Source organism: Rattus norvegicus, chromosome 3 (genome assembly GCF_021556685.1).
Source record: "Rattus norvegicus strain SHRSP/BbbUtx chromosome 3, alternate assembly SHRSP_T2T, whole genome shotgun sequence".
Lineage (NCBI taxonomy): Eukaryota > Metazoa > Chordata > Mammalia > Rodentia > Muridae > Rattus > Rattus norvegicus.
In genome coordinates, this window is record NC_141536.1 from 126,687,534 (window position 1) to 126,831,712 (window position 144,179).

At 42.0% G+C, this 144,179-nt stretch overlaps 1 protein-coding gene and 1 pseudogene across 2 annotated transcripts; one reads left to right on the forward strand and one right to left on the reverse strand.

The window, feature by feature from the left end:
• The first annotated feature begins 19,074 nt into the window (after positions 1-19,074).
• Ism1 (isthmin 1) lies at positions 19,075-98,226 on the forward strand. 2 transcript variants are annotated; one of them, XR_015683044.1, is made up of 6 exons: positions 19,075-19,553; positions 69,788-70,018; positions 78,400-78,664; positions 84,521-84,618; positions 89,606-89,695; positions 96,629-98,226. XR_015683044.1 is itself a non-coding variant. In NM_001134552.3 (6 exon segments), coding segments are annotated over 6 exon segments (1,386 nt in total). In that variant the 5' UTR covers positions 19,390-19,415; the 3' UTR covers positions 97,147-98,226.
• Ldha-ps10 (lactate dehydrogenase A, pseudogene 10) lies at positions 87,626-88,661 on the reverse strand (annotated as a pseudogene).
• Positions 98,227-144,179: the final 45,953 nt, after the last annotated feature.

Sequence of the window (144,179 nt, forward strand, 5' to 3'; positions counted from 1 at the left end):
TTCTTGATCATGGTCTGTGAATTGTTTCTTGGATATTCTGAGCTTTGAGGCTAATTTCCACTTATCAGTGAGTAGATACTATGTGTGTTTGTTTTTGATTGGGTTACCTCACTCAGGATGATATTTTCTAATTCCATCCATTTGCCTAAGAACTTCATGTAGTCATAAATTTTAATAGCTGAGTAGTTCTCCATTGTGTAGATGTACCACATTTTCTGTGTCCATTCCTCTGTTGAAGGGCATCTGGGTTCTTTCCAGCTTCTGGCTATTATAAATAAGGCTGCGATGAACATAGTGGAGCATGTGTCCTTGTTATATGTTGAAGTATCTTTTGAGTGTGTGCCCAAGAGTGGTATAGCTAGGTCCTCAGGTAATACTATGTCCAATTTTCTGAGGAACCACCAGACTGATTTCCAGAATGGTTGTACCAGTCTGCAATCCCACCAACAATGGGGAAGTGTTCCTCTTTCTCCACATTCTTTTTAAAGCAAAACTTCTCAAACTTGAATCTGCATCCACATCACCTGGGAGTCTTGTTCACCAACAGATCTGGAGTCAGCATATTGGTGATAAGAGTCTTCGTAGAAGCATGCACCTGACCATGCCGATGTTGCTGGTGAATGCCTTGTGTGACAACTTCCTGTGTTGTTTTCCTTCTTGCTAGGTTTTTCTCTATCCAACACTGTTGTGCTTGACTTTTTCCAGTACCCATGTGCTATAGTTTTATGCCTCCTACCCCTTCAAGATTGGTGTATCATATTTATAGCAGGGAGAAGATCCTCAGAGCTCAGTTCTAGGAGCTTTGACCTTATTTGGAATTTAGAGACAGAGTTGCAAGCATAATGTGCTCCTACTATCAGGCTGAGATCTGGCTCACCTGCCCTTTGATCCCAGCATGGAGACTGCCAGTCCTTTGAGGAGCTCTGCCTTGGCTCTTCCGACAAAATGCACAACGGGAATTTCACTTTGTGATATTTATTATACAATATAAGTATTTTTAGTATTTCTTGGTCTTTCCCTTAAAGAGGAAGCACTCAATTAAAAAGAAGCATCAGCGAGTACAAAAATTTGTATTGTTTGAGTAATGAGCAAATATGATTAAGAAACAAAGCATGGGTTGCATTTAAACAATCTCAAGGCACAAAGATGGGAAAATATTTAATCAGACAGTCATGATTCTCCTTTTTTTTTTCCTACATGAAGATCAGTCTGAGCATTTAAAAACATTTGAGTAAAATTTTCCAGTTTTTCACCATAAACAAATTTACCAAGGACAGAGTTATCTATAACAGATGCAGCTAATTGGGTCGGGAATTTAGCTCAGTGGTAGAGTGCTTGCTTGCCTAGCAAGCGCAAGGCCCTGGGTTCGGTCCTTAGCTCTGGGGAAAAAAACAAAAACAAAATAACAAACAGATACAGGTAGTTGTCCAAGATCTAGAGTTGGATTGAGCTCAGAAAAACTAATAGTCTAGTTTATCATCACATGCACAGAGGTAAGAGCTTTCAGGGAGACCCCATTGAAGAATGGGGTGGACCCTTTTAGGACACACTGAGCCTAGAATTTCCCAAGCAAGGAGAGAATGGTGCCAGATGAGTGGAGCCTACTCTCCCAAACAGAGAAATTCTTGGTTATCCTTAGAGACTCATTATTACACTACACAAGCAAGGGAGACGCTGGAGAGGACCAGAGCATCGAGGGAACTGGTAAGAGATGGCAAAGACCTGACTTGAGTGGCCAGTCAAGGGACAAGACGATGATGAATTCCAATTCTCTCTAGAAGCAAAGAATGATGAAAACTTGCTCATAGATGAGCTGCACAGGGTGTAGAACTGCTACTTAGTGTTTTACACATCATAATTGTTAGCACAAATCTTTAAACACTGCCAATCAATTTTAAAATAAGACCCATAGTGCCTGACTAGTATAAAAGTTCTCCACATGCTGCTTATGCTACTAAAAGCACAAATGTCTATGTGAAAAGGAAGACAATGAGAAGAAGAAATACAACCAGATATTTCACTCAGAACTATCTCACCCAGATGTGTTTAACCTTCTCTGAAAACATAAACTGTAAAAACTCAAACATGAAGAAAACTTGGGAGGATGCAGTACAAAATGATAGCTCGTTAATAAGTGTTGAAGCTGTCCTCTATTCCTGACCAAAGTCTGCCTGCAGCTCTGATCCAGACAGACACATGCTGACCAATATCCAGTAACAGTTGGCTCTCAAAAGTCATGACACCACCACTATTTCACTGACACACAGGACTGTGTGTTGACTAGGTTTCTTTGGACCCCCCTCAGCAAATGAAAGTATCAAGCTTCCTCTTGCTTTCTAGAAAAGGTTTGTCTTACCAGAAGTTTTACAGATAGCTCCTAGCCAAATTGTACACACAGCAACTAGCCCTGATATGCTGGACGAATGTGTCGCGTGTTGAGGTCATGGTTTCAGACTCATTCACATTAATTCAGATTCATGCACACAACAGCCAGAAGAAACTATTATGACCCCCAGTTCGTGAGGAGAACTGCAGTAAAGAGGATGTTTGGACATTGATAATGCTACTTTGAACCCTCTCTGTAAAGTCTGTAGATAAAATAACAGTAATATTTCTTAACTGTGCTTTTATCTGGATCTGCAATACAAACACCCATTTCACTGTTTATGAACAAGGCTTTATTAGGCTCTTGTAAAGCTACTGGGAGAATTTACACTTTCACCTGCCTCACAGCACCTGGGGTAATCATCCATTTTAATCACGTGTGTCTTTATCGATAAAACTGATCGCACCATGACAATGTAGTTATTTGACTCAGCTAAGGTGGAAAACAGCTATGGGTTTAATTAGGAGCAATTTAACATACATTTTTATAACTGATGCCTATTTCTCTTCATGCCACAACTTGCAGGGAATTAAGTTATAAAAATAGTTTACATGCCTATAAAGACTGCAAGCTCTACTCAATTGAAAACAAAGAAAGTAATTTGTACTGTCAAACCATCTTCTTAAACTTCAGATGAGGGATGGGGGGGTGGGGCGGAGGAGCTGGGAGGTTCAGAGTAAAAGATAAAAAAGTCTGTAAGGACAAGCTCACCTTTTGAAACAAGTTTTGACCCAATGCCTTAAACTCAGTTTGAAGCTACAATAAATGAAGTCTCCAACAGTTGAAAACTTGCAAGCGGGCGTACACAGCTTCCCAAGCCTCTTCCCAAGAGACTTACGACTGCTCTAAGATATGTAAGAGTCCTCATGAATATAATAACTCAGTATTACTCAATATGTTCAAAGACAAACTTAGTCAGGCTTTTAAGTGCTAATTGCATTTGGATTCCCCTAGCTTTATCTCGGGTGCTTATTTAAGTTTAAAATTACCCCATTGCTTTCACAACAGAATCCCCCACCTTTGAAGGGAGGCAGGTTCCAGGGACTCCTTAGAGGTCCAGACTGTTCTGCCTGTCTGAATTACTTGGGTTCAGTTATTTCCCATCTACAGCTCAGTTTTCCTTTGCTATTTCCAGGATCCCTTGCTGACCTTTCTCGAGGGCCTGTTCTAGCTATTTTTAAAATTAAAAAAAAAATTTTTTTTTTTTTGCTCGGCCACAGAAATACTGCTGAAGCCACCTTTCACAATTGTAACAGTGCATTGTGGGGCTGGGTGTGTGAGTGAAACATCTTCATCATTGGAGGATTGTATTTTCTTCCAAGGCAAATTAATTCCGCTGTGGAATTGAGAGAAGCAGTTGATAGGTTAAAGGCCTTAAGTCAAGACAGGGCCTAAGATACTCTGTCTGAAAAGCAGTGAGGCACCTTCGTCAGCCCAGGGATACCTTCCTGAGAACCTGACTGACAGTACAGGATTAAGGGAACATAGACAGCGGTGACCATCACTGGGCCTAAAAGGCAATGGGCTTCATCTGGTATTATTACCTCTTGCCAAAAAGGTTTTTATATTTTCCAAAAAGGTCTATTCCTGACGTCTTCTCCACATCTCTCTCATCCCTTTTGAAACAGTAGCAAAAGTTCAATTATCACACTTTTTTTAGGTCTAAAATGACATGCCGTTGATTCTATCCACATGCCACTACTCAAAAATGTCCCATGGCCAGTTAGTATCATCCAGAGAGACACAACCAACAGGATGTGTATGTGGTTAGAATTTATGGCTATAAATATCAACATCGGCATAGATACAGGTAGAAAATTATCATAAAGAATTGAGTCATATACCTATGAGCTTAGAGGTCTCATTCTGTGCTGTGAGAGCTGAAAACTCGAAGAAGCCAGTAGAGGTAGATTTATTCTCTGCTTGATGGATGGAACCTCTGCCCTCAACTGACACTGACACCATCCGTTCTCCAGTATGGTAGACTGTAAAAGCAATCTCCTCTCCTCCTCCTCCCTTTCCTGTATCTCTGTAATACACCTTCATAGCTCTTCCCACAGGAAACCTGGGGCTATTTGCTCTTCAGTTGAATTTGGCCTAGTTTTGTGACTGCTGTAGACATAGAATTCAGCATTTTTGAGCCGCTACTCAAGAGTCTTTGCCTATTGAACATTACTAAGAGAAAAGTCTAAACTAGCCTGACAGGCAATGAGAGAGAACATGTAATAAAGTTGTGTGGCCCGAGCTTAGGCCCAACAATACCTAGCCTCCATGGAACCTGATAACAGTTGCATGGTGAGACCAGTTAAAATGAGCCGACTTACTCAAGTAACTCAAAATCTTGTGAGACACATTGTTTTGAGATATTCAATTTAAGGATGGCTTTGTATTAGGTAAGTTCCTGCTATCATGATTAAAAAAAAAATACCATGGCTAAGGCAACTTGGGGAAGAAACAGTTTGTTTTGGTTTATGAGTTCCAGAGGTGTACAAGCCCATCCTTGCAGGAGGACATGACAGTAACGATATGCAGTTCTACATGCAGAATGATAGAAGCAGGATGCTGAGAAGTCACATTGTAAACCATAAGCCTGAAGCGAAAGTGAGCTGGAAGTAGGGCACAGCCATTACCTCTCAACACTTACCTCCAGTTGACTTCCTCCAATTAGCCCATGCTTACTGGTGGGCTGCCTACGAGTGCCACCAACTGAAAGCCAAGTGTCCAAGTGCCTGAGCCTAGGGACACATTTCTCTTTTAAGCCACCACGTGTTATCCACACATACATAGTTATTATTGATACAGAGAGAACGCATCAACCCAGTCTTCCACATGCACAGTGTGCCAATGCTGCCCTTTCTCATGGTGCACTGGTCAGTGGCAGATTAAAGGATGCAATACGTGCTAATGGAGGTGGAGAGGCCTCTTAGAGTTTCCACCCTTGACCATGAAGCCCCAGCTTAGGAAGTTATTATTCTTTCTATGTGTGCCCTGGAATGCAGGCACAAATAAACAGACCTGAAGACTTGAAACCTGTAGTCTTCCCTGGACCAGCAAGATAAGTCTGATCAAATTCATCTGAAGGGTGTGTGTGTGTGTGTGTGTGTGTGTGTGTGTGTGTGTGTGTGTGTTTAAAAATGTTTGACTTTGTAATCTGCTGAGATTTTGCTTTTTTTTTAATGTCCCAGACATTGCTTTTTTCGATTAAAAAAAACTTTTATATACATGGATGTTTTGTCTACATGTGTGGCTGGTCACCACATATGTGCAATACCCACAGAGAACAAAAGAGGACATTAGATCCCCTAGAATTGTATTTATAGATGGTTTTGAGCCACGATGTAAAAGCTGAGAATCGATCCCTGTCCTCTCAGAGAGCAGACAGTTCTCTGAACCACTGAGCCATCATGTCTTCAGCCTCAGATATCACCATTGTCATTTAGTAATATTAACAAAGCAGAAACTTACGTAATGAGAATGGCCCCTATAGGCTTCTGTGTTTGGATTCTGGTCATTAGTTGGCTAACTTTTTGCAAGGATTTGAGGGTGTGGCTTTGTTGGAGGAGGCATGGCCTTGTTAGAGGAGGTGTGTCACTAGGAGTAAGTTTTGAGGTTTCAAAAGCCCAGCTAGTCCCCAATCTCTCTCTCTCTCTCTCTCTCTCTCTCTCTCTCTCTCTCTCTCTCTCTCTCTTTCTCTCTCTCTCCCTCACTCTTTCTCTCCCTGGCCCTCCCCCTCCCTTTCCCTTCTTGTCCACCCCCCCTCTCTCTGCCTGTGGATCATGATGTAGCTCTCAGCTATACCTGCCTGCCTGCTGCCCTGCTCCCCTCTATGATAATCGTGACTAACCCTCTGAAACTCTAAGCAAGCCCTCAATTGAATTCTAACAGTTGCCTTGGTCATGGTGTTTCTTCAAAGCAATAGAACACAAAGATACTAATATAGAATATTTACTATAGGATACATATTATGATGATCCATAAACTACCAACATTTTTTTAAAACAAAATGCAATGTAAACTCTTCCAAATGTTCCCGAGGATCAAATCCAGGTCTTCACAGGGGCTAGGCCAGCATTCTACCACTGAGCTACCTCAGCCCCACACTTATTTATTCATTATGTCATAACTGATTTATCCTAAGAGATTTTACAAGATAAAGAATTCTACTGAGAATCAACTTTAATACCATAGTTCCTGGAACATCTTCGATTGTACTTGTATTTGACTTTAGATCTTATACAGTCAATGCTAAACATGTTGTTCTGTTATCCAAGCAAGGAGTAAGTGTTTTAGTCTTGACTCCCCACTTACTTTATTGTCCTTTGGAAGATCAATCATCACTGGGTGCATCACACAGATTCTGCCCTAGATCTAGTGTGCTAGATTTATGAGACAAAGATCATACATTTTCAGGGAAAAAATATCATTTAATTCAATTGGCATTTTTAAAATATATGAGTTTATTCTATTGTATAAAGAGCTAAGAGAGAGCAACCAAACTCTATCTTCAGCCAGGTATCGAAAGAGTATTTTTGCTCCTTTATTTCTACACGTTGAAGTCAAACTTGCGTATGTTCAATCCACAGATCTGTTAGTACATTAGCATTATATCAAGACATGAAACACACTGGGTACTCAGAAAGTTTCTTTGTAGCCCAAGTCAGTTATAGCCCCCTACACGTCTATTCTGAGCTCTCATTTTCCAACTTGCTATACTTTTTCTTGAGTTTCACATAAACAATATACCAAATGTATTCTGATGTATGATTTTTCCATTAAACAATATGTCTGTGAAAATCACACATCTTGTTCCATGTAACAGCCAACTGCTTGTTCACATACACTGACAATTGGTATTATACTTTGTGGATATATATTGAAGTGTGTTTATCCATTCTAAAATTGATATATACATCTGGATTGCTCCCAGCTGTACAGTATTATAAAAAAAATCTGCTATGGATATTCTTACATGTGTCCTTTTGTTCTTATAAGCACTCATTTACTTGGGCCTATTTTTCTTAATAGTGTTTTAATGAAGTCAATTTTATACATTAGTGTCCAAACAGAACAATTAAGCAATCAATGATAATCATAGAAAAGAAGATGCTGCCACCTTTCAAAACTTCTTTATAAGATTTTTTAATAGCCATGTAAACACTAATTCAGTCATGTCTTTAGAGTGTTAAAAACTTTTAACTATGTATGGTTTCTGTGCACATTCATATATACACATAAATGTATGTGTTTAAGGTACCATAGATGTGTTTAAGGTACCACACACACCCCTATGTCTGAGAGATCAGGATCTCTCAGGTTCCCCTGAGACCAAGTTCTCAGCACAAAGGAGACTGACTTGCCCCAGCTGGATGTGAGGGCAGGGAATGAGAGACAAAGACAGGAGATAGAGGACAAGGGAGAAGGGGAAGGGAGGAAGTAAGAGGGGAAAGGGTATTCATCCCTAGAACAAATGTAGGACTGCCTCTAGATAGAAAGGAGATAGACATGGCCCACACAGGCAAATGGTGGTTTATAAAAGTAAAATGGGAAACCCTGTGTTAGGATGAGGTGTTGAATTTTAATTGGGCATGCTAATTAAGTGAGCCAAAGGGGGCTTCTGATTGCTGAACTTCAATAGTTGGACCTTGGTAGTCAGCCTCGGGAGGAGAAATTGGCCAAATAGTGGAATAGACCTTGGTGGCTAGCTTTAGGAATGCAATCTAATGGTCTCTAGCAAGGCAGAGGGAATGAGGGAGAAGGGCAAGGCCTGCCAGAGCCACACGCTCCAGTTGGCCGGTGTCCCTTCCCTTTCCCTCTTAGGTATGTAGGACATCTGGATCTCCTAAGCATTCCTGTGGCTCGGAAGACACTACCTCTGAGTTTCAGCTTGAGCACCTTTCCATGGGTTTTTGTAATCATTGGGAAATAACCAACAAGTAAACTCATGGCAAATGAAGGCTTCGAGTTTGAGGACTTGTTTATTACAACCAATGTCTCTTCACTGAGTACACAAATATCTTTTGTCTAAAATCGCTGTGCCTTATATCACCACCATATGTCGCATGCACAAACACCCACATAAATACACACCACAGATCCGTACAAACATGTACATCCACACAAGCACACACCACGCAGACGCACACATACACGTATACACGTGCGTAGTGTGAAAATAGCTTATCCTTCGATTTTCAGTGAACAAGTGAAACGTCCCTCTAAAGTATTATTTTATTTTCTTGGCACCAAAAATAAAATATACATTAGAAAGTCTTTTTTTTTTTTTTTGGTGAGTTTGTGGATAACTACAGGTGAAAAGGCAGCAATTACTCACTGAAGTACATTTTCAGAAGCAAGTTAGATTGGGGTAAATGAGGGGAAAGTCTTGACCTTTGTGGGGCAACCACCCCACATTTCAAAGGTTTATTAAGAGTGATGATGCAGGCACTCCTTCACGGGCTATTTCTCATCTAACGTTCCTCCTGCTTAAGAGTTTATGAGCGGGAATCTTCCGACTTTAGACACATCTGGCACACAAATGAAGCCCCACAGCCCTCTGTCATTGTGAAATTCTCACCACAGCCTGGATGATGAGGTCCTGTGTTTATTAGTAAAGATGTTAGAAGCAGTTGATTGCCCTGCTCTTCCGAGTGGAGACATCTCAGAGGTGGCATTTTGGAGGTGTTAGCTTCTTCTTTCTTTCTAAGGAACTACTGGATTAATTCCACTTCTAACTGCAGGCTAACCGGGGTCAGCTTTGGCTCAGAGCTAACCTTACCTACAGTCGTTGAAGAGATCATTTCAACTGACTTTACTATTAGAGAAGAGCTAACATTCCCAGCTTGGGTTATTTTTCTTTCTTTATTTTTTTCCTCTTTTTTTATTTGATGGAGTTCTTAATTTCCATAAGTTATATTTAGATCTCTTGCTTTAAAAAAAAAGATTTTAAATATGAAATGCTTTTTAAAATCCCTGAATATAACCAGGATTAGTAACAACTTTCTCTTTTGTCTAAAATACAGTCTCACTGACTTCCAAAACTAAACAAAGAATTTCAGTCCGATTTATTATTACTATTGATAATGACCTTTGATTAGAACTACCAGAATAACTGATTCACAGAGTTCATACTGAGGACATTGAGCCTCTCCTATGGTCCAAGCTACTGCCCTGAAGGAGCTGGGACAAAGATGACAAACATCTTGGAAGAAAATGAAGTGCATTCCCAGAAAAGTAGGTAAATGCATGCTTCCTCTCTTCCCACACTGGAAAAAGTCAGAGTACCAATATATTCTCCATCAGTAACTCTGCCCAACTTAATGCCACAAAAGAAGTAACTCAGGTTCTCTGTAAGTCGAGTCAAATCCCCCAACAACTGGCCAAATTAACACCACAGAACGTACATGATGTCTTCAGAAGAACTCGGAATTAACTGGCTAGAGCTCCTCCCTCGAAGTGCACAACGTGAAATTGGTCCCGCAGAAGCAAGCAGGCAAACATAAGAATTGAAGGTCAGGCTGCAAATTCAACTGCCCACACTTAACAGTAATGACACATCAAAAGGGGAAGGGGGAGTAAGAAGCGATGGAGGCTAAAGCCGCAAAGACACAGAATCCTGACAGTGTAAAGCAATCAGCACTTCTCACACGACTTCTAGATGCAAAAGAAACCTGACAGGCATTGTATGAACTATTGGAGTGTACATTTGTATTCTAGATTAAACAATAAGGCACTGAATCAAAATGCCTCGAGGATGAGAACTGTGCTGTGGTGATGGGGAATCTCCTTGTTCTTAGGAGGTACATACTGAAGTCTCTGGACCAAGGCACTCGCAACAGCTCTGTGCTAAACTATCCCGTACAACAATTATTTATTTAGCTTGTTGTCTATTTAGACTAGGCTCATCTGGGTGGTCCTCTGAGCTGGCTGGACTTCCTTCTGTGCTTCTGATCAAATACAGTGGCTCTATTTCTGGAGATGGTCTGTGTTTGCTCAGTAACAGAGTTGCAGAGGAGGCTAAGCTCCTGGTTAATCTAACCATGGATTATTCAATGGAAGAAGCAACACATACACCACAGACAGACAGAGACAGAGAAAGACAGATAGGGACAAAGACAGAAATTCAGAGAGACAGAAATAGATAGGGACAGACAGAGATTCAGAGAGACACAGAGAGACAGACAGAAACAGAAACAGAAACAGAGACAAAGCAGAATTTTTGAAGCCTAGCTGTAGAACTCATTCTTCGCTCCACTAGTCTGAGTGCAGTTAAGGATGATGCCCCTACCTCGTAAGGGAAGGGTCTGCCAAGTTGCTTCACAAAGGCCCTGATAGAATACACGGGGTGGGGGGCTACCAGCAGAAGGCAAGACTATGCATTCATAACTCCTCCATAGGTTTGAAATTCTCCAACCCCTAAAAACTGTGATGAGGGATAGAAGGTAGAAAAAGAAGCCAGTCACAGAAGAGTGTGTATTCAATGTATATTCATTTTTCAAAAGACAAATCAAAGGCAGGCTTACAGAAATCAGAATATTAGCAATGTTTGGGTGCTGGGTTCTGGAGAGGAAAGCATTTACCTTCTGGAGCTGAGCCATGAGGATTCCACTAAGTTACATACATAAAAGTGCACTCATTTTTGTGTAAGAACCATGTAGAGAAAATTACCTTAAAAAATAGAAGAGCATTTAGTCATCTGGTTCCTTTTCAGACACTGCCTCTAAGTCCCTATACAATATTGAGAATATCTATATATCATCTAGACCTCATTTGTAAACTGACATCTCCACTCTGAGTTTAAATTGCAACTCAATTGTATGCTTTCTCTTGGGCCTAGACATTTTCAGAAGTTGAAATAATATAAGTTATAATTATATAATATATAATAATATAAGTTGTAATAGGAAAGTGCTTTCCTCCTCCAGGCAGAGCATGTCACTGGTTTGTTTTGCTTTCCAGATTTTATACAGAAACAGTTATCATAAAGCAAAAGCAATGAAAAGAACTTCGTAGTTCAGGTGAGAGACTAAAGAGATAGATAAATGAACAAGCCAGAAAAGTACTCCGTGATCTCTTGGCCTTTGTGGGTAAAGCAGAGCGAGCCACAGGTGTCCTCTCAGTGTTCACACATTGTGTGTGCGGTGGAGTGCTGGGAACGGTGTCACCAGAGCCCAGGTGTCCAGCAAACCCAGCAGCTGCCTTCAGGGGAGGAGCCCCTGAGTGCGCCTCAGACGTCGTGATTTTCTCACTTCTGAGCATTCTGACCCCTTCCCAGTTCAAAGGAGAGAAGAAACGGAACAACATTTCAACTGTTTTGTTTGCATTTCCTCGAAGACTTTGAGTTTACCCCCCAGGGCTCATTTGAACTATGATTTCCAGAAGTTTTGTGGAAATCTGTGCTCTTGGATTAGCTATTGAAATACCCTCTACTGTGTGTATTTAGAAGAGGAGGTAAACCAACCCCTGCCCTCCCTCATAGGCAGAGTATGGGGTACTTTACCTAATGGAGTCACATGACTCCTTAGCTTTCTTATAGGTGAACATGACAGCTGAACTTCACAGCAGTCCTGAAAGAGACATTCTCAGCACCAGTTTACAATCAGGAAAACCAAGATTCAAGACTCAAGAGTATGGCCAGTGGATAGAACTGAGCTCCCCTGAACTCCACAGTAATACAATGCCTTCAAGGAACTTAAGATGAGGTGGGGAGACACACTAGTCTCCCACCACAATGACAGTCAAACTAAGTCACATGCCCCACTAGTTGTGTGTTTTATCGAAACAGCCTCACCCATTTGTTCCTGCCCTTTTAATGGCTGTGTTCTCCTTGAAACGGTGAAGCTGCATGTGTGACAGGAACCTTTTTGGGGGGAAAGGGACCAAAATGATTGGTGTGGAGTCCCCTGAAGAAAAAGTGAGCCATCTTCTTCTTTGAGAACCTTAATCTTCTGCAGTAGTCAATGTCTCCAGGGCAAGCATCTATAACGAACTCTTAAGATATCAGTGACTTAACACATCAAAAGGAGTTTCCTTTTAAATCACACAACAGTTCTTCAGCTAACGGAGGGTTGGGTAAAGTATCTGCCCCAAGGACTCAGCTGATAATACTGTAAGGTTACCTGGGCAGAAACATGCAACCAACAAGGAAAAATAAAAAAAGATAGCCCCACCTCCGAGGCTTTAAAGTCAAGGTCTGGAAGGGGGAAGGGACACTCATATCATCTCCAATCACCTTCTGTTGGCCAGATCACAGTCACATGACTACCCAACTACAAAGGACACTGGGGAATGAAGTCAATGTGGTCTAAGGGTGAAGAGAAAGAGGTTGTGGTGAACACCTAACAGCCTCCACTTATTTATACACTCAGAGGAAGACTTGTTTTGACCTCTCTGGCTTCCTTTAAAGCCCATATAAAATATGCACATTTATTTTTACTCCATTGAGCAGTTAGAACACATATTAAACATATATGTGTGCATAAAATTCTATGGTGTAGTTTGCTTTACAAACTACAAACTTAAGAAACTTAAGAAGTTTGTGAGAACTCGATGGTACCTCTCTGTCCCCCAATGGGTGCCTGAAACTCCACACACTGCCATATGATACCTGCGGTGTTCTTTCCCCTACGCACGTTCCTAGATATAAATTAAAACTGAACAAGTACAACAATGTACAATAATAACTTCATATGAACATCATCTCTCAAAATACCTTATTTCATCTTTCTGGGATGAGCCAGATTATGTTGTTTCTACCTAGGAAGACGACGTTAGATCAAAGACAAAACTTCTAGACATACTGTGAGACTGCTTCTAGTATAATTTCTAGTATAACACAAACACTGGAACACCACAGGAGATGATCTGATAACCAAGAATTTACCATGTTAAGGTGACAAGCAGAGCATACAGTGGAGAGAAATATGATCCATCCCAGTACGGATGCAGTAGAACACTTGGAGATTTCATCACGCTGCTCAGAATCATTGTCAATTTGAAAATCCTTAAATATTTATTTCTGGGCTTTACTAATTTTTATTAGTATTTTCAAACTACAGTTGATCTGGGATCACTAGAACTACAGAAAACAAAGTACAAGCAAGAAGACCACTGTTTAGGTAATGAAACCAGCTGTGATTTTTGTTGAAGTTTGTTGAGGTTATATGAGAATTTCTTCTGTTTTCCCTTTGCTTCTGCATATGTTTATAGTATGTGATATATATATATATACATATATACATATATGTATATATATATATGTTATACCTCTCTTTAGTAACATTTAACATCAAACTTTCTACCATAAAAGACCTTAATGGAACCATGGTGTTATCAACGAGAACATCTGTAGGCATTGAGTCTTGATTTCTTCAAGTAGTAGTGTGAGCTAGGCAGAACTGCCCTGTAAATACGATTGATAATAAGTATAAAAATCTATGAAAGAACATACAATAAAATCATAGAAGAGGTAACAGTAATAATCAGAAGAGAGTCCAATAGGAGCTGATTTATTAAGTAGAGTCAAAAGAAATGACAAACAGAATATCCAATATCCTTAGCCATCAAGGAAATGCAAACCAAAACTCTGCATCTCACTCTGACTAGAGTGACTTTCAAAAAGAACAACATATATTGGCAAGGGCATAGCTAGTCTGACACTATAGGAATCAGTATGGCTCTATCAAAAAATTAAACTAGAATTATCATATGATCCAATTATAACACTCTTGAGCATAAATACTTGAAGTGTGTGTGTATATATATATATATATATATATATATATATATATCTAAGTCAGCATACCATACAGATGAGTTCATATCCATGTTCACTGCTGCACTAGTTACAAGACATAGAACCAACCAGCTTAGCTATTCATCAACAGATGAATGGATTTTTAAAAATGGAAATTTGTGTGTGTACAATACATATATAACAAATTCTATTCAACCACAAAGATACCTATCCCATTAAAGAAGTCCCATTAGGGATGTGGAAAGACATGCTGGTTAGATCTTGTCAAGGTGACATAAACTGGGATCCTCTGGGGGAAAGGAACTTCATTTGAGAAATGGCATTCACAAGACTGCCTGTACTCAAGCCTTTGGGGCATCTTTTCCCTTTTTGATTAATGACTGCTATGAAATTCGATTAATGTGTGGTGTTGAGATGGGCCCCAGCCCATGGCTGGTGGCCCCATCCCTGTGCCGGTGGGCTGCATAAGAAAGTTAGTTTCACAAGCCTTGGAGACTAAGCCACTAAGTAGTACTCCTTCTTCTTGGTGGCCTCTGTTTCAGCTGCTACATTGAGTTCCTATGCTATCTTCTTCCCATGAAGACTCTAAGGTGACATATAAGCTATAAGGTGATATAAACCCTTTCCTTCTTAAGATGCTTTTTGGTCATGTTGTTTATCTCAGCAATAGGAAATATAACTAGGGTAAATACTGATGCCAGGATGGAGGTCTTCCTCAAATAATCTGATTAAGAAAATTCATCACAGCCACTTGGACTTCTGTTGATTCCAGATGCAGTCAAGTTGACAAAAAAAAAAAATTACTGGTCAGAAGTTATGAAATCCCACTCTGTATCAGCCAGTGTCCTTACTTTTAACTGATGGAATCCTCTGAGCTTGCGGCTGGAATTTTCATTGCCACTCAGTCAATCTTAGAATGAGAGTTTGAGTTTGACTTTCAACGACTTGAACTGTAAGGCTGCTGGGAAAAAGACTATCTAACAGGGCACACTTAGAAACTTTTAGACTGTTTGTGTGCATCTGAAGCCAGTGAATTGGAGCATGAGCTCATTCTTTTCCTTTGTCACTTCATCCCCTGATGCTAGAAGCCACCAACTTGCACCATTAGGCTTTTGTTGCTTTGTCACAAAATATCAAAAGCTTTACACATGCGTAGTGTCACTAGACACTCTGTCCTCACAGAGGTGAATACAGCTTAAGTGTGTTTATCTAGATAACATCTTTAAATACATTAGATCTTGTGGATTAAAAAAAAAACTTATTGCTCAATAATGATGCATTTGTGTGTCAGGTTGATAAAGACTTAGTTGTACTGCTTAACTTTTTGTCAACTTCACACAAGCCAGGATCATCTGAGAAAAGGATCATCTCATTTCAATTGAGGAGATGTCACTACCAGATTACCCTGTGGGTATCTCTCTATGGAATATTCTTAACTGCTAATTGATAAAGGAGGGCTGAGACCACTGGGGCAGTGCCATTCCTGAGGAGATGAGCCTGGGATACACAGGAAAGTAGGCTGAGCCAGCCAGAAAAAGCAAGCCAGAAAGCAACACTCCTCCATGGCCTCTGCCTCAGGTCCTGCCTTGAGTTCCTGCCCTGCCTTCCCTCCATTATGGGCTGTAAGATGAAATGATCCCCGAGTTGCCTTAGTCATGGGGCTTATTGTAGCAACAGAAAGCCAACTGTGAAAAGGGGGAAAGGTGGGGAGGAGAACAAAGGATCGGAAAGGACAACAGAGGTTTGAATATGATTAAAGTATATTATATGCATGTGTGTAAATGTCTTAATGAAGCCCCTTACCTTGTGTAAGTCCTGTACTCAAATGATGATCAGGCAGTTATCTGTGAAGATGGTACCTGTCTTGGGAGGTGATGATAGTTGTAAATATCAGAAAATCATGTGTGTTTGAATTTAAAAGGGTTATTTTTTCACTTGAACAAATTGCAGATATTTCTAGTTCAATGACTCTCTTCTGAACAACACTGAGTAAGGTCTCCTTCTACATCTTAGTTCTGCCATAGTGAAAGGGAAGCCTGAGTCCTTGTTGATAATCACTCAGGAGTCTTAAAACTACTAAGACTCCACACTCCTATCTAGATCCAAATGTGGCAAGAAAATGTCTTCTAGATGCAAATTTAGGAAGAAAGAAATAGTATACTGGGGTCGAGTGGGCTTCTAAAATGCTCTACCACAGAGATGGCCTAATCCAGGTTTTCTGGGAATACAGACAGAATAATAGACACATTCTATGGGAATGCAGTAAGGCAGGGGGAAAAAAAAAAGATGTGAATATAGTGCCTTGGAGATTTTGAAGGATGTAGGACTGTTTTCAAACTTTCATCAGCTCCTGAGACAATTTCAGAAATGCCCTTGAAACAGAATTTGGTGACACATTAGACACATGGTTCCCTTTTCATGTGATGTGTAAGCCAATGTTCCCTAAGCCCTCAGAAACAGGGTGCTGCTGGTAGCATTGCTTTGAGAATGCAACTGGCATGTGCTTACCAGAGTATAAATTCATCTGGAATTTGGGTCGCCCAGATTGAAGGGACTTCAGTAGCATTCACTCATACATTAGTTCAACATTTAATAAAAGCATCTAACCCCAAACTCAATTTACAATTTTACAACATTTTATAAAGACTTTGATCTTTAAATCTCCATCTATAATTTTGTAAGAATTTACATTCCCTGCAAGAGTTTCTTCCCACACTTTTTTCTTTAGTCATTTTTCCTTAGGAGAAAAAAATTGTAACTTTTGGATGAGAGAAATGCAGTTGAGGCTCACATGAGGAGACTGTGTGGGGGAAAAAAGGCAAAATACAGTATCCCTTAGCCCTAATCTAGAACAGCCCAACAGGAGTCATTTGTCGCCTCTGTGTGTCTACCCCACCACCTGGAAAGTCCACATATCTATGGCCACAGGATTCTGGCTTGCCATCTTAATTTATATATTCCACCTGTGTGCTGATTAGGCTGCCTGATGCTCTTAAGTGACTCTAATTAGAAAACACGCAGGGGAATCCTTATGGGATTCCAAAGCTGCTAGAATCCCCTTTGATCTCCCATCTGAACCACCAAGGTTTATTGTTTCAATTTCTTCCCTCAGCGCTCCAGTTGACAATTATTAGTGTTTCAGAGCCTGAAGATAGCAATGGGATGCCAGGCAGCCTAACAGTTGAAAGCGAGCACTCTGTCAGGGAGGGGACGCCCACCCTTAACGAAAAGGAAAAGGATGGCGTCCTGCACTTTATAAATAGCTACAAATTTATTAATGAGCTGCTGCGTTTGGCTAGAATTTTAAAGATGTTGCCAGCATTTTCAAAGAGGCAGTGGGTTAACCGGCTACAAACAGTTGCAAACAGCATACTTAACCACAACTAGTTAAATTCTATAAAACGCTAATACTACGGCGAACCAAGGAACGTTTGGAGTGGCAAAGAAATTCATCTTGGAGTTTCCAAAGAAAAGATTTGAACTCTTAAGACAGTTTAGTTAGGAGTCTTCTGTCCGTTTCCAGTGGTCATAGAAAGAGGTAGAAAACGAGGGAAGAGTGACGTGCCAATAGGAAAGTTTGATTTATTTATTTAATTTCATTCACCTATGGAGAATCTGAAGGATTTGTCCAAGGGTCCTGGGTTGCGCATGAGAAATGGAAATGTTGGACAAGGGTTGTGGGAACGCGTGCTCACGCTTGACTAGGGCTGGGCTCACCGGGAGGGAAGGGCTGGGCTGGCTCTGGGGAGGAAGGAGGCGGAGGGAACTCGGTATAAAAGTCTCCAGCCTAACAGAGCGCCCGTCACTCGAGCCACTTGGGGAAGGCGGGAGCCAGAGCCACGCTGGACCCAGTTCACTCTAGCCTCAGAGGCCAGAATCCTGCGCTCTCCAGGTCTATCACCCAGCCGTTCCGCTCGCACCCCTTGCAAGGCATGAGTCGCTCGCCGGAGCCCGAGGCTGCAGCGCGGTCATGAGGCGGTGGCGCAGTAGCAGCGGCTGCGTTTCGGCAGCCCCCAAGTCCCCTCCAGGCGCAGCTCCCCCAGGATGAGCCCTCAGACTCAAGCCCACCAAGCTGAGAGTCACCCAGCGCCCCGCTGACGTCCGACCGCTTTCGCAGCGCACACCGTGTCCCTTGTTGCCTCCCACGCGACACCTGCGCACTTAAGTAGACGCGCGCGAACTGAATCCAACTCACCCACTTTTCCGACGCTCCAGGGCGCTGGAGGCGCACGGTCTGCTGCACCGGGTGATCAGCCAGCCCAGAGCCCCGCAGCTAGTGTCAAGACCCTTCGGGACCGACAGACACCGTGTCACCACCACCCCTAAACTCGCTGCTCAAGGTCAGGGCGCGCAGTGGCGTCGCAGACACCTGGTTTGTTTGGCCTCTCCGTTCTCCACTCCATCAACTCCAGCTCTACTTTGCCCATAAACTTTTCTCAGGTGGCCTAGGCGACCTCCACGCTCCCAGGCCCCCAAGCACTAGTGATAGCAGAGGGTTAGTCCCTTTGCCACAGCGACCTCGGCAGCGCGCTCTTAGCACAGCGGAGAAGGCGGACGCAGGCGCCGGCGGGGCGCTCCCAGTTATCCTCAAACGGTGACAACCTTGGTGACCCGGAGCCAGCCCATCCGGGGACTGGGCGAGCGGGGCGAGGAGGCTGGAGGTCCTAAGGAGCTTGGAGTGAAGAAGGTGGTGGCCCCGAGGGTGAGTGGTTCGGGGCAGCGGGGGCGGGGGAGCCGAGAGTGGAGGTAACTCCGGGCTGCCTCTGAAGCCCTCCTCCTCCTTCTCCTCCTCCGCCTCTTCCCCGCGCTCCTCTGGCGGCAGCTCCCGCTCCAGCTGCGGCACCGCGGCCACATCTGGGGAGCCCATGTGCGCTCGGGGGCTCGGCTGCGCCCGCCCCGCCGCCGCCCCCGCAGCTCCCTGCACGAAGGGTGGACCCTGGCCGGGCCTGGGTCGCGGACCACCCCGGGTCCCCATCGCCGCCGCCGGACAGCGCCTGGGATTGCTCGGCCACCGGCTTGGACGTCCCCGGCCCCGCGGTGGCTCCGCTGTGGTGTGGCGGCGGCGGTGGCGGCTGCTCCTGTTCCCCGGGCCCGGTGCGCTCGGCCGAGCCCAGAGCCAGCCCTGCCGGCCCGGGGAGCGGGGCCGAGGCGGGGGCCGAGGCGGGAGCCGCACACTCAAGCTCGGGGGCTCCGACTCCTCCTCCCCCGGCGCCGCCGCCGCCGCCGCCGCCACCGCCGCCCGCCCCGCGGGGTCCTAAAGCCGCGCGACTCAAAAGGATGGTGCGCCTGGCCGCGGAACTGCTCCTGCTGCTGGGGCTGCTGCTGCTCACTCTGCACATCACCGTTCTGCGCGGATCCGGAGCCGCCGACCGGCAGGACGCGGCCGCCAGCAACGTCAGCGGGTCCCAGCTGCAGGTGAGTGCGCCGCCGGAGGGGGCGTGCGCGGTTGCGCGAAGCTGGGTGGCAGGCAGGGTAGGAAGCTAGCTCCCTGGTACATGCCAGGAGGCGGGTCCTCTGGTCCACCAAAGAGCACTTTTGCCTTAGCAACCCAGCTTAGGCAGAAAAGACTGGACAAGGGGATGGGGACTGAGGGTGGGTGGGTGGAAGGGTTATGTGCAAAGGCCAGGCCTGTTGCAAAGTCTACCTAGAAAACACCTCAGATCTTTCACATGTTTGACACCAGGAAGAGATTTTAGGCTTGGGAGGCACAAACTAGCTAGATGATGTTTTTGATTCTGGGTGCTGCCAGAGAGTTAGTAATTTGTCTAGAGGCAAGAGAGGACTGAGGTGAGGCGACACAAAGAGGCCTTATAAGATAAATCTCCAAACTGTATTTAGGAGAAAGAATTCTGATGGGTGTGCAAGCAGGGTCAGAGGTCAAGACATAATTTCTGGAGACTAGCCAGACACCCCACCCTTGCCTGAGTGATTCCTTCACCTTCTATGCCCCTTTGTACCAAGCAAAGGGCCATAGTCAAGGCACCTGTAGGGATTTGGTGTGAAGTTACTTTGGACTTTGAAACTTGTAGCACAGACTTCTTCCGAGGGACCATCTGCTTCGAAGGTTCTTTTAGTAATAGGATTCTGTATTGGCTCCAAAACAGGGAGACTTGAGGCCAGGGGACATACATTGGGTCTTGAGATGACAGATGAATTTTGTTGAATAAAGGTTGCCCACATGGGCTTTTCTATTATGGCTCTGGAAAACCTGTCTCATGGTTTTAGAGATAAAGCAGTTTTAGAGATAAACCGGAACTAGTAGAAGTGACCCGGGATGTTTCTCCGGACGCAGCCAGGATTCTCCACTCTCTAAAGAAACCAAGCCAGGCCTACTAAAACTCTTCACTGTGCAAGGTTGAGATTTTTACATCTTTACGCCATTAAAATATAATAACCTGTTATTGAAAAGAGCATGTATCTAAACAAGTCTACGTCAGGTATTCACCATGCTACTGTTTTAAGAGTGTTACAGGATCTAACTCATTTAATCTCATCACAACCCTCATTACAGGATTGTTAATCTCTCTGCCCTACAGATGGTGAAACTGAGGCACAGAGTAATTAAACTTGTTAGAATTCACACATTCCCACCTGTTGGTTAATTATATCAAGCTTGCTGTCTGCCAGACTGAAGGAAGGTGGCCCTTACAAATGCAAAACAGGCCTGCAAAAAATGCGTACCTTAAAAGTTCCCAAATCCTTCTAAAAACACTTTGATTTTGTAAGAGCCTCTCACATTACCCTTTGGGTAACCCTGTGCAGCAACAGATATTTCCCCATGCCAAACACTGAAGAAATCATTCTTAATATCACCAAGACTTCTGGAAATTGTATTTTATATGTGATGCTTTCTTTCCTCGTGGACTCATGAAAAGCTGTAAAAATGATGTTCTATGGAAAAGTAAATTTGGCAGATTTCTTTATGAGGTGCTTGCTATCATTAGAATAATCTCCGGTTGGCCTTTTCCACCCCAACAGTACTTTAATGAGAGACGCAGCTGTTGGAACTGGATGGGATTCTTGGAGGGCTTTTGCGGAAGAACAGCACCCCCCCCCAAAACAACAGAAGAAGTGGGGGATTTGGAAACGGTTCTGCTCCTAGGAATATCTGGGGTCCTAAGTAGCTGCTAATCCAGTAGCTTCAGTTTATCTTGTTACAGTGTTCAGTTACGGTGAGCCTCCAAAGCCTTCACTTAAGCAAGCCTACTGATGACTTTAACAGTTTAGTTTGTAATTTTATTCTTTTTGTAATTTCTTCTTATAAAAGTTTTATATTCTTCCTGACCAAAGTTATTTCTTAGGCTCAAGGCAGTATAATTCAAGTGGACAGAGCCAGTTAAAAGCTGCAAAAGACATTTATCTGCTGTCTGCCAGATACAAAAGAATGCATTTGCGAGCAGCAGGTGTACTTGAAGACAAAGCTGTGACCACAGAATTCTTTCTGTTTGCTGGACATGTTGAGCCCAATCTTAAATCCCATCTAAATGGTTTGATTCGGTAATGTCTATATTACCAAAGTCCTTCTTAGTTATCAGACACTCGGAGGATTCCCGTACATAATGAAACAGGTACTGATGAGTTTGCCTTAGCCGCTCTATTTAGAATTATTTAAAAAAGAGGCACACTTTTATTTAAGATTTAGTGACTTGGATGGATCAAGGACAACATCCAATGAAAGTACTCAAAATAGCAACGAAAAGAGCTAAAGATTTATTGAGTGCCTTTTGTAGGACAAGCAATGCTTTTACCACTGTACACATGCTGACTTCTCTAAGCTCAAAAAGAAAAGAGCCCCAGGAATTAGGTACTGTCATCACCCCACTTTCAAGTGGAGAAACTGAGGTTAGACAGCTCGCTCTATAGTTGGAGAGCTAGAAGCTCCTTAATTTGTTTTTCTTATTTTATAGTATAATATATATCTCATTTATATCTTGCGTATTATATTTCAAATGATAGATCCATATTTCAAGTTGTCGGTAAACTCAGAATACTGGCTACAAAACAGGGGCAACTTTTAAATGCTGCATTTTCAGATACACATCTGTATTCTCGCTATGCCAACTACCAATGCATACATATGTACATAGACATCTGCACTTATATCTATACAAAAACATATTTAGAATCCTTAATAAGATTTCCTTGGTAGTTCCAGGGTGTTCTAGGAAATTGTTTTTTGTTTTGTTTTGTTTTCCTTTGTGAATTCCATTGCTGCAGGTATGCTGCATTGAGGTGACAATAACGGGTTTTGAGTACATATTCTTTCTGTTGGCTTGTGGGTCATAAAAGATCCAGTAAGAAATTTGATTGTCAGCACTAGCTGTACAAAAATTCATGGAACTGTCAAATGTGTTGACTTCTGAGTGACTCATTTTTCTGGCAAGATTTATCTTGAGTTGGGAGATACTCTGGTTAGTTTTTCATATGTCTTTAATTAAATGATAATGAGAAAACAATTATATATGATATAAAAGCAGCCTAAAAGACAGGACATTTAAAAATATAGGCTCCATAGTCGGTAACAATTATAATCAAAACAATGCTATCTCTTCTTTTAAACAGAACTCTTGTGTATCATCTAATAAATCTCACTCAAATCTAGAATTGTGATTTTTTTTTAAATAGTAAACCCCGACCTCATTAAAGCAGTGAGATTTAAGCAAGTTTAATGAGATGCCAAATTGGTTATTTTTACAATAGCATGAAAGGGAACCGAACTCTGAGCTTCTATGAAAAGATTCCGCTCTTGATCTGTCATCACTACAAGCATGCCTGCTGCCTCTTTATTCACCCGTCGCCCTCAGTAAAACAGTGTAGCTTCATGTACTCCCTACTTCTTCTGAGCCATAGCACTAGAAGGACAGCCACCCTTGAGTGAAGTCCCTCACAGTGACTCCCAATGATTGACAGTCATCTCCTTATCCTTGGTGCATTCACATTGAGACCTTAGCGAATGCTCGGAACTCTAGGTAGCAGTGAACCCTTGCAAACACTGTTTCTTCTCTACTCACACACCTGTGACAGAGAAAGAACAAAAACTTTCAGCAAGATAGAACCGTTATAATGATATGCTGCCAGATATTTCATCCCTTTAGTTAGGAGAGCATGCCATTTTAAGCTTAAAAATTAGATTTTTTTTTTATATTTTCCATTTAGTATTTTTAGACTTTGTTTGATTGCTGGCAACTAGAAACAAAGAAGTGAAACCAGAGACTGGTTGTCCACCGCACTGATGAGGATATGGAGAACGGGAGAGATTGAAGTAACTTGCTCACAGTTACACAGCTAGGGTAGGGGAAGGTCAGGTCGAGGACTTGGACCCAGACAGGCTGGCTATAGGGTCCAAGTTTTCGTTCCCATCTATCAACAAGATTCCTCCAACTTTGACTGAAGTTAATAGGCATCTGTCTCTTGTTTCCCAGCTTGCATGCCCACTTTCCAGTCAGACAATTGCTCTTATCACTGGAACCCTTTGTAAGTGATGGATAATTGTCCCACTCCCCTACTGCAGCATAACAAACCACTCTACAATGTAGTGGCTTGAATGCAGCCACAGTTTTATTTGCTTATGAGTTTGTAGGGCAGCATCAAGCTCTGGGCTCAGCTGGGCAGTTCTCCTGTTCACCTCTCCTTAAATTATTCGTGCATGTAAGCCCTCTGTTGGTGTAATGGGAGTGAGGTAGTGCGATGACCTCATTTATAAGTCTGATGGTTGTTGGAGGTTGTCGCCCACCTGCTCTCTCTCCACACCCTCTCGCCTTCATTTCCACTTGTAGGCTCAGAGCAGCAAGCAAATGAAAGCAGGTGTGAGACCCTCTTAACAAATGTTCGTGTCTTGACATCAACTCTGACTCTCAGGGACAGGAAAGAGATTCTGGTTCTAGTGGGAAGGAGCCTCCAAGTTATGCTACAGAGGCCTCTGTGAATCTGAAGGAATTCTTGGGAAATACAATATTGATCTTTTATTCCATGTCCTTTGTAATTGTCTGGGCCAACTTGCTTTGTTTATGCTACTTTTGGCCATGGAGTAGCTGGCTTTCTTAAACCTATTCAATTCCCAAACTTCTCCCTAATGGATTTTTGTTAAACATTATAAAAATCTTTAAAATATATTTTGTCCAAATGGTTTTGTAGTTACACTGTTTTAGAAAAGCATTCAGCTTTGAAGTTATTTCTGGGTTTTAAATATATAACTATTTATTTTTGCCTGAGGGAATAACGAACTGTCAAAGTTGCTAAATGTTTCTACATCGTCATGTACTAAACGTCACATGTCTAAGTCTGCTTCTTCACATCTATTCTATTCACATAGAAATATGACTGTGTTTTGTATAATATGCTCATGCCATGTACTTTAATAGAGTGAATATCCTGTTTTAATGTTGGTGTGTATTTCTCTGTGTGTGTGTGTGTGTGTGTGTGAGAGAGAGAGAGAGAGAGAGAGAGAGAGAGAGAGAGAGAGAGGTGGAGGGAGGGAGAGGGAGAGGGAGAGAAGGAGAGGGAGAGGGAGAGGGAGAGGGAGAGGGAGAGGGAGAGGGAGAGGGAGGAAAGGGAGAGGATACTAGCAGGTAAAGGCTCTTGCCACCAAGCCTGAGGATCTCTGAGGACAGGACGTGAGTTTACCTCAGGAATTCACATTTTGGAAGCAGAGAATCAGCTCCCAATAAGTTGTCCTTTGACCTCCTCAAGCACACTGTGGTGTGCGAGTACACACACACTACATACATACACACACACACACACACACACACACACACACACACACAAACACACACATACACTCACAAACTATACACACATACACATACACACACATACACACACACACACAATCAATCAATCAATTAATCGATGTTTAAAACAATCCTTGGAAATTTATACTAAATATATTTCAGTGAACTTCAGAGTTGTTTTCTTTTAAATTACTAAGATTTTAATGAGAATTTTATTTTAATGTCTTATGACTTTAATGCTCCTAACTATGACAAAAAGTAGAAGTGTCATTTCTTGAAAAAGCTTTATGTTTGTTCTTCAAATTTGACTTTTAAATTAAAACTGGTTTTTTTCACACAATGTCTTCTGATCATAGCCTCCCCTCCCTCATCTCCCGCATCCTCCTCACCTCCACACTCATCCAACTCCATGACTTTTCTCTTTCTTTTTCAAAAACAAATAGGAAAAAAATCTTTTTTTTTCTCATTTTTGTTTTATAGATTTTCTGGATTCGAATGCTTTGGAGAATAATAGCACATTAGTTTTTGTAATGTTCATCAATTTTTTTTTTCTGGAATTAGAAAAGCTACAAAGCTTTTAAAAAGCTACACTCAGGGCTGGAGAGATGGCTCAGCAGTTAAGAGCACCCGACTGCTCTTCCAGAGGCCCTGAGTTCAATTCCCAGCAACCACATGGTGGCTCCCAACCATCTGTAAGGAGATCCAATGCCCTCTTCTGCTGTGCCTGAAGACAGCTACAATGTACTTATATATAATAAATGAATAAATCTTTAAAAAAAAGATTAAAAAAAAGCTACACTTAGCAACTCCCAATTTCAGATGTTTGCTTGGCTTTAGTGTGTGTGGAAGCTGCCATTCCACTTCGGTAATGGTATCCTTTTATACACTCATGGCAAGGATTCGATTTTCTTTCATATTTATACTAGCACTTTAAAATTGAATGTCAATTAAAATGATGTTAGAATACTCCTAACATCTTCTTCATCTTGCTGTCTTCTTCATTAGAATCTCTGATCCATATTCTGGGGATTCCACTGTCAGTGGCCTATTCAAACTCTGTATTTCTTTAGTGGGTTTTACTGATTTATGTTTCTGAGAAGATCATACATTCGCAAATGAAATTTAATTTTGACAGTATAAGGTTTATGCATAAATATCTACAACTTTTCCATGTTTGTACATATTTACATATATATTATATGAATGTCTTATATAATAAAACCTATAGGACTAAGGTTGTTAATTTAAAATATATGCCCTGCATATCTTGATTTATCTGATGATTCCAAAAGCAAAATCACTATGATCTTACCCTGCTATGGTGCCCTTTTCTTGTAGCCCGAATTCTGTTCAATTTTACATGTATATTTCTATAATTCATAGTGTTAGGATATAAATGTCTTTGGAGTGTTGTAGTTTTATTGAAATGAAATTTCTCATTAATCTTTTCTATTGTATGTGTATTAAAACTGTCTTGATTTTAATGTTGTTACTCTGATTCCATTTGGGGATTTGGAGGCTTGTTGGAAGGTATAATTTTCAACCTTCTGTCCCAAGCTTTCTCTGCTTTAAAAATTTTTGAATTTCTAATATCAGTGAGCTAGGCCTCAATTTTCTTTATCTATGAAATCAATGGACTACTTGCTTTCTTCTCACCCACCATCAGCTTGGCTGTATGACTCCAGCAAGAGCTAACCCCTCCTGACTATTACCTAATGTCATTGTGAGGACTCAAAATGTTTTACCATAAATTGGACCTTAACTTTGTATTTAAGTTTATTTATTTTGTTTGCTTTTCCTCAAAATATGGAAGCTATGTGTCCCATTTCTATTATTTTAAAAATCTTACAAACATATTTTTGCTTCACACACTTCTATCAACACTGAAAATCAGTCTGCGTCTGTAACCTACATTCTCCTGGGAAACAGGATTCGTATCTTTTTCTGTCTTTTTTGTAGGTCGTCTCTAGAGTTTTTAAATTATATTTCTAAATGTTTAGTGTTGGCATTTTCTTTTGTTTTCTTTTGCCTTTTTATTATACCTGGAGACCAGGTGTTACCAGTTTTATTATGTTCTTAAGATTTATTTTGCTTTAAATATGAGATGTCTTAACTTCTTAAATCTGCAGGGTCTTAAGTTTTCTAAGAAACCATTCTTTTATGGGCTTAGCCCTGAAATATCTCACTTTTGACTGGTTGTCATCATATTATACCCTAAGCCTGTGCCCACTCCAAGGTCAATTTTCTATTTCCTGTGACATCTCAATATCATCTATAGATCACACAGATGCTTGTTTGGACACATTTAACTAAAATGGTATAATTTTATGCTGTTTGTTTTTAGAAAACTTACTTATGCAAACTCCCCATCATTTCCTTCAAGTCATGTTCTAACGAGTATCTAGAACTCTGAGATTGAAAGATTTCCTGAAAATTGTCTGAAGATTATATCTGGGGTATCAAACCTCCAAGTGAACCCCAAAACATCTTCTTTATGTCATTCAGATATTTTCAATCCTTATTTTTTTTAGAACACTCTTATTTTGATATGCCTTGGGCTATAACTTTATTTTGTGTTCATTTTATATCTCCCTGGCGTTCATAGGCAGATACCTGCTCTCTTTCCAAGACATTCCTCTCTGCACTCCCATTTCAATCATCTGCTTCTTTAGCGTATTTAATCTGGGTTTGTTTTACAATATATTAGTGGTTGGTGGGGGTTTTATTTTCCCTCTTACCTCCTATGAGAATTCTTCTTTTCAACCAACCCTTGATTCAGCATTTTATAACATTTTATAATATATAAAAATATATTATATATAATTGTATATATTCATATATTATATAATATATAATTTTACACACACACATATATACATATATATAAAACAAACTCTACCACAAACTAAAAAATCCCTCAGAGTTGTGCTCAACAGCTTGGGATTTTAGTTAATTCCAGATGTAGTCAAGTTAACAACCCAGAAAAACCACCACACTACCCATGCTCCTGTCCCCCTAAACAGATTTTTTTTTTTAGCAGCTAGGACAGTAGTGTATGGATAATCTTGTATGAAATGCATAAGTTCAAAGAAATGACAAAGAAGTTTCTTGCATCTCTTAAAACCTTATGTATGAAGTTCAAGTAAAACTGTGAACATGAAATGTGTAACATGCTCATCTGGGATGAAACATGACTCAGCAGTTCAGATCACTGGCTGCTCCTGCAGAGGAGCAAGGTTTGCTTCCGAGCACCCACATGGCAGCTCACAGACATTTGTAACTCCAGTTCCAAAGGATCTGAAAGACTCTGTGGCCTCCATGGGCACCAGACCACACATATGATACACATGCAAGCAAACCATTCAGGTGCATAAAAGAAAAAAAAGAGAAAAGAGAAACAATTTACTGTCTTCTATGCCTGTCACTCAAGAAGCAAGATCAAATACTATGACGATGAAGCTAACATATCCAGCTTTCCTCTCACTGCTGAGCATCCCTGTCCCTGCTAGCCTAGCTCCTTTCCTAGTAATATGTTCTTATGACCCTTCCCTTCCTTTTCTGCTCTTCTCTTCTAGGAATTCCTGGAGTCATGTTTGGGATGTAGCTCGGCTTTGCTTTTGGAAGAACCAAACTATACTATATACCTAAACATTAGCCATTGGGGTGACTTCCTGTCTAGATAGCATCAGAGTAGACCACCACTAAAAAGACAGAGCACAGAGCTTCCGTGAGACACCTCTGGTTGTTGTCAGTAACAAAAATAAGGTTTGTAAGCTCTGAAAGGGCTGTGTTATGGGCAACAAGAGTAGATCATGTCTCACACCTTCCAACAGTTAGGAAAATTCATGAATATCAAAGGTCAGAATTAGGTAAAAACTACAAGTTCCTGATGCTTAGGGATATGGCTGGCCCATTTTTCCCTTGAGAAATTAGCCCCTATGGACATCCACTATTTTAAATGAGAGAATGGATGACTATGAGAATACACCAGAGTTCTCTGTGGCTGTCATCTAATGCTTGAGAAGGCAGGGCAAGGTACCTTGATAAATAGCATCAACTCCCCAAGCATAGAACAGCAGATGTCACTGGAAAGTTATTTCTGTAAACTTAGCAGAAGTGAAAACAGTAGGTTAACAACCCCTTCTTCCTGTAGGCATTGACCTTTGCCCGTCTTAGTAAAGCATTAAGTGTTGTCTGTCGCTAACATCCCACTGGGAGAGCATAGCCTTACTATTCTTCCTGGAAGGCAACTGAAGCAGGGCCCATGAAACTGAACTTATGACTTGGGTGTTTTGGTTCCCAAGCTGCTGAACTTACAATCTGGAGTAATCCTATTTCCAGGTATTCAACAGCAGTGGCCTGGAAAACAGAATATAAACACAGAGGACAACAGGCCAGTCATTTCCTGTTGAACACTATATATCTATTTATAAACAACAAGGTAGATTGTACATGAAGAATGCAGGGTTCTGGAAATAGTGCTATACTCTCCCCAAGCATTAACTTACTTCTATAGCATTCAAACAACATACTCATGTCAATGAGAATTAATTCATACACACGAACACACACACACACATACACACACACTCCACACTTGAGACATAACTGGTAAGTGATGAAATATATGTGTGTGCATGTGTGTGTGTCTGTGTGTGTGTTCAATATGACTATTTTGACAATATAGACACCTGTGATGACATCACCATCATGAAGGTAATAAACCTCCAGACATTTCTTTGTGCCCCTTAGTGATTTCTTGCAGTCTCTAGGCAGCCACTGACCTGCCTTCTGTCACCATAGATTCATCTGGTATTTCCTAGGATTTTCATCAGTACATTCATACACATTACATGGCTTCTTTACTCACAGAATAAATTTGACAATTATCCTTGTTTTGTTCATAAGAAATTTGTTCCTTTTATTGTCAATTAGTATTCTATTGTATGGCTATGTGTACAGTATGCTAATCCATTGGCCCACTGAAAAGCATTTAAGTTGTTTCCTATTTGGGAACTATTAAAATGGAAATGTAGTGAGTGAGCATTTGTGCAAACATATGCTTTCATTTCTGTTGGGTATATATTTAGGAGTAAAAATGTTTGGGTCATATGGATGTTGCATGTTTAACTTATTAAGAAATCATGGCAATATTTTTAATGCACTTACATAATGTTCTTAGGATCCACCAGCAGCCCTGTGAAACCTTTGAAGAACCTCACAGAATTTGAAGGTTGCATTTTAGAAAGATGTTTTCCCCAGTTGAGATATTGGTGTTTGACCTCCAGTGAATTGTGAGATTCTGGAGGAGAGGAAAAAGCTCCTGCATCCTTGAAAAATGTTTTCCTTTCCCTTCTGGACAACAAAGCACAAGATCCCATATGGTTCCCTTATCCAGGTGTCATATTGACAGTGGTGTGGTGGTGACAGTGGAGTAAGGAGGCAGAATGAGCAGTGGGTGCTGGACCAGAAACCAGGTTAGAAATGTGGCCATGCTTCCAGTATGCTGCTGCTGCTGCCCAAGTGCCATCCTCACCCTCCTCCCTGCTTCCTGACAGCAAATTAAGAAAACCAGGGGAAGCCTTTCTGTCTCAACTGAGTTGTGCCTTAAAGTCCAGTATGGGTTGTAAGCTAGATTGGGTTCTATGAAACTTTAAATTCCAAGAAAGGCAGACAACCCCAGAAGACAGACTGAGGAAATATTAACATAGGCTTACCTGGCCAAGATAGATGCTAGAGCAGGTAGACTGTGTCAGACTCTCAAAGGATTTTCAATGAGGGCATGGATTTCTCTTATACACAGACAATGAACCGTCTACTGCCCAAGTGTTCACCAAATGCAGGTTATGACCCAGGAGCCCACAGGAGAAGCCCAGGGTGACTCTGCAGCAATAGTACCCAGAGCTGCTGTGGACCAGTAGCACTAGCACCTCCTGTGTCCCTCCCAAAAGCACTGAATCAGAACCTGCATTTCATCAAGTTTCCCAGCTCAATCACAGGCAGATCACAATTCAAGAAGCAGTAGTCCAGAGGTATGCTTCTGAACACCCTAAAAACATAGGTTCTGTATTATTCAGCTACCCCACCCCTAAAAATGTTACACATCCAATTGCACACTCAACTCAGCAGTCTACAATTAGCTTATATTTGCACCTTGAATGACTACTGTGTCAGCAAGAGTTCAGACCCAGGCAAGAGCCCCAGCAAGTCAGGGCTTTTGTTCCATGAGCAATTTTCTTCTCAGGCCCTGCAGGCTTCTTACTAAACCTTTATCTCCTGGTGATAAAAATTTACAGAAAGCCAAAAAGTAGGCATGTATGCGTGCTACACAAGTTAGCCTTCTGCTCAAGTTATGCCTGTTAATATCCCATCAACTAAATCAAGTCACAGTCTCCTACAGAGTGGCCAAGGAGTGGCTGATGCCTGCTCTGTTTCTTATTTAAGGGTATGCCCTGAGCAAAAACATTTGCATCCATTCAGTATAACTAAACAAAAATAGCCACATCACTGGAAAGTTATAATGTTGTAATGCCTTTCACACCACGTAGTAAAGTTTTAGCACATAGGTGTTCTTAGTACTGAAAATTCTGTGACCATGGACAAATCACATCATGTCTCTAGAGTTCACTTCCTCATCTAGAAACAAACATTCGGGTGGGGAGGTAGAGTTCTATTAATCCATGGACTTTACTTTAAAAACCAATGGTGGCAATACTGGCGATACAGAGGCTAACACTGAGTGTTTGTACTGTGGCAAGCCTTGCTTGAGGGAGTTGATGAGTGTTTACTCCTCAATTCCTTAATGTCCCAGTGAAAATTGTCTCTACTTTGCAGTTGAAGAAACCTGCGAATGGCCATGTTATGACTTCAGGATTTAGCAGTATGTTCTTGTGAGCACTTCCTGTGGAGGAAAATACTTTGCAGAAGTGACAGGGTCCAGACTGTTCCGTGCAGCTGCCGGCTATCCGAAGGCTCACCGTAACTCTCATGTTTATGCTTCTGTTGTCTCCTGTGGGATAATAAAGGAAGAAACAAGGGAGCTTGCCTTTCTGCCATGTGGAAACAAGGAATATAATTTCCAGTGGTCCCAGCCACCTTCCAAGGCTGTAAAACAAAGCTACTCCGAGTAGCTTTGGGTGAGTGAGAGGGAAGAAAAGGATAAGGCCCTAAGGGTCCTTTTCCTGAGAAGTTAGACATGGCATAGACTGAAGTGGGACTTGGATAGAAATTCTTCTCACAGGCTGTTCTGTCAGCAGAGGATTCAACCCCAGCCAGTGTCATTTCTGAGTCAAGGTATACGTGTCCATCCCTTTCCATTTTCCTTCATAATAGTTGTCCTTTCTGAACTTAAACATAATGTACTACATGATAGGAATGGAACTGTGCCCACGAATATGTCATTCATCGCTCACAGAGCTTTAGCAATTTAAGCCTGAAACCACTTTCCCTGATGGAGTAGTACCCTTTCCTTCCTTCCCTTCCTTTCCCCAACATGACAAGAGAAACAGGACATGTCAGGGGACAGGCATTCCATGAGCTCTGTGAGTTTACATTCTACTTCTTAGTTACTGCTACTGCTCAGAAGGGTTTCTTCTTGTGATGAGTCAGGTCCCCTTTTTCCTTGATATGCCACAAGGTCATCCTCCCATGACCTTTTCAGGAACAGGTGATCAGAAGTGAAAAATATCTTCTCTGTCCAATGGTGTCATATTCGCTTTTATAGTTCTGGCCTTATTTAAGATTTCTAATCAGCTTGTAGGCCACTTTGATCCTTTTCTGCCATATTTTCTCTGTCTCGGACTTCCCTGTTCCCCCAAAGAACTTTTACCTTTATTTTGTTTTGTTTTCTTCTCAATGGACTGAGTCCTCTCATTTATTGAGCACAACCATTTGATTTCCATCACACATTAGCAGTTCTTTCTTTGTATGACTCAACTAGGAACTTGGAACCAGTCTCGCTCAAGTTTCCTACACAATGTACTCATTTGATGGTCATCACAGAATTGAGCACTGACTAAAGTACAGTGAAACCATGACTTCTATTTTGTACTGCTAGAGGTTAAGCCCAAGGCTATGCACATACGAGCAAACACTCTACCATAGAATGGCATTCCCTTCGCTCCCTACCCCCCAAGAAAAACATACATTCTAAAGGATGTATGACCACTGAAAACATAAAATCACTATGCTATCGCACAGAATGATAAAATGAAAAAATAAGTCTTTATAGGTACTAGTGTTGATAGTAATGTTGAGCAACCCAGTGGTCTAGTGTAAGTGTAGACTGGTACAAACATTGAGGGAAATAGTTTTTCCAAAGTAACTAACTGAAATGAAATCTAAACATACTGCTGTCACATCAATTTCAACCTGGTGAAGTATCCACAGTCGGTGTACTTAAAGACTGGAGAAAGAATAGTCATAATGTTACTAAACTCATCCCAAGCTTGTGCCAAGCTGGATGTCATGAATAGTAGGATGGAGAAGAAGGCAATCGAGTACATGCTTAGAATGGACAAATAAGAGCTACACCCAGCGTGTACAATTCATGGGAATGATCCTGTGGTAAAGAAGCCAGTCCCAAAGCACTATCAGCTCTATGTCCTGTCTATTTCAAGATCAGAACCATGGCAAATGAGTTTAAGAAGGTGGAAGGGAGGATACAGGTGGAGAGAGGACAAAGGTTACAGTTGTCAAGAAAGTGTAGAAGGACTGGCTGCCGAGTGTATTCTCTCTGTTGATCTGAGTGCTGCTGGTTTGCACAGGTGGCCTCTGCTCATGGGTTTTACTGAACATTACTGAAATTATATATGTCCAGTATCTTGTGAATATCATACTCAACTAAAAATATAGACAAGAAAACAGCAAGCATGGCAAACGGTGTGAAGACTGGCCCAGTCTCTGAACTCCCTGTTGCAGGCTGCCCTGAAAGCGTGGTCTCCACATTTTATTGGACATAGTAGACTAGTTTGTGTGTTATGGGGGTGCTCCTCAGGCTTCTAAGCCCAGTGCTATTGTGAGGACATCAAAGACCAACTGCTGACTAAGATACTGTTCTTATGAAAAGAGTGACCAGCAAATTTACTGCTTAACTTCATTCTCTTTAAATGAAGCTAGCCCCGTGGTCCTCTTTAAAAGCTCAGTTGTGGACATAGATCTTCTTTATAGGACGTCGTGTACAATAAAGAGAAGCAATAACTTCAGATAATAAAAAAAAATACCTTTGAGAATGCTGTGAGATAGACATTCCATTTAATAAACATCACTGTGGTTACATACTCCCAAACTGCCTGAAGTTTGGCCAGTGGCTCAAGAGCCTTTCATCTGACACAGGGATTCTTTTGGACTGATTGTCTTATTGTATTTATGCCCCAATTTTTTCCCTTGGCTCTGTAAGACCTTGGGAATAAAACAGGCTTATCTACTGCAGAGGAATACTATATAGAAATTGGGCAAAATGGCAAATTTCTATCCTGTTTCATATTAGCATATTAGGAGCCGCCCTTTAGTAGAGTAAACACTTATTAAGGGTTGAGGCCAAACAAATTTCCTGGTTCCATTATATGACATCCCCTGATAGCCATCTAGACATCACTCCTCATAACCCTGGTGTGAAAAATTCTTGGTGTTGGTTATTATTTTCAGATACTGGGACAGAATTAGAAAAAAAAATGAACTGTTCTCTACCTACTAAAAAGTAGAGATGGTTACTAATTATCTATGAAAGAAATAGAAAAACTACTTATAAAGGATGTACTTAGCGTGACATGAAGTATGAGCCAGGTGGTGTAGAAAGAGATATCTGTAATCAGAATCAAAATTAAATAAATGAGAATGATCCTTTCAAAAATATGTACATTTTGCAGAAGTTTCTTGTGCACACAAAACAGTCTCCATAGTAACCAGGTCTCTGAGCGGATTGGTGCGCATGAGAAGTGGAACCCAGAGGAGCAGATCGTTGTGGAGCATAACGAGTCTGAAGACAGCCTCTCAAAAGACAAAGTAGCACTTGAATTACCCAATTCGGAACCAATCCCGCCCAGAGAGGTGTGGTGCCCCTCGCTTGGCTCATTTGATTGGAAACAGGATGCTGAGTAGATCCTAGCCCCCCCCCCCCCTCTCTCTCTCTCTCTCTCTCTCTCTCTCTCTCTCTCTCCTCTTTGGTCCATTCAAGAAAATGTACAAACTACTTGAAGTAATTAAGAATCCCCTGCTGAGATTTTGATGGAGATAAAGAACTCAATTTTTTAAAAAAATCTATAAAATAAAAGCATTAAAAAAAAACCCTTCACAATCTTCATTGAGCAGTAGAACCTCAAGAAAATATTATCCTTTTATACTCCAAACAGTGGGTGGGAATAATAAGGCAGTCTCTGCAAAATATACAAGTAGAGGGTGGCTTCTCTGCTCTAGATTCTTTCCCACAACCTCACAGCCCTGAGACCTATCCAGAACTTCTTCTACAGCCTGAGATAATCCAAAAACAATTATCAATTCCTTCAGTTCTAATTTTGCTCATAAATAGTGAGACAAGAAGGGAAGAAAAGAAGGGAAATGGTTGGACCAGAGCTAGCTGATTTGATTGATGACAAAGTCCCCAATAAGGATGGTATTTTGTGTTGTGGAGCCAAGGACAGGATTCCCACCTTCCTGATGTGATGAGAGGATAAACAAAGAGTTCGAGGTCACAGCTCGAAAGAGCTACCCTCTAATTATGAGGCTGCATTTTTTCTCTGGGCCTCCGAATGGTTGCTCCCAGATTGCGCAAACCATTAACTCAATTTACTTTACTTTAAGGGCTCCTGTATGTGTCTGTTGTTCCTTTGGGTTGGCTTTTTCATGCCACTTAGAATGTGGTGTAAATAGAAGTGCGATGGCAACCTGCCAGTATAGTGGAGCCTGCCCAGATGGGAAGAGCGCCTGATGGCTACGAGGCTCCCTTTAAAAGAACAACTCAATACTCACAAAACCCTAGGCATTCGGGTGGAAAGACATCAGGAGGCCATCTGCAGCCCACCCCACTTGAGATCTAAAGCAAACTTCTCCCTGGTTATTTCATCAGAAGGTGGATGCTGGTGGGAGAATTACAATAGGTGTGTCCTAAGTTCTGAGCTCTGGCCCAACTCTCTAAATGAAGTGCCTATAAGGGTCTATGAGCCCATGACTAGTACTCTTATGCGCTTATGGCTAAGGTGGTAACCGTTCTGCTGACTGGGCCGAATCAAACCTTCATCTGGACCACTATGACGCATGAGTCACACTGTTTAGAAGACAGATTGCAGATACTTGCCTAAACTATAGATTTTCTTCATTGCCAAGAAAGCCTCATGTTTGCCTTTCATTGGTGAAGAATCTAAAATCTAAAACAATACAGGGATTTTTTTTCAAATTTTAATACATGTAATGGTTAATCTTGACTGTCATCTTTATTGGATTACAAAATGACTAAGTAGATTGTAGAGAACACCTCTGGGTGAGAGATAAAGAGATCTTGAGGCTCTGATCTAATCATTGGATTCACAATATGTTGGATTATTGAGAGATAGTGAAAGGTAAGAGGTGGTGTCTGGTTGGAAGTAGTAGGTCTAAGGGAACGTGGGCTTGGGGATATATCTTACTTTGGCCTATTTCTCTAGACTCTTCTCTGCCTGTATCCACTATAATAGGATGTGTACCACACCCTTTCTGTTGTACCATACCCTTTCCACAATGACAACATGTCAGAAACCAAAGCAAACCTTTCCTCCCTTTACGTTGACCACTTAAGGCATCCTAGCACTGTGGAAATAACCCCAACTAATACACTTGATGAAGAGGTCAGAACCTGGAGGAATGAAAGAATTTAGCAAAGACCATGCCTATAATTTTACATACAGCCAGCACAGTATTACAGGTTGTCTAAATCCTGAGCAAATTGTCTTACATAAGCCACATTTCTGAACAGCTCATTTCAGCTCATTCTGCGACTATGACAGTCAAGATTAACCATTACAAGTATTAAAATTTGAAAAATTCCTGTATTGTTTTAGATTTTAGATTCTTCACCAATGAAAGGCAAACATGTGAATCCCTACATACATGAAGGGAATCACAGTGTGAATACTTATAAAAGACCTGGATTCTGTAACATTACAGTTGACATTATACTTCATGTTAGTGCATTACAGGGCCTGAGAAGGAAGTACTGTCTCTTTTATTTCAGATGAACGAAAGAATGATTGCCCAACCACCTCACAACTGAGTTATCAATTGCCATTATGAAGAAGCATTATCTTAGATGCTAAAGACTCAAGAAAGAAAATATTTATGTTCTAGAAGGAGGAAACTGAGAACAATTCCTATTAAGAGTCATCATTACAGATTGTGATAGGTGGTTGGCAGGCCAGTCACAAGGAATACATATAGGGAATAGTAAAAGAGAATAGCCAATGGCTTGCTGGGAAGTTGGCAGTGAAATCCTAAGCTGAAGGGTAAGAAAGGGCCAGTCCCACATAGAACCAGGATGGAAATATAGTTCAGGCAGATACAATAAGAAAGAGACCCTTGAGAGGAAAGGATTTTTGCTTAACTAAGACATAGAAAAGAGAATGAAGAAAAGTTTGCAAGAAAAATATGTAGTGAATGAACATGTAGGGAAAGGCATGGGCTTGGTAGAGCCGATTAAACAACCTCACTATTCTGATACTGAGAAATATGAAGCAACTGAAGAGACTTTGAATGATAGCTCTATCTATAACACAGAGAATGGAAAGGAACAGCAGAGACATATGGAAAGTTTTGTAAACCCAAGTAACAGACGACAGTGGGATTTCTACAATAATGAGTAAGGAGGTGGTCAAGGTGCTGTAGCCAAAATGGTGGATTCAAAATGTTATGTGATCATAGGAACCAGGAAAGGAGAATCTCTTAAGAAGAAAGGTGCCATAGCCTGTGTAGTGCTGCTATAACAACAAAGAAGAAGACAGAGAAATGTGTGTGCAACTGGGTAATATACTGATTGCTATTGAGGGGGGCGTTAAAGAGCTTGGGGCGGGGGGCGTTAAAGGAGGACTTGCAGTGTGCACCAGGTAAAGGAATTGTGGGGAGAAAGTTGAGATGGAAATCTAGGTAAGACCTGGGAACTTTTTGGTTTGAAAAAGAGATGTGAATATGGGGTCCTATGAGTTAAAAGATTTCACTCAAGACTAGAAATACCAGACCATTGTGGATGCTGGGGAGAAAGATGCAGTAGAAAAAGAGAGGCTTACACTGTAATATTAATAGAGAAGGGACTGCTTCCTTCGTGAAGGCTAGAGCTTGAGTATGAGAAATGATTTTTACTTTTAGAATTGGACATTTTTTTAGGAGCAACAAAGCCCATTGTATGCCGCTGTTGAAAGACTGTATAGATGGGAGTGTGGATGCATGATGTAAATATGAGAGTTGCCAAGCAGTGGTTCCTATTTGATCTGTGAGACTGGAGGTGAGAGCAAGGAACACAAGAAGGAGATGTGGAGATCGATGGGAAATGGTTGTCTGTGACTCTGTTAGAGGTGAGTTTGTAAGAAGGAAGAGGAATCATTTAGGGGCGGTGATAAGCCCTCATTTACTTGATGTTTAAAGACATAGATCAAGATCAAAGTGTATTTGCCAAATTGGATGACTTTATTCTGTTTCTTCTCTCATCTTTTTGACTTCCAAGCTTATCAAAATGTAGGGTATTTTCCCCAGTCTCGAGGACCAGAGGGAGAGAGAGGGGAAAAAGGAGAGCTGAAAGGATTTGGCATAAATAAATGTTTATTGGAGGGGGCTTGAATGTACTCAGAAGAAAATGGAAGTGATCGAGGGCTGAAAAGTAGTGAGGTTCCTGGCAGTTTCTTGAAAGGGTAAGATCTTGAAAGGGAAGGTGGACTCCGTTTTTCAGACTTTCAGAGAATGCATCTTCTTTATGCTGTTGGTGTGTGAACAAGGGAATGCTCATCTCCATCTTCCCTCTCCATGGGAGCTGCTGACTCACCTGCCAGACAGACAGATAATGCAAACAATGGGCCTTGCTATCATCTCACATATATCACATATCACATATCACATATATCACATATCGCATATCACATATATCACATATCACTGAAAACAAAACAGAATACACAGAAGCAATGTGAAGGATGAAAAGTTTATTTTGACCCATTGTTTTAGGGTAACTGAGAGGATCAGCCAACTGTCTGTAAGAGGAGCAGTAGCCATAGTAACTCTGTTAGTTGTGATAGCACCTTACATCTTGGTGAATCAAGAAGCAGAGAGCTGTACCAGAACCAGTAGTAGATCGTTCTCAGTGATTACTAGCCTGGTCTCTGCCCCATGTTCTGTAATCTCTCAAACAGCACCACCTACTGGAGACTAAGTGTTCAAACATCATCCTGTGAGGGGCATTTCAGGTCAAACATTCTCTTTCTCTTCAGCCAGGCAAGATAAACCCAGGCAAACAAACATTTAGTCTCAATCTTGCATAAGTGCAAAGGTCTGCTTGCATGTTCAGAGGCTAAATTAAAAGTCTAACACAACAGGAGGCTTCATTTAGAACAGCTTGTTTCTCACCAGTTTGCTGTAGGCAGAGAAACTCTTGGTCCGTATAGTGAGCATAGTTCTCCATGGGTGTCTGGCTACAGTGCAACTGTTCTGTGGGACATCATCATGAAGATGTCTGATGATCACTCACTTAACATTGTGTGCGTCAAGGTCCTACAGGTTACAAGGCAATGTGGTTCTGCAATTGTGCTTTGTTTAGTTCTGTTTCTCACATTGAGAAGAGCTTAATTTTAAGCAGCACATTGTACAGAAAAACATGTTAAAGAGATTTAGCATGGGAGCTTATTCTAATTCATATTATCAACTTTGCTGCTCAATTCCATAACTCAAACATTAATTAGGAGCTAATATGGCTTTGTTTTTTTTCCCAAAATCTCTCATCTGGGTTTTTTGTTAGCCATCATTCATGCATTTTAGTACTGCTAATGCATTTGTAATATGACCTATTTTGTATAAAGAAGGTATTTCCCCTTCCTAAGTCCTGAAGAAACTTGAGTTATTGACACAAAAATCACACTTGAGGAAGATGTGTTCAAAGAAGTGAGGAGTGTTTTTCCTTTGTCAGATTCAGGAGCCTCTGCTTTGCCTTGAACACATGGTGATAATGTTCCTGCCATTATCCACTGAACTGTCTTCTTGAGCCATTAAAAATCAAACATTTCTTTAATTAGCTTCAGGAAATGATGAGATAAAGCAGTAGCAGAGAGAGCTCATCCTTGGAAAAGTAATTGAAATCAATGATGCCCAGAACAGTGGTTCTTAACCTGTGGGTTGTAACCTCTTTGGAAAACCCCTATCTATATTGACATTACAATCTATAACAGTAGCAAAATTACAGTTGTGTAGTAGCAACAAAAATAATTTATAGTTGGCATCACCACAACCTGAGGAACTGTATTTAAGGGTTGCAGCATTAGGAAGGTTGAGAACCTCTGGCTGAGAAGAAAGGGGGTGTGCAATGTTGGGCCGTGATCCTGAGAGTTGAATCTCAAAGGGAATTTGTTCTCTCCTCTCCTCTCATCTCGTAGGTAAATTTCTTACCTAGTAGGTCACAGACACCTACTGCTGTGTAACAAATTGCCTTGGAATCTGGAAGATTAAGAGGATCCACATTTATTATCCCAGCATTTCTATGCATCAGGAAATCAGTCCTTACAAGCTACAATTAAGGTATCAGACAGGACTATAATGCTGGATGAGCGTCAGACCTTTTTCATGGGGACATTGACAGAATTCAGTTTCCCATGTATTTTTGGCTGGAGGGAGCACTTAGTTCCTTTACCATGTGGCTTCTCTACAGTGCAGTTCACAAGAACAGAGCTGGCTTGTTTTGTTTTCAGAGCAAGGACGTGAATAGAACCAGAAAGAGAAAGTGAGACAAAAACAAAAACGTGGTTTTTTGCTTTCGCTTTTTTTTATAATATTGTCTTAGTGATGCCCTGATTACTTTTGTCACATTCTGTTTCTTAAAAACAGATCTCTTGCTTCCTTCCACATCCAAAGAGGAAGTATCGTACAAGTCCATGTATCCTGGGAATGGGGACATTGGGGAACACTGAAGGACATTTTGAAAGTTGCCTGTAGTATTTCCCAAACTAGCACGTGCCTGTATGTGTGCTCCTTCCTGTCCACACAGATAGCGACAGTTCCCTGCACTCTGGTGTGGTGACCTGCATGCTGACTTTTCCAGATTTCTTGATTTTATTTCTGGTTTCTGTCTCTTCACCTCCATTCAGACTACCATCCTCCACTTTCTTGCTTTAAATAGGTGTTCTTCCTTACACAAGAACATTTTATGTCTGTCTATTTCTAGATCCAATACAAGTGTTAAGAATGTCTCTATATGGGATTAACCTCATTTCCTACCCTTCGTTTCAACAGGCTACAAGCAGCCAAGTCAGAGTCTGCATGTTCCTTTTCCCTCAGCTCATGCTGTTACCTTAGCTTATTTCCTTCCCCTTCCCAAATGTGAACACCCTAAGCACATCACAGGAGAACTTTCTGCAATGCTGGGGTGACGACTGGCGTATTTCTGAATACTCTCATATTCTATGCCTTTAAACAATTGCTTTATTCTTATTCCCATATAACCACCCTGGGCATAAATAATCTGTTGCCTACCCTGCATGCCAGTTAGAGGAAGGGCCTCCAGGGCTTCAGTGTAACTTCCATCTCTCTTGTCGTCTGCAGTGTGCCAGCAGCCCCTTGCACATAGCGAGGGATTGATAAAGTCTAGAGCATCAAGGACCATTTTCCAAAATGCCATTCTCACAGTTAGGAACACTGAGTTTGTGTTATTTTTCTGTCATAGATGATAAAACTGAAATGGAAACAGTTTACCTGCCCATGTGAGAGAAAACTGTGGATCCTGATTTGGGAGTTGTCATCCATTTGGTTTATTTTTGTTCTTCTTTTAAATATAAAAACCATCTGACTTGTCCTGGTATGTGTTCACTTAGCAGTACCAGAGATTGAACCTGGAGCCTCACACAGGCTAAGCTACAACCTCAGCCTTAATTTTATTCTAATTTTGAGACAAGGTCTTGCTAAATTGTCCTTGAAATTTTGAATATTTCTACCTTAGCTTCCCGATTGCTGGGATCACAAGTCTGCACTAGCAGACCTGGCTTTGATTCTTTTTAAAGATTCATTTAGTTTTACTCTGTGCATATGTGTGCTTTGCCTACATGCATGTGTATATTGCCTCTGTGCTTGGCCACGGAAGACAGAAAAGGGCAATGGATCCCCTGGGACTAGAATTGTGAGGCACCATGTGAGTGCTGGGAACAGAATCCAGGCCCCTAGAAGAGCAACAAGGACTTTTAGCCACTAAGTCATCTCTCCCGGGCTCCTAGTTTTGATTCCTTTCTTTCTTTCTTCCTTTCTTTCTTTTTCCTTTTTTTGATAAAACAATTCAGAGTCATTCAACAACCCTCATGATGTATTTTTTTTAAATCATCCTTACTAGAAAGGGGAATAAGAGATTTTTAAAATAAAAAGAGCTTCATGGGCAAAAGGAAGACCAAGGTCTGCTACTTCTTGCTTGTCTGTGCATTAACTTTTTCAAGTTAACAAACACAGCAATGTCAGGAAGCCCCCATGTTGTTAGATGTCAGTGTGTTTCCTGCTGTCCTAGACTCCCTTTGGCAGTGCTACCACGTGGCTGTAGCCTGCACATTTAAGAGAGCTCTAGTGGCCTGGATGCTGTAGCTAGAACTATAAGCACATCTGTCAGCAAAGTGGTGTGTGCCTGTGTGTGTGTGTGTGTGTGTGTGTGTGTGTGTGTGTGTGTGTGTGTGTGTGTGTGTGTTACAAAGAGAACTGGCATATGAAGGATAATTACTTCTCAAAAGCCATTGTCCAGATCTCTACAGGCAATATTCAGAATTCAAAACGACTTTCAGCCAAGTCCTGTTTGCACCTGGGAACTATGAGCGGTATTGAAAGCTTCATAAAGGAGATGAAACTTGACCAGGACAGGAAGTGACTTACAGCCGGCAGGCTCAGATGTATTGACACAAGGTAGTGAAATAGGAAATTATGGTTTTCAAAGAGAAGTCAGATCTTAGTTTCTCTTTTATCTCAGTATGATGTGTGTGTCCTTGAATCAAATCCCCTAACCACAGTGCAAACGTGACATTCATGCAACAGGAGTGGCTGGAATCCCTGGCTTTTGTGAGTCTCATACACAGGAAAGTCAGACTTCTTTTATGACTTGTTCATCGTGTGTCAGTATTGTGGTTTCCAAATGCTCTTGGAAGCTGATTTTCCAAGTTCCAGGTGGGCTCTGGGCCATTGCAGCAGCCAGAAGTGCTGAAGGCATTAGCTTGAGCCCGTGAGTTTCTTGGAGACCAAGGCTGGGGCAACCTGTTTTACATTAGTGTATTTCTTTGTACATGAATTATCAAAATCCTTCATTCCCTAGCATTTCTTCACTTGCCTCTCCACTCATGGCACGTCTTGTTACTTATGCATGACCTGGGATATCCAATGGTAAATGGTTATTCTAAAACACTGAGCCGAGACTGCACTGCTAGCAAGAACTGTTACCAAGGGAACGTGATCAACTGGAGAATTTGACAGAAGTTTGACAGGTTGATAGATCATGGTCTTCATCTCTTGAGCTAGTCCCCACACCGTCAGTTTCCACTGTTTCCTCATGTGACCCTGCTGGCTTTATTGGTTGTGCTGATTTTCCCACCTCTTTCCCACTTCTTCACCCTAGTTTCAGTACTAAGGGAAACTGTCTGAAACAGTCTGAAAGAGTGACACATGGTCAACTGTGCTCTCTTTTGTTCTCCCTCCTCTCTTTCTCTCTCTCTCGTATACATACATGATATTCATATACATTAATCAGGCCTGATAATGGGCCTCATTCTGACAGTTTCCTACATATATAATCACCTAACCAACCCACCCCCAAACGATGACTTTTGACCCATTTTCTTATTAATCCCAATATCTTTTGACATCCCAATAGATATTGATCCCAATAGATGATTCTTTGCCTGATCTGCTACTTAAAAGAGACAGAGACAGCAAAACAAATATGTTTTACCTGCAAAACTTAGCAGTGACTTTGAATTAACCTAAACATGCAAATGGAAAACAGTGTAAAAGTATATGACAAGAGGTGGGTGGTCAACAGAAAAATGACAGGCAGGGCTGTTTGTTAAGCATATGTAGGAGAAATGGCTATCTCTATTTGGATGATATTGGTTCAACTACTTGGGCTAAATTCTGGCTCTAAATACATCTGGTCAGCCCAGGAGCCCTAAAAAGAATCTGGCTTTGTTTTAATCCAAATATTAGTCATTGTTGGGTGGGTTGGGTTTTTGTAGGATGATTTTTGAAAAGATAAAATAAGGACAGAAAACCTAGAAGGAAAGCCAAGTGTCACAAAGAGCATGGTAACCCACTCTCTTTGTCAGAGACATACAAGAGCAGGTGCCCGTGAGAGTTGGTGATGAGCCTTCCTTGTTCACAGATGAATCTTGAGTTTGGAGGCTGTGTGACCAGTGAAGCCCAGTACCTCCTGATCCAGCCCAACGACTACTGCTGCTAGATATGAAGCAACAGAAGGTCAGCTAGATCCCCTCTTTGACCTGAATAGTGAGACACAGTGGGACCACATGGGGTCCATTCTTTTCCCACAAAGTAGTGATGTGTTCCAGGCAAAAACCCAATTTGGGATGTTTTAGCCCAAAGGAAACATTTACAACCAAATTATACACCTCGGAAAATAAATGAGCTTTCATTCTGGAAAGAAACCCTGCCGAGTTCTTTATTATTTGTACCACAATCATAAAGTTGGTTTTAATCTCCGCAGTGGAATGCCAATGGGTTGGCCAAGTGGCAAGCTCGGTGGTTGGAGTAGGGACCATTTCACCCTGAAGAAAACACAGTGGGAATTAAAGGGAATTATTTCTCCTGAAACTGTTCTCAGGACCCATTGGATTGGGAAGCGCTATCTTATTCTGGCAAATTCATTGGAACTTCAAAATTGGCTCCTGTTTTCCTTCTTTTCTTTTCTTTTCCTCTTCAAAAATTCCAGGGGCTGACTGGGGATGGGGGTGTGAAGTGGCTGTTTTATATGAATGAAATTCTAGGAGTAGACCCAGGAAAGTTTATAACGGATTTCTCCCCCAGCTCACAGAAGAATGGGACACCAGAATTGCATGAGACTGGTGGCAAGGTTGGGAAATGTGCTTCCTTATTTCTCTAAAAGAGAAATGTGGAGAAACCTGATAAGTATCTGTTCCCAGGATCCATGCCATGGAAGGACCATGGTGTAGAGAAAGTGGACATGGGTCTATGGGCTTCTGAAATGGCCTGGGTTTTATGTGTTTTAAAGCACTATCGGATAAGATGCTGGATATCTTGTACCAGATTAGTGTAGATCTCTAACACCTTTCAAGAATGGAACCAAATAGTTTGGATTAGGAATGTCTTTCATAAACCTCAGCCCTGACTAGCCTGACAGGGAACTTCCTACTATTTCTGAAGACACTGAGATGGAGTTTTTGTGGGTGTATAGAAGTGTAGAAAGCAGACCATGACAGGAGCTGGTCGTGGGAAGAAGAGCTCATGACAAGGCTTTGGCTCATGGGTCAAGCAGTTAAAAAAGCCAGGGTTGTTTTTAAATTCTACTTGTCTCGAATGTCCTGCTGTTTGCATGCTAACCAAGACACCCTGATTTAAACAGCTTTGGGCTTAAACACCTAGAACACCGTGGATTAGGCTTCTGCACCCTGTAATATCAATGAGGAAAAGGACCACGTTTGTCTTGCTTCCCATCGAATCCCCAGCCCTTGAGTCATTAGCAAAGAGTAATTAAATGAATCAGTGAAAAAGATCCCTGTAGCTCATCTGCCCACACACCATCAAAACAAATCCCAGCTAATTGGGTGATTTCACCTCTTAACCATTTAGGGTAGTTGAATGTAGTGTGGCTTAAGTTTTGGATCTTCTTTGTCCTGCCGCTATCTTCGCTCTTCCTGTCCTGAATTAAAACTTCCCAAGAATGAATTTTATAACCTCTTCAGGCCCTATTTTATATTCATGCCCTGGCAACTTTTAACTTTTGGCTGTTGATCGCTTTGTATTTTCCATGAATGAGGAATTTATGTCTGAGATCCTCTCCTGGGATTTTCTTATCCCTTTCAGTAATACTCGTTATTCAGAGCTCTCAGTCATCCTTCACCAGTGAAACCCTGGGAGCGTCTCTCACTTGTCCCCTTGTTCTGACATTGAAGGCTTCCATTTCCCAGTGTCTGCCTTCATTCTATCTCACCCCCTTTCCACAGACACCAAATTCTGGCAGTGGATAAGTCAGCTTTTATGATGAAAATGTTTATGGAGACTGTCAGTTCTTAACCTTAAAACTGAACCGTGCTGTTTGTATTTTTCTAAGTGATGGAGAGTGTGAACGAGTGATGGAAATGGAGCGTGAAGAGATCAAACATGGATCTTGGAATCTTTGTTCAAGACCTGGAATAGGAGAAATTCCACTGTGTGTGGGTTGCGGGGGTGGGGTGGGGGAGAGTCGAATTCCAAAGCAAAGGATTCTCTATAAGCTGAGCTTAAAGCCTGATGTGAGAGAAAGTGGGGTGTAGGAAGTAAGGGGACCAGTGTAGGATGTGCAGGGTTAGAGTTATATGATGTTCCTAAAAATAAATAATTTAGATTTTCAAGAAGAGCTAGAAATATATTTCTTTTGGTCAGAGAACAAATGAATTCACTTGCAGCAAACTCTTATCTTCTGAACTTCTCAAGTCTGCTTTCTAATGGTGGGAGTTTGAAAGAAACCATTCATCCATGTGTGTGACATTCTGTGTTGCAGAACGTTTTGTTTACCATGGGACTTTTCTGTGGACCACTGGGGAGGGTGAACATTTGATGCTGGGAGTTCAGCTCTTAGTAATTGAATACCTAGGACATTGGTTTTTGTTTTTTGTTTTTTGTTTTGTTTTGTTTTTTTTTAAACAAAAGGCTAGTCTTCGTATCTGTAGACTTGGGGTATAAGAAGAAGATTCTGAGCTGGGATCAACAAGGCATTTTCACAAGATGAGTTATAAATCTGATGGAGAGTGAGAATAAAGTTGGTACAAAAGTATGCTAGTTGGGGCCTCTGCAATAGTTTGGCAAGAGCATTGTTTAGGGTTGGTTCTTGGCAGGATTCGCCCCTGTGTATAGAGCCTCTTCATGTCTTTTTTCTGTGCTCCACCAGCTTTGTATCTACTTTTGTTATGTCCTGATGATTGTTATCCCTTCTTAGACTGTCTGAGGCTCCAGAACCCTCTTAGGTCTCATGTAACCTGTTACCTCTAAGCTAGGAAGAGCTTTCCAGTAGCCTTCTGAAAGCATGCCTATCCTTTTCAGGACCTTGGGTTTGTGCAGAGGAAGTAACATGGGGGTGAAAGGGGGAAGTTGAAGAACTTTTCTGCTTGTATGGAGGTGATTATCACCTAAACCAGCCAGAAAGGCCAGATTAGGAAAAAAGCAGAAGGAAGTTCACCTCCATCTTTGCAAGATGAGTGATCTTTTGCCTTTGGGGTGGGGGTGGGGGTGGGGGATGGGGGGTGTCCTGATCATTCAGGATGCTTTAGCAGTGAGTAACAGTTGTGAGGATCTCACTCTGGCTGGGCTTAATGCTTGTGTTTATCCATCAATTGTTTGATTATATTTTCTCACGATAAAGCACTTCAACAAGTTGAGAGCCCTTCATATTCTAACTGACCCATCCCTTTGCTATACTGCCCCCTGGAATAACAATGCCCCAACCAGTCCCTGGTCACCTGATCCTTCTCCCGAAGCAAGCAGGATTGCCAATAATTTTGTCAGACACTACCTCACCCTGGGACCCTAATTTTACGGGGGCCTGAGAGTAAGCATTCTAACACACTCCCAAGTAATGTTGATGCTGCTTTTAAAACATCTGGGTTAAAGTGATAACTTGAAGTTACTAGATTTTTCCCAGGAGATTAAGAAAACTGTGGGCTAGGGCATGGACATGGTAGGGTATGACTGTAATCACAGGATTCCAGAATCTGAGGAAGGAGGGTGATAAATTCAAGATGACCCTGGACTATACAGCAAGACATTATATCAAGCAGGGAAAGCTACTTCAATTACCTTGTTTAAATAAAATATAAAAATAAAAATTAGTAAAGCATAGATGTTGCTATCTGCATATATAAATACATATGACCATTCATAGTGTGTCTGTGTGTGTGTGTGTGTGTGTGTGTGTAGAATCACATGTCTGTATATGCTAATAGACATAAATTTATAAGTAGGTAAAATACACATGTATACCCTTTCAACATCTCAAAATCTTGCCATCTCCTATTGTTCTTCCAGAGCTGAACTGTTCTTCTGGGCACTAGTTGAGCTTTGAATGTGACAGACATAGGCAATAGCCACTAGTTCCTTCCATAGTGTTTTTCTTGTCCCCCTAGAAGAGAAGGACATGTCATCACTTGAAGGAAAATGACTATGATGTTGTACCTGGATTTGGAGTTATCACACAAGACAGGCCCAAGCCAGGAACAGGTCCAAAAAGACTTTGTCTTATCTCTGTAAGAGTTCCTCATCCTCCTACATCTCGGGGAACCAAGATCTGTTCCATAGATGGATGAGTCAACCAAATCCACACCTATCAGGCTTCAGGTTTTTGTGTCTTAGTTAGGGTTTTACTGCTGTGAACAGACACCATGACCAAGACAACTCTTATAAAGAAAATATTTAATTGGGGCTGGCTTACAGGTTCAGAGGTTCAGTCTATTATCATCGAGGCAGGAAGCATGGCAACTGGAGAAGGAGCTGAGAGTTTTACATCTTGTACTGAAGGCAAACAGGAGGAGGAGACAGCTAGGAGAAGGGTCTCAAAGCCCGACCCCATGGTGACACACCTCCTCCAACAAGGCCACACCTACCCCAACAAGGCCACACCTACTCCAACAAGGTCACACCTACTCCAACAACTAATAGTGCTATTCCCTGGGCCAAGTATATTTAAATCACCACACCTGATCTGTTCATTCCTTCCTTCAATTATTAACCCATTAATCTATCTCTCTGCCTATTCAATAGTCCATTTGTTCATGCAGAGGGCTTTTTTTTTTTTTTTGGGTTCTTTTTTTTTTTCGGAGCTGGGGACCGAACCCAGGGCCTTGCGCTTCCTAGGTAAGCGCTCTACCACTGAGCTAAATCCCCAGCCCCATGCAGAGGGCTTTTAATGAGGGCCAATTATGTGTCAGACTCCTAGCCTAGGGCCAAGTATACAAAGTTACAAAAGAAATCTAATATCTGCCTTAAGAAACTGATACTTGGATTGGGGGAGAGTATCACAAATAGAACATCCCATAAAATATTGGCTTCTTATAAAAAAAAATATCTTCAAAGGAAACAAGTAGAAAGAATACAGGAAATTACTAAGGAACTGGAAGGGCCACTGATTATAAGAGGTAATGTTGCTAAAATTTCTTCCCAGTGGGAAGGCATAGGCAATGTCTATGTCTCCTTCTAAGATCCCAGTGATAAACCAAGGCATAATTCCACCAAAGTTCACTATGGGAAACCAATGATGTATTCGGTTTCTGTCCAGAGCTTAGGAAAAGGATTAACTTCACTTAGGTGTATGGATGCCCTGCCCCAACAGCCAGTTCCTGGATGGCCTTCACCCAACAGAAATAAGAGCTTCTCCATTGCTTCATAAATCAAGTTCCTCCTCCCTTAGTTTCTGCTGACCTATATACTATAGCCCTTCCCCAGGGCCACATGCAATTTAAGCAGCTGTGTACAACAGGTGGCAGAGAGCAGCCAGACACCCAGGTGAGGTCTCATGACCCTCTGCATGAGTGACTGTAAACAACCAACAAGCCTAGCTGGGTGAAGCCTTTCATATGCGAGCACAGCTGAACTCTGCAAGATTGCTTGGCTCAGAGGATAGAAATTCACAACAGGTGATATATGATCAGGGAAATCCGTTCAGTCCCAAAGTGACATTTAAAAAAAGGAGTGGCATGGAGTCTGGACCAGATGGCAATAAAGGAGTTGTGTAAAAGGATCCATAGTCAGTAACTATGAATGGACCTGAAGAAGTGACTGTGTCTAATACAACTCACCCTTTGTACAGCCCACTTGGTCTTTGAATCGGTCTGTGTCTTTTGGCTAAAGATTATACAAGAGTGAAAAGAAGCTCTAAGAATGTAACTCAATGCTACAAAAGAACCCAAGTGTAAGGTAAAGCAGTAATGCAGAAGAGAGACTCGTCTGGCTGCAAATCAAGGAAGGTTTCTCAGAGAAGGAAAACCCTAAGCAAGGTTGTCTAGAAACACACAGCAATTTTCTGTGGATAACAAAAGGAGCAGAGACAAGCATGGCATGGAGGCATCTACCAGCATCCAAGCCTCTGCGTGAATTACAAAAAGGTGTGATAATGCCCTTCCTTCAGTGTGAACCTCGACCCGTACTCGTCCCTTCGACAGATTCCTTCCTGACTTACACACCTTATACAACATAAATGGAAGCCCAAATGAAACCACGGAGGGTCACCTCTACCCTGCATCCAAAGCTTTCATTTCCTGTTCATTCCACCAGCTAGGCATCTGTGAAATTAGCAATTAAGAAATTATGACTACATTTAGTATGGAAAAGGATATCAATTCTTGGCATAGAGGTGACAGTTCCTAATTATTGAAAGAACTTTTCTAATTTTAATTTATTATTCATTGACAGATTAGTTCATATGTTTAATGAATTTTAGTCCATGTTGTCCCAATTACCCTGTCTCATTCCTCCTCCCTCTCCTTCCGAACCTCTCTTCTTCCCAAGTCCCCATCCTACTTTCACACTGTGTGTCTGTCTGTGTTTGTGTCTGTCTGTGTCTGTGTGTCTGTCCATGTCTGTGTGTCTGTGTATCTGTGTGTATTTGTGTCCCACTGAATTTAAGTAGGGTTTCTGTTCCTGGATGAGTTTGAGTGAAAGGTTATTTACTGGACCATGTACTAATTATCAGTGATTACACCCCCTGGAGAAAGAAACACTCTCCTTTTTTCTTTCCATGATGAAATGTTGATGGACCCAGTCCTGGGCAGGTCTTGTGCAGATGACCACAGCTATAGTGAATAACAGTGACCATGTTATGTCCAAAAGACTGTTTCATAGCAATCCTCCCACTCTAGTTCTTAGAACCGCCCTCCTCCCACTGCAAGTCTGTAATGTCCCTGAGTCCTGATAGGCAATATGATATGGATGTGCCATTTAAGATCCAAGCACTCCCTAATCCCTTATTCTCTGCACTTTGACTATTCCTTAGTATTTGTATTAACCACTGTCCAGTGGGGCAGTGGGGTGGAGCAAGCATCTGGTGGGGGCTGGGAGCTGCACTGATCTACAGGAATAAAGATAAGCATTTAGAAGGCAGCTTGATACTATGTCCACTTAGCAAAATAATAGTAGTAGGTTCTCTCTGCCTATTACCCTCTGAGGCACATGTTATTGGGCAGGTTTACAATACCAGGCATGACCTTTGCCCTGTGGAACAGACCTTAAATCCCATCAAAATGCAGTTGGTTACTCCCATATTATTTGTGCCATTATTGTACCAATGGATATATTTTTCCAGGCTGGTCATTATTGTAGCTTTCAGGATTCACAGATGGGTAACACTATTGATGACTTTTCTCCCTCAACAGTCTGCATAGAACTTTCCAGAACTGTAAAAGCTAGCCCTCAGGGAGGAAGCTTGATTTCTCCTCATCCTTTGGCAAAAGTATCTAGTGCCTTCAGCAATAGGGTCTTCCAATAAGGTTTTGGTGGGCAACCAAGAGCAATAGCAGCAGTCTATATAGTTTTACAGATCCATGGGAACACCACTGAGCCCATCAAAGTTCAGGTGTTTTAGGGAGATTACATAAATAAGAAAAAAAAAAAGAAGACTAGGTTGTGATTTACTCACAGAAAACTAAAGGATCAGGAGTCAGCACAGGAGACAGGAGAAGAGTACCAGGTATAAGCCTCAAACTCTGCATCCAAGCTCTGACTCACCTCCCTCCCTCTTCCTTATTATAAGCTGGTAACCTATGACCCAGCCCTTTCTCTTCATTCTAAGTTTTCTGACACTGTGGTCATTGGAAAGGGTATTTTTTCTTCACCAACACAAGCTTCCTTCTCATGTCTTTGCCTGCCCTCGGTTAATGCTTTCAACTGCAAATGGCTGGCCAGGCTTAACACAGTTGAAACCCCTTTTGACCCTTGACAAAATTAACAAATTTAATTGGACTCTCAACTTCAACTTCTCCTACCTGCAATGAAAGGGATGATAATCATGCCCAATTGATGGGGAGCTTCGGGAGGCAGTTAATTAAGAATAATGCATAAAAAGTGGTGGGACAAAGCTGGTCTAGAAAAATGTTTTAAGGGAAGAGGTAGAAGTTTAATGATACTTGAAAGAAAGTAGCTGATCCCTAGGAGACAATCCCCGTCAAAAAGAACCAATTTAAGAAGAATATCAGGAAGACAAATGAGAGTGAGGAGTTAGGAGAAGAAAAAATATCTCCTCAAACTGCTTCCCATTTTATGGGTGAGCCCCCAAGAAAACAATGTTTCTCCATTGTGTGAAACCACTTATTATTATTTTACAGTGGTGAAGATCAAACCCTTTGGGCCTTGCACATGTTAGACAAGTGTTTCTAGTGGTGACATCCCTAGTAGCTGCTCTTCTGTTTTCAAATATTGTATTTACCTGTGTTCTTTCTTATTCAGAAAACAAACAAGAATAGAAACTTAGCTTTTGTAGTTATATACATACTGTACATAATTAACTTACAAACAGAGAGAGAAGAGAGAGAGAGAGAGAACAAATGATCTGTTATGCCCAGTCAGTTTTCACAAAGTGAACACATGCATGAATCTATCTATCTCCTGGATCAAGTACAGAACATAGCTGTATTCCATGGGCCTCCCAAGGGCTTCCTTTTCTTCACTAGCTCCCCCAGGCTGCCACAATCCTGACTTCTAAGACTATTGGTCAGTTTTGCTTGCTTTTGAATATATAAATAGAATCTTAAGTCATATGTTCTTTTGTACTTGACTTCCTTTGTTCTCTACTATGTTTGTGAAATTTGTCTGTTATTAGATGTGGTTATAATTTGTTCATTCTCATTGCCGTGTAGTTATTCATTCTATATTTTAGGTATAAATTTTACTTATATCTTCAACTACTGGTGGCTGATGGGTCACTGACATCTTTACAGTTCAGCCAATGTGTTTAACAGGTCTTAAGAAAAATGTGATGGCCCCACCTGCTAATATCCAAAGCTATCCATATTTGGTACCCATTGTCTCGTTTGCCCCTGGAGTAGCTCTCTTGATGTTTGAATGAAGTACTGTGTGACATTTTGCTTCTGCCTCTTGTGTGTGGCTTGGTCACCATCTGTTTTGTTTCCTCTTCCTTGTATCTTCTGCTTTTGTTGACTGAATCTAATTTTCCCTATGAAGTTGTCAGGTTGCCCTAATCAGGGCTTCATGGGCATCTACGTAAGAGTTTCTCTATGAAAGGGAGGCCAGGATTTTCCCAGTACCAAACAAAATGGGAAGACTGAGTTGAGGAGTTAATTTATTGTGTGCTACACTAGGATAGTCTTCTTAGTGCTGTTACTCTCGGTAGGGGAGAATGGGGAATTCAGAATAGCTGTAGACGCTCTTATTCTAGACAATGCCTACAGGGGAAAAAATGAGGAGATTTTGGGGACTATTTTCCAGCATTGGACCTCTCAGTTTCATTTATACAATTTGAGTTCTCCTTCTGGTGTGTCTGAAGACAATGACAGTGTACTCATATACACAAAATAAATAAATCTTTAAAAAAAAACTTGAAGTAGAATTTGAGTTCTCACACTTAACTCAAATGGAAGATTATTTTAATACACAGTGCCTGGAATGTTTGAGTAATGTTTTATCTCCCCAACTTCCAGTATTCTCCAGATTTTCCCGTTTTTCTCTCTAGATCTATCTTGTGCCATTCTCTGCCTGGACATGCGTTCTGCATGCATCAAATCAACTGAGCATTGCCACAGCCTCATGCTCTGGTTTCAGGTTGACTTTAGTCAATATTAAACATGGCAGGCATAAGGAGAGACTACTTGATAAACCTTGTATATCCTCCCACACCACACATAGAGCTCTTTATTTTCCTTATAGTGATAGTGACCGCTCCCTTTCTTCACATTTTCAGATCTGTTGTAGAAGATCTTCATTGACCAAGAGATAGCTGGTGGTTTCTGGCTGCTTTGCCTGGAAATGTATAAGCTATTCTTTTATTGAGTTTTCTTCAGTTCCCAAGCTTAAAAGTAGCAGCAGTTCTCTGCTCAGACTCAGACTGATATATCCTAATATGGTAATGTTGTTACTTGTGTGATAGTTAATCTTAAATTCCAGCTTGACTGAATTTAAAAACTAAAAAATCAAAAAAAATACACACTTCCCAAGTGTGAAAATCAGAGAGTGCTAGACGATGAGAGCTCCTACCTAACGAGTAGGTTAGTCAATCCCTTAATGGGTTCATGATGTGATACCACTATTGAGTGTTCAGAAACAGAGGAAATGGAGCCTAGTTCAATGGAGTAGGTAACTGGGGGAGGGATCTGTTTTCTCCTGTTTGAGGGTCTGTTTTCTCCTGATACCCTCCTGTACCCCTATTCCTGGGCTGCTTTAACATTCCTTTACCACCATGACAGACTGAAACAGTGAGCCAAAAGAAATCACTCCTCTTTTATATATATATATATATATATATATATATATATATATATGTGTGTGTGTGTGTGTGTGTGTGTGTGTGTGTGTGTGTGTATAAAATATCTTTTATTTACATTTCAAATGTTATTCCCTTTCCTGGTTTCCCCTCCATAAGTTCCCTACCCCATTCCCCTCCCCTTCTTCTATGAGGGTGTTCCCCCTCCCCAACCATCCCCACTTCCTGCCCTGACCTTCCCCTACACTGGAAGGTCCAGCCTTGGCAGGACCAAGGGCTTCTCCTCCCATTGGTGCCCAAGAAGGCCAACCTCTGCTACATATGCCATGAGTCTGTTCATGTGTACTCTCTAGGTGGTGGTTTAGTCCCTGGGAGCTCTGGTTGGTTGGTTGATATTGTTGTTCTTATGGGGTTGCAAGCCCCTTCAGCTCCTTCAATCATTTCTCTAACTTCTCCAACAAGGACCCCGTTCTCAGTTCAGTGGTTTGCTGCTAGCATTCGCCTCTGTATTTGTCATGCTCTGGCAGAGCCTCTCAGGAGATGGCTATATCATGCTCCTGTCAGCTTCGTCAATATTGTCTAGTTTTGGTGGCTGTATATATAGGGGCTGGATCCCCAGGTGGGGCAGGCTCTGAATCACTCCTCTTCTTAACTAGATTCCCTTAACTTTTTGATCACAGTGATGAGCAAAGTGATGAATACATCTGGGAAGAGCAGTAAGCAGATAAACACCTTCCCTGCTGCTCCACAGGCAGCAAAGAATAAGCAGTTCTCTTTCTTAAACCTCAACTAACAGAGTTCACATGGGAAATTTTTCTTATGTAAGAATAAAACCAAGAAATGCTTTGTGTCTCCAGATCATATGTATCGTGACAGGGAGTTTGAAAGTAAGTCTTGCACTGAGTGGCAGGTCTTCTGTCTTTTCAGAAGACATGACAAGGGAAGTCTTTTTCACACACTGTAGTTCTCCATGCTTGTTTCAGCTTATTGATGCCTTAGGCCAGCATCCAGACACATTGGATACAATTAAAGAACATAGTAAGTACTACGAAAGAGTCATTAGCTAGATGTGGCAGTACACACTGTGGTATGTGTTCTAGGGTTCCTCCTGTGGTTCCTTAACCTCCAATTTCCTCCGTCTCGCTGTGTCCAGCTGCCACTGCACGCCAGGCTAGAAGGATGAAGCAGAGTCCAGAAGAGGTATTTGCTGGGCAGGTTCTTATCAGGAAAGAGGAAGTTGAACTTGTATGTTTGCCAAGGGCAATGTGACCTGCCTCTGGAGGGGTCAGGCTCCCTAGACAAGGTCAGAGAAGGGGAAAGAGAGTCCTCCTTTTCTCCACCGAGTTTAGTGAAGCTATCCAGACATGGTAGACTGAGACCTTAATTAGCAGGGGTTTCCCACAGCACACTTTTAATCCTAGCATGCTGGAGGCAGACAGGCAGATCTCTTCTAGGCTAACCTCCTCTACACATTAAGTTTCAGAGTAGCCAGGAATAGGATACATAGTAAAAGTTAAACCCTGTCTCAAAAGGGGGGGTCACTCTATGATAAGTTGTGAAGAGTCTGAGTCTGGGTAATTTCCCTTATTTAAACTAAAAATTTTCCACATTTCAGGATTTCCTACTTTCTACCTTGCATTTTCTGACAAGTAAACATTTTTTAAATTCCCCCCCAGAACTTTTTAAGAAAAAAAAACTATATACAACTTGCATATAATTAAAAACACAATTCTTCTACTAATACAGAATAAACATATCAAATTTTTAATGAGTGTCAGATTCTTCTACTAATACAGAATGAACATATCAAATTTTTAATGAGTGTCAGTTCATGGTATGTAAAGAACAGATTATAAAACATGTTGGGAAGATAAGTATATTTTAGATATGAATAAAACTGATCAATACACTAGACAGCCATAAAGTCAAAAGCTTTGAGTATTTCTGCTGAACCAAAACCATTTAAATTTCTTTAGGATGAGGATCTCTAAGTATATAATATTTGATCTATCACTGTTTTCAATAACACCTCAAAGACACAGTCTCCCAGCCAATTAAATATGTGATATTATGCCTAAGTAAGAACGGATAAATTTGCTCTCCCCTTATGCTCCATTTTCAAGTTTGGATAACTTTCCTTGGTAATCCATGCATAATCTGAATTGCCACAGTCCAGCACAGTGCCTTGTAGGTTATAGAAGATGGAAGAAGTGTTTGATGGGAAAACTCATGAATTTAACAAACACCCTAGATGACCTAAGCCTTTTCACCTGCAGGAACCAGACTGCATTTCCCTAGAAAACATAAACTTAGTCAGATCTGTCTGGATAGGCAGGTGGGATGGGGAGCAAGCCCTGGTGGCCTACAGCTTTCTCCTCAGCTCAGACCACATTTGGTCTATGAGAGCTCTGTAATTAGTTTGTGTTACCTGGCATAGCTGTCTCATAGATGAGTCTCGGTAGTTTCTGGCAGCCATAGAGCATTGCAAAGTGCAAGGAAAATGTTGGGACTCAGCTCTGACTCTTTGAAAGACTGTGGAGCTGTTAACAAAGCAGTGCATATAAATGAAGTAGAAGGAGGACCTTTCAATATCTTTCACTCACCTTAATTTAATATGAGAAAGAAGACAGTGAGTGTTCTAGCCGCTGAAGGCAGCATCTACACTTGATGCACTTAGAAGTTTTATTTTATCACGTTACCCATCGATTTAATGCTTTGGGCATTTACAATAGGCTTTAAAAATAAAACACATTGTCCTAGGTTTCTACCCTCTTCCAGAGATGCCCACAGCCCCATCCAACTGTCCCTAGTAATATTGTCTTCCTCTGCCCTCCCCTATCCTCACCCAACCCAATCCCCTCCTTCTATCCACCTCCCTCCCTGTCTAATCTATTTCCCCTTTTCAGTCAGGCTCCCTTGGGTACTCCTCATTACTTAGTTTCTTTGGGTCTGTGGATTATAGCATGGTTATTCTGTACTTTATGAATAATATCCACTTATAAGTGAGTACATACCATGTTTTTCTTTTTGGGTCTGGGTTCCCTCACTCAGGATGATCTTTTCTAGTTCCATTCATTTGCCTGAAAATCTCATGATGTCATCGTTTTTAATAGCTGACTAATACTCCATTGTGTAAATGTAGGACCCTCTTGCACATGTGAGAAGTAGTGTAGCTGTGTCTTCATGTAGGACTCCTAAAGTGGGGACAGGGCCTGTCTCTGACTGCATTGCCTGCCTTTGCATCCCTTCCTCCTAACTGGGCTGCCTTGATTAGGTAATAGAATATGTGCCTAATCTTACTGCAACTTGATATACCAAAGCTGGTTGATGTCCATGAGAGGTCTCTCCTTTTCTAAGGGGAAGGGGAGAAAGGAGAGAAAGAGAGGAGAGGTGGATTGAAGGGAGTGGGAAGAACTGGGAGGAGGACAGGGAGGAGAAGCTGCAATTGGGATGTAAAGGAAATAAATAACTTAATAAAAATAAAACTCATTAAGGCATTTATGAGCATGCACTGCTGTTGTAAAGGATCTGAGTTGAGTTCCCAGCATCTATAGCAAGCAGCCCACAAGCACCTATAACTCCATCCTCAGGAGGACCCAATGCCTGTGGCATCCACGGGCATCTGTACTTGTGTACACTACACATACCCTCACTCACACTTACATTCACACACACACACACACACACACACACACACACACACTCATTCACAAACACATAATTTAAATGTTTAAAACCACATTGCTATGGTATGATTTCTCCAGACAACTGTGGCATAAGGATTCCAACCAAAGGACATCAAAACTGATAGACTGGGCCAAAAAGCAACTAAGACTAACAGCGTAAGCTCTTTGAGGTCTCTGATTGCTTTTGTTCCTAAGGAACATGACCAAACTCACAGTCATTAAGTAGCACGGTCAGGCTCAAAGATTATGCACAGAATGTACCTGCTCAAGGCAGGTCACTTAGAATGGAGGAATCTGTAGACATCTTTAAAACTGTTTTACTATAGATGCAAACCATTGTAGTTACCCAAACTTACAGTAAGGCAAGGTCAGGCCTGGGATACAGGCTTCATTCTGAATCCAGCACATCCACAATGCCATGAGCTCCTTTCTAGAATTCCCAAGTTACGGTCCCATTTATCTTTTTTTTTTTTTTTTTTTTTTTTGGTTCTTTTTTTCGGAGCTGGGGACCGAACCCAGGGCCTTGCGCTTCTTAGGCAAGCGCTCTACCGCTGAGCTAAATCCCCAACCCCAGTCCCATTCATCTTAACTACCATTTATAAGTATTTAGAATAGAGAGATTTCTAGAAGTAAAAAGTATTTTAAGTATTGAGAAGACTCTACCATCTCACTTGGTACAGTAATTGGGCAGGGCTAGCCCATCCTCAGGCTTTAGCCTCTGAACAAGCATTCTATGTGATGTGGCTTACCTTATGGGATTTCCCTTCCAAGAGCAGAATCCCAGTTTTGGCCCAGAACTTTCTACCTTTCATTCCTATAAGGGAGATACTGATTCACTGCCCAAGCCTTCTTGACCTACTGGACCCCTTCTCCTGCTCAAAGCAAGATTTAGATAGTTGGTACCTGCTGTCCTGGTTTACTTTTCTATTTCTGTGATAAACACTGAGACCAAAAGCAATGTCGTAAAAAAAGGGTTTCTTACGTCCTACACTTCATAGTCCCTTACTTAGGGAATCCTGGACAGGAGCTCAAGGCAGGAGTCTGGAGGCAGGAATGGAATTGGAGACCATGGAGAATTTCTGCTTAATGTTTTACTTCCCCTGGCTTGCCTAGTTACCTTTCTTACACATCCCAGACCCACCTGCCCAGAGATAGCACTGTGTGTTTTACCCTCCTACATAAATTAACAGTCAAGAAAGTGCCCACACAGAGACTCCCACAAGTCAACCTGTTAGAGGTAATTCCTCAACTGGACTCTTTTTCCCAGGTGACTACGGTTTGTATCAATGACCATCAAGAACATGGGCACACTAATTTGTGCTTCTTCGAGCTGGGTCCTAGAAAAAGAGTCTAGATCAGTGGTTCTGAACCTGTGAGTCAAGATCCTTTGGAGGTTGACTAAGACCATTAAAAAAATATAGATATTTACATTATGATTCATTACAGCAGCAAAATCACAGTTGTAAAGTAGCAATAAAAATAATTTTATGGTTGTGGGTCACCAAACCATGAAGAACTATGTTAAATGTCACAGCATTAGGAAGGTTGAGAACCACTGTTCTAGATAGTCACTATTTTCTTTCTTTCTTTTAAAATTTTTTTGAGAGTTTCATATATGAATACTGTATTTCCATGTGTCCCTCTCCTCTCCAACTCCTACAGTGTCCTCCACATGTCCTGTCAATTTCATGGCCTCTTCCTCTTTGTCATTGTTAATATGCAGAGAGAGGGAGAGGGGGAGAGAGAGGGGGGGAGGAGGAGCAGGAGGAGGAGGGGGAGGAGGAGGAGGAGGAAGAGGAGGAAGAGGAGGGGAAAGAGAGAAAGGATAGAAAGAATCTACCAAGTCCATTTAGTATTACTCGTGTGCGCATGTGTTTGGGATTGACTATTGGTTAACTGGTCAACAAGATCATCCTTGAAGAAAACTGATTCTTCCTCTCTCGGCAGTCATTGATTGTCTATAGCTCTTTATCTAGGGGTGCACCTTGTGAAATTTCTCCTATCTGTGTGGGCATGTCAAGTGGTGGTGTCAGGATGTGTGTCTCGTTTAGGCAACCATATTGTTGAGATGTTATGAATACAGATTCCCTGTCACATCCAGACACTTCTAGCAGCAAGCATTCTGGTCCTCTGGCTCTTACTATTTTTCTACCCCTTCTTCTGAGATTTTCTCTAAAGTGGGCATGGCCAAAATGCACACCATCCCTCTGACCTCTTTCCTAGCAATAGAGAAAGCACAATTTGAAACATCAATAATCCACACTGATAACCTTTACTCAGATTGCAACTTTCAGGAGATGCTGAGCTCCAGGGTGACCAAAGAACAGGGACTGAAGCCCCCTGGTGGCCAGCCCAGGCCTATCCATTATACTCCTTGGCAAATTAGGTCTGGCCTCAAATTTGAGGAACCAGGGACACAGTCTCACTCACGAGGGCTAGCTTTGTTATCTGTCCTTTCTATGGTTGTCTACATAAACCTAAGGAGGACTCTAGAAAATAGAAAAAATTTTGCCTTATATTTTCATTGATGTTTTATATTATGAGTAAAGATTCTTGTTGTAAAAACTGGCTTTCCATCCTTGTAATTATGTCCTATATGTTATCTTGGAGTTGAAAGAGTGGTTTCAGTTCATTTTTTAACTAACAGAACATAAAAGAAGTGAGTCCTGGAAAAATTACCCCTCTGTTTTTGGTGCCAGCAGTGGGGAAAATGCAACTTGAAATGCCACTAATAGTCTACACAGTTTTCAGATCAAAGCAGCACAGAAGTAAGTATTAGAGATAAATCAGCAACATGCTGAGTTCCAGTCTCCCAGCTGGCCAAGAAGCTTTAGGAAAGATGTACAGAGTTGGACAGCCCCTCCCCCAGAAGCCAGCCCCTGCCCTGTTGCAGAGAATCGACCATCCTTCATCTCTTCTAAAGCATCGCCTGGGATCATAAGTGAGGTCACTCCCATGCCCTAAAGTAAACATCCTCCTGATACGTTCTGCCACCACAACCAGAGATTCCTCAGCTATTAGTCAGATGTTGAGCAGAAAGTTCTTCTGGTTCCCAGCCAGGACCGTGACACCCCTGCCTTCTTGAAACATGGTGTGGCTGTGTCACCAACTCCCAGGGTTGTCTTCAGAAGCCCCTCACAAAGACTGGAGCATATGCCTGGCCGCCTCTTCTCTACCAGGACAGTCCCTAAAGAGTACTTGCTTTTGTTTCCCACTTGGTATAAAATAGAGGCACCGATGAAATAGTTATTCCTCTTATTCCTGCTGCTTGCATCACACACAGGTACCGAACGAGGCAGTCAACCTTCGGACCCACACATCCACGGTGGATGGTTTCTCCCTAGTGGATCTTAATTGCCTCTTTCCGGCACCCACTGTGCTCCCACCTAGAGAACCCCTCTCCATTCCATCTTCCTGGTGTAAGACATGCTGAGACTCACAACCTATTTTATTTGTTCCCCAGCTTTTCTCTCCCGGGGAGTCCTTGCTTTTCAATCATGTGTGAAAATAATCAGTGTGTCCTTTATTCTTTTATCTCCCCAAATGGAGAGGTTTGGCTCTTCCCTTTGAAATCCCACCAGTGGCATTCTTGAATATATTTTTAGATCTGTGGAAGTTTTCCAGACAAAATCGATGCCCAGCACAGATTAAAAAAAAAAAATGATTATCCCGGGTACAAGGAACAGAGTGTTTTAATATGGAGGAAGTGTAGCCATATGTCTGGGTGCAGTATGGCTTCCTTTAATCTGGAAAGGGGAAACAAGCATTGTTGATAATAATATGCAGATGTCCAGCTGCAAATGAGGACATATTGCTAATTAGCTATATTGTTAGTGTATTTTCAGGAGAGAAACTACAGTGACGTTAATTATAATCTCTGTTGTTTGTTGTTCAAAGCCTATGAGACCAAACGCATTGCTAATAATATCTTCTTTAATATCTTCAATAGAAGATTCTTAGATTCTTTCTTTTTCCCTTTAGAATCCCACATTAAAGCCACATTAGGAGTAATGAGGCCTACAGCCTGAGCCTAATTAAAACAGAATCTAAAAAAACATAGCAATCATTATCATTAGCTAGTACTTATTTGGTGCCCACTTAGCATTGGAATTGGGGGCTGGGACTCGGAGATTGTAGATACAGCCTTCTTTGCCTCCAGAAATTTGCCATATAGTCTAACTCTTGAGAAATATTAATCTGGGGATCATTTTCACAGCCTTAAAAAAAAAAGGCAGTAAAACCTTTCTAGCTGACCAGTTTGAAACTAGTGTGAGCCTCTCCTGGAGGCTCGGGAAGGGGCCAGAGCAGTCATGTTTCTCACACAACAGCCATTGGTTGATGTTTGCAGAATGGAGCCAGTGCTATTTGCAGACAGGGACAACAACGCTTAGGTCATTTTCCCCAGAACTGGATCTGCAACCCATTTCTTCACCCTGATCCTCCCCTACTAGATGGTCACCATCTCAATTTGTCCTGAGGTCTAGTTGACCAAAGAACCTTATTCTTTCTCCCTTGTATGCATTGCCATTGATGTGGCTGTGGAAATCCATCTTGGCCACAAGGGAGTCACAATGAGTGGCTCAGTACTGAATACAATAAGGGACACAATAAAAAAACTGTCTCAGCAAACAGTCTAGTTCATCCCCATGTAGCTCTCCCAGGGGAATGCAGGAGCAGGTTCTGAAAGCAAAAGGAGATAGAAGAGATCGGAGGGCTAAAGTGATCCAACAAGACTCCAGCTGACCTGTGGAATGTTACCAGAGAGCCAGCACCTAGTGGAAAAAGTCTCAGGACAAGCTGGTATCTACACTAGTCAGGCTGTGCTGTTAGAGTAGGTCCGCAGGGAGCAGGCATGCATCTTCCTGGCTCACCTTCCCACTTCCTGGTCCTATCACTTTTTTTACCTTTACTTCTCTTCAATCTCAGCTCACAAGTTATGGTACCCTGAGAGTTCTGTTACAGCTACTTCAAATAATGATAGTCATTTTCTGGGATTTTTTTTCCAGGTACCATTATATGCCCATGTACTTTCAGATTCAGTGTGTCTATCATGCCATTTTGCTTTCTTATTTTTTTAATGTACAAATTGTATGATCTCCCTGGGAGCCCCTCAAGTCAGTTCTTGCTTTGTTCTGTCTTTCTTTCCATTAGGCACCGAAAAGGTCCTTGCTGCCAGTCACAGCAAAGTATTCCAAACTCGTGTGCCCTTATCTATGCCCAAGCTCTCAGCTCGGCACAGTTCATTGGGATGAGACAGAAAAAGCCCTAGACATTACTGAGAACACTCCCGGACAATTTAAAGGAAATATTGCACAGCACAGTCAGCAAGATTTGAGCAAGAGACTGTAAATGCAGAAACAATGAAGGTTCGGTAAAGATGTGTAGATGACTGCAGGTTTGGAATGGGATGTTACGAGAGGATGGAGAGCATCTATTCCTGGCCGACATGGAGTTCACTGTCATCTTTTGCTCTGCCAATAATTCTGTCATTGAAGGATTGAGTTCAGTCACAAAGACCAGAAATTCAACACAATTAATTAACTAATTAGGTTTTCACTTTTTTATTGAAAATAATTTTTTCATATAGTATATTCTGATCATGGTTTCCCCCTTCATTTGATCATTTTATTAATATAGATCATTTGTGTATACTAAGAGTGCAGTATGATTATTCAAAATATATATGCAGTGTGTTATGATAATTAGCTTCAAATACTTATTACTTATATATCATATCTATGTTTTAGGACTGTTTGGACTCATATGATAAATCATTAGAGACCATTGTTCCCCTCCTATGCTATAAAAAAAAAAACACACCTAGTTGGCCCTCTCAACTGTACTTATGTATCCATTTTCTAATCTCTCCTGTACTCATTCTCTAACCTTCCCAGTCCCTGACAACCAGTGCACCACCATTCCACTGAGATTAAGATTTTTTAGCTTCCACCAATGAGCAACAACAGGCAGTATTTGTCTTTCTCTACTTAGCTCATTTCAGTTAACACAGTTCCACATTCCATCAACATTTCTATAAATGTCAGGTGACAGGATTCTTTTTTTTTTTCAAGACAAATGCATGTTCCTGACATAAAGCTGACGCATAAACCATAAAAATGGAGCATTTAACTTTTAAATAATTGTCACAGCTCTAAAAATACAATTGATTTTGCATAAGGGAACACTGCTACTGTATCAAATGACACATGCTAGCATCATCAAAGAGGAGAAAACCTCAACTGAGAAATGTCTTCGTAAAATCCATAGGACATTTTCTTAATTATTTGATTAATTTATTAATTATTGAATGAATTGATTCATGGGGGAGAGGCAAGCCCATTGTGGTTGGGACCACCCCTGGCCTGGTAGTCCCAGGTTCTATAAGAAAGAAGGCTGAGCAAGCCATGATGATCAAGTCCGTAAGCAGCATTCCTCCATGGCCTCTACAGCTGCTCCTGCTTCTGGATTCCTGTCCTGCTTGTGTTCCTGTCCTGATGTTCTTTGATGATGTACTTTGATATGGAAGTGTAAGTCGAATAAATCCTTTTCTTCCCACATAGCTGTAGCTATGGTCATGGTGTTTCATCACAGCAATAGAAACCCTAACTAGGACAATTGTCAACAATGATAATGAGAAGACATTTAAGAGTCAATAACCAGGTGTTGGGGATTTAGCTCAGTGGTAGAGCGCTTGCCTAGGAAGCGCAAGGCCCTGGGTTCAGTCCCCAGCTCCGAAAAAAAAAACCAAAAAAAAAAAAAAAAAAAGAGTCAATAACCAAGGACTGATATGATGAGACTGCCAGTGCTCTGAGTTTGCAATATGGGTGAAAGTGGGAGAGAGAAGGGCGAAGGGCATACTGAATCTGCTTCCTTGTTAGCAGTTCAAGACCTCACCTATCTTTCACCATAACTGGACAGCCTGTGTCACACAATTACTCCTCAGCTGCAATAGAGTTTGGGAGATATAGTTTTAGGCAGCTATCTTCTCACCTGAAACAAACACCAAATAAAAAGCAGATAGGGAGGATCACTGGGTAGGCGATCGCAATTGTCTACCACAGTATCGCTATCTGAAGCAAAACACTAGCCTACAACAGCAGTGTTGTTTTTAGTGCCATCCTATACTAAATCCAAATACTTGTAGAATAACGAAGGGATTCCTGTGCACAAAGATAGAGTGTGTGAAGCCATAACTGGCTAATTTGACCCACCTAGTATTACCCTCCTCAACTTCAGTTGTCATTTTCAGTGGGAGTAACAGCTCTCCGTTAGGACCACTGAGGGAACATGGCTACATGGGCTGTGGTACACCATTGCTTATGGCAGGTCCCTGATTAAAGACAGTCTATGGAGAAAGGAGCATGTTCCCATACTGAGCAGGCAAGCCCCTTAGGTCACTTTGTTATTGATGGAGTAAATTTCCATTTCGTTTTAGAGTGACCATTGTTAAATACCCTTCCCCTATCCCAGGGTTTCCAGTTTTTGAATAGTTGTGAACATAGCACAATAACTTGTCAAGGTAACTACATTTGGAAGAGATGCAAACGTAACTCAGAAATCCAGAAACTGTGAATAGCATTTTGTTATTAATTCTCATCTGACAAATACTTTACAAATATTGAGCCAGTGTCTGGGGGTCAGAGTGGTTGAGGAATGATGGAGCAATGCCACAATTTTGTGCAAGATCTAATCCAAAACATACTTGAATCCCAGTCATTAAACTATTCCCAGCAGAAGTACTTGTGGCCTGGATTACTCAGCCAATGGTCCTAACTTTGCACTTCTCTTTTATTGTGTAGCTGCAGTCCAACTCTTGACCATCCTGCTGGAAGAGTATAGGACTGTGATTATCTGCTGTGCTTTGTATAGAGGGGCATTGAGCCATAGAAAGTTGAAGGAGTTTGTTTGAGTTGAAGCTAAGCCAGGAGTCACTCTATGGTAGTGAATTTACTATCAGAAGAATCCAAGGGTCATAAGGGAAAAAAAATCAATTAAATTCAGTCCTTTTCTTTTCAGACATCTAAGCAAAATGTTTACTAGCCACATATGTACATTTCCAATCTCTTCAAAAACACAAAATTTAGAAGTAAAAAGAATGCTTCATTGCTTCTATGTGTCTGCATATATTGTGATACTGGGAATTGAACCTAGGACCTTGAACGTACTAAGGGAAATGCTGTACCACTGAGTTACATCTCCAGCACAATGAACTTCCCTTTTGATCTAGTTAAGAATATACCTCACTATACAATAAAAACTGGGGCTTGAACTACAAAAACCTCTAAAGCATTTGGAAGTCCGTGAATACTAAGCTCCTGATGTGACTTACATTCCTGAATCCTCAATAAGAAATTCTCCAAGAGAATCCAACTCTACTCTCCAACACCATCAGGGAGAATCCAACTGTATTCTCAAAAACAAAAAAAAAAACAAAAAAACAAAAACAAAAAAACACTAACAGGGAAGCATGGGGGTTCTATGTCCAGTAATAAAGACACAGAAACAACTATATTCAAGTACCTTTTGTAGCAGTTGAGACACAGAGTTCTTAAGTTGAGGAAATCTGTTCTCATCACTTCTCTCTTTCCTATCTCCCTCTCTTCTTTCTCTTTCTCTCCCTGCCCTGACTCTCTCCTTTTTATCTTTCTTTCTCGCCTCCCTCCACAACTCAATCAAACAATAATACATTTAGAATTCATTGCATTGAGCAATGCCTCAGAACCCTAGGCCAACTCTCTCTACAAGCATGCCAGGAAACAGACACCATCACAGAGAGGTGGCTGGAAAGGTGAACAAAGACACTGACTCTGCCACATCACCTGAGCAAAAGAGAAGGCAAGTGAAAACATGAAGCTTCTCATTTCCCACTTCAGAGATGACGGATAAACTCCCCGAGTTCATCTTTGCCCCTTCAAACATTAACAAAGGTGGTCTGTGTGTATTTTGGTCTATGACTGCTCTTGACCTCGGGTACTCAGAATCAAGAGTGTTTTGATTGTAGACGGAATTGTTTGGCTGGGTCAACAGCCTGTGGTGGAGGCAGGGAGTGGGTTTGGAGACAATGTGCTGGAACATAACTCCCAAACCTCAAAACATGCCCAACAATAACAACAGCATTAACCACTGACCCAAAGGCTGGGGGAAATTCTATCTCCTTGTCTCCTTCCACCAGTAAACATAAAAATACTATCCCTGAAGGGACAGAGGATGCCTTCACTAAGTGGTCCAGTGAGAATGAAAGGACAGGAACAGCTACATTAGAAAAGTTCTCCCAATGGCAAGCCAATTGAGTGTGTGTGTGTGTGTGTGTGTGTGTGTGTGCGCGCGCGCGTTATGGTAATAATTTGCTGAAAACAGCAAATGAGGCCAAAGTGAGTACAATAAATATCCACGAAAAGTGAGAGAGAAAAAAAATAAGAGCATTAAATCTCAGCATTCGCTTTTTGTCTCTCTGTCTCCCCATCCTTCTCTCATGTGGCTTTTCAATTCTTGTCACTCTACAGCCAGCCTTTATGTCCCTTAGAGCAGTCATTAGTCCCCACCCCCCTCTGTAAGGGCTATCTTACTTGCTCTTTGCCTTCCCTCTGGATCTCCTCAAGGCTTCTCATTTTCTTGCTCAGATCTTGTCTCTGGTGCTGCCTCCCCAGAGACATTTTCTCTGTCTTCCTAGATAACATTCCCTCCGTCATCTTGTCTTTTTTGTTGTTTCTTTTGTCAGTGAGTACTCTCTTGTCTTTCTCATCTATGTATGTTTTGTTTGTCACACATAGATGAACATTCCAAAAGAGTACATATTGAACAGCTATCTCATTTATTAATGTGTATCTTGCCTAGAATGTGGGTGAAATGTATGTATTAGAGAGATGGATAGAAAGATATAAACGAAGTGGATATAGGAATGGATAAATGGGTAGATAAATAGACAAGAAGCAGGAGTGTGGACAGGTGGGAGGGGAAGCTCTCTCATAGAGGCAGGAGGAGGGAGCATAGGATAGGGAGTTTGTGAAGGGTAATTTGGAAAGGGGGATAACATTTGAAATGTAAATAAATTAAATAACCAATAAAAATGAAGAAAAAGAAGAGTAAATGGATAGACAGTAATGAATACATAGATGTCACAGTAGATGTTTATTTTCTCCCCCACTTCTGGTCATTCAGTTCCCAGATAAAAGATGTACAGCTTTTATATTTATAATCAGCCTTTATAGCACTAGAACTGGACAGGTATCTACTATATAAGCTATTGGAATTTACTTCCCCATCAATAGTCCCAAGTTATAACTTGCGACGTTCTTCATGGGCTGCTCCTAACTCTAATTGGCCAGCCCTCATGGCCATGTTTTCATAACTCACCTACCCCATGGCAACTTCTCTCTCCACCTCTTCTCCTTCTTCCTCCTCATGGACCCCTACCTTCAACCCCAAGCCCAGAAACCCCTAAACCCCACCTATCTTCTATCCAGCTATAGGCATCTTCATTCACCAATTAAGGATAAATTGGGGGCAAGGTTCCATAGCAAAAGACCAAACTTCAACATGTAGATGAATAGATGAGCCAATGGAGAATTAATAGGTGAATGGAGATATGTAATCAACAGTTTGACTTAAACATTGATCTGATTTAATCAATTTTTTTCCTCCATGGCATACACCAAAGAAACTAAACTGAACATTTAGAGTATAATAAAAGCCATGGTGGTTAAGCAGTTGAGGTTGTGTTAGTCCCAGCTTTAAATGAGTAACACTTTTCCTTCAAACTAGCTGTCTTATTTTAAGGTGCTTTGATACTTAATAAATAGTTCATAACTCCCAAGAAAATTCCTAAGTAGTAAACTGACAGACATTTCCCGACTTGACCTTTTAAAGAGGGAGAAACTAAACCAGGTACTAGTGAAATGAACTAGAAAAACTATGCTGGCTATGGTGGTTTGAATAAGAGTGGCGCCCATAGGCTCATATATGTGAGTGTTTGTTACCAGTTGGTCGATCCTTTGGGAAAGATTAGGAGGTGTGGTCTTGTTGGAGTAGGCGTGGCCTTGGAGGAGAGTCACTGGGAGTGGACTTTCTAGTTTTAAAAGCCCATGCTAGGCCCAGTATCTCTCTCTGTCTGGAGCCTGTGGTCAGGATACAAAGATCTCTGCTACTGCTGCAGCACCATGATAATAACCCTCTGGACCGCCATGAACTAACCCTCTGGAATTGTAAGTAATGCCCCAGTTAAATGCTTCTAAGAGTTACCTTGGTCATGGTACCACGCCAACAGAACAGTGACTAGGACACTGGCTTAACTCCAGCACCTGGAATGAATTGCTCTTACCTATTAATTTAATGGACTGTTAAGAATGGCACTTTTGACGACCTGCCTTCTACGTATTTGTTCATTACTTGTCTGTTTGTGTGTTTTAGAATAACCTCAACCTGGAGAGTGACTCCACATCAGAAACCAGCTTTCCTCTGTCCAAAGAAGCCCCAGAGGAGCACCAGGTTGTCCACCAACCCTTCCCCAGACAACGATTCCCTCAGGAGACTGGGCATCCTTCACTGCAAAGAGACGGCCCCAGATCCTTTCTCCTTGACCTACCAAACTTTCCAGATCTTTCCAAAGCCGATATCAATGGGCAGAATCCAAATATTCAGGTAATTCTCAGCAGCTAGCAATGTAAAGGAAAATAGTTCATTGTTTCCCAACCTGATTCTAAGAAGCCCGGCAGAGTTCCTCCCGTGTCCTTCCCAACCCTTCTGTGATTCATGCTAAGGGTTATATTATTCCCACAAAAAACAGTGTTGTAATACCCTTGATGATTTGTGAGACACTGAGAGTTAAAAACAAAACAAAAGTAATACACCCTGAAATTGCTGAAATGTGGCAACTGTAGAAAAAGGCTATGTGGTTTGTGACTAGACCAGGTAACCCACAGTCTTGTCTTCAAAGGAAGGTGCTTCCCCTTCGTGCCTTGCTAGCTTGCCTTCTACACCAGGACAACCTCCTAACAAACAAATGACTAACAAAATAATTAAATAAAAAGGAAAAGGAAAATGGAACTTCCTAGAAGAGAGTTCTATATATTTTATTAAAATTGGGATTTTAAATAAGCCAGGGAAATGGGACACCGCTGGATTAAAAAATTCATTCATTTATCATCCATGTTTCAAGGGAAATGATGCTTTTGTCTGGCCCTCCAGGCATCCTCATGAAGAAGCCATGCCATTCTCCCAGCAGTGGCTGTTCAAGGGGTCACTATGTGGCTCACCCAGGCCGCATGGCTAGTAAACTGTAGTTGTGGTGCTCAGCTCCAGGATCCCCAGCTCCCAGGAGCACATGCCCGTCAAACTCCTGATTGTGGATAGTGCTTGTAACTTCTCTTTCTTCAGGAAGCTCAGAGAGGCCTAAAAATCTAACCCTCACCTCACCCCTGCCTTTATATGTCTACTTCCAAAATGTCTCTGCTTTGTTCTGATTTCTCTTGTTTGTGTAAAGACAGCTTTTTATTGTCACATCAAATGTCCATTAGCTTATGTAGCATCAGAAAGTTACTTAAGATTGGGCTCAGAGTATTTTTAATTAAGTGGCTCTCCCAAAACCCCAGTGTTTGTATGTGGTGGGTGTGGTGTGGTGTGAGGGGCTGTGCATTGGCATGCATGTGTGTGTCCTTCCTCTCTCCTCCACAGCCCTCTGACTCACTCTCCTGACAGTCGAAACACATTATTTCAGAGAAGATTTCCTCCATCCAACTTGTTTTGAATTTGAGCAAGGAAATGGTAACGCGTCAATGAGCGTCAAGCAAGGGCTGCTACACCTAAAACACTACATTGAGTTATGAGACTTTAGGAAGCATAAAGTCATATCCCTCTGGCCCTTCTTGTTGGTAACACAGGCATGATTATCCCAGTTACCACATACAACAGCACCAGAGGGATCTTGAAGACAGAGGAAGAAAGAGCACTGTGTTTCCCAACTGAAGACAGAAAACAGTAGGGCAGGCCTCCATGTGTGCTCTAGAGAGGAAAGTATTTTAGAGATCATAGTTGACTGGGGGTTGGGGATTTAGCTCAGTGGTAGAGCGCTTGCCTAGCAAGTGCAAGGCCCTGGGTTCGGTCCCCAGCTCCGGAAAAAAAAAAAGAGAGAGAGATCATAGTTGACAATACGTACTCAGATACTACTATGGGTTCCAAGTCACATTCCTGTTAAGTTCTGTAGTATAATGACTTACTGGAGGAAAAGGCCTTTTGACTTGGCCACATGACTCTGAAAGAGCAGTAGCTCTACCTGGGGGAGGGAAAACACGGCAGAGTAGGGACAGGTGGCTCCATACCACTGCTTAACCCCCACCCTACTCCCACTGCTCCCTAGTTCAGCTTCATCCATGAAAACTTTTCATTGTTTATAGATGTCATGCTTCCTGGGCCCAATTGCCCTCACCTCCAAGGACCTAAGACCATGGCTAGCATTTTATCCCAGAGGCAGGAAATCAGGGAGGGTCTTGAGCCTGGGCTATTGGAGAACTAGACTTAAGAACTGTGAGTGTAAAGTTACAGGAGAATACTGGATTTAGGAGAAAGGAACACTGTGCGTTTTTTAGCTCATTGAAATTTTATTAGGTAGCATTGTACACCCAGTAAGAAATGGCGGGTGGTGCCAAACTTCTTGGGTCCTATTTCTTTCTCCATCAGTCTGAAAATGCCTAATCGCTATCCAGGCACCGTTGACACCTTTGAAGGTACTGCTTAAATGTTAAGGAGGGACAGTGGCAGTATAGAGACTGTTAGGATCACAGATCCTGGGAAAAACTGAGCCCGTCCCCACTCACATAACAAATCCATGCAGGCATTCTGCCGCAAAGAAAACTATGTTTTCCTCCTAAAAGCTGTGCGCGTATAGCATGCATGCTCATATGCACACCATTAGCCTGTACAGTCCCATGCACCACTACACTTGAGTAAACGCAGTTCCCTGGTGGTCCTTTTAAATACAAGGTGGTTCCCAAGGGGGAGAGGGTAATGATTTCTTGGTTGGCAGCTCTCATCTGGGCCTAGGGCATTATTCTTTTGTTGAAAGCCACTGATTCAACCCAGCCCAGCCAGGCTCGCACAAAGCCCTGCTGCTTACCATGGTTCCCTGAGCGTTTCTCTACTGGCTAGTGGTGTGAGAATAGGTGTGTCCGGTGGGCAGGCTTCTGGTGCCAGATCCTCTGGCCTCCCGGGCTCTCACCCTGGGCAACCTGCCCCATGCTCCCATCTAGTTCTCCTCAGCAGGGACCCAGGAGCCTAGCACGAATCAATACACTTGTCTCAGACCCCTCTGCAACTCCAAACCTCCTGGGGTGGATCCTGTTCCTCCTTTCAAAATGTTTGTATCCCTGAAAAGTGGCGTTTCTGAGCTTCTGCAGAGGGCCATGTCCCTTGCGCCTTCTGACTTTTAGGGTGGAAAATCCTCCTAAAAGCCTAACATCTGCCTTTTCACAGCATCTATGCCATAAAGTCAGGCAGCCTCTCTTTCGAGTGACTTAAGCTCCATGTTAGCATGGGAGTCCAGCTGTTGGGGGGGTAGTATTATCTTTGCATATGCATCTGTATATAATACATCAGCTAGAAAGAACTAGCCTTGGATCGTTAAGCTGCATCTCCAAGTTAGATTTTAAACAACATAAGAAATTAGGTTCTCCTTTAAAAAAAAAAAAGAAAAGAAAAAAAGAAAATCATTCAAGAAAAAAGAGCTAATCCTCTGGGACAATTTAGACTTGAACTTCACTGCCCTTGGCTGAGTTTCTGCTCTTTGGTTGATGGTCAGATAATAAAGACAAAAATTCCAAAATAAACTCATTATCAGACTTGCCGCATCAGTTCATTGCCACAGTAGCTATTTACAACCCAGTATTTCCCTTTGCTGAACCAGCCTGAGGTCAGTATCCACTTCAACCAATACAATTCTCTCCTTGCTTCCATTGAGAGAGACTTAAACACAGGGATCCACATCATTTCTCCTCTCCACAGATTGATTTCCATGGCCCTACGCCTCTTGGGTGCTACAAGATATACTCGGAGGGACTGGTCAAGGTTTTACTTCCTTGTACTTCTGATTTTCCCTCCTGTATCTATAGTACTTTTAAAATGGCCAGTCTGGCTGGGTAAGAGCCAAGAATAATTGAGCCCTGGATAAGAAGCAATGGGCCAGTGGGAACCAACCTGGATAGCTGAGATTCTCATGGGCTTCTGTTATCAAGAACTATGCAGTCAAACTGAGCCGAGTTTGGAATCTGGTTCCACCACTCAGTCTGCTTGGGTTCTGTAGCCCCTGCCTGGCCAGTTTTCCAATTTCTCTGTTCCTCAGTTTTCTTATCTATAAAACTGGCGTAATAATTCTACCTACAATCACCTATGTCATCTAATCTCTGAGGTTGAGATCATTCCTATAAGGGCTTAGCATAGGGTTATGCGTATGATAAGCTTTCTGTAACTGATAGATACAATTGGTGAGGAAAATACAGATAAGGAGGATAGAAAAGCATCTATGGGGATAATTAGGTCAGCAAGATAATTAGGTCAGCAAGGAAAGGCCCTTACTTCAGATACCAGGCGCTACTTTGTTCAATACCCAAAACCCACATAAATGTGGAAGGAGCAAACTGACTCCACAAAGTTATCCACTGATCTCCATACACAAATTGTGACAAGTGCATGCACACACACACACACACACACACACACACACACACACACACACACACAAAGAGAGAGAGAGTAAATAAATAAATAAATTTTAAAAGATTAATTGAGAGTCAGAAGATTTATCTGAAAACTGTCTCTATGCCTTCTTTGTCATTTACCTTGGGAAGATGATTTCCCTAAGCCAAGTCTGTGCCTGAAAATTAAGTCTAAATTTTGTAGAACAGACAGTGACGTCTGGGCAAGCACACTGCTACAAATCTCAGTGCACTAACCGCAGTTATGTAGGGAATACCACAGTTTCTTTGGAGCATCATTAGGTCTGAGACAGGAGGAGTGAATGTCTTCCTGATCTATTTTGTGCTCTTTCTGCTGAACTTATCAAGGAAGAAGGGCAGCAAAAACCTTTGCTGTAGACATATTTCTGGATGTTCTGTACACTTGAGGGAATCCTTTTTCTGTCTGGAAGATCATAACCTGCATCCATCTACTCAGTCCATTCAGCTCACAGAACTCAGAGGAGCAGGAGGAGTGAAAGGCCCAGTCTGCTCACTGTGGCAACTTCTATATTCCTGATGGCCATGGCTTATTAACAATTACACTGGGGACTGTCTTAGTCTTGCTATAGAAAGTGCTCTGCAGAACAAGAGCAAAGCATTTGTTTCTAATACAAGTTTTAACTATTGGGCAAAAAACAAAAAGTAAATAAAACCCAAAACAAAACAAAACCAAAACAAAACAAACAGACAAACAAACCAAAAACAAAAAAGCAGATCAGGAGATCAGGGTTGTGGACAGAATTGAAACCTACTTTTGCATAGCCCTTGGAGCTGAGAGATTCTGTCTTACATTTGGCCTGGAGCGTTTGAAAAAAGTCTCTTTCTTACACTGGGTATTTAAGGGACTTCAAGGATACATAATCAATCGAACTAGAAAGGAGGGAGAGATCTAGGGTCTCTGTCGGCTTCAAGTTAGCTGGGCTCACTCCGGATCTCCAGTGCATTCACGTTTACTGCTCAAGAGATCTTTCCAAAGGTTTCCCTGACTCTAAAATGCCCGAATAGAATAAGGGAAACAGGAAACGAAAACTAATCCCAGCTATTTGAGAAGGCATTTGCCATGCTTGTTTCGTCTTTTTAATTGGATGCCTATAAAATTTCAGGTTCAAGATTAGATTTCCCCTTTTGATATCAGCCTGAGGTTTCCACATTGCTGACTGTGGGGAAGGGTGGGCCCTAAGATTTGTTTGTGTTTTGTTTGGTTTTGTAATTCATTTGGGGCAGTGGCTAGAAATTAAAGACAAGAAAGAAACCTCGAAGCTGTTGAGATTCAGTCATTGATATAGTTTTTGGAGTAAATTCCTATTTTGCTACCCATTGCTTCGCCAGGCAAGGATTCTGTTTTGTTTGGATGTGAGCAACAACTTTGGAGGAAAAAAAAATCGTATTGACGGTAATAGCTTGAAACATGAAATTGTTTTTATTCCCAGCTTGGAGAAATTGCAGGGCACGTTTTGTTTAAGCAATCCCTTTGACTCTGGTCTGAATACAAACGGAGGACCCAAATGGTTGGGCATGTCCTCCCTTATCTCCTACTCAAAGACTGATTTCATTACCATAATTGCCTGACTGCCTGGCTCCCCTAGCTCTTGGCAGCCTTTCTCCTCCAAGACCCTTAATATCCTTGCAGACAATTGTTGCAGCTCAGTAGTTCTATCTGTAGGAAGAGGGAGGGGGATGGGGCTTCAAAGGAGAAAGCCTATGTGTTCAAAGGCTCTGCTTTGCCCATCCTCCCAATGGAAGTTCTGTATACACCACCCAGCAGTATGCTCTTTACTCTCTAGTCCTTCCAAGGTTCCATGGGGAGCCTTGGAGTCATTATTCCCTAGCAACTGTCCGTTCTGTCAAACAGCAATGATAGAGCATGTGTGTTGTATTTCTTTTCTTCTCCTAATTTTAAATTTGTAGCTGAATTACATAAAACCTTCGTAATTATAAGAATGCAAGAGATGCTCACAGATTAAGGCCGTGGTGGCAGCGTGAGCTAAATAAAGTTCATGGTGCCCTTCTGTGCATCCCACAACAGAGGAGATAGATGCACTTGGCCTGACACATTGTCAGCATCCTATGGGATCTAGAGTCATCCTCTGGACCATATCTAGATCTCAAGCCTAGGTCCACTATTGACTTGGCAGCTTCTTTAAGTGTCAGGCTGAATATGATTCAAACAATCCCCAAGCTGTTTATCTCAAGGATGGGCACACCCCAGTGCAATTTGGCAGAGTATCTTAGCAACTCTTCAGATGTCGGGTCAGGGCAAAACTGGGATCGCATTTGCCCAGTACATCTTGCGCTGATTACTTGGAGTACGTGTTTCTGATTCATGTGCGTGTAACTCTTCCAGGAGGTGTTGCAAGAACTATGTGATGGCCAGAGGAACCCAATGAGTCTTTTATTAATTTTTAAACAAGGTTTTTTCTACGCTGATTGTCTCTCAGAGCCAAGATGCTATGTTCTTCCAGACCTGTGACAGATTTCAAAAGTAGGCTTCATTAATCCAGAGAACAAGTTCTAACCATAGCCCAGGGACTGGTGCTTTGACCCTGCTGTTGGGGCTGAACAATGGGAGGAGTGAAATATCATAGCTGGAGAAGCCTTGTCCTGAGGGCCTTGCACTCACATCTATGTAAGTCCTATAGCATCGACCCTGCCCCTAGTACCTGAGGCTCTCGGCTCTCTCAGTCCTGTGAGCTGGTTCTAACATCTATCAGTTACTTTTGAAAGGCAGCATGGATGACATTAAGAACAAAGGCTCTGGACCCGTATTCTCCTCATCTGCTACTTCTTAGCCCTATGACTTTTGGCCACCCATCAACATCTATGAGCCAGTTCCCCTAATCTATGAAAAGCAATCACTATAACACCCAATATCTTGGAGCAATGACCATTGGATTGCTCATGGTCCTCTAGGACCAGAATTGTGACAGAACTCAACCAAGAGAGCTTGTTCAGGTTCCATGTGGTATCAGTGGGGGTGACCCAACCAGGACTGAAAGATCCATACAGTCCCTCCCACACACCCACACAGCACAAGCGCTCGCTCTCTCTCTCTCTCTCTCTCTCTCTCTCTCTCTCTCTCTCTCTCTCTCTCTCTCCCTCCTTCCCTCCCTCCCCCCCTCTCTCCACACCAGAAGAGGGCACCAGATCCCTGTTACAGATGGTTGTGAACCACCATGTGGCTGCTGGGAATTGAACTCAGGACCTCTGGAAGAGAAGTCAGTGCTCTTAACCACTGAGCCCCATCTCTCCAGCCCCAGTCTTTCTCTTTATCAAGTCTGTCTTTATGCATTGATCAAGGCTGGGCTTCCCTATATATCTGTGAGAATATTTCAAGGAAAAGAAGAAGGAAGCTGCAATACACTTTTATGGCAGCTTCAGTACACTTTTTTTTACATATGCATGTGCATGAAGTGTGCATGTGTGCATGTATGCATGCCGGTGTGTTTGCATGTTCACATATGTGTGGCGTAATTATATGTGCAGGTACACGTATGTGCACAGGCCAGAGGTCATTGCTGGTGTTTTCCTCAAACACTTTCTACTTTTTTTTTTTATTGAGGCCGGATTTTTCACTAGAGCAGAGTTCTTCAATTCAATTAATCAGGCTAACTAGCCCGTTTGCTTTGGGGAGTACCCCTGTCTCTGCCTCTCAAGAGCTGTGACTGCAAGCAAGCCATCATGCCCACCTGGCATTTATGTGGGTGCATAGGATTTGAAGTTCAGTCCTCACAGTTATTCAATGGGCAATGGACCAGTGAGCCATCTCCCAGCCCTCCCTAAATCATCTCCCCTACCCCAATGAATGTCACTTATTTCCATTCACCTGGTCCAAGGGAGTCCTGAGGCTATTCCCAGAGGGCAGTGAGTTAAAATGGACTCCACTTGGGAAGTGTGCAGGGATGTGGATTGTGGGGCTTTGATAGAAGCACGTGGACAGAGCACTTAGAAAAGTGCCTGGCGGGACACCTCCTCAATAAGTTATACTTTGCTGTGGTGTTCTGCCAGCACCTCAGGAACATAGGCAGTGGTCTTTCAGTGAAAGGCTTCTCGACCATTTAGTCACCAGTAAACTAAAAACCTAGTCATGACTACACCTCTGCCTATCTGAGGCTACATTTCTTCTGGTCATGGAGTTCATGTGAGCCATTCCTGGATGTCTTCTGTTCCCTAGCACCATGTAATTGCAGCTCTCTTTCACAAGGGATGCAGTCAACCTTTCCTTCATCTCTCTCAGACCTTCTCTCTTCCTTGAGGCTAACAGTTCCTCATTGACCTGGCCCGTTCTGAATTCCTCAGGTCACCATAGAGGTGGTTGATGGCCCTGACTCTGAAGCAGAAAAAGATCAGCATCCAGAGAACAAACCCAGCTGGTCACTCCCAGCTCCCGACTGGCGGGCCTGGTGGCAGAGGTCCTTGTCCTTGGCCAGGACAAACAGTGGGGACCAGGATGACAAGTATGACAGTACCTCAGATGACAGCAACTTCCTCAGTGTTCCTAGAGGATGGGACCGTCCAGCCCCAGGACACCGGACTTTTGAAACCAAAGAGCAGCCAGAGTATGGTGAGTTCCCTACCCAGTAATATAAACAGGAGAGGAGATGGGGATGATAAGGCCTCACAGACATGAGGCCAAGCAAAACCCAGTTTACAGTATGTGGTTTCAGTCTTCTCTGAGGCATACCTCATAAAGGCTGTCTTCACAGAAGCCCCATGGAGCCACCCGCAGCCACATCTTTTTTGAAACAGTATAATTTTTGAATTATACTTAAGAGATTTTTTTTAGGGTCTTTGGGGGTTCTTTCCTGTCTTGTCTTTCCCAAAATTTCATTTTATTTTTAAAGATGAATAAATCATTAAATCACCTTCCCTGTATTTTTTAACCAAAAAAAAAAAAAGAAAAAGAAAAAGAAAAAGAAAAGAAAGAAAGATAGAAAGAAAACAGGAAAGAAAGAAAGAATGCTGAAAACCAGTTTATTTAAAGAGATGTGTGCAGTTGCTTCCTGGGACCAGGCAGCTATGTCATGCCTTGTATTAGCAGTAGAGTGGTCCTTCAGAATCCAAATGAACAAGTTGCATCACAGGTTGTAAAAGCCAGCTTCCCCTTCTCTACATTAAATGTTACAACCCTAATGTAAGACTACTAGGTTTGTGTTTGGGGAACAACGGAGACTTAAGGTGACAGGAGAAACTTCCAATTCAATGAGTTTAAAATAATAAACTCTTTCTTCACTTTAGTTGAGATGAGAGATGAGGTGACCGGATCTCAGATCCACTGGCTCCCGCAACCATCCACTCTTCTTCTTCCTTCAAATGGATGTTTGCTGTGTTACAGATGCCCTGTTGTGAAGTCCTTATGGCTTCCCTATCAGCAGACCAAGGAACAAGCAATACATGAGGAGGTAGTAGTTCGGATGAGAAATCCCCCTATAAGTCTCAGGAACTTGAAATTTTGGTCCCTGGTTGGTAACTGGGGAAGAATTAGGAGGTGTGACTGGTTGAAGGAGAAGTGTCACTGGGGACGGACTTGAGGTTACAAAAGCCACCACCCTCCAGTGTGCTCTTTCAGTCTCCTGTTTATGGGCTCTCAGCTGCTGCTCCTGTCACCTGCCACCTGCCACATGCCACATGCCACCTCCACTTGTGGACTCTCCATCATGAACTCTTAACCTTCTGGAACTGTAAGCCCCAAATAACTTCTTCTTTTCTTTAAGTTGCCTTGGTCATGGTATCTTATCACAGCAACAGAAGAGTTCAGATACAAGGATGATGCAGAACACTTCAGAGATCCAAGCAACTCCTTTTCTACCCACAGTATTTTCCCATGCCCTAAACTGACCATAGCGAAGTTGGATAGGTACCAATTATCACACCGTCATTAAGTTTCAATTCTTTTGTCTAACTTGTAATGATCTGATTTTAGCAGAATATTTTTGCCATGATTTTTTTTCCCGTGGAGTTTTCTTTGTAACGTTATGTTAGTTGTGCCTTTAAAAAGGAGGGCTAATTTTGGCCAGAAACAATGTTGTTGGAATATAAGAATAGCTAGTGGGATATACTGGGTGTAGATAAACTTCAGATGCAATTGCAGATGTGCTGAGTCTGAAGGCTGTGAACATCCATAGGAATCATAACTTTTGGGATAAGCCTCGGTATCCTCACCCATAAAAGGAATTTAATTCTTCCTGCCATAGACTCATCCAGACACCCAGAACTTGTGGCTCTTGTTTCCAAGTGACCAGTTGCAGACAAGTTCCAGTCAATTCAGTGCCCCCTACACTAGAAAAGCTCTACTGTCCCAACACTATAAAAGGAAGATTTTACCAAACAGCATCTTCGGACAGCAGCTCTCACCTCATTGCAATGCAGAGCACAGTCTTCCCTTCTTGAGCACTTTGATGTCACTGGGGCTGTCAAAATGCCACAGAAATATTCTCAGGGACAGCCTGTTCTTGTCATCTTTGTAATCACTGAGGCTGAGGCTCCTTTTCTGCTCTGCACCACACTCCAAGTCACGCTGACTTACGTTGTCCTCACGTGTGTTTCCATCGTCACAGATTAGATTTACATATATTACAAGTTCTTTTATCTGGCATTAAAACAGAAAGGATTTCTCCCCCAGAAAGACGTGTTCCAACCAGAAATCCTTAGTCTTCCCTTTGGCCTCATGTAATAGGAATCCCCTCAAAGGTCGTTGCTGGATGCTGATCTGGACCAGTGTGTGACAGAAGCTCGGGACAATAAAGATCTCCCTAGGAGATTACTCCCCGATAGAAACGATTTATCATGTGGCTAATCTGTGAACAGTAAAGGATGAGAAGGAAGCCACCAGTTGATAGAACAGATGAAGTCCTTTATGGCTGCTTGTAGATAATATTTTAGGATGGACTTTTGTGATGTGTTTTTAACAGAGTTTAGAAGAAACTACTTTGTGAGATCTTAGCATTCTGGAAACTGAGGCAGGAGGATCATGAGTTTGAGGCCAGTCACAGGTGACATAGTTAGGTAATGTCTCAACAAAAAAAGAAAGGAAGGAAGGAAGGAAGGGAGGGCGGGAGAGAGAGAGAGAGAGAGAGAGAGAGAGAGAGAACACGAAAGAAAGAAAGAAAGAAAGAAAGAAAGAAAGAAAGAAAGAAAGAAAGAAAGAAAGAAAGAAGGAAGGAAAGGAAGGAAGGAAGGAAGGAAGGAAGGAAGGAAGAAAGAAAGAAAGAAAGAAAGAAAGAAAGAAAGATCCCAATTTAGCAACTTTAGCAACTTCAAACAATAGAAGAGAGGTTCTACCTCAGGAATCTGCAGATTGACTGAAATGTTCATCTGGTCCGAGATGGGCTGACTTGGATGGAGCTGAACAGCCTCTGGTGACCTCAGTAGCAATGATGAGGCTCAGCTAGACAATTAGGAGTGCAGAGAGGGCCAGAGCCTCTCTCCTCCTGGAGTTGGTTCTCTTGGCTCTTTACATGGTAGTAAAATAGTTCCCTCTAGCTAAAAAAGGCCAAGGCTACATGCTTAGAGGTTTTTCAGGCCTTTGCTTGCATCCTATTTGCCATCGTCCCATTGATTGAAGAAAATCATGTAGTTGAGAACCAACATTAAAAAGGTGTAACCAAGGAAATGGACATGGAGAAAGGATTTATGGGTATCATTTCTCATACACTCTAATGCAGCATTAGCATTTAGTCATTGTACGGTGCTTCTTGTCAAATTGATCCAAGCTAGAGTTGACTTGGAAAAAGAGAATCACAACTGAGGAAATGCCTCCATCAGATTGTCCTGTGGGCATGTGTGTAAGGACATTTCCTGACTTATGATCGATGTGGGAGAGTTTATTGTGCAGAGGTGGTCCTGGATTAATTAAGATAGCAGGCTGAGCAAGGCATATAGAATGAGCCAGGAAGCAGTGCTCCTCCTGCTCTCTACTTCAGTTCCTGCCTCCAAGCTCCTGCCTTGAGCTCCTGTGCGGACTTCCCTATGAATCATAAGATGAAATAAATCACTTTCTCCCCTGAGTTGATTTATAGCATAGCAATAAAAGAAAACCAATATAGTCATGTAGATCTAGAAAACTAAAGGGAAAAGTCTAGCTTATGCAAAGATTCAGACATGGGCCTCAGTGTGAGCTAAGACCTCAAGTTGAATGATGTTCCCTCACAAGTTGTTGCCCTCACTGAAATGAAAAGGAAAAGCTATAGGAGATTTTTGGTAGCAGAGGTGCTTTTTTTCTTTTATAAAGGCAAGCAGCACAATGCTTCCACTCACAGGATTTTATCTTATTCAGCCATTCCCTCCACTAGTGACATGGCTTCTACTTGTATTAATGTTTGTTGTTCAAGCTTACCCTCTCTCTTTTCATGTTGTGAAAATACAAAACTCTTTACTTGTGCCTCTTCTTGCTCCCTCTAACAAAGTCTAGCCCTGTCTCTGTGTGCAGGATAAAATGTAGTGTGTATACATGTAATATAATTCTCTACACATAGATGGCCTCACTGACAAACATGCAATCATGCAATCGGTCTGTGTATGTCCGAAAAGGTCTGGGAGGGAGCAGTGACTATTATGTCTCAGACTTTTCTCCCTCTGGAAGCAACTTGACTATCCAGCCATGCTGGGTAGATGTCTCAGAGGAGACAATTGAGAGGGTCACACTGGAAAGATGATGCCCAGTTCCTTAATGTAAAACATAAGCTCCAGACATCTGTTTGGCTGTGTGGTTGGAAAACTGTTTCTTAGAAGAAATCAAAGTTTGGAAAAAATCAGTTTGATGGAAGGAGATAGAGATGGACAATGCTTCAGAGGGTAGGTACAGCATGAGACAGTTTTCCACTCAATTAGGGAAGAGGACATTATGATGTTTTGTACACACACACACACACACACACACACACACACACACACACACTCATACACACCCATCAATTCTAAGTAGTATGTGGAGAAGACTCAGAAGCCCCGTGATAGTCTGAAATGCCTTCAGAGTGAGCACTGTGTCAACAACCGTCTTGGTGTCTGGCAAAGGACCCAGGGTTCAGGTGAAAACGTGTGAAGAGCATTCTTGCTGGGTCTATGTAATAGCAACCACCACAACCTATTATGAATGAAGGTTATCCCATCCCTTCAAGGTACATGACGGGAGCCCCATGCTTGGCACTCACAGAGACCCTAAGGCTATTGGAAGCTGTGTATAAGCCAGGAGAAATTTATTATGGAGTGGTGTTACTGGAAAAGAGCTGTGTTTTAGAGAGCAAGGGCATGATGCTATAGCCCAAGCTTCCCTTTCTCTTAACTTGATAACCCTGGACAAGCCCCATATCCTAGGACTTTTGTTAACATTTACTTCTGGGAAGAGAAATCCAATTTTGACAATGTGCCTAACTCCAAGTCCCCCTAGTGTGGTCTACTTTCCTTTTCCCATGTCATTCATAACTTCTAATATATTATATAATATACTATTTTATATTATTTGTTTATTCTGCCATGGTGAGGAGCCTTGAAAATTATTCTTAACAATATATCCCACATAACTAGAATTATGCTTGATATATAGTGAGAGTTTAACTAATATTCATTGACCATATGTTGAATAATGACCTCAAAGGCTATTTCTGCCTTTACTATTAATATATTGGTTATTTACTACTCTGTAACAAATTATCCTATTATTGGCACCTGAAAATATAGCAGTTATTATATTTTTATGATTTAGGGGACTAGGAAGTACAGACCACTGGGTAGTTCTACTCTTGATGGCTTCAGCTACATTCAGCTTCTATAGGAAAGGGTTGGGAACCTCCTTTACACTGTCAAATGTCTTTGTAATCCTTCATGTGGCTCCATTCTTGGTAATATCTCATCATTGGTAAATTTGTTTAGCCTGAACTTCTTTCATGATGGTTGGATTTACCAGATCAAACTAGACTGTAAGCCAATGGGGACCTTAAGGTCAAAGTAAGACCATATTGTGTAGAACCCTCCCCTCTTCTCTCCTCCCTTCTTCTCCCCTCTTCTTCCTCTCGTACCCTATTTCCCTTCCTCTCTCTCCCCTCTCCTCCCCTTCTCTTCCTTCCCCCATTCCTCTTCCTCTCCCTCCCTTTCTCCTCTCCCTCCCTTTCTCCTCTCCCTCTCTCCCTTCCTCTTCCCCCCTCTCTCCTACCCACGAGGAGAGAAGGGATGTCCCAGTGCTGCGATCCTCTCAGTCTTCCCAAAGGTGAGCTCTAAAGTGAATGTGCAGCCGTGAACCTGTGAGCTCAGGCTGTACCCAGTCCCTTCAAGAGCAAAACTACTGGAAGTGGAAGAATGTGCAGCCAGCAGGCGGTGTGAGCAGGAGACATGGGAACTCTTCAGGAGGGGATGATGACCATCTCCCTGGCTCCCTTCCAGATTCCACAGACGGTGAGGGTGATTGGAGTCTCTGGTCTGTCTGCAGCGTCACCTGTGGAAATGGCAATCAGAAAAGGACCCGTTCCTGTGGCTATGCATGCATTGCCACAGAATCCAGGACCTGTGACCGTCCAAACTGCCCAGGTAATTGTGGAGCTGTGGCTCCAAGTTCAAGGGAAAGAAAGGGTTTTTGTTTTGTTTTGTTTTTTCATTTATATTCTAAGACTTGGAGAAGTTACTTAAAAGGTAACTGCTTCCTCATAAATCTTCTGACTAGAGTGGGACAGCTAGAGACAGCTGATAGACTTGGTGGCTGAGAAGATGGATTTTCTGAGTCTTAAGTACAAATGCAGTGTCCGTGACTAATGCTGTGCCGTCTTGTCCTCATTTAACTTGAAGGAGGGACTCTGGTCAGTTTAAACCTTTGATGTGGGATTGTCATGACTTGAAAAACTCATTGGAAAACAGATACTTACCTCTGATAAGGAAGCCAGCATGAGTGAATTCTCATTCTCAGGAAAACCATGGAGTTAGCCCGGTCAATAAGAACTGAGAGTTGCCCAAGGCTTCCCAGGGAACAAACTGGGGCAATTTAACATTTAATTGTGACCTTATACTATAATATCAGTACCTAGAAAATTAAAGTAAATTGATAATTTGGTGAGGGATCGTGTTGGGACTAAACAATAATTATGACTGTGGTTGTCAAAGTTAAAATGGTTTGTCAAAATGTAGTTTATGGCCTATTGGTGCAGATGCCTACATTGTTAGAAGCATCAAACAGGAGATGGCAGAGGAGGAGCAGAGGCAACCAGGGCCATGAGTGGCCCACAGAGCCTAAACTGTGTGCTTCCTGATCCTTTGCACAAAGCTTATCTTCCCTTGGCCTATAGTTTTACTGTGTTCCCAATTCCCCACCAGAATCCCAGCCTACAATAATATCTTGGGCCCTTTCAAGAAACCACACATTCCAAGTGGCTTCATCTAAAAGAAATTTCAGAGACAGAAAAATCTGATCCCTGTACACTAGACCTCCTTTTTCTACACCAGACAGTCTATTCTCAATCCAGGGACATTTGGATCAAAACAAGAGTAGAAGCACAAAGGGATTTCTAAAGAGAGGGGAGAGGAGCGACTGGAATGAGGTGTATACTGGCAAAGGGCATGAGAAGAAAATGGGGTTGAAATGTAAGAAATGGTGGCTCTGGCTCCCGGTCACCCTACAGACGGCTTGCCTCTCACAATTTTCCCTGTGCTCATTGCAATGAGCTGAGGTGGAAGTCTGACGAGTGGGTTTTGGCTCTGTAGGAACAAAGTTGTAAATGATAACAGGGGTAGGAGGAAATGACACCCAGAAAGAATGTGAAGAAGAGGGGGAGTACATGAAGAAATTGGTCAAAAGGATATTGGGATGTAGAGAAGGAAGGTTGTCTAGGGATGTGGGTGAGGCATGACGTGCTGTCTACCCACATGTGAGACCCTGGGTTAGAGCACTCGTGCCAAGCAAAAGTAAGAGGAAGGAAGGAGAGAAAAGAAAACAAAAGAAGAGGAGAGAGGAGGGGGGAGGGATGGGAATGAGAGGGAGGGGAAGAGAGAGGAAGGGAGAGGTTGGGGGGAGGGAGAAGAGGGGAGTGGAAGGGAGGAGAGGGGAAAAGAGAGGAGGGGAAGTGAGGGGGGAGGGGAAAGGAAAAGAGAGGGGGAAAGGAATGGAGGGGAGACTGGTGGGAGAAAAGTAAAGATTAAGGAGTTGAAGAAAAAGATGGTCATAAAGAAATAACAATAGTGCTCTGGGTAATTAAGTACCAATCAAACTTCCATGGTTTTAGGTGTGCAATTTTATTTAATCCTTAAAACTGACCCCCCTGCAATGGAAATTTATTAGTGTATTTGTTTAGCACTTGTAGAAATTGAGACCCCAGCAACAAATGATATTTGTGCATTTTGAATTCATGATGTCTGATTCCACAATCCATGGTCTTAACTGGTGCACTCTTTTCTCCTTTGCCATGAAAAGACGTCTCTGGCTCAGCCACACCCAAACACAGGCAGAATTTCACTTTGAGTTACAGGGGCTTGCATTTCAGTCAGAACTAGGATCCAGAGCCAAGGCAGGAGATGTGGATTTCAGGAAGAGAGGGGAAGGGTCTTCTCTGCTGCCATTTTGCTTGTTTCCTTCTTGGATACCAGGACCACTAAGAACTATGCAGCCAGCACCCCTTGTGCATGCATTTCTTCTCATCTGTCCTTGCCCACTTCAGTCTTTCAGCCTTTCTGCTTTAGAGGGTGCCCATTTCAAGGGTCCGTTTGGGTAGGAATGATTACTTTTAGCAGGGTCTCCTTTCTTATTTGGTTTGTTGAATCTCTGATTTGCTGGAAGTAACTATGGAATGAATAGACAAGATCTCGTAGGTTTGGTAATGATCAGACTGTAACTGCTGAGGGCTGGAGAGATGGTTTGGTGGCTGAAAAGCACCTGCTGCCCCTTTAGTTCCCAGTACCTATGTCAGCAGTTCACACAACTACCTGATACTCTAGCTCCCGAGGATCTGATGCCCTCTTCTGCTCTTCTCTGGCACTGGAGTGCACATAACACACACACACACACACACACACACACACACACACACACTCACACACACACACACACACACACACTAAATCACTGTTCAAGGTTTATTTGGTGTTTTCCTTGGCATGACACTTGAGTGGTTGGTTCCATCATCCATATGCAGATCTTACATTTCACATAATATTGCAATGTACACTACAGACACATATAATACAGAAAATATCCTGTAGAACATTTATGCACAAGATATGCATGATGGACTTACACACTGGAGCCAGGTTATGACTAACTGGGAACTCATGGCCTAGGCATGTTTGGTGAGGGTGCGTAGCACAGCAATGCAGCAGGCTCACAGGGTAATCAAAGCCTGCACGCAGTTGGCAGTGTGTCTTGGAGACAGTGGTAACCAGGTTACCACCACACAAGTACCACTTAGCAGCAGGGTAGAGCTGTGGGAACTGAGATTCCCCAAAGACCACCTCAACATAACTGGACTAACCACAGCTCAGATGAGAAGTGTGTGGTCTCCATAGAAACCCTGCTGCAGCCTGGACAGTGAAGGGCTAGGACACTGGGGAGACTTTAGAACTGCAGCTCCTTCTGGATTCCCCAGAGGGTATCTACTCTCTTCTTCAGGTGGGCCTCCTCGTCAGGAGTCAGTGTCACCTTCACAACATCTGAGATTCCATTTTGTCCCAGGATACATGGGATGCTGAGGAAAATGTCCTCATTGATTCCATAGAGACCCTTAATCATGGTGGAAATGGGATGCACCCGCCTAAGGTTCTTCATTATTTCTCAGCCAAGTCTGCCACGGAGAGGCCAATGGCTCAGGATGTGTAACCTTTCAGCTTGATCACTTCGTATGCACTGTCAACCACCTGCCTGTGAACATCCTTCCACTGCTCCGTATCTGCATCAGTGCCCAGTTGTGGGTTCAGAGACTTAAGGGAGACGCCATCAACATTCACACCACTCCACACAGGCACACTGGAGTCGCCGTGCTCTCCCAGGACCCACCCGTGACAGCTCAGTGGGTGAACTCCCAGCCTTTCTCCCATCAGGTAATGGAACCAAGCTGAATCCAGATTGCAACCACTTCCAATAACTCTGCTTTTGGGGAAGCCGCTGATCTTCCAAGCCACGTAGGTCAAGATCTCCACTGGATTTGAGACAATGAGCAGCTTGCACTGTGGACAGTACTTCACAACATTCGGAATGATGAACTTGAAGATGTTCACATTTCCCTGGACCAAATTAAGCTGGCTCTCTCCCTCTTGCTGACGGGCCCCCGCCGTGATAATGACCAGCTTGGAGTTCGCAGTCACATTGTAATCTTTGTTGGAGACTATTTTTGGTGTCTTAAGGGAAAGGCTGCCATGCTGGAGATCCATCATCTCTCCCTTTAGCTTGTCTTCCATGACACCAACAAGGGCAAGCTCATCAGCCAAGTCCTTCATTAAGATACTGATGGCACAAGCCGTGCCAACAGCACCAACCCCAACAACTGTAATCTTGTTCTGGGGGACCTGTTCTTCCTTAAGAAGATTCACAATCAGCTGGTCCTTGAGGGCTGTCATCTTGGACTTTGAATCTTTTGGAACCGCTTAGTGCACGATGGGGGATGACGGGCGAGCAGCAGCAGTATCGTGCGCGAGATCGGCGACAATGGCTCCAGCTCGCCTAAATGTTTCTTATAACCACATCCCAAGGTCAATTTTGTAAAATCAGAGTGATCTCCTAAAGGACATCCAGTCATGCCCAGCAGTGAAGACAAAATTCCCCAACAATAATGCTACCAGCCTCTGCTCTTTCCTTTCTCTCACGATTTAGTTTGTGCAGAAGTCCTGTTTGTAAGGAAGCCGAGTTAGATGTGGCAATCCTAACAGATGTAAGGGATCTGAGACGTTTGCAGCAAACTAAGTTTAGTTCCTTAGAGTAAGTAAAGGGCAGGGGGCCTTCTGTGCAGCCTTTCTAAAGCATCAGTAGGAATAGATCTAAATTAACGAAGCAGGAAACACACGCTTCTACTTCCCCTTCTGGGAGATACTCGCCCCACACTTTGCTCATGTAACTCGATTGACTCTGCAAGGGAGAGGTGTCAGATCTGCATTTAGAGAAGTGAATCCTGGGGCACACAAAGATGACATGTCCTGGCCAGGTACACACAGCCAGTAATGATTTAGAACCAGACAGTTGGCCATTTACAGGAAGGTATTGAGCATTCTGCTGTCTCAGGCTCAGTTTGTCACTCACCAGACAGCTACAAGCACCCCAACAAGCCTCACCCCTCACCTCCAAGGTAAATGGCTGTCCGTGGGACTCATGCAGGCACATTTGGATCTGATTTCGAGCTGTGAATAGTATCTGGGGTTTAATATGTTTTATGCACCGCTACCTGCTTTTTACTGTTTCCTCTGCTGGCAAGTTTCTACCCATGAGGAGTGATGAATACAGAAAGGTTTTGTTCAGGTGTTTTGTTTTGTATTTGGCTGGGGGGAGAGAAGGTGAATTTTTCCATATAACTAGGGGAAAATGAACTCTTGTTCTGTTCTTGTTTAGGAATTGAAGACACTTTCAGGACAGCAGCCACTGAAGTGAGTCTACTTGCGGGAAGCGAGGAGTTTAATGCCACCAAGTTGTTTGAAGTTGGTAAGAGCATTTTTTTTAATCCAAATATTGGTTCAGTGCTTTTGGAGATTCATTTTTCTCTTTCAGTGCCATCCTTGGACCCATGAACATGTTTCATATTTTCCCTTTGAGGTCCGCTGCTCCCAATGTATTTCTTGCTCACTGAACAGACTCCAAGCAAGAAAGAGAGCAGCCTCATCCCTCCTCACACCAGATTAAGTGAGACACAGGACACCTCTGTGTGAAACTCGAAAAGCCTCCTAAGAGACAGGCTGGAGCCCACCCTCCCCCTAGCAAAAACAAAAACAAAAACAAAAAAATAACAAAAAAAGCCCACAACCCATCTGTCCTCACTGAACATCCAGTAAAATGAAGTCTCCAGCAGAGGAAAGGAAGGGGGAAAGAAATTCTCTCAATATTTTATGCTTCCTTCCATTGCAAGAATTTTCCATTGAAATTTTCTATTAAAAGAAAAACTCAGTACGTGTGTGTGTGTGTGTGTGTGTGTGTGTGTGTGTGTGTGTGTGTTTCTCTTTTCTCTGCTGGAAAGTGTTGGCTCAGAAGCAACAGCCTGAATGAACACAGCATGAAGCATCCCTTCAGGTGCAAGCTGGCTTTTCAGCACTTTTGCCCTTGGTTCCCTGTCTGTGTCGTAGAAGACCAAGATTCCTTCCGTCCCACTTCTTTTATCCCTGAAAATCCTTTTATTATCTCAAGTCTGCGTATCTCCTCAGACAAAATGGAGAAGTCCTAAGTCCCTTTTAGTTTCCTAGCCTAACTATTTTGAGATGTAATTTTCTCTCTCTCAGAGAACTACAGGAGTCAGTCGAGGGTTTAAGTAGAATAGTCGAGAAAACAAAAAATGAAAAAAAAATTAGTGCCAGCCCTCTGAAAAACAAAACAAACAAACAAAAACAACAGTAAACAGCATCAGCATCTGCACCACCAGTGATGGGTGGGGCAGACCTCCTGCCTCATCCCTCCAGCCCCAGCTGAAAAGGTATCCACAGTGGAAAGCTGCTATGACCAAAGACAATTTTCTCTAAGAGGATGGCCTCTGGTGTGTTGAGCATGCTCCAGTTGAAGACCACATAGCCAAGAACATTTGGATGACACAAATTGGTCTCGATAGGAGAAGTGGGGGAGTTGAATGGTTAGGAAGGAGGGAAGCTCTGGGGAGAGTGGGGTGGTGAGTGTGATCAAAATATATTGTACAAAATCCTCAAAGAACTAATATCTTTTTTTTTTCTGAAAGATGGGGGCAGCCACACCTTAACCACCTAGAGGTGAACACCAACCAGTCAGGCTGATTTTCCAAGACAGGTCCCAGATCTTGGTTTAGCTAGAATAAACTTTGATTTTTACAGTGCTTGCTAATAATTTATTTTTAAAACAAAATCTATTCAAACATGTCTGTAAGCCAAACTCAGGACAGTTTAGAAATTCTGTGTCATTAGGACCTCCACCTCACCCCTCCCCTCACACGCACAATGAAATTGCATTTATTTAACGAGAGCCTTCTGCAAGCACAGTTCCCTGGATTTTTTTTTTTAAGCTGACTTTAAAGGTCTGAGGTCTTTGGGGAACAGAGAACTTCTCCTGTCTCCCCCCATCACATTTCACATGCAAGTACCTTTTACCTTTTTCTATAGGGCAAGGCCTAAGGCCACATCCAACGCATGGCTAAGGATACCAGAACTGAGTAGGCCTATTGCAACCAGAGACCAGGCAAAAATGAATTGAGTAGATAAGCAATTGGTGTGTATTTGGTGAGAGACCATTTCTAAAACTATGAACAGAGTTGATTTAAACCAAAAATGGAAACCCAGGACTGGCAACACTGGAGAACTCTTACTATTCTTGATCTGATGGAACATGGATGGAACGGTAAGCATAGCTCAGAGGGAGACCCACCTGACTGTAGTCCCAGCTCCCCAAAGGATACAGATAACATGCAGTGAGAGAAAAGCTAGCGAAACATTCTAGGCTCACCATCTTCCCTCTATGTGGTCCACTGATGGGTCCTCCCATTGGGCTATCTAATCAGAAAGCAGGGGTAAAAAGCCTATTGATGTAGTCCACATGTATCAGGACAAGAGCATAATGGGATGAAGACCTAGAAGGACAAACAGAAAATGAGTAAAACAGACTGGAAACACTGGGTTGCCGCGTGGTCAAATTACTAGAACTAGTACTGCCTTGAGTTTTCTCATCTATAAAATGGCATGAGGCAGGAGTGCATCTTACAAAAAGACTGCAGAATCCAGTGACTTAATTATCTGCCAAATGCATGCGTGCCCATCACACTGAACACCCTGAATTAGTACATTCTTAAAAAATGAAAATAGGTCAGCAAATGTTCTATAGGCACATGAATGGCAGTAGTCTCCCACCTCGGAAAATATAATGTCATTTCCCCAGGCTTCCTAAAGTTTGTTTCTGAAGGTCCTGCCCTTCCAAGATGTGCCTGTGACCTCCCAGGTACTACGTAGTACTGTCCCACTCTGGGTGACTGTACAGGCAAGACAAGCTGAGAAATTCTAGAGCTCAGAGGAAAAAATAAGAAGCAGAAGAAGCAGAAGAAGCAGAAGAAGCAGAAGAAGCAGAAGAAGCAGAAGAAGCAGAAGAAGCAGAAGCAGAGGAAGAGGAAGAGGAAGAAGAAAGAAGAAGAAGAGGAAGAAGAAAGAAGAAGAAGAAAGAAGAAGAAGAAAGAAGGAAGAAGGAAGAAGGAAGAAGGAAGAAGGAAGAAGAAGAAGAAGAAGAAGAAGAAGAAGAAGAAGAAGAAGAAGAAGAAGAAGAAGAAGAAGAAGAAGAAGAAGAAGAAGAAGAAGAAGCAGCCCGTATGCATGATGCCAGGACAATGCAGTTCGCTTCACATCCCCTGCCCTGACACTCCATCCCAACTTCACTGGGGAAGTCCTACTCTCATGCCAACTTGACATTTGCACAGCAGAAGCCCAGCAAGTTGAAATGGTTTGTCATAAAGCTGATAAGAATTTGGGCTTTTACCCCAGCCAGGTTAAGGTGAGAATTTAATCTTATACCAGAGGTCTGAGTGGACTCATGAGCAATGTTCTATCTTCCCCCTTCCCCATCTAACTGACGGGACACATGCCCCATCCCAGCTGACCCTATATCCTGACATATGATCCCATATATAACACCCCAGCCTCCCAAGCATTTGACCCAAAAATGACTGGAGTCACTTTTCCTACCTTACTCTCATTACCCACAGACTTCCCAGGCACGGGAGTCTAACAGTTCTGACTTCTCTTGATCCAACCTGCTGTTACTACCAAGCATATTTTTCCTGAGTTCGTATCATTGGTATACCATATTGAAATCAGTACTAGATCAATTTTCTTACTGCACAGCTCAATTGATACATATTTCACTGAGTGCTATGGCTCCCTAGGGACCTCTGAACAACACTAAACTAATTAGGATCTCCATCACATGATACCTAACAACCTTGTTCTCTTGTGCATTCTACTCTGGAGGAAAAGAAAGCATCCTCATCCCAACCCAGTCATCTTCCTCTTCCTCTGTCCCTCTCTAACTCCCTCTCCCTCTCTTCTCTCTCCTTCTCCTCCTTCCCCTCTACCTCCCCTCCCCGTGTGTGTGTGTGTGTGTGTGTGTGTGTGTGTGTGTGTGTGTGTGTGTGCAAGTGCTGCACATACCAGATTGGAATGGACATGCAAGGTGACCGTATGACACCTGACAAAGGAGAAAAGGAGAACTGGGAAGGATGGAAATCAGACAAGTCTAAGCCCTGTCCAATAGAGACTGCCCAGCTGAGGGGACCTCAGAGAACCAGACAGCAGTGCTCCTCCATGCTCGTTCATTGGCCTGCAGGGCAAGTCTGACCCAGATGATGGGAGGTGGTCAGCAAGGTACACAGAGAGACTCTCTTTTAGGAGCTCTGAAGACAAAAATCTGGCCAGTACCAACCCTACCATGGCTCATGACCAGCATGCTGTGACTTGTACTCAGAACTATTCTGGACTTACCTACTAGAAATAACATGTTGTTTCAGTTTTGAAGTGTTTTGTTTTTGGTTTGTTTTGTTTACAGTTTGTTTTGTTTATTTTTTTCTTTCTTTTTTTAAAGACAAGCAAGCCAAGTATTATGTGGTACATGCCTGTAATCCCCATTTTCAGAGGCTGAAGTAACTTCAGCCTAGCCTGGGACACGCTGTGAGACTGTCTCAAAAACAACAGAAGAATGTCTAGGTTTAGGCAAACAGGGTTTTCTTTTATGGAGAAGTAAATAAAGCCAGAAAGAACCCAGTGGTGCATGCGTTGGTCAGCGTTCTGTCACTGTGGGAAAAAAAAAAAAAACTTGAAAGAGAAAACAACTTAAAAGGAAGGAAGATTTATTTTGGCCTCTAGTTTCAGTGCACGGAATGCGGCCTGCTGCCTTTGGGCCTGTGGCAAAGCAGAAAATCGCAGTGAGCAGGTGATGGGGGATGTCGCTCACCTCATGGTAGCCAGGAAGGAAAAGAGAGAATGAGCGGGACTGTCGTCCCAAGATGCCTATCAACTGCACAGACTGTTATCTTCTGTAAGTCCCATCACCTCTTAGCAGTGCCACAGGCTGAGGACCAAGCCATCAATATACCAGCTATTGATAGGCATTTAAGATCTACACTACTACAGTGCAAACAAGATAGGAGTGTGGCGGTGTGGAACAGCAGATCTAAAGGTGTTCTGTCCTTGGGGCGGGAGAGCCAACCTAATTTCAGAAGGAATCCTGATGGGAAAGCTGTGTATTCGCTCAGCAGACTGAAGGGCAAGGCCTTGGGAGGAGCAGAGCTTGAAGAAAGGGAGGGGGTAGGGAAGGGTGATGAACATGTATTCAGTTCTGATAGGTCAGTGTGGGCACCCAGTTCAGCTGATCATGAGCAAAACAAGGAAAGTCTGTGTCTGAGCTTATCAGTCATAAATGGAGAGAGAACATCCACGAATCCCATCTAAATCCAATGTAAAAGGGGGTTTCAGGAAAATAAAGATGGGAAGAGGGCAAACATTCTTAATACCGCTGTTTTCCAGGACAAAGTTCTTTGAAGCTCCGGCATTGGTCCCGCTCATATGCTCAACCCTCTTTTACTTTTTATTTTAATATAAGGTCTCAGTTGCCCAGACTAGCCTTGGACACCTTTTGTATATCAGGCTAGCCTTGGGTTTATTCTTTATGCCAGGTTTGCCTTAAACTTACGCTGAAGACCAAGCAGGCTTTGAACTTGTGATACTCCTGCTTGGACTTCTAGATAAGCTGGGATTATAGGCTTATATGCTTAAGTTTTTAAGTATTTTCTAAGTATGCCATTGTCATTGAGTGGGAATCATAAGAAGAGTTTTCAGGTTATAGAGAGACACTCTATTTGTTCCTCCCATCTGTTTGATCCCTACCTTGTATCAAATTCCCTCCCATCTAGCTATCGTTTTCCCAGTGTCCATTTCTACTGTCATCTCCTCACAGTCTGATAGAGACCAAACTAAAGCATACACTCATCTTGACCCAAACAACTGAAGGACTATGAGAAAGACTGTGGGTGGTCAACCAGAGGTTAGGCTAGCCTGGGAACTTCCTCTCCTGTCCAAGTAGAGGGACACTATATACCTACACCCTAACGAGTTGTTCCCAAGGGCCAATGCAAGAATAGCATTTTTCAAATTTCAGTTGTTAAAGGAAGGCACAAATTGAAATCCATAGTGAGGTGTTGTAGCACATGCCTTTAATCCTAGCACTCAGGAGGCAGAGGCAGAGGCAGGCAGATCTCTAAATTTAAGGATAGCCTGGTCTATGAAGTGAGCTACAGGGCTACACAGAGAAATCCTGTCTCAAATACATACATACATACATGCAAACATATATACATACATTAAAGTCCATAAATAATTATTATTTAAAACAAATTTGAAATTTAAATATATTTGATCATATTCCTCCTTTCCTCCAAGTGCCTTCCTGATCATCTCCACCTTCCTACCCACCCAACTTTAAGTTACAGCTCAAAAAATAAAAACCCCACACAACGACAAAACCTACAAAACCAAGAAAACTAATTTAAACCACACCCAAAAAAGAAAAAAAATAAAACCACCAAGCTATAACCAAATAAAGGGGGTATTTGACCAACATACAACTTGAATCCATAAATTCTCAAGGGTTTGCAACTAATCAAGTTTTTCTTAATGCTTTAAAAACTAAATATGTCATCTCTGGGTTCCAAGTCACACTCTCAGGTCCTCTGAGGCAGCTTAGCCTATGAATTTGCATATAGCAATAATTAAGGCCCAGCATTTGGATGGTGGATTATGTTTTAAACAACTCAGTGAGTGGCAGAAACAAAATAAACTCAACTCTACAAATGGTCCTTTGAGGCCTTTCTACCACATTACTCCTTCATGGGAAATTCAATACAGCTCTCTGATTTTGTGAGGATGCAGAATTAGTCCACGGTTATCTGTTATACTTTTGTTGTTGTTTTATGTCTGAGGGTTTATTGTTGGGGGGAGGGTTGTTGTTGAGATCTGGTTTTGTTTGGACTTTGTTTTGTTTTGTTTTTTGAAGATGCTTTAAATTGAGAGATAATAACATGTTTCTACATTAAAATTTTAAAAGGTGTATCAAATGCACCGACAGTTAGATATAGAAGATGGAATGATGGTAGGCATTCAATCAGTGAATTTTGCTGTTCTGTGTTTGAAAATGGCTCATGCTATGAAGTGAAGTATTGGGAAAATGTCTTATAAATAACATTGCAAAGTTCTGGGGAGATGAGAATGGCTGCCATGCCTGGTGGTTATGGGTACCTATGGAGTCTCTGATGCTAATGGAGGACACTGTTGATGAAAGAGTCATTCATCCAGAAAGCTTAGCATGTGCTAGGACTTCCAGAAAGTTTAGCATGTGCTAAGAGATTTTTTTTTTTTTTTTGGTCTTTTTCAGACATGGACAGCTGTGAGCGATGGATGAGCTGCAAAAGTGAGTTCTTAAAGAAGTACATGCACAAGGTGATCAATGACCTGCCCAGTTGCCCCTGCTCCTACCCCACTGAGGTAGCCTACAGCACAGCTGACATCTTCGACCGCATCAAGCGCAAGGACTTCCGATGGAAGGATGCTAGCGGGCCCAAAGAGAAACTAGAGATCTACAAGCCTACTGCTCGATACTGCATCCGCTCTATGTTGTCCCTAGAGAGTACCACACTGGCTGCCCAGCACTGTTGCTATGGTGACAACATGCAGCTCATCACCAGGGGCAAAGGGGCAGGCACACCCAATCTCATCAGCACCGAGTTCTCTGCTGAGCTCCACTACAAAGTGGACGTTCTGCCCTGGATTATCTGTAAGGGTGACTGGAGCAGATATAATGAGGCCAGGCCTCCCAATAATGGACAGAAGTGCACAGAGAGCCCTTCTGATGAGGACTACATTAAACAGTTCCAAGAAGCCAGGGAGTACTAAAGCACCACTGCTTTGGAGACACAAATGCACTGCACTGATCTGCCAACTGTCACCTGGTTCTTTCCACATTTTTGTATATCTGTATATTCCACATGAATATTTTTGTAAGTATAGTAGGGCTATGCACCAGGTCTGCGGGACTGCTATGCCCAGTACCTACATACCATGGTGGAAGTCCTCCTAATGGCTGTGTGGGCAGAAAGTGGCACCTAGGAGCTATAGTGGGTATGAGTCTGTTCCCACCTCCGTTCAGTGCATAGGAACACAGAGACTGAGGTTGTAAACATTATAAGCAGTTTTTTTATATATATATAACTTATTTAATACAAATGTGACTTAAGCTTAACCTTTTCTCTGGAGTTGTCCTTATAAAACAATTATTTAATTGCTTCTGAAAGAGTTCAAAAGGAAAAGGACACAGGGGAATTACGAGAAAAGGAATTTTGCATTGGAAATGCATCAGAGCAGTAAAACACCCACCTTACACCAGTGTTCTTTAGTCATGGGTTTCTTACTGGTGTCACGGATTCCAACGCTTCCTTGCCTCAGACGAGGCAAGGGGTGGGTAGTAAGTGAATGTGTAGAATCTAAGGCACGGGTTTTAAATGGTTTTAAAGTAAGGGACCAGCATAACTGTACTGAAGAGCCCCAGCAGTAGCATTTCTGTTCTGTCTTAACAGGCTCAGAAGACTGAAGGAAGTTCAGCCGTAAAGCCAGGAGTGGCACTTTCCAAAGAAAAAGCAAAACAAGTTGAAAAATAATACGTGCCTCGCTTTGTCTATTTTATCTTAATAGAGCAACTTTTCTCTGCCAATAAATATTATTCCCAGTAAATAAATATAAAAGGGGGTCATGGGAGCTGAAGTCTAGGAAATCCTAATTTTTTATGTTTTAAGAAAAAACTGCCTTATTTTTGTAAAGTATTTATTGAGTCATTGGCTATTGTACATCGTGCAGTTATGAGATGATCCACTTTTGTGGGATAGAACTTGAGGACAGATGAAGAGTTGGTTCTTATGCAACCTTTTACTTGCAAAACTCCAGGGAAAGAGATATATAATAAAATCATAATAAAATGTGTTACCTGTATCCTTGATTTATGATCCAAATATTGTAACTACTCCAAGTGAAGCAAGACTTTCATGAGGAGAAGCCTTCAACTTAGGTGGGAATAAAAGACTCACAAATGGACTTATGGGTAAATCATGGCATCTTCAGCATTCAAAACATCTCTCCGGTCCCCAGTTAGCTCAAGCTAATTAAAACACATATTTTTTTCTCACCCAGAACTAAGAAAATCAAGCTAGAGCAAAGACTTCAGATGGGCAAGGCTACTTCCAAACAAAACAAAGGAATACGAATAATAAGCAGAACTACTTACAATGCAAGTTATTATTTTTCCAGAGGAGAGACACCAGAGGTCAGAACATATAAACTATATTAGGCATGTCATTTGGGAAGGGCTGCTTTGGTGTCTTTGTATCCCTGTTGATTTTGGTGCTCTTGACCACACACTCAAGTTTTCCTGGTAAAAGTATCTTCTTACAGAACGGCTTTTGTATGTCAGAACTTTATAATGTTGAAGGTTCTACCGAGATATTACCCATGAAATTATTTGTATTTAGGTTCTGCACCTAATGACAAGACTAGTAAGTCTTATTCACTGCTGGAGAGATAAGGTTCTGTTGTAATCACGAGCACTTACCACTCTTGTGAAGTCTTTGGTTCGTTTCCTAGCACCAGCATGTTGGCTCACACTTATTTGCAACATTTTCAGGGGATCTGGCACCCTCTTCTGGCTTCTGTGGACACCAGGTATGCATGGTACACATACACCCTTGAACACACACACACACATACACACACACACACACACACACACACACACACACACACACACACCCCTCTTGTTTTAAAGGTCTTATTCACATTGAAGAAATGCTAAAGGAACCTGTAGAGAGAATAAATTCCCCATGTATCAGAGGACAGGGTTTAGTTTGTAAAACAGCAACAAAAAACCCTTCAAAAAGAGAACTGGCTGGAAATAGACTGTGTCACCTTTGAGCTGATCAGTTTCTTGTGAGGATACACTCATAGGAAGAGGGAGGAGGCGAGGTACATGGGAAGTTCAGCCAGGTAGCAAGGAAAGATGACCGACCATTCATCAGCAAGACCTCATGGGCGCACTAGAGGAAGTTCAAGGTTGTAGGGAAATCCTTCAAAAGATCAGGAATGCACATGAAGTTTCCAGTCAAGGAGTAGACTGTTTTTCTGATAATTCTAATTGATTTTTAAAATTATTTCCTTTATTTTGTTGAGATTATAATATGATTCCATCATTCCTCCCTCCATATCTCTCTTTGTCCTCTTTTTCAATGATTGATTGGCTCTGAGAGAGAGAGACAGAGAGAGAGAGAGAGAGAGAGAGAGAGAGAGAGAGAGAGAGAGAGAATGTATGTGTGTGTGGTGTGTGTGTGTGGTGTGTGTGTGTGGTGTGTGTGGTGTGTGTGGTATGTGTGATGTGTGTGGTGTGTGTGGTGTGTGTGTGTGATATGTGTGTGTGTGGTGTGTGTGTGTGTTTGTGTGTGTGTGTGGTGTGTGTGTGTGATGTGGTGTGTGTGTGGTATGTGTGTGTGTGTGTGGTGTCTGTGTGTGTGTATGTGTGTGGTGTGTGTGTGTGTGTGGTGTGTGTGTGTGTGGTGTGTGTGTGTGTGGTGTGTGGGGGGGTGTGTGTGTTTGTGTGTGGTGTGTGTGTGTGTGAGTATGTGTGTGGTGTGTGTGTGGTGTGTGTGTGGTGTGGTGTGTGTGTGTGGTGTGGTGTGTGTGTGTGGTTTGTGTGTGTGGTGTGTGTGTGTGTGGTGTGTGTGTGTGTATGTTGTGTGTGTGTGGTGTGTGTGTGTGGTGTGTGTGTGGTGTGTGTGTGTGGTGTGTGTGTGTGTTTGTGTGTGTGTTTGTGTGTGTGTGTTTGTGTGTGGTGTGTGTGTGTGTGTGTGTGTGTGAGTGAGTGTGTGTGTGTGGTGTAGTGTGAGTGAGTGTGTGTGTATGTGTGTGTGGTGTGTGTGTGTGTTTGTGTGTGTGTGTGGTGTGTGTGTATGTGTGTGTGGTGTGTGTGTGTGTGTTTGTGTGTGTGTGTTTGTGTGTGTGGTATGTGTGTGTGTGTGTGGTGTGTGTGAGTGAGTGTGTGTGTGTGATGTGTGTGTGTGAGTGAGTGTGTGTGTATGTGTGTGTGGTGTGTGTGTGTGGTGTGTGTGGTGTGTGTGGTGTGTGTGTGTGTGTGTGTGTGTGGTGTGTGTGGTGTGTGTGCCTAAATACATAAGTACAACTTGCTCACTCTGTTTGCAGGGCTGATCACTTGGTGTTGAGTAATTAATTGGTGTGTTCTTCCCGGGGGAACATGATTTCTACAACTTACAGCATTCCTAAATTGACTGTAGTTTTTTCATAAGGTGAAAGACTCTTGGGCTTTTCCCGTCCACTTTGGCATGTCTATTGTTGCCCTTGCTCTGCTCATGATTAGGCAGTTATATGAGGGAGACTTTATTGGTGTAACTTCTGACATAGTCGGAGACACAGTCTCATAGAAAACTCCCTGATCTTCAGGTTCCTAGAATCTTTCCTCTCCCTGTTCCACAATGCTCAAAGATGCAGGAGTGTTTTGTAGATGTATTCATTGGGTCTGGACTCCATAACGCTGCATTCTCATTGGTTGTGGTTTTCTGTAACAATTTCCATGAGTTGCAAAGAGAAATGTTCTTGATGGGGTGCGGACTACACTTACCTGCTGGTCCAAGGACAAATATTTAGAATGTAGCTGTGGATTCTGCTGGTTTAGTAAAATGGTAGTTGTAGGTTCTCCTCTAGGACTTAGTAGCCTTCAAAGGGTAGTTAATTAATTTTCCAATAACCAGACATGATTTGCCACTTGTTGGGTGAGTTTTGACTTCAATTATGCCAAAATACACATGCCCTACTGTTTCCATGAGGTTTTCCTGCCATGTTGCTCATTGCTGTGGCTTACAGGCATCAGCTGAATAGGGCTAGCTTCTTCCTTTGGAAGCTTGCATGGTGCCTCCTGGTATCATGAAAATGAGCCCGCAGTAAGGAAGCTTTCAGGTAGTTCCAGCTCAGGAGTCTCTGGCCCATATGTCAGAAGTGCATATGGTGACTTAACCTTCTGCTTTTGGTTGTGAAGAGGAATCAGTTACAGAATGTAATGCCTTAGGAGTTTCTTGGACAACACTGACCACACTGACCACCATCTCAAAGGAGATCTTCTAATGCTTTATAGTGATGTTCATTTTTTTTATTGGATATTTTCTTTATTTACAAGTGTTAATCCCCTTTCCCGGTTTCCCCTCCAGAACCCCCCATCCCATCCCCCAACCCCCTGCCTCCTTGAGAGTGCTCCTCAACTCACCCAACCACCCACTCACTCACTTACTCCTGCCTCTCCACCCTGGCCTTCCCCTACACTGGGGCATCGAGCCTTTACAGGACCAAGGGCCTCTCCAAACCCCCTCAGTTCTTTCTCTAACTCCTCCATTGGAGGACCCAGTTCTCAGTCCAATGGCTGGCTGCAAGTATCCGCCTCTGTATTTGTCAAGCTCTGGCAGAACCTCTCAGGAGACACCCATATCAGGCTCCTGTCAGCACGCACCAATAGTGTCTGGGTTTGATGACTGCATGTAGGATGGATCCTTTCCTTCAGTCTCTGCTCCACATTTTGTCTCCATATTTCCTCCTGTGAATATTTTGTTGACATCCTTGTTAGATGGTATTTGGCTCTTGAATAGAGCATTGTGAACTCAGATGGGAAATTTTCATTTAAGCTAAGTATACATATATATTTGGTATATTATAGGTATTTTTTAGGCAGACAGTTCATAGTATGGTTCCTTATGACGTTTTTTAGACATCTTTCCTGATATTTTGCCCTCCTTTCATATTTATCTCCTTCCCTTTCTTTATTTAGAGTCCCTAATCTTTCCATTTTCCCCTATCAGATTACTGGTACCCTTATATCCCCCTCTCTATTGATCCCTATTCCCAACCCTAGCAATGGTCCCTTTTTACTTTCCCATGGTTTTTGCAGTTACTCCAGGGTATGTACTCACATCTGGAGATTTGGAGCTAGGAGCCTCAGATGACAGAGAACACGGGACCTTAGACTTTCTAGATCTTTATTCCCTCACTCAATATGATATTTTCTAGTTCCATCAATTTACCTACAACATTCATGATTTTAATTTTCTTTATAGATTCATAGTGTTCATAGTGTATGTGTCACCATGTTTTTATTATCTATTCATCAGTTGAAGGACATTTAGATTATTTCGTTTCCTGGCTATTATGAATAGAGTAGCAAATGAATGTGGCAAGTATCTGTATCAGTCCTTTAAGCATATGCCAAGGAGTAATATGGCTGGTCATGAGTTAAATTATTCACACTGATTTCCATATCAGCTGAACTAGTGTGAAATCCCACCAACAGTAGTATGTCAGGATTCCCCATTCCCCACATTCCCTACAGCATTTGTTGTAGGTTGTTTTGTTGATTCTTGCCATTTTGACTGGGGTAAGATAAACTCTCAAAGATGATTTGATTTGAATTTTAATTTAATTTTTTTATTTATTCATTTTACATCCTGCTGACTGCCCCCCCTCCTGCCACCCCCTCCCACAATCTTTCCCCCTATTCCCCCCTTCCCTTCTCTGAGTGGGTGAGGGCCACACTGGGTATCCTCTCACCCTGGCATTTCAAGTCTCTGCAAGGCCAGGCACTTCCTCTCCCACTGCAGCCAGACAAGGCAGCCAAGCTAAGAGAACATATCTCATGTACAGGCAACAGCTTTTGGGGCAGTCCCTGTTCCAGTTGTTTAGGACCCATATGAAAGTCAAGCTGCACATCTGGTACATATGATCAGGGAGGCCCAGGTTCAGTTCATGTATATTTGTTGGTTAGTAGTTCAGACTCTGAGAGCCCTGAGGGTCCAGGTTAGTTGATTCTGTTGGTCTTCCTGAGCAATTCCCAACTTCATATAGGAAAACAAAAAACACAGAATAGCCAAAACAATCCTGAACAATAAAAGAACTTCAGGAGCAATCACCATCCCTGACATCAAGCTGTATTACAGAGAAATAGTTATAACAACTTCATGGTATTGGCACAGAAACAGATACATAAGTCAGTGAAATCTAATGAAAGACCAATAAACACACACACACACACACCTATGGACACTTGATTTTTGATAAAGAAGCCAAAACCATACAATGGAAAAATGAAAGAATCTTCAACAAAGATTCTGTACTAACTGGATGTCTACATATAGAAGAATGAAAATAGATCTATTCTTATAACCCTGTACAAAACTCAAGTCCAAGTGGATCAAGACCCTCAAGGTAAAACCAGATACACTAAATCTAATAGAAGAGAAAGTTGGAAATACCCTTGAACTCATTGGTACAGAAGACAAATTCCTGAACAGAAGAACACCAATGGCTCAGGCTCTAAGATCAACAATTGATAAATGGGACCTCATGAAACTGATTTTCTTAATTGCTAGGATTGAAGAATATTTTGAGATATTTCTTAGACATGTTTTTCTTCTTTGGGAGAACTCTCTGACCAAGTCCCAGGCCTATTTTTTGAATGGGTCATGAAGTCTTTCTCAGAAACTCCCTTCCTACACCTGCTTCATACATGGTATGAGTAGGTTTTCTTTCAATTGCTTCAAGTTTCACGTGTAGGTCTTTGATTTACTTCGAGTTGGTTTTTGTGCATAATAAATGCGGGTTTGATTTTGTTTTTCAGTCCTGGACATCGGTTTTCCCAGCACTTTTTACTGAGGCTGCTTTCTTTTCTCCAGTGTATGGTTTTGGCACCTTTGTCAACTATTAAATGACCAAATCTCTAGTAAATACAGAAAGTCCTGGAGAATAAATGACTTATTACTGAATGATGAATAAGTCAAAGATAAAATCGGGAAAGGAGTAAAACTTTTCCTGGAACTCAATGAAAACACAATAAAGACCTCTGAGACACAATTAAAGCCGACCCATAAAGGAAGTGTATACCTCCAACTGCCTCCTGTCTTTAAAAATATCATAAAGAGGACAAATAAATGACCTCATGGTGAAACTTGAGAATTTGGAAAACCAAGAATAAACCAAATCCAGTCCATAGCAAAAAAATAATAAAAGTTATAGCAGAAATCAATGAAATACAAACAAATAAAACAATACAAATAATCAACTAATCTAAGAGTTGGTTCTTTGAGAAGATAAACAAAATTGACAGGACTTTGGCCTAAATAACTAAAAGAAAGAAAAAGAATGCAACGTAACAGAATCAGAAATGAACATGGAAACATTACAACACACAACAAAGGAATTTAAAATGTTATAATGGAATATTTTAAAAAACCTGGACTTCTTTAGGTTGGAAAACCTAAAAGAAATGGATGAATTTCTAAATTCTGCCAAACCCCCAAAATTAAACCAAAAAGAAGCCAACAACATAAACAGACCTGTAACAAATGAGATTGAAACAGTAATAAAACCCTTCCAACTAAAAAATAGCCGGGGCCAAACAGAGTCTCAGCAAAATTCTACTTAACTTTCAAAGAATGTCTACAGCCAATTCTTCTTAAACTATTCAAAATAATAGAAACAGAAGGAAGACTCCCACATTATTTCAATACCCAAACCAGGTAAACACACACACACACACACACACACACACACACACACACACACACCCCAAAACCAGAAATCTATGGTGCAATATTGTAGATGAACATAGATATAAGCAAAATCAATAAAATACTTGCAAGCAAAATTGAGACATACTTCACAGACATTATCCACCATAACCAAGTTGTCTTTATCCCTGAAATACAGGTATGGGCCAACATCCAAAAAACTATAAATGTAATAAACCACATAAATGGATTTAAAGACAAAAATCACACAATTATCTCAGTAGACACAACAAAAACTTTTCACAAAATCTAGCATGCCTTCATGATAAAACGTTCTAGAAAATGTAGGGCAGAAGGAACATACCTCAATATAAGAAAGTTATACGTAAGAAAACCACAGCCAATGTCATCCAAAGGAGAAAAACTTGCAGCAATCCCACTGAAGTCGGGATCAAGACAAGGTTTCCAACTACCCATTCCCTTTTACTATTGTACTGAAAGCACTGCTGGGGAATAATGCAAGATAAAGCAGGTAAAGGAGTGTGATTTTTATTAACAACAAAAAAACTGAGGAAGGGGGAAGTGATGTGTTGGCAGTGAGAAAATGAGCTGGGAAAGAGATTAGTGTTGTCTAAAATTTCAGTCATGTAATGATCAGAAAGAGAGATGATGTGTCCTAGAGTCATAGCCAGTGTTCTTGTTAAGGATTTACCATGGAATTGAAAAGAAAATTCTTCCACAGTTCAATGAAAATAACTGAAAAGCACTTTTTTCCCATGAGCTATTTGCCCATATAATATCTTGCTGACCTCATGAATTACGGTTAGCAGAAGCTGTGTAGGCTCATAGCATATTGAAACTATTACTCTCTTTATATCACTGGAGTTATATCATGCTTTGATGAACTATTTATTAAACAATAATCTGTTGTTCAGTGTCAAACTGAGCTAATCTTTGAGCCCAAAACCTAGAGGATCAGTGAGCATACATCCAAGTTATTTGATAGACACAGGGACCTTCGCCTAGTTCAGCTCAAGGCCCTGGGCAGCCCAGGTATAACCACAGGCAGCTATTTTCCTGGGCAACAGAGGAAGACGGCATGGCCTCATCTGCAATCTGTAAACCATGGGCAGCAGCATCTCTCTGAATGCTTGGCTCCTCTGCCTCTCCTTGGACAGAGCCTTCTTTGTGGTCATCCACCAGGCCTCTTGAGGGCCACACCTGGATGGTGCAGGCAAATGCAGATTCCCAGTGCGTTCTTGTGGCTGCATCTGGAACAGGTGCACTGGACGTACAAGTTCCCTGCTTTCTCTTCCGCTCCAGGTTCTAGCATCTGTCATGATTGCATTCAAGTGTCTCTAGCTTTATATTTCTGTAGCTAAAAGGGTGAGGGTTCCCAGTCTTGAGGTTAGTTATCAAAGACTAGAGACTACACCAATTTGCTAGTAGTTTTCTGGGCGGTATTAGCTAGAGTTTTCAGAGAAGGAAATAAGTTCCATGTTAGCCACTCTGCTTGGAAAACAACAGTTAAGCGAAGGCAGTTCTAAATTCACCGAGCTCATAGCTGTTAACTATTCCCTTTCTGCTCCACTTCTAAGTCTTGCTAAGATCTCCCCTGTGCCTTATTCTGCCTTTGTTCAAGTAGATCACCAAGAATCTGGCCTCATCCATGTTGTACATTCAGTTATTACAGGTCCCAGGTGACTCCTAGTCACCCCTGGTATGAACCTGCTTGGTAACACACAGGTTGTAGGCTTCCTGTTCTTCCTCACTTCCCTATTTTCCTACTGGAACTTATGGATAATTTCTCAAAGTTGCTCCTTTCTCAGATCCCTCCCTCATTGAAGTTTTGTGGGATCCTAGTCCTCCTTTTGTGCTTTAACATCTATTGAGACTATTTAATGTAAATTTATTATTATTCTCATAGTGCACATGAGATTTTTCCCCCCATTGGTGACAGATCTACCAACAAGTCAAATCAATCTCACCTTGCCCAGGTGCAGTGTTCGTTATTAGATTACTCTGCCAAATACCTCTACAGGTGTTTAAACCTTGTCCCTTACTTTCCAGAATAATTTACTTACTAACTGTGAATAGACCAGAACAATCCCAAGGACCACACTTGGCAGAGCTTAAAAAAAAAGAATTAAAAAGAAAGAAAGGAAGAAAGGAAGAAAGGAAAAAGAAAGAAAGGAAGGAAGGAAGGAAGGAAGGAAGGAAGGAAGGAAGGAAGATCGAAATATGCATGCACATCAATTCTGTCTGACTTACAGAACTTCTCAGGAAGCATGTGGAGGGTCCGGTAGAACCCCCTCTTTGTCAGCCATTCACAATTTCCAGTGGAAATATGTGTGGGTTGTCACCATGATGCCTGCACAATTTCATATAAATTAAAGGCTTGCCTCAGTAATTATTGGGTGGGTATATACACAAGCGTATACCCATGTGTACAGGCCTTGCATACAGCAGTATAAATTAAGACAGAAAGTTTAAAGTCAGATGTGTCTCTGAGAAGAATTGGTTTACTGTAGTGGATTAGAAAAAAAGGGGAAGGAACATTTTCTGGGACCAGAAGGTAAGATTTTTTTTTTCTGGAACAAATTCATAGGACTTGAAACTCTTTTATTAAACCCCACCAGAAAAACAAAGCTTAGACGCAGATAATTTTGTTAGATCTCCGTGTAGAAATCTGGAAAGCCAAAGCACAAAGACTCATGCCCTTGCATGTAATGGCAAGAAATAGCATCATCCTTAACCATTTTAGTGGCAGGGAACTGGCGAGGGAGTGGGTTGAGACCCAGCTGCAATAGCAAAGCTAGGTATAAATTTTATGACTTTGTTAATTTTCTATCTGTTCTGGGAGTAATAAATGTACCCTCATAGATATTCATGATTTCCCTCAAAAATAAATTTTTTTTAAAAAAAATTAAAAACCTTTTAAATGGCACAGAAAAGCCTTTCATTCTTGAGGCATGTAATTCATGGATGATTTTCAAAATGTCATGTTTGAATTGGGAAAGTAACATTTCTTGAATTAATCAGCCAATTGCTTCAAGAATATGACTCAAAGGATATAAAAATTTCAAGCCTAACTTTTTAAAGGCATTTTTTTCCTATGTAGTGAGTTTATTTTTCACAAAGGTCATGGCTAAATCCTGAGTTTATTTGCCATGGATGAGAACCGTCTAGATGAAGTGTGCCTTTCATTCCGTAGCAGAAGAGAATCAGCAATCCCTAGCAGGCACCCTTCAGTTTTTTCACACTGCCAGACGGGCACCTTCATACTGCACAGGCCTATTCTCCTCTAGAGCCTCCTAAACCTCACTTTCCCAGTGTTTAAGATTTTCGTTTGTTTATTTTTAAATTTCTTTTTTAATTCTTAAATTTATTTATTCATTTGTAACATTTTAATTAATTCTTTGAGAACCTCATACAATTTATCTTCATTATTTTTAAGCCCTTATTCCTCCAAAGATCCACTTCCCTACCCTCTCACTAATTTTGTGTCCTCTTTTGTTTGTTTGTTTGTTTGTTTGTTTGTTTGTTTGTTTGTTGTTTGGGTTTTTATGACCAGTCAGCTCCAGTTTATGCTGTCAATAAACAGCTGAATGTGGAGCCTCCTACTGGAACCTGATTACCTTACTAACCACTCTCAAAGAAAATTGACTTCCCCCAAATAGAAGATAACAGCTGTCCATAGCTCCTTAGCTGGAAATAGGGGCTTGTGAGTCCCTTTTCTCTCCACAGTAGAGTGTGGAGTGGTTTGATCTTGTTCAGTTCTCAAACAGGCAACCAGCTGTTGTGCGTTTGTGATTGCGGCACTCCTGTAATCTGAAGAGGACCCTTTTCTCTGGTCCTCCAAGACCTCTAGATCTTACAGTCTGTTCCCACATATGCATTTCTTCCTCAATGCTTCCTGAGCTTTGGGGAATGAGTTGGGTATAGATGTGTCCTTTGTGGCTGAACACTATTAACATTTATTCTTTTTTTTTCTTTCACCACTTGTGAGTCTCCATTACACAGTCCATAGCACAAAGAAATCTGTCTGATAAGGTTTCAAAGCTGCTACACTAATCTATGGGTGTGCCCAGTTTGCATAAGAGTAGACAGTTCAGCTCTGGGGCCTGTGAGTCCCCCAACAATTTTTTTGGCCAGATTTACTGTACCAAGCCTGTGTTTCCTTTTGTGGAACTGGCCTTAAATTCAATCAGGAAACAATTAGTTTGGTTACCCCATCATACTCCTGCAACTATGGTACCCATGAACATACCTTTCCCCAGTGATCATTATTGAAGTTCATAGGTTTGCAGATGGGCAAGATGGCTGATAGCTCCCTACACCCAGGAGCCTGCATAGCATTTTCCAGTACTATGAAGAGCTAGTTAACATGGGGGTATTTATTTGACCAGGTATTTAGTCACAATGATGAGAAAATTAACATAGTGCTTTTTCAAATAGTGCTACTGTGAACACTCTAGTGTCTATCTTTGGATTCACCTTTATACAAACTTCTATTCTGAGTAGGGTTAAGATATCACTGGCTGTGGTGGTTTGAATGAGAATGGTTCCCACAGGATCATATTTTGAATCTTTGATCTCTAACTGGTAGAACTGATTAGGAACTGATTAGGAAGGCCTTATTGGAGGTGAGTCACTGGGGATGGACTTCCACTATTCCCAGTGTGTCTCTCTCAGCCTCTTACTTGTGGTTATAGATGTGAGCTCTCTGCTGGTCTTGCTGCCATGTATTTGCTCCACCATTATAGACTTCTCTTTAAAACCATAAGCCCAATTAAATGCTTTCTTTTATAAGTTGTCTTGGTCACTAAGACAGTCACTTTTTTATTGTTGAGATATAACATCATAAGTAAGGCAAATTATGCAAGAAAGTGTTTATTTTAGGCTGATGGTTCCAAATGAATAAGGGTCTACCACCAAAGATTCAGGCAGGCAAGGCACTTCCTTCCTTCCTTCCTTCCTTCCTTCCTTCCTTCCTTCCTTCCTTCTTTCCTTCCTTCCTTTCTTCCTTTCTTTCTTTCTTTCTTTATTATTTCTTTTTCTTTTTTTTAAGGGTTTAAAAAGGTCACATCTCTATCCACAAACAGGAAGTGGAAAGAGATAACTTGAAATGACACGAGTGTTTTGAAATCACAAATCTGGCCCCAAGTGACATTTTTCTTCCAGTAAGGCCATACCTCTTAATCTTCCCCAATAAACCACCAACTAGGGATCAAGTATTCAAATACCCCAGACTTATGGGGGACATCTTACTCAAACTACCACATAGACAAAGCAGATGAATTACTTCAGAAAAGATATGACACAGCTCACAATAGAGGAAATAGAGCTGAACATGTTTATATGTAAAATGAAACAATAATTAATAACTATTCAGAGCGGAACCCGTGTGTCTCACATGGAACCACAAGTATGAATTTCTAAGCACCCACAGAAACTCTTATATCTTTCTTACAAAATCTTTCAGAATCCAGGAAGAAAAAAAAATTCATTTTTCCCACTTTCCAAAACGACAACCCTTCCTTGTATAGAAAAGAAAAGCACACATGTTCCTGTATTAATCCAGTCTTCTCATTTCCCTTATCTCTATCTATGGGGAAGAGGATGGTTAAACCTTTGCTTTCTAGGAAGGCCAAGAAGGCAGACTGTAGTGGTTATCTATTCTAATTTCCAAGTGCCTCTAAGTTCTGAGTCCTCTGATGGCCTTTGCAGTGGGTGGCTGAAACTTGACTCAGGAGTTGGGAAGTTTCTATAAGGTTTAGAATAAGAGAAGCATGTTTAGGGATTAACCTTTGGTTGTCGGGTGTCTCCTCTCTTTCCAGATTTCTACATTCAAATAGCAAATATGGAAGGATTCTTTAGTGTCTGTGCATGCCGAGTCTCTTGTCCTTTTCCAAATTTATAATGACAAGCTCCACCTTTAGGGCAAAGGTGTCCTGGGTAAGAGCAATCTTTCTATAACCTGATTTGTAGTTGCTATAGCATAGCCCGATTTTCTTATTTCATTGAGGATAAAGGAACTGCCAACTATAAACCACATACGTGTGTGATTTTGGAAAGAAGAGTCCTTGAAGTCTAGGCTGGGTACCCAAAATCATTCTAAAGCATCTGATAAAAGGTGTGTGGCAGGCTTGGGAATTTCATGCCCTTGCTTCTGCTACACCATCAGTCCTTACTGGCTTCCTATCACTTATCCTGTTGTTGCCTGGTGTCATACCTGCAGCTTTGGATCTGCAGGACCAGCCTTTTCACACTTGTTAGCAGTTCACAGATGAAGTAGATTTGGGGATGGGCCAACTCGAAGCCCTGGATCTGGCCCTGGGTGGTAGCTGAGTTAGTCAGGTCAATGGCTTTCTGCATCCTCACCACCTGGGCAAGCTCTCCAGCACTGCCCTGGCTAGCTCACCCAGTACTGCAGCTGGCAAGGTACAAGGTCAGCAAGCCTGTTCTCACGTCCTTGGGTCCCAGCTTACGCTCACCCAAGCCACCTGAGCCACCTGTGCTGTCCAGTTGGGATGCAGGACTGCTCTCCTAAGTACTACAGCAGGTGAGGTGTGGAGCCAGCTCTCCAGAGTGCCACAGACAGTGAGGGTCAGGGCCAGCTCTGCACAGCCCTTGGACATCAAGTGGCAGCCCAGACCAGGGACATCTGCATGGTCTTTAGTCATAATGTGAGCTATGGACATTGATACAAACCCCTGTTGTTGCATGGCTGTGGACCCAGACATGGCCCTCAGCGGCAGGGTCTTCTGATTGGGACTTCCCTGTGGCCTCAGGTGACAGGGCAGGCCACTCACACCAGGCTGAACCTCTCCACCCTCATGTCCCTAGTTCTGCCTCTCTTCATAATACTTAATCTGTTCTACTTCTCTTTCTCTCCAATCTCTCCACCACATACACGTACATCATAGTGTCACCACAGTGGTCATAGGCCTTCAGGTGTCCTCTTCCAGCCCAGCTACATGGTGGTGGGCTGGCTTCTTGGGTGTCTTCTACTGGCCCATGCCCATGGGCTGGCGGCAGGCAGGCTTTCTAAAATCATATTTTTGAAGGTTGTTCTCTTTCTCCTCAATCCCTTCATTCTCTTACCTAAACTCTATTTATGCATTTCTTTCATTGAGCATTTTTTCCTCCTTTCTTCCACCCAACTTCTCACCACCTGTGTTTTTCTTCTACTTTATTTTCTACTATAGTTTTAAGTTGGGCGTTATTTTTGAGGTTTAAAAAAAAAAAAAACTCTGGCATATTTATTTTTTCCTATCCTTCTAATATTCACCCAGTTTTAGTTTTGAGCTTTCTTATTATTAGGGGCATTTTTGTTGTTTTCAGTTTACTTCTCTTTTTTCTAATCCGTAATTTTTCTCTCCCCTCTATAACATTTTATTTCTCATTTCATTTATGCAAACTTGTTTACCCTTTATGTCATGTCCTTGCTGCCAGTCTTTATGTTCATATTTTACTCTTTAAGAAAATTCTATCATCCTCTTCAAGAAAGGAACTCCTTTTCTCACTGCCTGAAGATCGTATCCCCCACTCACCTGCTCGCCCCTCCTTTTGTTCCTAGGGAACACAAACTCCCACTGGGAGTCCACTCAGCTCCACTGCCTGAGAACAAATCCTGTGTACCTCCTCCACACTCCTGAGAATCGTCTTACTCTAAAAACAGTCTGTCCTAGGCTAAGAAGTATGTGGTAGAATCTTTCCCTAAGAAATAAACATTACAAGGGACCAATCACTGGGCGAGTAGGTGGGACTTCCGGGTCAGAAAGAGGAAGAGAAGGCAGAGAAGGAAAAAATAGTAGTGGTTTTGGACGGAGAAGAGCAAGGAGGCAGAGAGAATGTAGGAAACCAGGGGTGGTCAGCTGGTGCTACCCGGTGTTAGCATGGGATGTTTTTATTTAATATTTCATGAAACAAAGAAGCTTCACTTAATCTTTGTTAAGTTGGGACCACATCTGATACTCGATGTAATTTTGTTGAAAATATTTTCAACGTTCATACCCAGTTGCATTAAGATTGGCTTCTAAGCCCATTCAACTAGTATACAGCCTGAAAAGTTGAATTAGCAACATAACAGCAATCCAAGCACCCATTCAACAAAGAGTTAAACAGATTTCCATACCAACAAACACTAACAGTGACTTAACTCCAGATGCCTAGATCCTATCAGAAAAACAAACAACATGAGTAATCAAGACAATATGTCTCCTCCAAACATTAGTTCCCATGGCAATGTTCTCTGATAAAAGCAACTTAGATGATGTACAGAACAATGATTTTAAAAATATCAATAATATGTTCAAGGAACTCAAAGGAGATATAAATAAATGCTGGGATAAAACCATGAAAACACAAATAGTTGAATTTAAAACAAAATAATGCAAAAAACAAAAATAGAATTTAAGAAAAAGAGGATCTCTGAAGAATACCCAATCTGAAGGAAAACTTGAAATGAAACTGCAGTAACTCAAATAACAGCAAACTAAAAAGAAAAAAAAAAATTGCATAGGAAAACCTCACCAATAGATTGGAACAAATGAAAGAAAGAATCTCAGAACCTGAAGAGAAGGTAGAGGAATATGTGATTACTCAGTCAAAGAAAATGTTAAATCTAAAACCAAAAATAAAAAAGTTAAAAACACAAATGGAACATGCATGACTATACTCATATACTATCAAAAGACTGAACCTATGAATCACAGGTACAAAAAGAAATAAAAGGGAGAAGAAATTCAGGTCAAAGGCACAGAAAATATTTTTAACAAAATTACGTTAAAGAGCTACCTGTCAAGGTATAAAAAGAACACAGAACACCAATAGGACCAGAAAGAATCTCCTTGTGTCACTTACTAGTCAAAACACTAAATGCATAGAACAATGAAAGAATACTAAAAACTGCACATAGGAAATACCAAGTTGCATATAAAAGGCAGAGCCCTCAGAAGTAACAACTCATTTGTCAGTGGAGATTTTGAAAGTAAGAAAGGCTTGAACTGATTTTCTACATGAAAGGCCACAAGTACCAGCCCTAGTTACTGTACCCAGCAAACTATCAGTCACAATCAAAAGAGAAAGAAAAGCTTTCAGCTATAGGGATGGATTTAAGGAATTTATGACAACTAAGCTAGCTAGAGGATAATGGAAGGAAATCTTAGAGCTGAAGATTAAATATACATAAGAAGGAATGAGAAATAAAATAATAGCAATAATAATAACAACAATCATAAATCAGAATAGTTAATCAAAAGAAGTCTAAGAAAATACCCCCCCCAAAAAATTAACCAAAAGACAGGAATTAACATATATTGTTCAACAATAGCTCTCACCATCTTTTTGAGACAGCAAAAAGATTAAATTAGAAATAAGGTCCATCTTTTTGCTGTCTCAAAGAAGCACATCTCATTATCAATGACAGATACTACCTAATAGGAAAGGGATGGAAAAGAAAAAAATTGAGATACCCTAAACTAATAACTTACTGATGGCCATGAAGACCTAAAAAAATTAGCCATACCCCCAAAACAACAGTTGGAGGAGACGGCTAAATCAGGGCTGAAATTTATGGCACAGGAACAAATCAATATAAAGAATCAATGAACTAAAAAGTTAGTCCTTTGAAAAAGATTGTAAAGATTGGGTTCTGGGCCTATTCCTCCGGAGGGAATTCATACTTAGTACTGGAAACTTGGTCAAAAGTCCGAGACCGGGCAGACTACAGACCCTGAAGGGAGAACCTACTTCTCTTGTCTTGCTAAACAGACACATTGTCAAACTGTCTCCCAGACAATATCCTATAGATTAATGCTGCTCTCAGTCTGTCAGAGAAGCTCCTTCTGCATTGGTCAGTGGTTAAAGAAGAGACAACTGGTCAAAGTGCTGAAGTGACTGCTAAATGCTCACCCCTACACAGGACATCTATACCAACTTCTAAAGGCTCAGGGAACATCACAGAAGATGAAGAAGAAAGGATAGAAGAGTCCAAAGATAGGGAGGACGTCTGTGAAATACTGCCTACTAAATATGATACGGCCATTGCCCTCATAAACTCAGAGAAGCTATGGCTATGGGAACAAGACCTACCCAAGAACAAGCTAATTGATAACTCTGGCATTGTTGAGGAAGTGGCTAAAGAGGGTCTTCCCCAGCTACTGGCAACTGGTGGCTGTTTAGTAAAACATTGTCACAAGAGGGGAACAGAAAGCATACAAGACTGGAAGATAGGGAGCGGTGCTGTGAAACACCATCCTCTGGCAAGACATGGCCATTGGCAACATAATATCTCAGAGCAGCTAGGGTTGCTTGCACTGGGCCTGCATAAGACTGGGCCTGTCATCAGCTAGCTACAGGTCTGAGGAGGGACTGTAACCATCTGTGTTCAACTATTGGCAACTGATTGTGCAGGAAGGACATTCATTGTCTTCAGTTGTGAACCAAATTGTGAGCCAACTAGGCTCCTCTGGTCAAACACAGGTGGCCCTGATTAAACTCAGTGGAGCATGAAAGAAAACAAAAGCACAGGAATGTGGACTAGGAACCAGTGGGGAGGAGGGAAGATGACAGAGATGGAAGGGAGATAACAGGGAAGGAAGGTGGTAAGAATAGACAGAAGGCTCTCTATAGATGTAGGAATTGTCAATGAACCAGTGTAATAAATAAATGAGCTAGCAAGCTAAGCAGATGCAGATGGTTCTCAAAAGGAGAAATACAAATGACCAATAAATACTTGAAAAAGTATTCAGCGACTTTAGCCATCCCATCATGGAAATAGAAATTAAAACTACTTTGAGACTCCATCCCACCCTGTTCTGAATAGTTAAAACAAACAAAAAAACCCACTGCTCTTCCAGATGTCCTGAGTTCAATTCCCAGCACTCACACAGTGGTTCATGACCATCTATAGGGGGATCGGATGCCCTCTTCTGGTTGTGTTTGAAGACAGCTTCGGTGTACTCATATACTTAAAATAAATAAAAATTAAAAAACAAAAACCATCTCCCCAACACAAAAATAAAAACAAATGCCAGTTTAAAAAATGGGGCAGGGGTAGGGGTGGTTCAGGGACTTATTCACTGCTTGCGTAGCCACCTAAAGGTTCTTCAAGAAATTAAAACTACCTTAGGGCCCACTTTTACCATGCCTGGGTAAATGCCTCAGCCAGTCTAAAGTACTTATACATCTATCTAATGACTGCACTTTTCCCAATAGCCAGGAAATAGAACCTAGATGTCCAGCCACAGAAGAATGAGTCAAGAAAAGTGAGACATATACACAATGGAATTTTCTGCAGCCTCAAGGAAGAAAAAGAAGTCATGACGTTTGCATGAAAATTGATATCGCTGGAAATCATTAGCTCAATATAGGTCACCTAAGGGGTGGCCTCTGAAAGGCAAATATCAATCCTGTTTGTCCTCATCCTCAAAACCTAAATCGAAAAGGGTGTGTGTGTGTGTGTGTGTGTGTGTGTGTGTGTGTGTGTGTCTGTGTGTGTGTGTGTGTGTGTGTGTGTGTGCCTGTAGGTCATGAAACCTGAACGGGGATCACCTTTCTACACCTTTCTACAGGATCACCACCTACAGGAAAGGAGTCACAGGAATGGAATGGGCCAAACTACTTTTAAGACAAGGTTCATGAGAGTTAGGGAGGCAGAGGACGAATTATATTGGTGGGTAATGGCCATGTTCCCACAGTTAGAAAAAAATAAGAATTCTTTGACAGACGGAGAGGAGATGATGCTGGAGCAAAAACTCAGCAGTCTGTTTATCAGGGACCAACACACACATACACACACACATACACACACACACACATACACACACATACACACACACACACATACACACACATACACACACATACACACACACATACACACACACCTACACACACATACACATACACACACACACACATACACATACACACATATACACACAAACTGCTCCTTATGAACGTAAAGTGTGGTCAAAATTGTATGCCATGAGCCCAGGCTGCTTCCCTCCAGCAGGGCCTCCCCTCCAAGAAGTGGTAGTTATTGATTGGATCCCACCAGAGAAAAGCTGTAGGGAGTTCCAGGGTCCTGGTCCTGCAGTTCAGTGCATAGTCCTTGCCTGCCAGCCGGAGCACAGGCCATGGGTGTGTTTTCTCCACTACTTGACGCTCAGCTCCCACCCAGGCCTGGCACGTCCACCAACTCTCAAAGAAACCTTTGTGAAACCAATGAATGAGCCACTACATTCCACACAGCTACGTGACTATTTTCATGTGTTCATAAATGTTTTCCGAAAATACTGAATTCCTACCTTTACATTCTGCGTGTTTTCTTGCTGAATGTCTAAGTGTGGGCAGAGGGTGTTCAGACAGCAGAAGAAAGAGATTCTTGGGCTGGTCTGTTTGAACGGGCTCCGTAGTGAGCCACCCATCTGCTGTGTGACCCTGGACGAGGCGCTCCTTAGCCTTCGTCCCCTGGTGTGAGGATAAAGGGTGTCGTTGCTCGTCTGGTTATCTTACATCATACAAACACCGAACGTGCTGCACTTTAAATAGCGATGAGCACAAAACATAGAATTAAATATCAGAAGACGATACATTTTTACAATGTCATTCTTTATCAACCCAGAGCTCTGTTCTTCCTGAACTGATCAGGAAGCTGCAATAATCTAGTCTGCCCAGTTTTTAACTGGGCAACTCTTTATATTGAAGCAATTAATTAAATTGCCCTGAGCCAGCCAGCTCATTTCCACTGAAGACATCTTGTGACAAATCTATCTCTCGGGTGTCTGGATGTAGCTTAAAAGAGTACAGGTTAGCCTATGAGAAAAGATATCCCACCCATTTTCTTGGCTGACGACCCAGCGCGGGCGCTGTTCTCTCTCCAAATGACCCACCTGCCAGCTTGCCTGCTCCACAGCATCTCTACAGCGGACCATGTTGCAAACAGAGATCAGTTCCCTTTGATGCCCAGGGCCAGACAAGGTCCAGATGAGTCTCAGAGCGGTTTTGTTCTTTCTCTAAACAACTGGAGATGGAGTCGAAAAAGGAAGAAGTGATGTCCCATTTTCTCAGACTCTCCTTTCTTTCAGAAACGGAAAGAAAAACCCAGATCTCCAAAAAGCACCCAGTGAGACTGTGTCAATCTTTAAGAAGACAGAAATACAGGACAGAGAAGACAGCAAAGCTTGGATTCCTACCTAAAGGATGTGAGGAGGAGGGAAAGCAGGGGATACGTGATCTTTATCTAATCAGACAGTCTGCCCAGGAAGTCCTTGAGATCAAAGCAAGACACTTTATTTAGCACTGTGTCAACTTAAAAACAACCCTGGCAAAACCACAGATCTGGACAGACTCACACCTCTCCCTTCACACGCATACACACACCCAGCTCCTTGACCTGTTCCTCTGCATCTGAACCTTCTTAACATTCCACTTGGAATAAAATCCTGGGATGAGAGAGCCCTGAGATTCTAGTAGGAAGCTGAAGCACTTGACAGGACAAGGCAGAAAATGTCACCCTCCTTCCTGGCTCCCAGACCCCAGAGCAATTCGGTGGGCACTCTGGAGGAGGCATCATCCTCTGCTTGTCTCTAGGCAGATTCTCTGGAGAGCAAAGGGAAGGGGTGTGTGTGTGTGTGTGTGTGTGTGTGTGTGTGTGTGTGTGTGTGTGTGTTCACCACTTGTCACAAGCATTTCCCCCTGTTTTCCGGGCTTTGTATTAGGACAACTGGTAGGAAGAATCAGGCCCCCAGGGGAAGCACTCAGTGGAGTATAATCCTCAGAAACTCCTTGTTAAAAGGATGCTATGGAGACCAATGTCAGCCCAGGGTATTCATGTCAAGTAGAAGATACACACTGAAGAAACATTTCAGAAAAAAAGGCAGGGCCTGAGGACCTGCCCAAATGCAAGAGGTCACTTCTAAGAACTGACAGCCGCTATGGAAGCAGTCAGGGAGGTACTCTGTTACTAGTGATGGTGGGTAGGAAAAGCAAGACCCAAAGGGCAAGAGCATGGGACTTTAATGATTCCTATTTCTCAGAGGCACCATTACAGAGACACCAGCTGCCCTGTTCTGGCACAGCCAAAGAGGCCATCCTCAGAGCTGAGCAAGTGCAGTTCCATGCTCTTGAACTTCAAGAATGGCAAACCTAGTATACCTCTCTTTTTAACATTCAGCAGCTTGTGTTGTAGCAACAGAAAGTGAACGAATGCTCCAAGATGAGTGCAGGTGGCAGACATGGCATTATCATCACCACCACAAAAAACACTGCTTAAATATATTACTAGATATTTAAAAGTTTAAAGCCGGAAGCACACCTTACGACAACCTAGTTATAGGCTTTCATCTTTCAGACGAGGAAATCAAAGCACAATGAGGCATTCACAGAGGCTGGCGATACAACTGAATAAAAATACTGCAAGGATTCCTAGCTCAAGTGGTCATATTTTCACACCACTCCATGAGAAAATGCTGTTTCTCTTCAGCCCCTTCTCTTGGTTGTCGGCTATCTCTTTGCAGATGCTCCAAAGAAATGCACCAGAACAATTTGTTTATTTTATGCACAGTACTTCAGCAGGCCACAGCGCTTCAGGACACAAGGAATAGAGAGCCATTCAACATAAATGACCACCAGGGGGTGCTCAGAGGACAAGCTGAAACATGGGGGTGGCCCTGTCTAGTGGCCCCTCTCTTGGAAAACACATGTTGTAGCAACAACTGAGACTATTATAGTTGGTTCTTAAGTGAGGGGTTAGAGGTCTCAGGTCCCTTCACCAAAGTTTGGTTGCACATCTGTCCCAAGCAGGATAAGTTTCAACATGTGCTGACCTTGTGCTGAAGATCTATTTTCCCAGAGCCCTTGTTTGCTTGCTGCTCTGTGTCTCCATAAATAATGATGAAGATCATGCCAGTGTGATGCCCAAACAAGGTAGGGAAGAGAGTTATGGCTTGGTGGGATGAGACACTCAGAATTTCTGTCACAGGAAAGAGAAATAAGGGGGACTATGGTAGCCACCTTGTGTCTAGTCTCATCCATAAAATTACCTGGTTGTACTCAGAGATTTGAGCATGAGTTTAGACTAATCCCACTGTGCCCTTCAGAAACACTGTGACCTTAAGCAGAAAGCAAGATTCAAGGTAAGGAAGGCCAGTTCTTCCATCAACCTCACCTTTTTCAATAATGCAGTATATGGGCAATGTCTATCTGGTCACAATTCCCATTCGATGAATGAGGTTCAACAATTTAGATTCGATTTTTCTTATACTTCCCATTAATTAATTAACTAATTAAGAGAAGCTATTCTCACAAGGAAGGTATTTAATATTTATCTTGACAGAAAACCATGTTGAAGGCTTCCTTGGGGTGGGGAGATGGCTCAGTAGTTAGATGTTTACTTTCCAAACATGAGGACTTGAGTTCAGATACTCTATATCCACATGGTACCCACCCTTCTGTAACTCCAATGTTTGTGGGGGATAAACAGACAGATCAAACAGACTCATTGACCAGCCAATCTAGCTGAAACGAGACATTACAGGTTCACCTAGAAATACTATATCAGAAAAAATGAATGAATGAATGAGATGAAGAATGATAAAGATGCCTAAACATACATATGCATATAGCATATACCATACATGTGTCACATGTGTACACACACACACACACACACACACACACACACACACACAGGAGGGTTTCCCTCTGGATACAGAACTATTTTACCAAATTTTTCCTAAAAAGGAGTACCTACATAGATATGAACCTAGTTTATTACTTTAAACTACCTACAAACTTCTGGAAACCATCGATCTATTCTTTTCACCACCATTCTATCTTTTTGGAACGTAATCTAAGCAGAATTATATATTGTCATTCATTTTTATTGATTTTAGTATTCCATTATATTGATATACTGGAGGGGTTATTGATCCACTAATTCACTAAATGACATTAAAATTGTGAATTATCTTACTATAAACATTTACACACAGACTTATGTGCACATAGGCTTTTCTTTCTCCATCTAGGAGTAGGATAGCTGGGCTTTTGATTGGCTAGGCTGTTGAGTGGTAGTGCTCCTCCACTGGGCCACATTTCTGGCTTTGTTTGACTTTTTTTAATGACCCAATGGGTTTTCAGGATGGTGCTGTACGTCTTAGACTTCCCACCAGCTACAAGAAATATTCCTGTCACATCCATATCAATACATGGAAGGGCTTCACATTCTAACGCTTACATCACGGTATCTCAACCTACCATTAGTTCGGATTTCTTTCATGGTTGATTGAACTGGGAGTTTGTTTGTTCCAGTGGACTTCATAGATGTTCTTTGACAGGATACTCAAGTGGCACAATTTTTAATTTTGGCTGTTTGTTGTCATACTGAGCCCTTCATCCACTCTGGATATAGAATTTCTCCTTCTCTTTTACAAATTTTATAGTTTACCTTTTACATTAAGGTCAAGAATTCAGACCTTATGAGTAATCTAAGGTTTAGGTCAACGATCCCCTTTGTGTAGGATGCCTCATTAGGTCATCAACATTGCCAAGATGAGGACCTTTTCTTTCTTGGGTTGTCTTTGCACTTTTGCCAGATCAGTGGGCCTATCTCTGGATGCCTAATCCTATCTTATAATCTGCAGGTTTATTTGCCCCAGTAATACATCTTGATCATTGCACCTTTAATGCATATCTTTAAATCATGTTTAACAATTCTAAAGATAATATAGTATATTGGCCTTATTGTTTAAAAATGTTTGGGTTGGGCTTTGAACAGGCTAGGCAAACACTACCTCAGACCTCTACCCAAAGCCCTTTGGTTCCTTGAGCACTCATATCCTTTAATGTCTTTAATTTTTGTATCCAGATATTCATAAAATAAATCTGGATGTGTTGACTCGTCCCATATTTACAGAACTAAGCAGCATAGACCCAGCACACCATCTCTTTTCAAGATTAGTGGAGTATGCCTGTGAAATGGTCTAACCATAGAATTCATTTAATAGAAGATTTTAAACCATGGATTCAATTTCCTTTCTAGGACTACTCAAGTATGAGTTTTATCTTGAGTCAGTCTTCATAGTTGGTTTTTGGTTTTAGTTTTTTACAAAATTGTTTTGCTCCATCTCAGCTATAGTTGAGATTCATATGTTGAATCATCAGTTGAATTCATATACATTCAACTGTTCATCTATAATTTCTTTAGTCTGTATATCTTATTCCTAAAGTTGGTACATTTTGTCTTGTCTCTTTTAAGAACTTTCATTTAATTGGTATCATATTATGTGTGTGGGTATGCAGGTGGAGGTCAGAGGACAAGTTCCTGCAGTTGAAGCACTATAACCACTGAGCCATCTCTCCAGTTCTTTAAACACATTTTCTTTTTGAATTTCTTGTGCATATGTGTGTGGCATACATGTTTATGGGAGAACACATGTGTGTGGATTCACACTTGCATGTGTGTACTTAAGTGTAGAGGTCAGAGGTTGGGGTTCAAAATCTTCCTCCTATCCTACTTACTGAGGCAGGATCGCTCAATCAAATTCAGAACTCTCAGATCTGGCTACTCTGGCTAGATAGGTTGCTCAAGAGATCTGCCTTCTACATCATCAGAGAACAGAATTACAGTCACATAATAGCTTCATCCTTGAATATTTATGTAAGTTTTAGAAATCTGAACTCAGGTCCAGTATGCAGTAAGAACTTTAACTGATGAGAGATCTCCCAAGAACCCACACCCACCCTCATCAGTTTTGCTAGACTCGTAATGTGTGTTGCTCGTTCTGAAGAACCAGTTCTAACTGTCTGGGTTTGCTCCACTGTTTTCCTCTTTCCAAGTCCATTCATTTCTGCCCAAGTCATTCAAGACTTCCTTAGTTTTGTGCTTATCCATGTAGGGTGTGTGTGTGTGTGTGTGTGTGTGTGTGTGTGTGTGTGTGTGTGTGTGTTGGAAACCTCTCTTAATATAGGCAATTTGTTGGTTAACTCCTTCAATATAATGAAACTAAAAAAGGTTTCATATGTTCGGGTGCTGTTGTGATTACATGTGGTCTAATAAATAATCAACAGGTTTCTTTCCCTGGTCCATGGCCATACTACAGTATATACCATCCCTGTCCTTAGAGACCACAATACATTTATCCTCTCACAGACAAGTCTGACATGGATGTGTAGTACTATACTGAAGACTTTAAACTGAACTAACAGGTAATGTTTTCCTCGTGGGTGAAATGCTATTGAAGTTACTAAAAGGGAAAGCCTTTTCTCTCCCTCTCTTTTCTTTGCTCTCCTTCAACACATGTCAGGATGAATTTTTAAATTGATATTAGAATTATTTTAAGTCTAGAAAAATTAAATTACAACTTTAACTTGTTAGCTTGGATTTTATCATTGATTTTATATTGCACAATTCCAGTTTTAAATGAAACCTTAAGGCATTTAATTTGTGACACTATAACCATGATTGCATAGTTTGTATTTTATTCATCTGGATGTATTATTTCATTCTTTCTAAGGCTATGGAAATACCGAGCAAACTGGATTATTTGACTTCTTCATACATTCATGTTCTACAAACACTCTATTCTTTTTAGCTTAGTGATGAATAATGAAGTCTGAAAGGGAAAAGACCTCGGGATTACCCTGTCTTCTCTTCTGTGTCATATTCTGCCTGTGTGCTGGTTGGCTCCTGTGGGACTTGATAAGCTTTCTTAATTGTTCAATACCAATTCTTACACTCATAGAAAGATCTGGTTTGGATATAGAAGGGAATGTTTTGAACCATGCTAGTGTTCTAGCTTGCTTTGTATGCTTTAGACATAATGTGAGTTGAGCCTTGGTGAGCACCCTCCCATGCATTGGAAGTCCACCAGAACTTTGTGTATGTGGACCAGCATGAACACTGTAAATGTGCCTCACAGAACAGCAAATACGGGTACTGTATGCATATCTTCTGTTTTTGTTCATGCTCCATTGACCCATCAGGCTCTACTTAACAACACAAATTAAAAGATAAAATGATTAGGAATGCCCAGAGAGTGGAGAAGAGCATTCAAGCAAGCACAGTGGCCTCCTAAGCCTGACCCTATGTTACTGCTTGCTCATGGCTCATAAGTCCATGAAGCCAGAGTGGTGCACATGCTCAGAGCATGGCGTGTATGCACAAGAAACCAAGCAGGCGATTCTCTGCTCTCCATTTATTTGTCATTCAATCCACGTTGGACTCCGTGGGAAATCTGAAGAATGCACTGTGACATTCTGAGGTCGTTAACTATTTGACAGGGGAGTAGAAAAAGATTTAAAGCAAATGTGTCAGAAGTCACACCTGATTACAGAGCAATCTGGAACAAAGATAAAAGAGCCTTGAAAATTGCAACCTGAGTCCATAGCTAGATAGGATTTGAGCCCAGATATCTGGGGAGTGGGTCAGTTACGTCAAGGAACAGGACTCCCAGACACACATCAGTAGAGATATTTTTCACCTCCCACACACAACCTGTCACCACCCTTTCTTTTAAGAGATGGAGCTGATAGCTAACACTTAAGCTATGATGCTCAAACTTAAAACAATTTGATGGCATATCAATGTTGTGGTCCATGAGAAAAATACTTCATTGTCCTGTCAACATGTATGTTTAAGGTAAATTGCATATGCTAAATTTGTCTTTTACTTTTAAAAACACATCGCTCACTTAACCTCAAACCAAATGTACAGCTTCCTACATAATTTTTCCTGGGGACTAAGGCTAGTCAGGTTGCCTACTTGTTACAGTAGTGGTAGTAATCAGATTCCATGATCAGTATTTACGCAGGAGCACTTATAAACAAGGCGTTATTCCTGGTGTGATGACACTTACTCCTTGATGTGCAGGAACTGACTGCTGATTTGTAAGTTCAAAATTCCTACTGAAATGTAAGTAAGGTTTTCTCTAAATTTATGTGGAAACACAAAGTAAGGAGAACATACAAGGTAGGAATTCAAGCGAGTCTTCAGGCATTAAAAATGGTTTGGGATGATAAATTCACAGATCTGAAGGAGAAACTCATGGGTATGAAATAGCAGGGGGTGCTCCGTTGGAACCAAGGATCCCATCTGCTAACAAACGAACGAGGAGAAAACGTGGAACCTCAGTGTTCAAACACTGGGAAGACGCACCAGGTTTGAACAGAGGGTGTGGATGGAAGGTTGCATGGAACAATGTTTTTAGAACTCATAAGATGATGTCCCCTAGAAGCCCTAGTGCTGCTGTGTGTTTTGCAGCAGTTTTCTCATTTGGCCACCACTTACCTATTGACAGTCTCTGGAGTCAAGCCACATCCAACCTCCTACCAAAAGTCTGCTCCTTGTCTACTTAAATCACGGGAATTAAGTAACCATGATTCTTAGAACTGTATTTGGACCAGAATTTGGCAATAAGAACCAGAGTAAAAGGTGCTATTTTTCTAGAACTTTCCTGTTTCACTGACTACAAAGAAAGACTTCACCTAACAGTAAAGTGAACAGGTCTGCATTCTACCGGAGATTAGCATCTCTACATGCCTTCAGGTTGCAAATATAACGTCTATGACTATCATTTCTCTACCCCAAACCCATTTAAGATGACAGTAGGTCTTTCAAAATAAACTAAGAAACACTGCCCAAGAGAATGAGCGATCATTTGCCATAAATACATTCAGCACATTTTTGGAAAGTGAGAAATGAGAGAAAGAATGCTAATTATCTTGGCAGAATGCAGAAAGGGGGAAGCCAAATGCTTTCAGACAAGTAGAAACATAGACGCTTCTCCCAGAGGAAGCACTGAGTTGCTCAGTTGTGAAGATGTGATGACTATTTCAGAAGAAAAGCAGATAAGGCTCACCGTGGAATGGGTTTTGTTCAAGGTCCACCCTTAGTGGTTAAAAACCACAAAGTCTCTTCTGTCATGGTGAGCATCATGGAGTTAGTCCATGTTTATGGAACAGGACCAGAGAAAAGCAGAGATAAAGCAAAGGAGTTAAAGTAAAAGATGGATCATTCCCAAGGTCCCCCTCCAGCTTCCTCCCAGAACCTACAGAATACATGCACAAGCACACACACACACACACACACACGCACGCACTCACACTACCTGGAAAAAGATTGCATTTCTTTCCAAAACAATCTAGAAAAGACTTACAGATAATGGATATGAGAGGTCTTCAATGCATCATTGATTGACATATTATTCTCTGAGTGGTGAAGCTTATAGAAGTCCTGATCCGTGATCTTAAAGCACTCAAACCTAGAAAGTTCCAGATACAGCAACGAATTCCAATATGGATGAATGAAATCAAAGAGAAAAAAGACCAGTGTTAAGACATGAATTAATTAAAAACACTCAGGAATTAAAACCAGATCACCTAAGACAGAGCAGGAATCAAAGAGTGACCGAGAAAATTCCTGATAGTTATTGAGCTGTCCACGGCCACAATGATGAGAGAGAATGACTTTTTACAATTTTGCTTATTTCTAAGCAAAATCCTGAATGTGAGTTGCTATGTGTGTACTGGGAACTAAACCTGAATTCTCTGCATGAGCAGCAAGCACTCTTAACTGCTGAGCCATCTCTTCAGCACAGAAAGGATTTGTTTTAACTCTCATAATCAGAAGACTTCAGACTGTTTCACACTACGATCATTAGCATTTTGAAATTCTTGACCATATGTCTTTGACTCTGTGTTTTGTAAGTTAATAGAGCAATGTTGCATGTACCAGGCAGTGCTACCACATGTATAGCCCTACCCCTGCTACCTTTTGTTCCTCTGTATGGGCTCTAAACTGTCCAGATGGAGCCAATACCCCCCTGTTCCCTGACCTACTGACCCTATGGGATGACTTAGTTGAGAAAATACCATCGTTACTTGTAAGTGCCTATGAAGGGTTACACTTACCCTCAAGTGAAGTTTCCTGGGAGTAGAGCACTTGACTAGCATATATGAGGTCTTGAGTTTGATCCCAGAAGCACAAACAAGCAACAAAATATTATGAAATGATGAGATATAACAAAATGAATTTTGTTATATATTTGTTTTTATCTACCTGCTTTTTGGAAAAAAATTTAAAAGGTGCCATATTTTCACTTGTATAGATTATGTAGCAAACCTTAATTTCAATTTAATTACTGCTTGAGAAGTGAGAATTATTTTCTGGTTCATAAATACTCAACTGTGACTGGCAAAGTTGTTTTTGTTTTTGTTTTTTTAATGCAGGAACTCTACATAAGCTCCCACATAACCTTTCATTCAAATTTCCATCAGGATGGTTCAGATTTGAGCCTAGGATCCCACAGCTACAAGTCCAGGTTCCATTCAGTGCCTCATTTCTAAGTCACATCTGGTCTCTTGGATGAGAAAGAGAGCGCTGGATTCATATCTAGCCAAATTAGACAATTTCTGACCACAGGACAAGACAATTTCATGTAGACCTAGACCCTCCCCAAAGCGGCCATGGTGTATTTGGAGGCTTAGTGGAGTTTGGGCCCTTGTATCTAAGTTCAGGTTAGAGGTACATCTTCTTTCAAAGACGCAAGGCCCCATGAGTGGATTCTGGGAACAGGCATGCTTTTCTTTTGTGGGGATGTGTACAGGAAGTGGAAGGGCACAGAGCAGACAGAAGCTAAAGGACAGGGGCAGGGAGTACTCAGAGGAAGGCCCTTCTTTCTGATGCAGGAGTCTGAGCTTTATTTTCTAAGACATCAAGGTCACTGCCAGCTGTGAAAGCAGCCAAGTCTGGACTTTGATTTTTGAAGTGCTTCTAATTGTTCTAGGCAAGTCCACATCCCCCAAGAGATTTTTTTTTCTTTCTTTCTTCCTCCATCTTCCTCAAGCTGCCATTCTCAGAACCAGGGACCTCACTGGATTTGGTGACCTGACAGCTGCCCTTACATGGGGATTTGTATCATAAATTCCCACTAAAAGGCCCCTGATCCACATCTTCCTCACCAATTTCTGCTGTCCCGTCTTTCAGACGGAAACTGGTGTGTTCACATGTGGCAGGGCTGGCGGCTCTTCAGACAGGTTCTATGAACTTGGACGCCAGGTGGTAACCATATTATTTCATGCTTCTTGCTAACTTCTGTGCAACACAATTACCTTTGACAGTTCTTGAGTGGGACAGCAATTTTCAGCAAATGTTTTCAGTAACCAAAGGCCCGGGAGGGAAGGAAACGTGAGCGTTTCAGTTAAGCTTTCAGTGTTGCTCTGACAGGTCTTCAGCACCTCTGCTGTGTTATACATAGGAATTCCAGGGAAATTCAGTACACACGGAATTTGCAGAAGGCAGTGTGGCAAGGCCAATGGTTTCCATTGTATTTGGAAAAGAATGTGTCCCGACACAGGAAAACAAGGCCTACCGTGACGAAGTTCTTTCCAGCCCGCCAAATACCATAGGCTGCAAGGATTTTCTTTCAGTGAGGTTTCATACTAAAGACGCATTTTTTTTCTTCCTTCACACCAATTCTTCATCGCAAAGAGTGTGACACTCACTTCTGTGGTTTTCTTGGATTCACCACACTCTCAGGATTCCACAGAGTTATCCAAAGAGCGTTAGTCTCACTATCCCAGGGTTGGTTCCCAGTCTCAGAAAGAAAAAAATAAAGATGCATAACTATTACAGGTAGGCTGTTCGAAATCTAATCGTACAAAACGAGAGTCTGAAAGTCAATTGCTGCCCGTACTCCGGTACCATGAGGGCATATACTTTCCATGCATGTGGACACACATGCACACATATACATTCACAGGACAAATACAGGAAGCTTTTTTTTTTTTAAGAAAGCCTAAAACAAAGTTTTAAGGTCTCCAGTCACACACCATAGGGAATGAACTGAGCCATTCAGCTATGAAGAAGAATGGTCATACACAGTTGACACGTCTGTAGTTCTCAGGGCTCATGGGTAGAATATAGGGCCACAAGGCCATAGCTACACCCATAGAAAATACTATGACTCACTTGCCCTTGGCCTGCTACCCAGCAACATTTCCCTTTGACACACCCAGGAGGAGCCGGCTCTCCATTCTCATTTCATTAGCCGTGTTTTACAGGCCAGCTTGCTTTTGATCTCGGGTGACTAGACACACGATATCATCAGCTCTAAATCAAGCCACATTTTTTACTCTTTCCACCAAACTGGTCTCCTTGGTGAGGACAAGAGCAGCTAATCTCTAACATGTTGCAGATTGTGACATCTCCTAGTACGTCATTTTTTATCTTCTTTATTTATTTAGCAGCCACTTTGTCAATAACAGCTGTTGGCCTTTCTTTTAGACTCAAAGGATAAAAGATAGAAACTTGATTGTAAACTTTGCCTCAAAGTTTAATGTTAGATCACTATCAATTTTTTCCTGACTTATCTGTGATTTTTAAGGGGGCGGGGCACTGAACTAAAGAGATGGCTCAGTGGTTAAGCACATCTGCTGATATTATAGAAGACATAAGTTAAGTTTCCAGCACCTACATAATGGCCTAAATGCCCATTTCATGGGCTCCAGTACCTTCTTCTGGCCTCTGCAGGCATCTGCACACACATGGCACACATACAGACAAACAGGTACTCACACATAGGCATTGGGGGAAGAAAAACTCCCAGAAATAGAGACCAACAATCCAAAAGCTGATCTACGCGGGGTACTATGGTGGTTTATCTTGATTGGTAACTTGGTAGGATGTAGGGTCACCAGAGACACACTTCTAGAAATGTTTACGGTGTTTCAACAGAGATTTAACCAAGAAGGAAGACCCTCTCTGAACGTGGGCAATACCACCACCCACGGGGGTCCTAATCCAGATAAAAAAGAGAAAGTGAACTGAGTATTTATGTCTCTTTCTCTCCCTAATCTGCTTCACACGAGGACCTCACACTTTCTGCTACTACAACTCCCTCAATATGACAGGCTTCAAACCACGAGCCAAGTTGAAATCTTCCCATCTTCGGTTGCTTTTGTCAAATGTCATGTCACTGCCATGAGAATAGTGATACACACAAAAACATCCATGGACGTATGGTCCTTGCTTCATGTATGTTGGCTCTCAAACAGTCACTTGGCTTTGGAAGTGTAAACAAGGTTATAGGCAGACATCGCACACTGTTAGTCAAACAGTTCCCAGGCCCCACTCAATATGAAAGCAGTCTGAAGTCTTCCATTTGACTTCTTTAAGAGTTATAGTCTTTGGTGTTTACTTTCTTATAAAGAAGTAAAATATGTTCGTGACAAAAAGACAAGTAAACAAAAAACAAATAAACAAACAAAAAAAAAAAACCAGAAACCAAAAACAAACCAAAAAAAAAAAAAAGGGAAAAAAAGAAAATTTAAGGATTTAAAACTCTAAGAGCTCTGTTGATTCAGGCCAACACATTCCTTAATATTCTTTCATTTAGCTCTTTATGCTGAGAACTCTGAAAAAGGCTAATACGATTATTGTTAGACAGTCAAGATCCATCTCTAGCCAATTAATAAAGGAAAAAATATCTGAAAAAAATTCAAGGTTCTATCACTTCCCTTTCTTGACGGGAACCACAGCAGCTATCTTGAGACCAAGGAGCACTGTCCATGAGGACAGAAACCACCATGACGAAAGCATAAGGTGGGACAAAGAGGAATACTGCACTGCTAGATCCACGTCAGCATGTTCTCACTCCCAAGTGGAGGAAGTAATACCCGTTTACATTGAACAGAGATAACTGTTTTTGTTTTTTTGGTTTTTTTTTTTCCTGTCCAGTTAAGCATTGTCGGTTGATAGCTCCAATTGATAGCTCTGTGATACCAGTGGACCTTATTCCAGGGGCTTTGGCTCTTGACCCAAGTCAAATACATGTCTTTGTTTACACAAAATCTCCTCAACTTCAATAATTGTTCTGCCCTTTTAATAATAAAGACAACTGATATTCCTGTGGTAATTTAATTTTCATTATCTCACAATTCTCCATTGTGAAAGTAGAGAAACAGAAGTGCTGAGAGGTCAGGAGTTGCTCTGGAAGGTGTTAGGGTTGCAATTCAAACGCTGTGCTTATAAATACTTCCCTCGTTCAACCACTATGATACTGGGACTTCTCCTATAAGGAGAACATCTGTGTAAACCTATAGGTCTGGGATGCAGAAACAGCTCTCCATTCTCAAGCCAGCTGTGCTATCAAACAAAGGCATTTTTCAGCAGCTCGGCAGCCTTAACCTTAACCCACATTATCTCAGCAGCAGGGACCAAAGCTACTAGCCTTGTTGGCCTTCTACAAGCAAAATGTGTTCATCTTCCTTTTTGCGTTATCCTTCGTCCATCTCAGTAAGTAGGCTTCGACTATAGTCTTTAAATATATGGATCAAAGCTTTAAATGTGGCCTTCAGATTTCCATAGGGCTGAATTCCATTTAGCTACACTGTTATTAGTATGAACCCTGGCCAGATAACTCTTGGATTCCACCCTGGTTTCAGCCAGGGGTGGCAGTCTCAAATAAGATTTCAGGACTACATGAGATAACGGGAGGTTAGGAAGTGAAGTTCCTATCACTTGGCTTCATGCATGCTTTTAGCGATCTCTGTAACCTCTTTCAGTTCCATAACTCCACAGAAGGATTTATATGGCAGACTCTGCAGATTTACAGTGATATATCATTTTGGATGCTCCTCAGGGTAACCCTAAGGAGCTGGGACAGGAACCCTAAACTTAGTGGATTTAAACAACCACCATTCATTTCACTTCAGCATCCTGTGGCTAGGTAAGTTGGGTCTTCTCACCTAACCTGCTCAGCTAAGTTAACATGCCTGTGATCAAATGAGGGGGCATCTGGCACCCAGCTGTTCTGGGATGACCACCTGCCTAGAGGTTGGATGACTGTCAACCTTTGCAGTGGGAATATTAGCCACACGTGTGTCACCTCCCAGCTGATTATCTTGAGCTTGTTCACTTAGTGATTACAAGAGAGTCAAAGAAAGTGTGCAATGCTCCTTCAGGCCCTGAGTCAGAAACTGGCAAATGTTTAACTCATCCACACTCCAGCAACTAAGCAAGTCACAAGACAGCCCAGAACCAATACACAAGCAAACAGGTTTATCTCTTGACAAGAGCTGCAACGTGACGCTCTGGACTAAGAAGAATGTACGGCCATTTTAGCAAGAGTCGGTAGTATCCAGACAGTTTTCCAGAGTCACACATATGGCCTTCCCAAATATCCTTTGCCCCAAACCCAGACCAAGTGTTTATGTCCAGCAAGGCATATACTCCAGGTCTGCATGGGCTGTTTGTTTTGACTATTAGGTAGTTCCAGTGTGTGACTTTCAGAGAGAGAAGTGTCCAATGTGTCTGCCACATAAATTAAGAGAAGTTAGGGATCATTATTTGTTAGAGGCCTTGCAACCTGCGGGGGACAGTCAGCAGAGACTGTGATATGCATTTGAGGCACTGGCGGTCATTCTTCCTTCTTACGTGGGAACCCATCACTGCCAAGGTTGTACAAGATATGATGGTCCCTGTTGTCTAGCTGCCTGGGGTTGACAAAGTAGTCTCAGCTAGCTATCGAACAAGAGAGAATCCCAGACTGAGGGAAGTGTGGAACTCCTGGACCACAGATGACAATATTTGGCTCACACTTGCATGTTTGAAGGTTTGACACAAGTTATGAGAGGTTGTCAAAGGACTTGGAGTGTCTGGTTTTTAGAACTCCGTTGCCCCCTCTGGACAGGAATGAGGAGGGGCCACACGTCCCAACAGGGTGCTTCCTTAGGATGTGTGTGTTGGAGGGTAAAGGAATGGGCTAGTGATCCATTCTAGTCACTTCTGCCCTTTAGAAGAAGTCATGTGGGGCCAGGACAATGAGAAACTACAGGAAACAGTTGCCAGAGATGTAAGAAAGAATGTCTCAAAGGAAACAAAAAGCTGGTCCTCGTGTGCTTTGCTGGCAGATCTTCTGGGAACAGGGCCTTCTCTTGAGGAGATGTTGTAACATGGCTCCGCTGATGAAGGGTCAGAGAAGGGTCCTGGCCAGCTGTGGCAAGTGTTCCTTCACTGACTCTTGCCTCAGACATAGTCGTAGAGGCCTCGCAGCATTCTTGTGTGAGTGGGCACAAGCAAGTCCGTATCCAAGAGTCCCCACCCACACACAGGTATTAAATAAAGTCCGGCAAGAGGCCAGTATCTGATATGCCTGGAGGCCCCATGGGGATGCCAGGGCCTCCACCAAAACAAGCCCAGCCAGCTCAATCACCATTGTCCAAGAGAGCAGACTCAGCAGAGCCTTAGGGAAACACAGTCTGGTTCACAGATAAAGGTCCCTGCTGGGCCGTCTTCCCCAGGTTCTTGGTTTTGGCTCTAGAGACAATGTTGAGTTCCATTCCTTATAAAGTTTCCAGATTTAAAAGCCAAGGAGACTCCCCAAACCATACCTGGCCCAGAGAATAAGCAAAAGAAATGCATGTACTTTCTGCACATCATTCTGCAGGCTGTTTTCAGTCTGGAGCAGCAGGGTGGGACCAAGCACTGTGGTTCTCTTTCCTTGCAGGGAAGTTCTCATTTAAAGGTGGCTCACACAAGTCCTGAGATGGGAAGTTCAAGCTCAGGCCTCCGAGAATTTCCTTTTAACTCCTTATAGCTCTATATCCCTTTCCCACTGGCAAAGCATCTGCTCTGGTCATCCCAGCAGACGACTGTGTCCAACCCTTTACAATTCCAACCAAGTCCTGTCCTGCAGAATCCAGGATCGGAGAGGATTCCCAAGCCTAACCAGTACCCCTTTCCAAGCCCTGTGTACTAATTACTTTCCTGTTTCTATGGGAAACTACTTGACAAAATCAACAAAAGGGGGATTTATTTTGGCTCACAGGGTGAGAAGATAGAGTCCATCATGTTGGGAAGACAGGGCAACAGGCATGTGACGTGCTTGTCCATTGTGTCCATGGTCAAGAAGCTGAAAGAGATGAATGCAGGTGCTCAGTTCTCTTCATTGTACTGATCTTAGCCTTGGGATGACATCATCTATATTCAGGGTGAGTCTTCTCTCCTTAGTTAAACCCACTGGACTTGTATGCACAAACACACCAAGAAGTATATCTCCTTGATGATCCTAAAATACTGTCCTGTTAGCAGTAAGGATTAACTAGCATGCTCTCCACTAGTCTTTCCTCATACCTTACTCTGTGACTTCCATGTAGAGACCCTGCTAAGGATTGTTGTCATGAGTGGTGCCATCATTGTAGAAATCAACAATTCTTTGTTTTTCTTGACAACTTCATCCTAGACGAATTCCATGTTTGTTTACTTCCAATGGCTGTTAGTTTTTCTTTGCTGTTTTTAAGAATGTTCTCTTCTCTGGTATTCAATTGACTTTTTGGTTGTACCACATTGGCATGAATGTCACTATAGGCTGAAGAGAAGTGTGACTTACAGAAGGCCAGGAGGGCCCTTGATCTTGACTGCCAGGCTCTGGGAGTCAGACTTTGGGATGGTTTCAAGCATATGGAATGTCTGCACTCTTTCCATGGTCTCTGCTTCAGTCCCTGTCTTCAGGATAATGGACTGTTGTAGAAGCATAAACCAAATAAACTCTTCTCTCCACAAATGTCTTGGGTCATGGTGCTTTATTATAGCAATAGTACCCCCCAACAAGACCAGATTCATACTGATTTTTTAAAGTAGCAGTAATCAGAGTATATTTTTGACTGACCAGCATTGCAGTCCACCAATGGCCAGGACAGGCCTCTCAGACTGACTTAGGGGGCAACATCAGAGGACTGGTACTGCAGTTTCTTCACCTTCTCCTTTCCAGCCTAAGCATTCCTAACTTCCAATGGATGCCAAAGAAATGTGGGTTGCCTCTCTGAGTGCCCTTGCATGCATTTAATATGTCTGTATGGCTCTGGCTTTGCATCCTCGTGGTTGGTCTGGCTGAAAATTTCAGTGTCACCACTGTCTCTGGAAGATAGACCCTGACTTTAGAGAAGGTAGGACACCATGGGCTTGAGCTCATTCCAGCTATCCCATCATTTCCTCAAGCCCAGTGCATTTTGCCTAACTCAGACAGAAACTGAAAGAACAACTAAAGAGGTTGAGAAGGACTTGGAGAGACTCCCCCTCCCGGGACCCCCTCCCTCCTCTACTATAATAGCTTCTTCACATGTTGGTCATGTCTGATGAAATCATTTAGCTCTATCCTAAGGCACGAAAAGCAAGTGAGCAGCAGGAGTGTTTGGCCGCCACTCTGGCTCGGAGATCCTGGAGGGACCTAAGGGCTACTGCCCCTCTGACAGAAGCCTTGCTCCGAACACAAGCCTTGGCTACCTGGTTGTCTCCTACTTCATGACTTAGGCAGTGCTTTGGGGGTCATATCTAAGTTAAAGTAGGGGAAGAAGGATATGAAGAAGAGAGAAAAAATAAAATATTCCCTAGAACAAAGTGAGGTTTCATTTTTATTGGTTCTAGTCCTTAAAACCCTTAAAGTCTAATTTCTATTCAAATCCCAACCACTTCTGGATCCTCATACAGGAAGTGGGAAAATAAAGATGTCAGTGTCTAGATTTGGGGCAAAGATAGTAAAACTGCTGTGTGAGCCTCTAACCCCACAGCTCAAGACTGGAAGCTCTAAGAAGTAAGACCCAGAGCCGGAAGACCTGTTTGCATCGTGGCCTTCTCTCACGTGGATGACGGCCAAAGAGCATGGAGGGCCTGTCCCCGGAGCCATACCAGAAGCAAGGTGTGAGCGTCGTGTCATGGGTTGAAGTCTCTGAGGATGAAAGAACAAAGCCTTCTCAGGGACCTCAGACTTGACATCTGCCTGAGACCACAAGCATAGGGGAGCAATGAAGCTTGGGAAACTGGGAGCCCCTGACCTCAACAGCCAGTTGAGCTTCAGGAAAGCCAGGAAAATGTGCACAATCACTGTCATGTCTTCCCCTCTGTGATTTCTGTCACGGTTAACTAAACTTCCTTATGCTACATAGTTTAATGAGGTTGGGGTATGGAGGGATTCCAGGAAGGCTTTTCAATAACTCCTCTGTTTCTGTAGGCTTTGCCTTTCAATATGTGGACCAGGCTAACCTTGAACTTTCAATAGTTCTGCCTCACTTTCTCACATGCTGTGATGACAAGAGATGGCCATCTAGGATTACAGGCATCTTTCACTGAGCCTGTGCTAGGATTGTAGGCATGTGTCACTGTATCTGGCCAATCATCTCACTTCTCTCTTGCCAGCAGGACTACCCTGCAGTCTGAACCACTTAGACATTCAAGTATGCTTACAAAGTGAAAAAGTGAAATGGATATGATGTGTATATGTGTACGTAGATATGTATGCCATTATACACACACATATACACACATATTACATATATATTACATACATACACATATATATATTAATATATATATGTATATATATATATATATATATATATATATATATATATATATATATATATAAAACAGACAGGCAAAATGCAGCCATGCAAAGCTATGTCTTACAGAACTTAATATGAAAACCTAATATGGTAACTAAAGAGAGGGTTACAGTGTGTGTGGTATAATACTAAAAAGGAGGGGAAACACTACCGCATGCCATAATTACAGAAGGAGGGAGTTGTTACTGGGATGCACATGACATACCCATATGGAGACAGTAGAACAGAACTCTGTGGAGGAAGACCCTCCTTGCTTGTCCCCCACATTTGTGTTTTGACTCGTGGAATAGAAGTTTCTTCCAACTCTCAGCTCTTCAGGGACTATTGTGGAAGAGGTACCCAGCAGTGACACTGAGACTCTGTTAGACCGGCACATTAGTAGATAAAAGTCATTCTGCTTAAATCTAAGACAGAACCTCCCTCTTTCCTGGTCCCTCATGCCTACTCTAATACAGTGGCCCTTCTTCCTGATAACTCAGGTCCACTACACCTATCAGCTCTAGTTTCAGCTTCTCAGATTGCCTTGGGCGAAGAAAACCAGCCCAGCTCACCCTGAGCTCCAGTTGCCTCCACCTGGGGGACTGATAAAGCAGGTAACTTTAATTCCATTTTATTCAGTATCTTATAAGTGTTATCTAGTCTCCTGGAGGGGAAAAAGAAATAACCCCTTTCCAAATCCAATATGATAAAGATAGTGGCCTGAGAACTTGCCCCTATCCGAAAGACTGGCAGTGTCTGGGATTATTTTTGGTTAGCCGGGCTGGAGCAGTGAGCAGGGAGGGAATTGTGACTGGTGTTTGATGGGTGAGGGCCAGAGATGCTGGTGGGAGCACAATCTACCATGCACAGGCACCCCTCATCAGAAAAGATTCATTCAGCCTAAAGCATCAGGGCACTGACAACATTAAGGGCCCCTGGTCTTAAGCATGCGCACTGATACACTTTCTTTGTTTCTATGTTTCTACATTATACACAGTACTGGCGTGTTAACTGTCTCTAAGAAATAAAATAAAAGCTGCTTTACATTTTAAGCTGAAGTGACTAGCATATCAAAACATCTGCTGTGATCAAATATTCATATTGATTGATTGATAAGTAAAATAGCAAACAAGGTCCCTATCAACAACTTTTGACAGTCTTTGGAAGCATTCCTGGACTGGAAATGGAGGAGAGGTGGGGAATTCGGTAGAATCCATTTATAGATGCTCATTGCTAGGAGGGGGTTATAAGAGAGAAGAAGAGAGAAGAGGAGAGGAGAGGAGAGGAGGGGAGGGGAGAAGAGACAGATTCAGAGAAATGGAGAGACAGACAGACAGACAGACAGACAGACAGACAGAAATGCAGCCCCTAGAGATGAAGATTTTGTCTTGGCTCCCCACCCCCATTCGCTCAGATGTGAATTTTTAGCTCCAGAGGCCTGATGAGGGGTGGAGTACATGCCAAGAGCTTCGAGGTCTTCTCTGTCGCTACATTATGGCTGTTCAGTCCTAATTAAAAGGCTCCCTTTGTGTCCTCAGAATTTCCTGACATGGCACCAGGGCTTGATTTTTGGCTCTGAGCACCTATGCACTTCCTGTTTTCTAGCCAGTTTAATGGCATCTAACACGTGAGTTAGGATAGCCCAGAGGAATTGTGCCCCTTGCCTGCTTTCTCATTCTCTAGGACGGCTCTGGAGCCACAGCAGATTAAGTGGATCACATGAAAGCCAGCAACCCTGACGTGCAAAACGCCCGTATCCCACCTCCTCCTGCGTGTTGGTATTTTTGACAGTTCTCAATTAGAGAAAGAGCGCTAGCTTCAGCCTGTCATTTGTGTGGGCTAAGCTGTTTGAAAACTCCACAAAGGAGCAGCCGGCCGGCGAGAGGGCGGCTTCCCATAAACAGATGATGCAACTTCAATGTCTGGAAGAAACAAGTTGTGGTTTGGTCCCTGAAACCTTTTGAGGGGCACAAAAATCAACCCCCTTTTCCGTTGGCTCTATAGCTGTCTCACTGGCCGGATGCTGCTCTCAGATGCCCCGCGGGGTACCTAGTTCCAAGCCCACCTCATCATTGCAGATGCTAAAGTTGCAACATTTACCTCCAAGTACAAGGGCTTGCTAGCTATAACATTATAATTTTTTTAGGAGATATGACATGCTGTTTTTTATTTTAGGACCATTTCACAAATGGTCACGAAGATCATCCTGTGATGTGACACTTCATTGAGACACAATTGATGGACGGTGGCATGGGACAGAAAGCACAGAAAGGACAGAAACGAAGAAAGGCAAGAGAGCAGCCACCGTACCTTTGTCTCACATGAACTTCTAATATTTCATTAGACTGTCACCAAAATTCCAGTGTCGGAAGGAAGCTTTTGCACATACAACATGATCATCAGTATAGAAATATGTGAAATACCTCTTAAAATAATAAATGTTTATCGGTTTGGGCGCACATCACATGATTCCATTAAATCAGCATTTTTCAAAGCACTTATAGGATTAGCCCTATTGATTTGAGGGGAGAAAGAGGAATTAATGGAGCTATTTTGTACTATGATTGTCATGGTATCTATTTTCATGGGTATTTATGTTAAAACTTAATTGTTTACACTCAAAAAATTCAATTTGGTGTATTGAAATGTTTAGGGTTTTGGGGTTTTTTGTTTTGTTTTGTTTTGTTTTTTCAATTCAGTGTTAGCTTTATGTCTTGTTTGTTACCAGTAGAACTTTTGGTGACAATGGGTCCCATATTTTGGTTTCTAGCACTGTAGCTAGTAGCTGCATGTGGTTCAGAAGCACTTGACATATGGCTGTAAAACTGCATCTCTTGTTTGCTTTTAATGACTTTTATTTTAAATAGTCCCTATACCTAGTAGCTACTGCATTGGGCAGACCACCAGGCTGTCTGTATTATGTTCCAAAGCACATCTCCAATGTGCTGATGCATGGGCTAGAATATATATAATGAAGGGGAAATCAAAATCTAGTGTGTGTGTGTGTGTGTGTGTGTGTGTGTGTGTGTGTGTGTGTGTGTGTATGCTCACCATGAAGGCAGTGATTTAAAAGTTATAGCAGATGTATAGATTTGATAAGGATTTTTCTAAATTTTCAAGGCTGGGGAGATGGTAACATTGATAAAATTTCTACTACCCAAGCATGAGGACCTGAGTTCCGATTCCCAACACCCAAGTAGAAATTAAGCCTGCCACATGTTTCAGTAACCACAGCAGTGGGGAGGAGGGTGGCAGGAACAGGTAAAACCATGGAGGGCACTGGTCAGCCAGCCTAGCTCCTCAGTGAGCTCCCAATCCAGTAAATGTTTACCTCTATTGTACACACAAGCACCCTGACACACAGTGCATATATAACACAGGCATTGACATGTTTGAGATTTTGATTCAAATAAGTGCACATCCTTTCAGCATAGCACATCCCAGGAGATGACAGATGTGTATTGGGGTGGGGTGGGAAAACAACCAGTTGCTTGTTGGGGGGTAGTAGAAGTGAGTCTGTGTCTTTCAAGCTAATGTAAATAAGGCAAAGGCAAGTCATGATAAGATGATTTTAGTTTTGTGTCAACCAGAAAAAGAAATAATAAACATGTTGCTTTTCATTGCTTTTGAGACACTGCACAAACATGGAATGAATGACTGAAATAATACTAAAAACTCAAGGAGGCAGAGTTTCTATAATTTTGATGGTTTAAATGAAACAGGTGCTATAAGAGGTGTGGCCTTGTTGGAGTGGGCATGTCCTTGTTGGAGGGAGAGTGTCACTGAGAGTGGGCTTTGAAGTCTCAGATGCTCAAGCCAGACCCAGGGTCTCACTCTTTCCTGATGCCAGCTGATAAAAATATAGACCTCTCAGCTACCTCTCCAATGCAATGTCTACGTGCATGCCATCATGTCTCCTGCCATGACAATGGACTAAGCCTCTGAACTAACTGTAAGCCAACCCTAATCAAGTGTTTTCCTTTCTAAGAGTTGCCTTGGTCATGGTGTCTCGTCACGGCAATAGAAACCCTAAGACAATAATCCAGCCTCTGGTCACTTCTCATCATTTTCCATTATTCAGAGAGACTTGGAATGTTCCAACCATGCTCTGCTTTACTTATTAACTGCACACAGAACACCATCTCTTAATACAAGAAAAAGCCATTTCCTTCTTATTACAGGGTTTCCTCAGGACTATTTAAGTACCTCTTCTGTAACAGTTTGTTTTGTCTACATGTCTTCTCTCTTTATCCTGAGTTACTGAGCTTTCTGGTAGTATCAAAAATATCTGACAAAACAATTTGAAAGATGAAGAATTTATTTTGCCTCATAATTTCACTCAGCTGTGTTATAACACCGCCTGTGCATAGTGAGGCAGATCACCATGTGAAGAGCACACGGTAAAGGAAAATGGCTGACCTCACTGTGAACAGGAGACAGGGTAGGGGATGGAAACAGAATGTCTCTTTTCAAGACACATCACCAACGACCTACTTAAACCCTCCTCAAAGAGCACTCCTTACTGGAGACCAAACCTTCAGCACATGAACCTATAAGAGACCCTTCATGTTCAAACCATTACACCTTAGTATGTGTTTACTTGTCTCACCTCATTTGAATAGTTTGTATTTAGCAATACTATGTGTGACATTGTAGATTTAATGTGTTAGTTATATTTTGCTAAGGCACTAAAATACACGCAAATTATCAAAAACAACAATAAAGAAAAAGTAGATAATAAAATACTATGAAAATATTAGATTAGGTGTAAAAACTTACATTCATTAAAACTGTTCCTTAGATTTATTTAATTTATATATATGAGCATGTACCATATGCATGCAGTAGCATCAGAAGTCTAAAATGCTGTCAGACAGACTTGAAGTCTGGACTTGAAGTTACAGATGGCTGTAGCTACTACATGGATGCCTGAAACAGAATCCAGGTCCTCGGAAAGAAATAGTGCCCAACTGCTGAGCCATCTCTCTAGCCTCTATATATTTTTTATTTTACTTTATGTGTATTAATTCTTTGCCTGGATGCATGCATGTGCACCACATGCATGCCTTGGTGCTTATTGAGGTCAGAAGGGAGCGTTGAATTTCCTGGTACTGGAATTATGGATATTTGTGAACTACTATGTGGGTGCTGGGAACTGAACCCAGACCTTCTGTAAGAGCATCGAGTATTCTTAACCGCTGAACGATCTCTACAGTCTTCCCTACGGTTATTAAAGAATGAGCCATTTTAAAGCATCAGAAGGGGTTTTAGAAAATAAAATAGATGAAATCTCATAGAGTTTTAAAGGAACCAATGACAAGTACCTTTTTCCTCAGAAAATCTGAAATAGTTCTACCTGAAGACCCAACTATACTACTCTTGGGCATATACCCAAAAAGATGCCCCACCATACCACAAGGACATGTGTTACACTATGTTCATAGCAGCCTTACTTGTAATAGCCAGTAGCTGGAATTAACCCCAATGTCTGTTAACCAAAGAATGAATACAGAAAATGTGGTTCATTTATACAATGGAATACTATTCAGCTATTAAAAATGAGGACATCATGAATTTTGCAGGCAAATGGATGGAACTAGAAAATATCATCCTGAGTGAGGTAACCCAGACCTAAAAGGACATGCATGGTATGTACTTACTGATAAGTAGATATTAGCCAAAAAGTACAGAATACCTAGGATACAACCCACAGATTGTAAGAAGTGTAACAAACAGACATCCCAAGTGAGGGTGCTTCAATTTCACTTAGAAGGGGTAAGAAAATAATCATGGGATGCAGAGGGAGGGAAGGACCTGAGTGAGAGAGGGATGGGGGAGAGGAAAGGGAAACAGGATCAGGTATTGGGGTTGGGGACAGGAGAGAAGCCCAGGGGGCCAGGAGAATGAATGAAAATATGCAGCCTCAGGGGAAGGAACATTAAAGGCCCTCTAGAAAATACCGGACACTTGGTAGGTGAGAGATTCTCAGGATTCAATGGGGGTAACCTTAGCCAAAATGCCCAACAATGGGAAGAGGGAACTCAGAGTCCACCTCCAGTAGATAGACAAGGCCTCAAGTGGAGGAACAAGGTTAGTAACCCACAGTCAAATCTTCTGACCCAGAATTGTTTCTGTTTAAAATAACTGCAGGGACAAAAACGGAGAAGAGACTGAAGGAAAGGGAGTCTAATGACTGGCCTAACTTGGGGTCCATCTCATGGGAAGTGGGACACCAAACCCTGATATTATTATTGATGTTATGATGTGCTGGTCCAAGGCCCCCAGCACATACAGCAGAGGACTGCCTGCTCTGGCCTCAGTGGGAGAATGTGTTCTACTGTTGTGACCAGACATCATGACCAATGCAAGTTTTATAAAGGACAACATTTAATTGGGACTGGCTTAAAGGTTCAGAGGTTCAGGCCATTATCATCAAACATCTAGGCAGGCATCTGCAGGAGGGGCTGAGAGTTTTACATTTTCATCTTAAGGCTGCTGCTAGAATATTAACTTTCCACACCTACAGTGTAACACCTACTCCAACAAGGCTGTACCTTCTAACAGTGCCACTCCCTGGGCCAAGCATATAGAAACCATCACAATCCTTAAGAGATTTGAGGTCCCAGGGAACAGGGAAGCCTGGTGGGAGGGGAAAGCACACTCTCGGAGGCAAGGGGGAAGAGGAATGGGTCTTGTGGGAGGGGGAACCTGGAAGGGGAAAAATGGCTGGAATGTAAAAATAAAATAAAATAAATTATCAAAAGAGACATAAGCATCTTAGAAAAACAACATAGGTTGTTCATGATCCAAATAATAGCTATTCCAGACAGTTACAGACAAGAGACGAGAAAAAAAAGTCATCAAAGAAACAATAAAAGAAAATTTTTGTAGTTGAAGAGCATACTAAAATCCAAAGTGTCTACTAAATAACTAGCATTCTGATGCTTGGTTTAATAGAGAAGATATTCTAAAGCCACTCAAAAGGAGGGGAAAAAAGATGACAAGTTGGGGAAAGAGATTGGAACTGGCTCTAGTTACAGCATGATATGGTGAAAGATGAGCTATTAAATTTTAGTCAGGAATCCAACATGGCCAAAGTATAAACATGGAGATGTATGCTTATTCCTTCAGTTGACAAACAATTGTCTCCCATATCCTCTTTCTCATGAAAATAGAGTACATAGTCCTACAGCAGAAGAGAATAAGAAGAGAATGTAGACAACATTCCAGGAGAGGGAATGTCACAGGAGATGACAGAAAATCACTTCAGGGAAAACATCACAACCTTCTTTGGAACTGCATGTAAATAGGAAGGTAGAGTCAGGGTAGCCTACAAAGGAAAGAAAGGGAAAATTAAATTACCCGATATATGAGCTTTTTTGATAGATCTGGTGGGAACAGGGCTAAGGCAAGCACACAAAACTGCAACTGAAAGCAAAATGAGGTGATGCACAAGGAAAATATCAGGGTCCTTACATGGTTCTTGTGTATCCCAATTTGGATGAGGACTGCAAAACAAAACAAAACAAAACAAAACAAAACTGTGGTACATACCAGAACAGGGGGAAACGAAGACAGAAGGAAGCTTACAAAAGAGTCACCTCCTCACATGATGCTGTAGGGGGTTGATATACAGGATTTAAAATGGATACATCCAAAGAAAGAATATAAATACCAGAGTAAAAGGGTTGAAGAGACTTAAGTGGGCCAATCGGCAGTAAGGAAGGAGGAGAAAAAGAGGTAAGATTCCCGTGTCTGGGAGATTTATTTAATTTAAATATTATGGTAAAATATTTTATGAAAAGAAAAGGAAATGTTTAAACAGGGAAGGCGAGACCATGCTTGCTGGGCTGTACATCAGAAAGCAAAAGATTTAGTTGGCGAGGGAAGCCATAAATTGTGGCACAACCATCTTTCTAAAGGCTCCCTTCTGCACACACTACC